Source organism: Loxodonta africana, chromosome 12, assembly GCF_030014295.1.
Source record: "Loxodonta africana isolate mLoxAfr1 chromosome 12, mLoxAfr1.hap2, whole genome shotgun sequence".
In the NCBI taxonomy this organism is placed as follows: Eukaryota; Metazoa; Chordata; class Mammalia; order Proboscidea; family Elephantidae; genus Loxodonta; species Loxodonta africana.
This window is the reverse complement of record NC_087353.1, coordinates 59,245,182-59,388,235: the sequence shown is the minus strand read 5'-3', so window position 1 is coordinate 59,388,235 and position 143,054 is coordinate 59,245,182. Positions and strand designations below refer to the sequence as shown.

Genomic DNA, 143,054 nt, shown 5'->3' with positions numbered 1-143,054 from the left:
TAGAATATTCTTATTTCTATACTGATGGAAAATTGATCATTTTCATACTGTCTCAAAAGGGAAAGAATTGTGTTTGGCAATTTACCTAGATGATGTCACCTATTTTAAACCATTCTTATGAGGTCTCAGACCACTGGGCCACAGACCAAAACTGGCTGCAGACGGGTTAGGGTTTGCCTGCACAACGTGTTCATTATTTTGTAATTATTTGCTTGCTGGGGGCCACTGAGTCAATTCTGACTCACAGTGACTCCATGCGACAGAGTAGCACTGCCCCATAGGGTTTTCTTGGTTGTAATCCTTACAAGAGCAGGTCACCAGGTCTTTCTCGTGCAGAGCCACCAGGTGGGTTCGATTAGCAGCCGAGTACTTAACCATCGAACCACCAGGACTCCTATTTTGTTGTAGTTGCTTTTAGGTACCATGGAGTCAGTTCCGACTCATAGTCACCCTATATACAAAAGAAGGAAACACTGCCTGGTCCTGTGCCATTCTCACCATTTTTATGCTTCAGCCTACTGTTGCAGCCACTGTGTCAATGAGTTGCAAATAATTTTAAAATGAAGAGATTCCACCTTTTCCTAAAATCTTATTTCCATGAAAACGTTGTTGTTAGTTGCTATCAAGTTGGCTCCGATTCCTGGTGACATCATGTATAACTAAACGAAACGTTGCCTGGTCCTGCGCCATCTTCACCATCACTGGTACGTTTGAGTCCATTGCTGCAGTTATTGTGTCAGTCCATCTCATCAATAAGTAAGAAAACCCTCTGCAAACATGCTAAGTGAAAAAGTCAGACACAAAATGACAACTATCGTACGATCTCACTTACATGAGATGTCTAGAACAGCAAATCCATAGACAGGAAGTAAAGTAGGGGCTCTAAGTCGGAATCTACTTGACAGCAACAGGGTTTTTTAGGGGCTGGAGGGAGGGGGAAATGGGAAGTTATTGCTTAAGGGGTACGGGGTTTCAATTTGGGGTGATAAGAAACTTTTGGAAATAGAGGTGATGGTTCACAACAGTGTAAATGTACTTAAAGCTACTGAATTGTACACTTAAAAATAGTTAAAACGGTCCATTTTATGTTACGGATATCTTACCACTATGAAAAAGAAAAAAAATCTCATTTCTAGCTTCTACTGAACAATCAGAAAACACGGCCAGTCGGCTGAAGCTGTCCCTCTAGAAGGGACCTCTGCTTGCCCCATCCCATCCTGCCCCGGGGGCAGTTGAGTTGGCAACATCACCGTATTTATGGCATGTCCCTTCGGGAAACTGAGGGAATGGCCGCCTCCCTCCCACGTCTCCTATACCAACCACACTTATCTCCAGCCTCTTTCTCACCCTCCTCCCTGGGCCTCCCCCCCACGCCCCACGGAAATGCCACCCCTCTCCCCCGCCTCAGGCCTTTGCAGGGGTGTGGTTTGCTCTTCCAGGGACATCTTCCCTCCCAAGCCCTGAGCCAGCCTCCGTCCTCCTTATCCTCCAGGTCTCAGCCCAGCCATCGCTGCTCCCTGCCCTAGACCCCCATTAGGGAATACTTGTCTTTTTGTGTGTGTGTGTGGTAGAATACATATAACAAAAGGTTTGCCATTTCCACCATTTTTAAGTGTACGATTTTTAAGTGTACGGAAGTCACAGCAACCATCACCACTACCAATTGCCAAAAAGTTTTTCATCACACCAAGCAGAAACTCAGTGCCCCTTTACTCCCCACTGTCCCTTCCGCCTGCCTCTGATAACCACGAATCTACTTTTGTCTCTATATATTCGCCTGTTCAAGGTATTTCACATAAAGGGGATCATACAGTGTTTGTCCTTTTGTGACTCATGTATTTATAGCATATACCTTGGAACTACCTTGGAAACCCTGGTGATGTAGTGGTTAAGTGCTACGGCTGATAACCAAAGGATCGGCAGTTCGAATCCGCCAGGCGCTCCTTGGAAACTCTATGGGGCAGTTCTACTCTGTCCTATAGGGTCGCTATGAGTCAAAATCGACTCGACGGCACTGGGTTTGGTTTTAATTTGGTTCCCCCCACTGCATGTAAACTCCGAGAGGGAAAGATCCTGCCTATTTTCCCACCACTTTATGTACTTGTTGATGTTGTTTTTGTTAGATGCCATCATTTTATATAGCAGGCACTCAAGTATTTGTTGAATGAATGAATGCCCAAAAGAATGAATGGAAAGGAATGAGGAAGGAAGAAGGAACAGGGGCAGAAAGTAAAGGAAGATGGGAGGGAGAAAACAGTATCCCTCACACCCTAGATTTATAGGGACATATGCTGTTTTTTATGCTGTGGCAAAGGAGCGCTGGTGGTGCAACTGTTAAGCACTCAACTGCTAACCAAAACATTGGTGGTTCAAACCCACCCTCAGCAGCTCTGAGGTTGAAAGACCAATCTGCTCCGATAAAGATTACAGCCTAGAAAACTCTAGGGCCAGTTCTACTCTGTCACATGGGGTCGCTATGAGTCAGAATCTACTCGACAGGACCTAACAAAAACAGCAACACGCTGTGGTGAGAGATACTTTAAACAAAACGCAGTCGTTGCCTGAGATTGTCAAGAAGTGCTCAAAGTGTTTTTTCCCCTCTCTTGATCAATACTGCATCTCAGCGCCAGCTCCTGTCTCATTAGCATTTATCGCCAACACTGCCTGACTCTGGATTCTGGTCCATCTTGCAAGAAGCCTGTTTAACATCCGGGCAAGGATGATGGGATCCTTCTCATCTGTATCTCACTGAGCAGCACCAGGTTGATCAGCTTGCCTGGAGCTCCCCTCACCCTTTGGAATTATATAAATTCTAAGACTCCATCATAATCCAGGCTGACATTCCGTCTTCCTCTACTGTGCCACCTTTCCTGCTGACAGAGAAGGGTGCCTTCACGGCCCTGCCTGACAGTGATATATAAACAGGCGATGCTGTCCATTCTCAAGGGCGGGAGTTGACAGACATCGAGAGCAGTTTCTATGTGCGGGGCAGAGCTTCCTTTGCAGAGGGTGTGAAGGGGGCTGTGGGTCAATTCAGGGCCTCCCAGGAGATTTCCTCCACTGCAGTCCCATTAGGGGAGCTGTGGGCATCTGTCACGGGCCCTGTGGAAGGGGCCCTCGGAGTGATCCCCTCATGCTCACAGCTTTGCGGAGAAGAACCCAGAGACTTCCGGGTTAGTAGCTTTCTGTTTCCAGCTGACCTTGATTTCTCCCTCCCTTGTTATGAAGTATACTCCTTGCCCCATGAGCAACAGGAAGCAATTTGCCTGCACCGCTGCTTGGTCACTTGGTTCTCGGCACATCACCACCAGCTTCTCTGGGCCTCCTTCTGCAGAGCAGGGAACGTGTCCATTTGTTTCCAAGAGCCCCTGCAGATGCCACAAAAAGCATCAGCACTTAAAGACTGTTTTCTCTCTGGGTGTTGTCTGATTGCAGGCTTGTTTTTCTTTGGTCTGCACAGCCATTGGGAAGGAACATCTTGGGTGTTTCTCAGTTCCAGTGACCCCACCACCGCTTCTGGCTCACCTGCAGCTCTGACTGGGCAGCTGGTGATTCCAACCCGCAGCTAGCTGGAGGGGCTCTGGTTGGAAGGAGGAGGGCTGGGGGGGGGGGGTGGTCACTGGCACCATCTCAGGAGGAAGCAGGGACGAGAAGCAAAGAATCTAAATGATCTGGTCTAGTTGGGAAGGCACAGCCCAACAGAAACAAAATGGACAAAGCTTTTCACACTTCTCTCTCAGCCTCCTCCATCCTAGCCCCTTGCCAGGCAAACAGAACCTCTGAGCTGCACTCGTGTTATAATCCCCCGAGACCTGCTCTGCCTCCAGGAAGGAAGTTGTGGGAGGCAGAATTCTAAGAGGCCCCAAGATCCCAGCCACATGGTGTTTGTCATCTGTATAATCCCCACTCCTTGGGAGTGGAAGGATCTGTAATTAGGTTACAGGGCAAAGGCTAAGAGATTTTGCAGGTGTAATTTAGGTCACTAATCAGTTGTCAGGAGCCCTAGTGGCATAGTGGTTAAGAGCACAGCTGCTAACCAAAAGGTCAGCAGTTCAAACCCTCCAGGTGTACCTTAGAAGCCCTATGGGGCAGTTCTATTCTGTCGTATAGGGTTGCTACGAGTTGGAATCATCTAAACGGAAACAGGTTTGGTTTTGGTTAATCAGTTGTCAAAAGAGACTCTGAAACTTGACCTTTAACGTAGAGTACCTAAAGTGAATGGAAAAAATGAAGTAAAAGAGCTGAAAAGAAGATTTCAAAGGGCAGCTCAAGAAGACAAACTAAAGTATTATCACGAAATGTGCAAAGACCTGGAGTTAGAAAACTGAAAAGGAAAAACACGCTCAGCATTTCTCAAACTTAAAGAACCGAAGAAAAAATTCAAGCCTCGAGTTGCAATATTGAAGGATTCTACGGGGAAAATATTAAATGATGCAGGAAGCGTCAAAAGACCACGGAAGGAATACACAGTCACTGTACCAAAAAGAATTGGGCTACATTCAGCCATATCAGGAGGTAGCATATGATCAAGAACCAATGATACTGAAGGAATAAGTCCAAGGTGCACTGAGGGTACTGATGAAAAACAAGGTTCCAGGAATTGACGGAATACCAGTTGAGATATTTAAACAAAGAGATGCAAAGTTGGATGCACTCACTCTTCTATGCCAAGAAATTTGGGAGACAGCCACCTGGCTAACCGACTGAAAGAGATCCCTATTTGTGCCCATTCCAAATAAAGGTGATTAAACAGAATGCAGAAATTATCAAACAATATTATTAATATCACACACAAGTAAAATTTTGCTGAAGATAATTCAAAAGCAAGTGCAGCAGTACATCGACAGGGAACTGCCAGAAATTCAAGCCAGATTCAGAAGACATGGAACAAGTAACATCACTGTTGGTGTCAAATGGATTGTGGCTGAAAGCAGAGAACACCAGAAAGACGTTTACCTGTGTTTTATTGACTACGCAAAGGCATTCGACTTGTGTGGATCATAAGAAATTATGGATAACACTATGAAGAATGGGAATTCCAGAACACTTCATTGTGTTCATGAGGAATCTGCACATAGATTAAAGGGGCAGTCATTGGAACAGAACAAGAGGATACTGCATGGTTTAAAGTCAGGAAAGGTGTGGATCAGGGTTGTATCCTTTCACCATGCTTATGTAATCTGTACACTGAGCAAATAATCCCAGCAGCTGGACTATGAAGAAGAATAGGGCATCAGCATTGGAGGAAGACTCATTAACAACTTGCGTTATGCACATGACACAAGCTTGCTTGCTGAAAGGGAAGAGGACTTGAAGCACTTACTGATGAAGATCAAAAACCACAGCCTTCAGTATGGATTACACCTCAACATAAAGAGAACAAAAATCATCACAACTGGACCAATAAACAACATCATGATAAACGGAGAAAAGATTGAAGTTGTCCAGGATTTCATTTTACTTGATCTACAATCAAAGGTCAGGGAAACAGTAGTCAAGTAATCAAAAGATGCATTGCATTGGGCAAATTAGCTGCAAAAGACCTCTTTAAAGTGTTGAAAAGCAAAGATGTCACCTTGAAGACTAAGGGGCGTCTGACCCAAGCCGTGGTGTATTCAATCACTTCCTATGCATGTGAAAGCTGGACAGTGAATAAGAAAGACCAAAGAAGAATTGAAGCTTTTGAATTGTGGTATTGGCAAATAATATCAAATATAGCATGGACTGCCAGAAGAACGAACACATCTGTCTTGGAAGAAGTACAATCAGAATGCTCCTTAGAAGTGATAATGGTGAGACTTCGTCTCATGTACTTTGGACATGTTATCAGAAGGGACCAGTACCTGGAGAAGGACATCATGCTTGGTAAAGTAGAGGGTTAGCAAAAACGAAGACCTTCAACAAGATGGATTGACACAGTGGCTGCAAGAATAGGCTCAAACATAGCAACAATTGTGAGGATGGCGCGGGACTGGGCAGTGTTTCATTCTGTTATACACAGGGTCTCTATGAGTTGAAACTGACTCACCAGCACCTAACAACAGCAACAACAACAATCAGTTGACTTTGAGTTAATAAAAAGGGAGATTGCCCTGGATGGGCCTGACCTAACCAGGTGAGTCCCTTAAAATAAGGTGAAATTTTACTGGCGTCCAAGGAGAAGCAAACAGCCATGTTGTGAACTGTTCATGGGAAGCAACAGCCTCTGCAAGCTGAGAGCTTCGTCTAACAACCACAAGAAACAAACTTCTGTCAACAAACTGAAGAGCCTGAAAGAAGATCCTGAGCCTCAGATGAGATCCCTGCCCCAGCCAACACCTTGGTTGCAGCCTTGTGAGTCCCAGAGCAGAGGACCCAGCTAAGCTGTGCTCAGACTCCTGACCCACAGAAACTGTGGAATAATAAATGCATGTCATTTTAAGCTGCTAAATTTTTGGCAATTTGTGACGTAGCAATAGAAAACTAACACAAAAATAAGCCAATGCTGTTGGCCATTATATGGCATTACTTCCATTCCCTTTTACTTACTTAATCTTTACCTCAGCCCTGAAATATGGATGCTATTAACCCCATTTGTTACAGATTAGGCTGAGGCCAAGGGACATGATGGAACTTAGCAAAGGCCACCTCTCTATCTGGTGGCCAAGCTAGAACTCAGCCCCAAATCTACCCAACTAAAGTCCACACCAAGTTGTGTCCTTCTCCCCATCTCCCCTCTTCAGAATGCTTGTTCCTGCAGTGATTGATCCCAACCAAGTGCTAAAAGTTATTGAGCTCTGGTTTTGACGAAATTTAGTAACCATTCCCCCAAATCGATAATAATAATAAAACCAGTTGCCATGGAGTCAATTATAACTCATGGAGAACTCCTGTGTGTCAAAGTACAACTGTACTACATAGGGTTTTCAATGGCTGATTTTTTTTTTTTAGGTAAATTGCCAGGCCTTTCTTCTGAGGCACCTCTGGGTAGATTCGAACTGCCAACCTTTCAGTTAGTAGCTGAGCACTTAACTATTTGCAGCTTTCAAGGACTCCAAATAATAATAATATAATAAGATCTACCCCAGTGATTATAGGGTATCCCAGTGATTAACACACAAGGTCTCAGAAATACTTTCTGTTATTAAGGAGTTCTCTGCTGCTAAACGAAAAATCGGTGGTTAGAACCCCCAAAGCGGTGCCACAGGAGAAAGACCTGGCAGTCTGCTCCCACAAAGATCACAGCCTAGAAAACCCTATGAGGCAGTTCTACTCTGTCATATGAGGTCGCTATGAGTGGAAAATCAACTCAATGACACCTAACAACAACATTATTATTATTATTGTCATCTCCATTTTATAGGTGAGTAGATGAGGAAACCGAAGCATGAGAAGGTAAAGAACCTGGCTCAAGGTTGCACAGCTGAAAAGTGGTAACAACAGCAACTGAACCCAAACAGACTAACTCTAGCACCCGTACATCTAACCATCACACCATAAAACCCTTTGCACTGGAGCCAATTCTGACTCATAGCAACCCTATAGGACAGAGTAGAACTGCCCCCTAGGGTTTCCAAGGGTGTAATCTGTACGGAAGCAGACTTTCTTTTGCAGAGCAGCTGGTGGGTTCAAACCTGCAGCGTTTTAGTTAGCAGCTGAGCGTCTAACCACTGCGCCATCAGGGCTCCTTCATCACATCCTACTCTTCTCTGATAAAAGGCTTAAGTTTGACATTTGGAGACATAATGTACATATCTTCTATGAGGGTCTATGGATTACAATTTGCTTCAGAACCTGGGGGGAGGGATCACAAATTAGTAACTACATTTAAAGGAGGTCTACTGTAGAACTCAAGTCCACCCAAAGACACCTCAAAAGAAAGGCCTGGCAATCTACTCTCAAAAAATCAGCCATTGAAAGTTCTATAGAGCACAGTTCTACTCAGACACACATGGGTTCACCATGAGTTGGAGTCTACTGGGCAGCAACTGGCTTGATTTCTTTTTTTTTTTTTTTTCTGTTTCACAGCTGGGGGTAGTCAATGAGGCTGTTCACGGACATGTGGGTTCTCTTTCCAGGCACGTGGAAGTTGGGCATGGCCATGTGATCTGTTTGTCGAATGAAGCATGAGCAGAAGTAACATGTATTACTTTCAGGTGGAAGTGTTAAGAGACTCTGTGTGAATCACCACACGCCTTTACCTTGTGATGTTGATCAAAGAAACATGTAGAGACAGAGTCGCCAACAGCCTGGATCCCTGGGCTACGACCTTGACCAGACCACCCCCCACCACTCTCCTGACACACATGGACATGTAACATCATGAAGAATAAACCCTGTTGTGTGAGAAAAAAAAAACCCGTTGCCAATCCAGTCGATTCCAACTCATAGCAACCTTGTAAGCCACCGAGATTTGGGGATTGTCGTCACTGCAGCATAACGCAAACTATCCTGACTAATACACTGCTCTAACTAGGGCTTCTCACTGAAAACAAAGGCATTTTTAAAGTTAATGGCACTGTAAATAAAAGAGCTAATACTAATGGAATCTGCCACTTTGTCAAGCTAACGAACCCAAACAAAGCCAACAGCCACAAGCTAAAAGAAACAAATCATTAGATTGAAAAGAGAACTGTCAAAACAGGCACAACTGAGTAATGCAGTGATGGGTGATGAACATCAGGCAAGACACAGATGTTGTCATCATCATCACTGATTGTATGCCTAACTGTACATAATATCTGACTAAGAAAAACACAAAATGTTTATGCAATAAGCAGTCCTGCAGTTCAGAGAAGGCACTTGTCATTTATTTACCTATTCATTCTAGATTTATTTACTGAGCAATTATTATGTGACAGGCACTGTGATGGGTGCTGGTGATATGATGATGAACAAGACAGGCATGGCTCTGCCCTCGAGGAGCTTATGGACTACTGGGGGGAGACAAGCAAAAAATAAGGAAAATCTGTGAGGGGGACAGCAATAGGCTGAGGCGGTGAGTAATAGGAAGAGCTCACTTTAGAAAAGGTGCTGGGAAAAGACTTCTTTGTGCAGGTGACATTTAAGCTGAGACCTAAAGGATGATAAAAGGCTGGTTTGGGCAGGAGTAGAGGAAAATCCCACCACTCATCTGACAATTTGTCTTACTGTGGTGGTTTGCTTGTTGCTGCAATGCTGGAAGCTATATTACCAGTATTTTGAATACCAGCAGGGTCACCCATGGTAGATAGGCTTCGGCAGAGCTTCCAGACTAAGGCAGACTAAGAAGAAAGGCCTGGTGATCTATTTCTGAATATTAGCCCAAGAAAACCTTATGGATCACAACAGAACACTGTCCAACTCGCTTGCTTTGGACACATCATCAGGAGAGATCAGTCACTGGAGGACGTCATGTTTGGTGAAGTAGAGGGCCAGCAAGGGCGAGGGAGACCCTCAGTGAGATAAACTGGCACGATAGCCACACGGTGGACTCGAACAAGCGGGCGATCGTGAGGACAGTGCAGGACCAGGCAGTGCTTTGTTCTGTTGTACAGAAGATCTCCATGAGCCAGAGTCAACTCAACGGCAGCTATCTATCTAGGGGAAAATCGCTCCAGGTTAGGGAAGCAGCAAGCACACAGGCCCTGGGGTAGGAAAAGCTTAGAGGTTTCAAGGATCCAAAAGGAAGCAAGGGTGACTGAAGCAGAGAAGGCAAAGGGGAGGGAGACAGGAGGAGGTTGGAGAGATGGGTAGAAGCTAAGAGGTGACTCAGGGTCTAAACTTTATTCTACATGCAAAGGGAAGCCCAAGCAGGGATGACCCCAATTTACACCCTACGACCAATGTATCAGCCAGGTGAGAGATAGGTTGCTGAGGGCTGAAAGCAGGAGCAGGAAGACCAGTTAGGAGCTAATATGTGGTGCTGCCCGGATGAAGGTAAAGGCAGTAAAGATGGAGAGAATGGATGCCTCAAGAAAAAGTTTAGAATCACAGGACTTTCTGATGGAGGGAAGAATAAGAGGCAAAGGCTCAGTTGCTCTTGAACAACTGGCTCGATGGAGGTGCCATCTAGGGGATAGACTGAGCACAGGTAGAGAGGGAGATGAAAAGCAAGAGTTTGGCTTTGGATATGTCACGTTTGAGATGTCCAGGAGTTGACAAGTGGAAAAACCAAGAAGAAAGGTGAATTAGAAGTCCAGTGTTCAAAGAAGAAGTCTGAGCTGAAGCCAGACATTTGGGAGTCATCAGCCAGGGAATGGCATTGGAAGTTGTGGGAATGGATGTGTCACCTAGCAAGCAAGTCTAGAGAGAGAAGGAATAGGCTGAGTCAAAAGTCAACATTTAAAAGGTGATTGTGCTGAAAGAAGTTTCCTGAGTAAACTGAATGCTTCGACGGCCAGCATAGCAGGGGCGGGGGCTTGGGGACCATGGTTTCAGGGGAAATCTAGGTCAATTGGCATAATAAAATCTATTAAGAAAACATTTTGCATCCCACTTTGGAGAGTGGCATCTGGGATCTAAGATGCATCAATTGGTCTCAACTCACCTGGAGCAAAGGAGAATGAAGAACACCAAAGACACAAGGTAATTACTAGCCCAAGAGACGGAAAGGGCCACATAAACCAGAGACTACATCAGCCTGAGACCAGAAGAACTAGATGGTGTCCGGCTACAACCGATGGCTGCCCTGACAGGGAACACAACAGAGAGCCCCTGAGGGAGCAGGAGAGCAGTGGGATGCAGACACCAAATTCTCATAACAAGACGAGACTTAATGGTCTGAGACTAGAAGGACCCCGGAGGTCATGATCCCCAGACCTTCTGTTAGCCCAAGACAGGAAACATTCCCAAAGCCAACTCTTCAGACAGGGATTGGACTGGACTATAGGATAGAAAATGATACTGGTAAGGAGTGAGCTTCTTGGATCAAGTAGACACATGAGACTATGTGGGCAGCTCCTGTCTGGAGGGGAGATGAGAAGGGAGAGGGGGACAGAAGCTGGCTGAATGGACATGAAAATAGAGGGTAGAGAGAAGGAGTCTGCTGTCTCATGAAGGAGAGAGCAATTAGGAGTATATAGCAAAGTACATATAAATTTTTGTATGAGAGACTGACTTGATTTGTAAACTTTCACTGAAAGCACAACAAAAATTAAAAAATGTATATTAATAAAAGATATTTTAAAAATGAAAAAAAAAAAGGTAATTGTGCTGAACAGGTGAAGACCTTGTCTAATGCCATTCCTCTACCTCCCAATTCCCGTGTTATCCATTGAATTTTGTCCCCCAAAAGGTATGTTCAAGTCCTGACGCCCCCCCTCCCAATTAACCTATAAATGTGACCTTGTTTGGAAACAGGGTCTTTGAAGATGTCAACATGAGTTCACATGAGGTTATACCAGAGTAGTCCAGGCCGTGATCCCATCTGAGGAGAAACTCAGAAGCAGGCAGGGGAAGGGCAGCCTGTGCAGAAGCATCTACAAGCCAAAGGACACCTGGGACTACCGGAAGCCAGGAGAGGCAAGAAAGATCTTCCCCTAGAGCAATGGGAGGAACAGAGTGCCATCCAAACCCTGAATTCAGACTACCAGCCTCCAGAACTGCAAAATGATTACGTGTCTGGTCTTGTGAGCTGCACAGTTTGTGGTACTTTGTCACAGCAGCTCCGGGAAACGAAGACACCCCACATTGTGCCTAGAGGGGATCAGACTGAGGAGTCTTTCAATGGACCCCGACATGTCTCTTTTTCTGAGATGTCCTCTGAAATTCCCCTCCCATACTTCGTGAAATGGGATTCTCGACATGCTTGCCTTTTTTTCCCCATCCAGTCTAAGCAAAAAAAAAAAAAAAAACACACTTTTGACTAGGAGGGAATAAGGAAGCATGTAGTATCTGTTCTGCACCGCTAATTCCATCAAAGATTTCTCATTATTCACGGATGGCAGTTTAATTTTCTTCTTCACCTTTCCCAGAACAGCCCAAGCCTTAATTACTGACCTCTTCACTCCCCTAACCCCCTTGGTTCCCCCGCCTCGGATCTCAGAATTTCTGCTCAGAGAATGAACTGCAGGAGCCTCACCTGGGAATAGAGGTTGTTTCTGGCAACGTGTCTTCCCCTCCAATCCCCATCAGAAAAGTCAGAGACTGCTTGGCATCAAATATGAAACTCAAGCTTGACAAATACGCTTCTGGAGTCTTTCTTTCCCTCTAGCCTGTGGCTTAACAGGTGAACAATGGCCGCAGAGAAGCCTCCCCAAATTCTCAAGAGGCCAGTCTCTCTAAGGCACTGATGAATCATACTTGCTTTCTCCTGCCTAAAGAGGGGCATGTGAGAGTGTTGCTGGACTGCATTTGCAGAATGACACATCTGTTCCTTTCCCATTGCTGTCCAGTCAATTCCAACTCACAGCACCCCCATGTGTTACACAGTAGAACTGCCCCGTAGGATTATCTTGGCTATAATATTGAAGTTATCAAGGATTTCATTTCACTTGGATCCATAATCAACGCCCATGGAAGCAGCAGCCAAGAAATCAAATGACATATTCCACTGGGCAAATCTGCCACAAAAGACCTCCTTAAAGTGTTCAAAAGCAAAGATATCATTTTGAGGACTAAGGTGCACCTGACCCAAGCTATGGTGTTTTCAATCGCCTCATATGCATGAGAAAGCTGGACAATGAATTAAAAGACTGAAGAAGAATTGATGCCTTTGAATTGTGGTGCTGGTGAAGAATATTGAAGGTGCTATGGAAAAAAATTTTTTTTTTCTATGGACTGCCAGAAGAACGAACACGTCTGTCTTGGAAGAAGTACAGCCAGAATGCTCCTCAGACGCCAGGATGGTGAGACTTCCTCTCATGTACTTTGGACATGTTATCAGAAGGATCAGTCCCTGGAGAAGGACATCATGCTTGGTAAAGCAGAGGGTCAGTGAAAAAGAGGAAGACCCTCAACTAGATGGATTGACACAGTGGCTCCAACAATGGGCTCGAACACAGCGATGACTTAGAACGGTGCAGGGCTGGGCAGTGTTTCATTTTGTTGTACACAGGGTCACTGTGTGTTAGAACTAACACCTAACAACAATAACAACCATCTTTATGGAGGCAGATCACCAGGCCTCTCTTCCACCGTGGCTGGGTATATTCAAACAGTCAACCTATGGGTTAGTAGTCGAGCATAAACCGTTTGCATCACCCTGGGGCTTGGCATCTCTTCCTAGGGGCCATGCTTTGAGAAGGAATGGACAAACTCTGAGCATTCAGAAAACAGTTATCACAATGGGGAAGAAGCTCAAAACCACACTAAATGAGCAACGACGTTAGAGATGTCCAGGTTGGAGGATAGTCTGGAGCATGGGTCAGCAAACTAGGGTCCCCAGGACAAACACAAGCTGCTGCCTGTTTGTAAATAAAGCTTACTGGAACATGGCCACGCCCATTCATTTATGTATTGTCTATGACTCCTGTCTTGGTACGAGGGCAGGGCTGAGTAGTTGCAACAGAGATAGTATGGCCCTACAAGGTCTAAAATATTTCTTATCTGGCCTTTTAAAGAAAAACCTTGTCGACCCTTGTTCTTGAGAAGGGAAGGAAAGAGAGAGAATGAGAGAGGAAGGGAGGGAGGAGAGAAAGGAGGGAGGGAGGGAAGGAGAAGGGGACAAAGGAGGAAATGTCTTTATTCAAATACCTGTTGTAAGAAAGACGAACTAGACTTGTCCAGCAGGGCCTGAGCAATCAGACTAGGAGCAAAGGATTGAAGTTACAGGACAAGAGTTGGGCTGAATAGAAGGATGAACTACCCAGCAGGTGCTGAATCCACACTGGAGTGGCTGTCTTGAAGCAATGAGGATGATGCCATGGAAATATTCACATGGGATACGTGAACTGAGGGCCCCAGAGGCGTGCAGGGTTAGCTAAAGATTTTGCTAAAGGAAGCATCCAATGAAAGGGGTTTTGAAGGCAGGGTAAGGCTGGAGAAAGGGCTATGGCTACAGAGACCTGAGAGGAGAAAATCTGGGGTGGGAGACAGAGTGATAGGGCCATAGGGGGAGGAACTTCAGGGAAGACGGACGTTTTGCCGTGTGGTGTTCGAAGTCATCTCTCCTTCGGTGTCCTCCTGACATCTCAGTGCTTCTGGGGTTGTATTTGTGGGGATTTGGAGGAAGGAATGAGCCTTGGGTGGCACAAATGGTTTGCTCTCGGCTACTAACCTAAAGGTCGCCAGTTCAAAGCCACCCAGTGGTACTGCTGAGGAAAGCCCTGGTGATCTGCTTCTGTAAAGACTACAGCCGAGAAAACCCTATGGAGCACTTCTACTCTGTAACACATGGGGTCGCCATGAGCTGGAATCAGCCTGATGGCTATGGGTTTGGTTTTAGAAGAGGGGATATGATGCAGTGAGATCTGTCTCAGAAAATAGCAGATTAGCCCAGGAGACCTGGGTATGTTCAGATCAAACGAACACTTCTGGTCATGTCCCTGATGCTGGGAGACTCTTCATACGGCTGACTCCCTTCCTCATCCCCGTGTTGGTGCTCCCTGTACTCCTGTTCTTGTTTCAGGGTTTGCTTGTGGGGAAAACCAGGCTAAATCATGGTCCCTTTTCTTACCTAGACCAATAATATTTGGGTTTCTGTCACGGGTAACCAAGAGTCCTCACTATTACCTTCTGAAATGATTCCTAAAATGTGTTTGGAATTTCCCCACCCCTGCCCCTAGTAACTATGTTATAAATATGTAGATTGCTTAACAAAGTTTGTCCCTGGGTAAGGCAAATGGTTATGCTCAGCTGCTAATTGAAAGGCTGGCATTTAAAACACACCCAGCAGTGCTGTGGAAGAAAGGCCTGGCAATCCTTCCATAAATATTACAGACAAGAAAAACTTATGGAGCTTAGTTCTACTCTGTCACACATGGGGTTGCCATGAGTCTGAAATGACCCAATGAGATGGAAAGCCCACCATCTCAACACACGGCCTCCACAGTTATTGGAGCAGGAAAAGAGAGTGGGAGTGTTATGCAGCAGCCCTGGAAAGCTTCAGCCTGGAAATGAGGTACGTTGACTTCTACTTGCAATCCATTGGGTATAACTAGACATGGGCTCATCTAACTACAAAGGGGGCTGAGAAATGTAGTGAAGGTCCCTGACAACATGCATGATCTCACCTGAGCCTCACAATCCCAAGAAGTATATAGTTATTCCTATTTTTACAGTGAAGGAGCCCTAGTGGTGCAATGGTTAAGTGCTCAGCTGCTAACCAAAAGGTCAGCACTTGGAATGCACCAGTGGAATCCAGTTCGTAGCAACCCTGTAGGACAGAGTAGAACTGCCCCATAGGGTTTCCAAGGAGCAGCTGGTAGATTCAAACTGCCAACCTTTTCGTTAGCAGCCAAGCTCTTAACCACTGTGCCACTAGGGCTCCAGCTTTGGAAGTTCTGTGGGGCAGTTCTGCTCTCTCCTATAGGATCAATATGAGTCAAAACCAACTCGACGGCAATGGGTTTGGTTTTGTTTGTTTTTGCTATTTTATAGTAAAGGAGTCCCTAGGTGGCACCAACGGTTAAGTGCTGAGCTACTAACCAAAAGGCTGGTGGTTCAAACCCACCGAGAGGCACCTCGAGAGACAGGCCTGACAATCTGCTTCTAGAGGGCCACAGCCTTGAAAACCCTGTGGAGCAGTTCTACTCTGCACACATGGGGTCACCATGAGTCAGAGTCGACTCACGGGCAGCTGACAATAACATTTTACAGGGAAGGAACAGAGGCTTAAAGAGGTTATCAGACTTGCCCCAAGGTGTCCCGAGATGTGAACCAGGCCTGGAGGCTTCACAGTACTCTCACCCATTCCTGCCCACCATGCTGCGTGCTCATCACAAAGTCAGATGAAGTCGCCTCACCAGGCTAATTAAGAGGACACGCCACGTTATGCAAATGCAAAATGGCCCTCCCCTGATGCTCCACCTCCTCACCCGGAACATTCAACCTAAGCAAATACCTGGAACAGAATTCTCAGACAATTTCTGCAAGGGTGAAATGGGGTTGCCTCTCACTGGGCTCTGACACCCAGCCTTCGGTCCACCCACATCAATAGGACAACTTCCAAAAACTTCACCTGAAAACCCAGGAAGACTCTGTTCTCTTGTCACTGGGAACCCCATTGGTGATGCCGTTCTGTGATTCACAGATTTTTCTAAAAGTGCAAAGGTAAATGTCATCCGTCTACCTTCATACAGATTGGGGTTGGCGACTTTATGCCAGGCTTTGGGACTTTACTCAGGGGCCACGGGAGCCAACGAAGATTCAAGGGGAAGGAGTGTGTCCAGGTCATTCCAGCAGTGGGAGGAATAGGCAGAGAGCTGTTTGGAGACTTTTGTCAAATCCAAATGAGTGAAGGGGCTTGCTTCCAGCAGGCTCATTCTTTCCAACTGCCAGACTCAAGTCAAGCATAACCCTGGCCAGGGAGTTCTGCCTGGCTTCTCTTTCTCCTCTACCTCCAGCCACTTACCATGCAGGGTCCCTCCACTGCAGGGAGCCCTGTCTGTCCCTCCCCTGGACTCTGAGCCACTCACAGGCAACCTTGAATTGGACTCTATTTCTCCTGCCCCTAGCACAGCATCTGCGCTCAGGAACATGGGGCGGAGGGGCCGATACTTAAATGTGTTCAAAGCAATTTGATCCCTTGGGGAATTTAACCCCCCGTGACCAACAAGGAGTCTCTGGTTAAGCACTTAACTACTATCCAAAAGGTTGGTGGTTCAAATCCAACCAGAGGTGCCTCAGAGGAAAGGCCTGGCAATTTGCTTCTGAAAGGTCGCACCTATACAAACCCTATGCAGCAGTTCTACCCTGACACACATGAGGGTGCCACAAATTGGAATCAACTCAATGGCAACTGGGTTTGTTTTGTTTTTTGTTTTTTTGGTGGCCAGCAAATATATAGGCAAGTATTGAAACTACAGTTCCAAGTTTACTTCTACTGTGTGACCTTCATCAGTCCTGTGGCCTCTCTGAGTCTCTGTTTACTCAGCTACAAAGTAAAAGCACCCTTGTAGATGTGTTGTAAAAATTAGATGGGTTATACATGGACAGTGCCTAGCTGTCATGGGCACATGATATGTGGGGTTATTTTTGTTTGTTTTTGTTTTTTAATCTTAATAGACTTTGTTTTCTCGAGCATTTTCAGATTTACAGAAAAAATGCTCAGAATGTACATTTCCCGTATACCGCCGTCTTAGTTATCTAGCTCAGCTATAACAAAAACTACCACAAGTGGTTGTCTTTAAAGAACAGGAATTTGTTTCCTCACAGTTCTAGAGGCCAAAAGTCCAGATTAGGGTCTTGGCCACGTTGATCCTTCTCTCCTAGTTTCTGGCATCTGCTGGTGATCTTTTACTTGTAGACGGGTCCTCACGTGGTGCCTGTCTTCCCCCTGTGTGCCTCTGTGTCTGTTCCACATTTTTTATAAGACGCCACTCAGAAGCGATTAGGTTTACGACCCACCCTACTCTGGGATATCCTCATTAACATAATAAAAGAAAAGCCTATTTCCAAACAGGGTCATAATTACAGGTACAGGGGATAGGATTTCAACACGTATTTTGGGGGACACAGTTCTATCTATGACACCCCCCTCTACCCCCTGAACAAAGTTTCTCCTGTTACTAACATCTTGCCTTCCCGTGGCACATTTGTTACAATTGATGAGCTGATACAGATACGTGATTATTAACTAAAGTCCACAGTTAGCATTAGGTTGTACAGTCCTGTGGGTTTGACGAACGGATAAAGCCAGGTGTCATGGTGGCTATTTAAATCACCGTACCCATACCCATTGCTGTCGAGCTGATTCCAACTCATAGCATTACCGCAATTTTGAGGGTCAGAGCCACCTGCCGCAGACAGCCAATTCCTGAGACGGGGTGAGGTGAGGCAAGAGCTTTAATGTATATCAATAAACAGGGGGCAGGGGCGAATGATCTCCTCCAAAGTCTGTCTCCCCAAACTGGAGACAGACTGAAACATTTATAGGGCAAAATCACGGGTTTCAGGAACTTGTGGAATGTCATTCTCTCCTGGGGTGGTTCCGGTGATCGTGGTCCCAAGGTATTATCTCATCTGCGCAGGGGGTGACTGGTCTCCTGGGATGGTTTTGGTGGTCATAAGACTTTCTTATATCATGTCATTTGTTTTCAGAGTCTGAAAAGGACATTAGTCATTAGTAAAAATTCAGCAAGGAAAAAGGAGATGAGCAGTTAAAAATAAGCTTAGAAGAGAGAAAAATGTGTAGGTCCTGTTCATGTCATGGCTGAGCAGCCCGTTCCAATAGCAACCTTACAGGGCAGAGTAGAACTGCCCCATAGAGTTTCCAGGGAGAGCCTGGTGGATTCAAACTGCTAACCTTTTGGTTAGCAGCCATAGCACTCAACCACTACACCACCAGGGTTTCCACTGTAATGAACAATAATTTGCTTTCATACCAAACCAGGAGATACTATGGAAAGTAAAGCGCTAACCACGTAAGTAAAGCCCCAACCGCATGTGTCCCCCAAGCCTTTATCACACAGGAATGACCATGAGTCGGAAATATTTCATGTAGTCTGACTTTTAGAAATGTGCACACTCCACTCCAGTGGTTTTGTTCCACAGCAAAGCTGGTGCTGAATTATCAACATGGATTTTGTCCCACCGCAGATACAAAGGGGAGAAACCTGGAGTGGGCGCCCAAGTTCCAGTGATGTGCGTGCAAGATGACCGCAGGATGACGGGGCCTGGCTCCTCATGCTCCTGTGCCCGTCCTGCTGGGCTTCACCGGCAGCTGCTCCATGCCCGGGAGGAAAGATTTCCACAAGCCGTTGCTGGTCTCATTCAACGGCTTCCACTGGGAGTATGACTAGGACCCTCCATCTGCCTCTAATTCAGTCACACAGTGGCCGGCAAGTGTTTTCAGGAACTAAATCATTAAAAACATTGGAAAATAACTGTTGCAGAGTAGAACTGCACTCCATAGGGTTTTCATGGTGGTGACCTTTCAGCAGCAGATAGCCAGGCCTTTCTTCCAAGGTGCCTCTGGGTGGGTTGAACTGCCAGCCTTTCAGTTAGCAGCCAAGTGTTTAACCATTTGCACTACACAGGGACTCTGTTATGGATTGAAATGTATCCCCCTCAAAATGTGTACCAATTTGGCTAGCCCATAATTCTCAGTATTGTATTATGGTTGTCTACCATTTTGTAATCTGATATGATTATCCTGTGGGTTGTACTCCTAACCTCTATAATGTTAACAAGGCAGAGCTAATGGCAATTATGTTAATGAGGCAGGACAGGATTAGGCTATATCTTGAGTCAATCTATTTTGAGATATAAAAGACAGAATCCAGCAGAGAGGAAAGGGACCTTATTACCACCAAGCAAGAAGAGCCAGGAGAGATGCACATCCTTTGGACCCCAGGTCCCTGAGCTGAGAAACTCCTAGACCAGGGGAAGATTGATGACAAGGACCTTCCCCCCAGAACCAACAGAGAAAGAAAGCCTTCCCCTGGAGCTGGCACCCCGAATTTGGACTTCTAGCTTCCTAAACTGTGAGAGGATAATTTTTCTTCGTTAAACCCATCCACTTGTGGTATTTCTGTAATAGCAGCGCTAGATAACTAAGACTTCTTTTATAAAAATAATAAAGCATTAAAGTTTAAAACACTCAGTTATATTAGGTTGCCCTCCCTGCTTAAAACCCTCCAGTGAAGGTGTCCTCATGCTCTTGGAAGAGAATTCAAACCTTCTCTTTCTGGAGCCCAGAAAAGGAGCCCTCGTGGTGCAATTGTTAAGTGCTTGGCTACTGAACAAAAGGTTGGCAGTTCAGACCCACCAGCCATTCCCTGGGAGAAAGATGTGACAGAATACTTCGGTAAAGATTACAGCCTTGGAAACCCTATGGGTCAGTTCTACTTTGTCCCACGGGGTGGCTAAGAGTCAGAATCGACTTGAGGGCATACAGCAACAAAAATAACATTCTAAAACAACAATACTGCAAAGCAGGTATTGTCCCCATTCTACAGAGGAGAAAATTAAGGCTCAGAAAGGCTGGAAAACTGACCAGCCACTCAGTCAGGAAGCGGACACGCAGAACCAGTTCCGCCCAGGTTCAAAGCCTGGAGTCCACAGCTCTCTCCCGTAGCCCCATCCTGCAGCCTCGTCCCATAACACCCTTCTGCAGCACCCTCCACAGCACCCTCCTGCAGCCCCCTTCCACAGAGAAAGGCAGGGCAGGGAGGGGTGCCTGGCCCCGTGAGCTTTGCTCCTGCCCAGAACCACTCCCTCCAGGGTCCAAGGATGGCTTCAGGAGGACTGTGACCCCTCTGGCATCACATTCAAATTGCAGGGACCTTTTTCTGGGAAAAGAAAGTGTCCCTGGGTGGTGCAAACAGTTAAGCACTGGGCAACTAACCAAAAGGGTGGTGGTTCAAATCTACTCTGAGGCACCTGGGAAGAAAGGCCTGGTGGTCTATTTCTTTCTTTCTTTCTTTTTTAATAATTTCTATTGTGCTTTAAGTGAAAGTTCATAAATCCAGTCAGTCTCCCACACAAAAACCCATATACAACCCGCTATGCACTTCCAATTGCTCTCCCTCCAATGAGACAGCCCGCTCTCTCCCTCCACTCTCTCTTTTGGTATCCTTTTCGCCAGCTTCTAACCCCCTCCACCCTCTCATCTCCCCTCCAGGCAGGAGATACCAACATAGTCTCCAGTGTCCACCTGATCCAAGAAGCTCACTCCTCACCAGCATCCCTCTCCAACCCATTGTCCAGTCCAATCCATGTCTGAAGAGTTGGCTTAGGGAATGGTTCCTGTCCTGGGGCAACAGAAGGTCTGGGGGCCATGACTACCAGGGTCCTTCTAGTCACAGTCCAACCATTAAGTCTGGTCTTTTTATGAGAATTTGGGGTCTGCATCCCACTGTTCCCCCGCTCCCTCAGGGGTTCTCTGCTGTGTTCCCTGTCAGGGCAGTCATCGGTTGTAGCTGGGCACCATCTAGTTCTTCTGGTCTCAGGATGATGCAGTCGCTGGTTCATGTGGCCCTTTCTGTCTCTTAGGCTCGTAATCACCTTGTGTCCTTGGTGTTCTTCATTCTCCTTTGATCCAGGTGGGTTGAGACCAATTGAGGCATCTTAGATGGCTGCTTGCTAGTGTTTAAGACCCCAGACGTCACTCTTCAAGTGGGATGCAGAATGTTTTATTAATAGATTTCATTATGCCAATTGACTTAGATGTCCCCTCAAACCATGGTCCCCAGACTCCTGCCCCTGCTATGCTGGCCTTTGAAGCATTCAGTTTATTCAGGAAACTTCTTTGTTTTTGGTTTAGTCCAATTGTGCTGATCTCCCCTGTACTGTGTGCTGTCTTCCCTTCACCTAAAGTAGTTCTTATCTACCACCTAATTAGTGAATGCCCCTCTCCCACCCTCACTCCCTCCTTCCTCTCGTAACCACAAAAGAATGTTTTCTTCTCAGTTTAAACTATTTCTCAAGCTCTTATAATAGTGGTCTTATACAATATTTGTCCTTTTGCAACTGACTAATTTCACTCAGCATAATGCCTTCCAGGTTCCTCCATGTTATGAAATGTTTCACAGATTCCTCACTGTTCTTTATCAATGCACAGTATTCCATTGTGTGAATATACCATAATTTATCCATTCATCCATCAATGGACACCTTGGTTGCTTCCATCTTTTTGCTATTGTAAACAGTGCTGCAATCAACATGGGTGTGCCTATATCTGTTCATGTAAAGGCTCTTATTTCTCTAGGATATATTTCAAGGAGTGGGACTGCTGGATCGTATGGTAGTTCTATCTCTAGCTTTTTAAGGAAGCGCCAAATCGATTTCCAAAGTGGCTGTACCATTTGACATTCCCACCAGCAGTGTAGAAGTGTTCCAATCTCTCCACAGCCTCTCCAACATTTATTATTTTGTGTTTTTTGGATTAATGCCAGCCTTGTTGGAGTGAGATGAAATCTCATTGTAGTTTTGATCTGCATTTCTCTAATGGCTAATGATTGTGAACATTTCCTTATATATCTGTTAGCTACCTGAATATCTTCTTTAGTGAAGTGTCTATTCGTATCTTTTGCCCATTTTTTAATTGGGTTATTTGTTTTTTGCAGTTGAGTTTTTGCAGTATCATGTAGATTTTAGAGATCAGGCACTGATTGGAAATGTCATAGCTAAAAACTTTTTCCCAGTCTGTAAGTAGTCTTTTTACTTTTTTGGTGAAGTCTTTGGATGAGCATAGGTGTTTGATTTTTAGGAGCTCCCAGTTATCTAGTTTTTCTTCTACGTTCTTTATAATGTTTTGTATACTGTTTATGCCATGTATTAGGGCTCCTAACGTTGTCCCTATTTTTTCTTCCATGATCTTTATCGTTTTAGATTTTATATTCAGCTCTTTGATCCATTTTGAGTTAGTTTTTGTGCATGGAGTGAGGTATGGGTCTTGTTTCATTTTTTTGCAGATGGATATCCAGCTATGCCAGCACCATTTGTTAAAAAGACTGTCTTTTCCCCATTTAACTATTTTGGGGCCTTTGTCAAATATCATCTGCTCACGTGTGGATGGATTTATGTCTGGATTCTCAATTCTGTTCCATTGGTCCATGTATCTGTTGTTGTATCAGTAGCCTGGTTGTCTATTTCTGAAAGATCACAACCATTGAAAACCCTATGGAGCACAGTTCTATTCTGACACATATGTTGTTACCATAAGTTTGAATAGACTCAACGGCAACTTTATTTTATATTTCTGGGAAGAGGGGTTTTATGGCTCCCATCAGACTCTAAGGTGTCCTCAAATCAAAAACTTAACAAATAAAACCACTCAGAGAGAGATTTGCTGAGGGAGATTTTCCTACACGTAAACTTGTAGAGAAGCAAGCCATTTGGGAACTATTAGCACCAGAAAGCAGAAGCTAAATGGCCCCTTTCTGGAGAGCGAGAATGGCACTTCCCAACAGCCTTAACTTCAGCCACTTAAGAGATCTCCCGTGGGCCGATCATGGGTCCCTGAGCGCTGAGAATATGACAGGCACAAAATATTACTCGGTATGCCCACCTCGTATATATTCTCAGAAGGTTTTTGATGAGAAGACATACCTACACAAGGCAAATTTTTAAAGTTACAAAAGCGCCCCAACTACTCCCCTACATTTATTGCCAGCCAGGACAGAAGTGGGCACAACTTCAATGGAGGGTAATTGTGCAACATTTAATAAAATTGTGAACACACGAACTTTCTTACTTGGCAATTACACTTGAAGAACATTGAATATGCCATGTACTCCCAGAAGAACGGATAGATCTGTCTTGGAAGAAGTACAGCCAGAACACTGCTTAGAAGCGAGGATGGTGAGACTTCGTCTCATGTACTTTGGACACGTCATCAGGAGGGACCAGTCCCTGGAGAAGGACATCATGCTTGGTAAAGTAGAGGGTCATCGAAAAAGAGGAAGACCCTCAATGAAATGGGTTGACACAGTGGCTGCAACAACGGGCTCAAACATAGCAACGATTGTGAGGATGGCAAAGAACTGGGCATTTCGTTCTGTTATACATAGGGTCAGTATGAGTCAGAACTGACTAGATAGCACCTAACAACAATTCCATTTGCAGGACTTAGACCTGCAGATGGATTTGCTTGGTAGAAGATGATATGGGTAGCAAGTTCTTCATTGCATCAGTGTTCGTAACAGTCAAAAAAATGGGAACAACCTAGATACCCATGGAGAGGGGAATGGTTAAATAAAATACAAGATATTCACCTTAAAAAGAAAGAACGGGAAACTCTGTGTTCTGGTAAGTGACAATCTGTCTCCAAAATGGACTAAGTAACAAAAGCAAGATGCAAAGAATGTGTATAAAAAAAAAACTCGCTGCCATTGAATCAATTCTAACTCATGGAAACCCCATGTGTTACAGAGTAGAACTGCTCCATAGGGTTTTCTTGGCTGAAATCTTTATGGAAGCAGATCGCCAGGCCTTTCTTTTGTGTGCCTCTGGGTGGGTTCAAACCACCAAACTTTCAGTTAGTAGCCGATCACAAACCATTTGCACCACCCAAAAACCTAAAGAATGTGTATGGGTATATAATATATATGTGTATTTATGGGCCCATAATTGCTTATAGATGCATAGAGGACCTGTGGATAAATAAGAAATTCATAACACTAGTTCCTTCAGGAATCCCTGGGTGGTGCAAGCAGTTAACCTGCTCAGTTGCTAACCAAGTGGTTCGAATCCACCCATCAGCACCACAGAAGAAAGGCCTGGTGATCTATTTCTGTAACATCACAGCCATTGAAAACCCTATGGAGCACAGTCCTACTCCGACACACATGGGGTCTCTGTGAGTCAGAATCGACTCAACAGGTTTGGTTTTCTGGGCGGCTTTTTTGTCCCACCTATTTGTAACCTATTTATCACCATTTATTGAGCTGGTGAACTTTAGCCTGCTTCAACTTTAAAACAGCATTTCTCAGGATGGGCACTGCCAACAATTTGGGGGCAGATAATTCCTTGTTGTGGGAGCCGTCCGGTACATTGTAGGATGTTGAGTAGCATCCCTGGCCTCTAACCACTAGACACCAGTAGCATCCCCTCACCATGCTGAGATACCAAAGATGTCTCCGGACGTTGCCAGATGTCCCCTGGGAGGCAAAACAACCCTCAGTTGAGAACTGCCTTGAGATAACCCAGTATGGTGTCAAACCCAATACCTGGCTCTAAAAAATTAAAAAAAAAAAAAAAAAACTACCATGATTAGTATATGATTAGTGACTTACAGGGTCGATATGAGTTGGAATTGAGTCAACAGCAACGGGTACCATGATTATCAAGGAGTCCTGGTGGCACAACTATTAATCGCTTGGCTTCTAACCAAAGGGTTGGCAGTTCTAACCCACTCAGTGGCTCTGTGGGAGAAAGACTTGATGATCTGCTCCCATAAACATTACAGCCTAGAAAACCCTATGGGGCAGTTATACTCTGTCACATGAGTTTGCTATGAGTTTGCTATGAGTCGAAATCGACTCGATGGCACCTCCACCAAAAAAAAAGAAAACCTGATTATCATACACTTCAATTCCCTTAACGGTGATATGAAGCCCGAAAGCCACTCCTTTCTAGAGGTGAGAAATCCGAGGCTCTCAGAGACTATTATATATCTTTCCTGAGGTCACACAGCTGCTGAGAGGCAGAAGCAGGATTCAAACTTAACCCTGGATGGTTCCAGGAACTGGGTTCTTAATCCCTACCCCCTGGCAAGCCAACAGCCCTTTGCTGTCTTTGGTTCTAATTAAGTAAGTGTTCCACACCCCTTTGAAGGTTGCCCATCCCAGAAGCTTCCAGGCAAGAGGTATATCTCCCAGATACGTCCCATTAATGAAAACAGAAGCCACCCCAGACAGGAAAGCCACTTGCATTTGCCTTCATGAGCTGAACTCCAGCCGACCTCTGTCTGACTTCAATGTGGAAAAGAACCACCCCTAACAGAAAAAATAATGGATAAAAATTTGTACTGCCAGTTCCCAAAGACCTCATCAGATTCCAGAGAGTAGGCCCAACACAGACCATGACGTACAAGGGGCTCTCTTGGCTCCACAATTAATTAACAGGTTCTGTTAGGAATACCTCTTGGTAATTTAGAACGGGAGGGAGAGGTAAGATGCTAAGTCACTGTTTTACATCTCAACCTGGGACCATCCCTCCAAGCTTCCAAGACAGAGACTAGGGGTCTGCAATCCAAGTGGCCCCAAGAGCCAGATGGTCCAGCATAGGAAGCGAGGCTGGGAGAGGCCATCCCCTGGCACAAGGCCTCTCTGGAGGATCCTTAAGATGGAACGATGTATTAGTTTTTTATGCTGTATAACAAATTACTACAAACTGAGCAGCTTAAAACAACGCTCGTTCATTATCTCACAGTTCCCTCGAGTCTGAAGTCTGAGAACAGCTTACCTGGGTTCTCTGCTCTGGGTCTCACAAGGCTACAATCAAGATGTCAGCCACAGTGGGGTCTCATCTGAGGCTCGGTGTCCTCTCCTAAGCTCATGTGGTTGTGGGCAGAATTTATTTCCTTGCAGCTCTAGCATTCTTAGCGGCTGGCTTAACTGAGGCCAGAAGGAGAGCATCTCTTACTTCTTGATCTTCTTTTAGCAGCTCATCTGATTAGGTCACGCCAGCCCAGGACAATCTCCCTTTTGATTAACTCAAAGTGAACTGATTAGGTACCTTAATTACATCTGCAGAGTTCCTTCACCTTTGTCATATTCTGTGGGTTAGAAAGAGGAGCCTGGTGGCACAGTGATTAAGCAATTGGCTGCTAACGGAGGAGTCAGTGGTTCAAATCCACCAACCACTCCACAGGAGAAAGATGTAGCATTCTGCTTCCGTAAAGATTTACAGCCTTGAAAACCCTATGGGGCGGTTCTATTCTGTTCTATACTCTATGACAACAGGTTCTACGGATCAGAAGTAAGCCATGGGTTCCCCTACAGGCAAAGGGGGAGATTATGCAGGGCTGAATACCAGGGATCTCAGCTGCCGTCTTAGAGTCCTGCCTACCACAAAGAGGTTCTTGATGGGGCTCACATCACCGGGGGAGGAACATCAGCCTTTGTTTAGAGGGAACAGGGGATGGTACTCCAGCTTGATCACCAGAAAACCCCCAGAACATATGGTCTAATCCCTGAGCCCCAGGGGTGAACACAAGAGGGCAGTGGTTGCCAATGGAGGCTGGGCTCTTCACACCAGTCTGTCACCACGTTTGGCTTTAGACTCTTCCCATTGCTTAGGCAAAATTGATGATAATGATCATGATGATGATTTTAATAAAGCAGGAAGACAAAGAAAAGAGGAAGAGGAGGTGGTGGAAGAAGAGAAGGAAAAGGAGGAAGAAGAGGAGGAGGAGGAAGAAGGAGAAGAATAAGAAAAAGGAGGAGGAGGAGGAGGGAAATGAATTTAAAAAGTACTGTATCATATAATTGATAAGGAGCTCTGGCAGGGCAGTGGCTAAGTGCTCGGCTGCTAACAGAACGTTGGTGGTTCAAACCCACCTGCCACTCCATGAGAGAAAGATGTGGCAGTCTGCTCCCGTAAAGACTACAGCCTTAGAACTCCTATGGGGCAGTTCTACTCTGTCCTATAGGGTTGCTATGAGTTAGAAGCAACTTGATGGCAACAGGCTGGTTATAACATATAACTGATAGCTACAGGCATGGCTATGCCCAGAGCATCAAATTACGTTGTGAGGACTCTTCTCTCAATCTCTCCATCTCTTCATTAAGAAGGGGAAAAAAAGTTAACATCAAGTCAACTCCAATTAATGGTGACCCCATGTGTGTCAAAGCAGAACTCCACAGGATTTTCAATGGCTGTGATCTTTCGGAAATAGATCACCAGTCCTTTCTTCCGAGGCACCTGTGGATGAATTCAAACCACCAACTTTTCAGGTAGTAGCCGACCGCTTAACCGTTCGTGCCACCCAGGATCTCCCTTCTTTCCTAAGAGTGACCCCAAAATCCCCAAGACCGACTCTCATTGGGCTAATTTGCTTCTTCCGGAAGCAATCCCTCTGCTAGGGTGATGGAATGATGCTGACCAGCCGAGCTGGAACCCCATGCCCAGCCCAGGTCAAGGTAGAAAGTGGAAAGGCCCACATACACCATGGGGCTGAGAGTGGGGGACTCGTGTCCCCCCATGGAAAATCAGGGGACTGTTCTCAGGTGGAAGAGGAGTATAAGAACGATGATGTGGGAATGGTGGTTTCTGTCCAGTGACCCAGCACTCGGTCCCAAGAAATCAGGCCTGCATCCACAGGGCTGCCCGCAGTCCTTGGCCTCCCACCGGCTTCTAAGACCACACATGAAAACAGCCACCTTACAGCTGTGTCCCTTTACTCTTGCTGGGTGTCATCAAATCAATTCCGACTCATAGCAAGCAACCCCATGTGACAGAGGAGAGCTGCCCCAGAGGGTTTCCTAGGTTGTAATCTTTACTGGAGCCGATCACCGGGTCTTTCTCCCACAGAGATACTGGGTGGATTCAAACCGCCAACCTCAGTTAGCAGCTGAGCCCTTAACTATTGAGCCACGAGGGCTCCTTACTATCCCTTTAGTCTCCCCGAACTCTGTCAAAATTTCCCTCAGATCTCACTAAAATGAAAAGCAATTCTCTGAGGGTAAGCAGTTCATTTCCCTTGTTTAAATCACCCAGTTCCCTCTCTCCCCAGAAGCCTGTAGTTACTGCTCCATCACTGGTAATGACAATGAACATTTCTGCAAACTCAGTCTTTATTGCAAAGTGATTGAGGGCCAGTAAGAACAAGCTATGCTACCGAAACTAAGAAAACTCCGTCAAGCAAATGCTGTGTGCGTAGTCTTACGGCAGCAGCATATACGTTCTACCCCGATGAATCAACTCAAAGTAAGAAGCTATTACTGCCATGGTTCGGACAAAGGCTATCAAAGGGGTAAGCCATGATATTATAATCTGACAATTTTAGATCTAGTTAAATGCATAAGGCCCAGGGTAGAAAAGGAGAAACCCCATAACTAGCCAATGGTCAAGAATAAAGAGAGTAACAGCCTCTGTGGTCAACACTTTCTCCTTTCTTGAAAGAACATATCGATGGCGAGGTCAGGGGCTCTGGTGGCCAGAAGAAAGGACTCTCCAAGTTCCTGAACCCCACAGGACAACTCCAAAGCCAGAGTGATCACTTATAGCCATGAAGACTGTGCGCTGCACAATTTCAGGTAGGCGGGGAGCATCGCTTTCATAAATTCCATGTGGATGGTGTCCCCTGGAGGTGAGCAGTGTAAAATCCACACAAATTATCAGTTTCTTAAATGACACTCCAAAATCAACCTATAAAAAACAACAAAAACCAAACCCATTGCCGTCGAGTTGATTCTGACTCATAGCAACCCTATAGGACAGGGTACAACTGCCCCATAGGTTTCCAAGGAGGGCCTGGTGGATTCAAATTGCCAACATTTTGGTTAGCAGCCATAGCTCTTAACCACTATGCCACCAGGGTTTCCAAATCAACTTACAAGAGGTTAAAATTTTCCATAAACATGTAGTCAGTCGTGAATCCACCTTCTGTCTACACAAGACAGCAACAAAGAATGTGTGGCCAAGTGTGTTATCTTTAAGACTAGATAAGAGTTCCTCAACCTCAGCACTGTTGACATTTCAGGCCAGATAATCCTTGTTGTAGGGGCTGTTTATGCATTGTAGGATGTTTAGCAGCATCCCTGGTCTCTATTCCCTAGATGATAGTAGCACAGTTGCCCCCCCTTTCTGTTGTGACGGTCAAAAATACTTCCTGGCATTGCCAAGGGAAACCCTGGTGGTATAGTGGTTAAGTGCAATGGCTGCTAACCAAAAAGTTGACAGTTTGAATCTGCCAGGCACTCCTTGGAAACTCTGGGGCAGTGCTACTCTGCCCTATAGGGTTGCTATGAGTTGGAATCAACTCAACAGCAACAGGTTTGGGTTTTTTTTTTTTTTTGGCATTGCTAAGAGTTCCCTGGAGAGCAAAATCACCCCCTTATAGCTATATAATATGCAAATCACATGTAAATCAGAAAGCCTGAAGGTCACACCCACTGCCCATCTGTCAGTTTGTTGTACTGTGGTGCTTGCATGATGCTATGATGCTAGAAGCTATGCCACCAGTATTTCAAATACCAGCAGAGTCACCCATAGAGCAGATTTCAGCAGAGCTTCCAGACTAAGACAGACTAGGAAGAAAGGCCTGGTAGTCTACTTCCAAAAATTAGCTAATGAAAACCCTATGGATCACAGTGGAATATTGTCCAATATAGTGCTGAAAGGTTGGAAGTCACTCAAAATAAATAGTGGCCGTGACAATGGACTCAAGCATACCAATGATTGTGAAGATGGTGCAGAACCCGGCAATGTTTCGGTCTGTTGGGCATGGGGTCACCATGAGTCAGAGCGGATTTGATGACAACTAACAACAACAACAAAAGGTCACACACATGACATGTTATCCAGTGACAAAGATTCTGAAAGAGGAAAGAGATTAAATTCCAGCTGCCGGTAACAATGCAAGCCCAGCAGGTGTTGGAAAATTAGTTAGAAGATGCTGTAACACTTAACCAGCTCCCATCCTGCTTCTCAGAAACAACTCTCAGCTGAAAAAGCCCTGGAAGTCAACAAGCAGACGGAGTGAGGAAAACCACAGCCTGAGACAAAGAAGACGTCCTTTAGCCACCAATCATTTTCACGAGGAGTAAAAAAAAAAAAAAATGGAGCCATGAAAACAAGGCCTGGGAAGGCAGGGTTTTTCTTAACTTTTCATTATGGAAATTTTTATAATACACAAAAGTAACGAGATTTATATAATGAACCCCCATGAACCTATCACCCAGCTGAATGAACTGGCAACATTTTGCTGATCTTGTTCCATCGTTCCTGCCCAATGCCCTTTTTTTTTTTCTTCTTTTTCTTCTTATTTTTCTTTTAAGCCTTTTGAAGCAAATTCCAGGCGTCCTACTGCCAGTAACAATATGAGCCCAGCAGACGTTCTCAAACTTGACTAGTGCTTCTCAAACTTGCCTGTGTATATTAATCATCCGGAGATCTTGTTAAAAAATGCAGACTCTGATTTAGCAACTCTGGGTGGAGGCCCGAGACTCTGTATTTCTAACAAGCTGATGCTGGTGCTGCTGGTCCCCAGACCTCGCAAGAGAAAGAGTCCATGTGAAACACCACAGCAGCCCCAGGGCCAGCAGGAATTGATGTCAACATGGACTGAATGGATTAAAACAGCATCACCAGCAAAAAACCAAGACTACTCCTGATCCCACGGCCTCCTGTGAAAGGAGAAGATGGGAAGCCCTTGACAAAGGAGGGCACTTTTTGCACCAGCCCCAGGCCTTGTAGTGCTGCAGAGAAGTAACAGACATAAGGTCAGCAATAGCTACCTGACAGCACAGGCAACTGAGTGTCCTGTGGCTGCCATAACAAATGATCACCTACCTGGTGGCCTGAAACAGCAGAAATTTATTCTTACAGCTCTAGAGGCCAGAAGTCTGAAATCAAGGTGTCAGCAGGGCCACGCTCGCCACAAAGACTTTAGGGGAGGATCTTTCCTTGTGTCTTCCAGCTTCTGATGGCTGCCAACATTCCTTGGCTCGTAGCTGCATCACTCCAATTTCTGCCTCAATCTTCACATGGCCTCATCCTCTTCTGCCTCTTATAAGCACACTTATGTTTGGATTTAGGGCCCAACCAGATAATCCTGGATAGCTCCTCATCTCAGAATCCTTAATGTGATCACAGCAGCAAAGACCCTTTTTCCAATAAGCTCATGTTCACAGGTTCCAAGCATAAGGACATGGATATATCTTTTGGGGGTCACTATCCAGCCCACTGGGGCCCTGGTGGCATAGTAGTTAAGACCTACAGCTGCTAACCAAAAGGTCGGCAGTTCAAATCCACCAGCCACTCCTTGGACACCCTTTGGGGCAGTTCTGCTCTGTCCTATCGGGTCACTATGAGTTGGAACCAACTCAATGGCACTTAACAACAATATTCAGCCCACTATAATGCATGAGAGGGGAAAATGATGAGAGAAAAGATGCAGAAGAGAAGACAGACCCAGTTTCTGTGGTCATAAAGTCAGGCGAGGGTGAAACTGTGGGTTAACAGAGCTCCCAGATGCAGCTCAAGTGCGGCCGTCTGCTTCCAGCTGCTTGAAGAGAGAACATTTCTATTCCTGACAGCAGATCAAGGGGAGAAAAGGGGAGAGGGAAAGACCATTCTCCCTTGGCCTAGTTCCTAAGGAATCACGTCTCTGCCTTCGGGCCATTCTCCAGTCTTGTTCAAGGAGACAATGATTTATTGATGGCCATAATTAAAAAGCAATGTCAAAAAGATGCAGTGTCAGCGTTTTTCACTTGTGCTCACATGAGCAAGAGTGGTTTAGTAACGTGGGAGCTTTAGGGTTTTATTTTCTCCATCCAGAAAAGGGTTGCCTTCACAGGGTGCTAGTGTTGGGGCACACCTCATTTCTATAGCAGGAGTAAACAAAATTTTAAGAAGCCCTGGTAGTGCAACGGAAACCCTGGTGGCGTAAAGTGCTACAGCTGCTAACCAAAGGGTCGACAGTTCGAATCCACCAGGTGCTCCTTTTAAACTCTATGGGGCAGTTCTACTCTGTCCTATAGGGTCGCTATGAGTCGGAATCGCCTCGATGGCACTGGGTTTGGATTGGCTTTTCTGGGTAGTGCAACAGTTAAGTGCTTGGCTGCTAACTGAAAGGTTGGTGGTTCAAATCCACCTAGCAGCTCTGAGGGAGAAAGGACTGGCAATCTGTTTCCATAAAGATTGCATCCTAGAAAACCCTATGGAGTAGTTCTACTCTGCCACCTGGGGTCACTATGAGTCAGAATCGACTCAAAGACACCTAACAACAACAATAAAAGTTTAGGTTTTCCAACTGCTGCAAAGTATACTTTTTTTTTCTAGTGCACATGGAACATTCTCTAGAATAGATCACATATTAGGTGATAAAACAAACCTTTGCAGAATCCAAAACATCGAAATATTACAAAGCATCTTCTCAGACCACAAGGCCATAAAAGTGGAAATCAATAACAGAAAAATTAGGGAAAAGAAATCAAATACTTGGAAAATGAACAATACCCTGCTCAAAAAAGACTGGGTTATAGAGGACATTAAGGAGGGAATAAAGAAATTCATAGAATGCAATGAGAATGAAAACACTTCCTATCAAAACCTCTGGGACACAGCAAAAGCAGTGCTCAGAGGTCAATTTATATCGATAAAAGCACACATACAAAAAGAAGAAAGAGCCAAAATCAGAGAACTGTCCCTACAACTTGAACAAATAGAAAGTCAGCAACAAAAGAATCCATCAGGCACCAGAAGAAAACAAATATTAAAAATTAGAGCTGAACTAAATGAATTAAAAAAAAAAAAAAATTTTTTTTTTTTTAGAGAACAGAAAAACAATTGAAAGAATTAACAAAGACAAAAGCTGGTTCTTTGAAAAAATTAACAAAATTGATAAACCATTGGCCAGACAAACTAAAGAAATACAGGAAAGGAAACAAATAACCTGAATAAGAAACGAGATGGGTCACATCACAACTGACCCAACTGAAATTAAAAGAATCATATCAGATTATTACAAAAAATTGTACTCCAACAAATTTGCAAAACTAGAAGAAATGGATGAATTCCTAGAAAAACACTACCTACCTAAACTAACACAATCAGAAGTAGAACAACTAAATAGACCCATAACAAAAAAAGAGATTGAGGGGAGCACAACAGAGAACCCCTGAGGGAGCAGGAGATCAGTGGGATGCAGACCCCAAATTCTCATAAAAAGACCATACTTAATGGTCTGACTGAGACTAGAGAAATCCTGGCGGCCAGGGTCCCCAGACCTTCTGTTGGCACAGGACGGGAACCATCCCCGAAGACAAGTCATCAGACATGAAAGGAACTGGACAGTGGGTGGGAGAGAGATGCTGATGAAGAGTGAGCTAATTATATCAGGTGGACACTTGAGATTGTGTTGGCATCTCATGTCTGGAGGGGGGATGGGAGGATAGAGAGAGTGGGAAGCTAGCAAAATTGTCACGAAAGGAGAGACTGGAACGGCTGACTCATTAGGGGGAGAGCAAGTGCGAGTACGGAGTAAGATGTATGTAAACTTATATGTGACAGAGTGATTTGATTTGTAAACGTTCACTTCAAGCTCAATAAAAGTTAATAATAAAAAAAAAAAAAGAGATTGAAAAGGTAATCAAGAAACTCCCAACAAAAAAAGCCCTGGCCCAGACGGCTTCACTGCAGAGTTCTACCAAACTTTCAGAGAAGAGTTAACACCACTACTACTAAACGTATTTCAAAGCATAGAAAATGATGGAATACTACCTAACTCATTCTATGAAGCCACCATATCCCTGATACCAAAACTAGGTAAAGACATCACGAAAAAAGAAAATTACAGACCTATATCCCTCATGAACATAGATGCAAAAATCCTCAACAAAATTCTAGCCAATAGAATTCAACAACATATCAAAAAAATGACCCACCATGACCAAGTGGGATTTATACCAAGTATGCAAGGCTGGTTTAATATTAGAAAAACCATTACTGTAATCCACCATATAAATAAGACAAAAACCACATGATCTTATCGACTGATGCAGAAAATGCATTTGACAAAGTCCAACACCAATTTATGATAAAAACTCTCACCAAAATAGGAATTGAAGGAAAATTCCTCAACATAATAAAGGGCATCTATACAAAGCCAACAGCCAACATCACTCTAAATGGAGAGAGCCTGAAAGCATTTCCCTTGAGAACAGGAACCAGACAAGCATGCCCTTTATCACCGCTCTTATTCAACATTGTGCTAGAAGTCCTAGCCAGAGCAATTAGGCTAGACAAAGAAATAAAGGGCATCCGGATTGGCAAGGAGGAAGTAAAATTATCTCTATTTGCAGATGACATGATCTTATACACAGAAAACCCTAAGGAATCCTCCAGAAAACTACTGAAACTAATAGAAGGTTCGGCAGAGTCTCAGGTTATAAGATAAAAAAAAAACATACAAAAATCACTTGGATTCCTCTACATCAACAAAAAGAACATCGAAGAGGAAATCACCAGATCAATACCATTCACAGTAGCCCCCAAGAAGATAAAATACTTAGGAATAAATCTTACCAAAGATGGAAAAGACCTATACAAAGAAAACTACAAAGTACTAGTGCAAGAAACTAAAAAGGACCTACATAAGTGGAAAAACATACCTTGCTCAGGGATAGGAAGACTTACTAACATAGTAAAAATGTCTATTCTACCAAAAGCCATCTATACATACAATGCACTTCTGATCCAAATTCCAATGACATTTTTTAATGTAATGGAGAAACAAATCACCAACTTCATATGGAAGGGAAAGAAGCCCTGGATAAGTAAAGCATTACTGAAAAAGAAGAAGAAAGTGGGAGGCCTCACTCTACCTGACTTTAGAACATATTATACAGCCACAGTAGTCAAAACAGCCTGGTACTGGTACAACAACAGGCACATAGACCAATGGAACAGAACTGAGAACCCAGATATAAATCCATCCACATATGAGCAGCTGATATTTGACAAAGGCCCAGTGTCAGTTAATTGGGAAAAAGATAGTCTTTTTAACAAATGGTGCTGGCATAACTGGATATCCATTTGCGAAAAAATGAAACAAGACCCATACCTCACACTATGCACAAAAACGAACTCCAAGTGGATCAAAGACCTAAACATAAAGACTAAAACGATAAAGATCATGGAAGAAAAAATAGGGACAACGTTAGGAGCCCTAATACAAGGTATAAACAGAATACAAAACATTACCAAAAATGACGAAGAGAAACCAGATAACTGGGAGCTCCTAAAAATCAAACACCTATGCTCATCTAAAGACTTCACCAAAAGAGTAAAAAGACCACCTACAGATTGGGAAAGAATTTTCAGCTATGACATCTCCAACCAGCGCCTGATCTCTAAAATCTATATCATTCTGTTAAAACTCAACCACAAAAAGACAAACGACCCAATCAAAAAGGGGGAAAAGGATATGAACACGCTTTTCACTAAAGAAGATATTCAGGAAGCTAACAGATACGTGAGAAAATGCTCTCGATCATTAGCCACTAGAGAAATGCAAATTAAAACTACGATGAGATTCCATCTCACTCCAACAAGGCTGGCATTAATCCAAAAAACACAAAATAATAAATGTTGGAGAGGCTGCGGAGAGTTTGGAACTCTTATACATTGCTAGTGGGAATGTCAAATGGTACATCCACTTTGGAAATCTATCTGGCGTTTTCTTAAAAAGTTAGAAATAGAACTACCATACAACCCAGAAATCCCACTCCTCGGAATGTACCCTAGAGAAATAACAGCCTTTATACAGACAGATATATGCACACCCATGTTTATTGCAGCTCTGTTTACAATAGCAAAAAGCTGGAAGCAACCAAGGTGTCCATCAATAGATGAATGGTTAAATAAACTGTGGTATATTCGCGCAATGGAATACTACGCGTCAATAAAGAACGGTGACGAATCTGTGAAACATTTCATAACATGGAGGAACCTGGAAGGCATTATGCTGAGTGAAATTAGTCACATGCAAAAGGACAAATATTGTATAAGACCACTATTATAAGATCTTGAGAAATAGTATAAACTGAGAAGAACACATGCTTTTGTGGTTACGGGGCGGGGGGAGAGGGGTATTTACTGATTAGTTAGTAGATAAGAACTACTTTAGGTGAAGGGACGGACAATACTCAATACACGGAAGGTCAGTTCAACTGGACTGGACCAAAAGCAAAGAAGTTTCCAGGATAAACTGAATGCTTCAAAGGTCAGCGGAGCAAAGGCGGGGGTTTGGGGACCATGGTTTAAGGGGACTTCTAAGTCAATTGGCAAAAAAATTCTATTATGAAAACATTCTGCATCCCACTTTGAAATGTGGCGTCTGGGGTCTTAAATGCTAACAAGCAGCCATCTAAGATGCATCCATTGGTCTCAACCCACCTGGATCAAAGGAGAATGAAGAACACCAAGGTCACACGATAACTATGAGCCCAAGAGACAGAAAGGGCCACGTGAACCAGAGACTTACATCATCCTGAGACCAGAAGAACTAGATGGTGCCCACCCACAACTGATGACTGCCCTGACAGGGAGCACAACAGAGAACCCCTGAGGGAGCAGGAGATCAGTGCGATGCAGACCCCAAAAAAGACAAGTTCTCATAAAAAGACCAGACTTAATGGTCTGACTGAGACTAGAGGAATCCCAGCAGTCATGGTCCCCAAACCTTCTGTTGGCCCAGGACAGGAACCATTCCCGAAGACAACTCATCAGACATGGAAGGGACTGGACAATGGGTTGGAAAGAGATGCTGACAAAGAGTGAGCTACTTGTATCAGATGGACACTTGAGACTGTGTTGGCATCTCCTGTCCGGAGGGGAGTTAGGAGAGTACAGAGGGTTAGAAACTGGCAAAATTGTCACGAAAGGAGAGACTGGAAGAAGGGAGCGGGTTGACTTATTAGGGGGAGAGTAAGTGGGAGTATGGAGTAAGCTGTATATAAGCTTATATGTGACAGACTGACTTGATTTGTAAACTTTCACTTAAAGCACAATAAAAATTATTTAAAAACACACACACACACACAGACAAAAAATGTTCAGGTTTTGATTGGTACTCTGAGATGCCAGGGCTCCTTTCAAGCACTTTTGTTTTGTGACAGGTCCCGTGCATCCTGGGTGACACTCTGGGGTGTAGATTTGGGGTGAATGGTTTTTACCCCATGGGGGCTGTTTCCCATCAATGTCTCAGCTACAGTCCTGAATGAGCTTGTCTGCTCAAGGTTGGACTATCACATTGATTTAAGGTGGTTTGTTGACTTAATTTGGCGGCTGTTCTTACTCTCTGCTTTCATAAAAATCAAACCAAACCTGTTGCCATCGAGTCGATTCCAACTCATTGCAACACTACAGGACAGAGTAGAACTGCCCCATAGTGTTTTCAAGGAGTGACTGGTGGATACGAACTGTCGACATTTTGGTTAGCAGCCAAGCTCTTAACCACCGTACCACCAGGGTTCTGCTGCTTTCGTACCAGCTGCTTCATAAGATATTTTCTTCTTTAGTTTTGGAAATGAACTAGTTTGGGAATGAACTTAATGAAGCCCTGGACCTCACAAATTGCAAGGAAAATGAAGATCTGCTTATCGTGTACATGGTAGGTTAGCTCGAAGGAATTAGTGGATGTGTCACAGTAGATCCTCAAATTATTGTTAAGTACATGAAAGTACAGTAAAACCTGTGAAAGCCGGAACCTGTGTAAGGCTGAAACCTGTCACAGAAGGAAAACTGAAATATTTTCCACCGAAAAGAGAGAGAGAAAGTGGGAAGACTGCACCCTGTCAAAGGTGGAAAACTTTCGAGACCTGGAAAAACCAGCCAGTCCCATCGAGCTCCAGCTCTCACAGGTTTCACTTTATCTATTTGCCAATGGACTACAGTGTTCCATCTGAAAATTGTTGTTGTTGGGTGCCATCAAGTTAACTTAGAGTTATAGCGACCCCAAACGACAGAGTAGAACTTTCCCATAGAGTTTTCTAGGCTACAATCTTTACCGGGGCAGATCGCCAGGTCTGTCTCCCACAGAGCTGCTGAATGGGTTTGAACTGCAGCTGGGCGCTGAACTGTTGTGTCCACAGGACTCCTTACCTGAAAATTAGTACAGAGGAACTTAGCACATGTATGGAGTGGGGATGCTCCCCAAAAGCATTCTGATGGAGTTATCATAATCTGCATTATGATAGCGCATTTTTTATTTGAATCCCACTAAAGCTTTTTTCTTTACCCCAAATTGAGTTTGTTGTGTTTCAAATCCTAAATGAAGTTCTGCTTCCTGCTTGCTCAGGCTGCACCTGGTCATTTGCAAACGGAGGTAGGGGTGGGGGGCTTGTTCAACTAAATTCAACTAACATTTGTTCAGCACTTACTGTATTCGTTCCCTGGGGCTACTGTACAAAGTACCGCACACTGGGTGGCTTTAAAAAAACTACAGAAATTCATTCTATCAAACTTATGGAGGCTAGTTGTTTAAATTCAGGGTGTCAGCAGGGCCACGCCTCCTCTGAAGGCTCTAGGGGACGATCCTTCTTTGTCTCTTCCAGCTTCTGGTGGCCCCAGGCATTCCTTGGCTTGTGGCAGCAGCATTCCAATCTCTGCCTCCAGCATCACATGACTGGCTTCCCTCTGTGTCTGTCTGTGTCTCTTCTCTTTTTATAAGGACACATGTCATACTGGATTTGGGGCCACCCTAAGACCTCATCTTAGCTAATTACATGTGCAAAGACCCTATTTCCAAATAAGGTTGCATTCACAAGTACTGGGAATTAGGACTTCAACATATATTTTGGAGGACACAATTCAACCCATAACATCTACCAGGACTTCTCCCATACCTGTAACGATGGCAGGCATCTGTATCATGTTCTCCATTTTTAACTCTCTCTCTGGCCCCTGTGTTGTAGTTACTCTAGGTAGAATAGTACCCGGCTTATAAGATTGAAGAAAGAGAGGGAGAAAGGAAGGAAGGGGTTGGATCAAATTCTAACCTTCATCATTGTCTAAGTTCACTCTGCAAGCATTTGAGAAAGAAATGAATGCTGGTGCCTGAGAGCCAACAGAAAGGAGTCTGCTCCAGCTGGGTCCCCAGCCCTCAAAGCTCGCTGTGACGGAGAAGGCGTGTCCCACATTGTGCGCTGACTAAAGCATGATTAGCAAGCAGGAGGAAGCGCACACACTCAGAGGGCTCATCCTACTTCCTGTTTAACTTGCATAATCACAAACGTCACTAGGTAGTTAAGTGACATGGACGACAGACTCCCTGAAAGGTAAGAGTCAGAAGGGCCCTTGGAAATCATTAATCCCTCTCAGTTTATGGAGGGGAAAATTGAGGCCTGGTGAGAGAACAAGGGCTTACAAGAGCCCAGACCAACCCCAGGTGTCCTGGCTCCAAGTCCGCAGCACCCACTGCAGCGAGGAAAGCATCACTGGAAGATGTGCAGCAACTCCTCTGCAGTTCCTGGAACTCCAGGCACAGCCAACGGTGCTTTCCTCACACAGCTTCCCAAGCCGAGTCCCTGGCCATCCCCAGAGTAGACAATGCCATCTGCTCTTAGCAGGGGTGGACTAATCAGTAAGCAAGACACTCAAGGGCTTACTTCTATTTACTTACTAATCTGCAACGCACAATTTCACATGGGTTTCACCACATCTTTGATCATGAGGATGACACAGGACCGGGCAGTGTTTCCTTCTGTTGTACATAGGGTCACTATGAGCTAGAATCGACTTGACAGCACCTTATAACAACAATCTTTATGGAAGCAGACTGCCACATCTTTCTCCCTCAAAGCTGCTGGTGGGTACAAATCACTGACCTTTCGGTTAGCAGCTAAGTGCTTAACCACTGTGCCACCAGGGCTCCTTCAAGTATTGAGCAGCAATGGAAAAAAAAAAAGTAAGCAATCTCCTTGGACCTGGAAATGGAGAGACAGAGGGGCAGTGGAAGCCCAGGCCGGCTCATGGATGGTCCCCAGGTGCTGCTGGGATTTAGAGCATCCCTTTAGGTGTCAGGGTAGAAATAACCCAAACACTGGGAGATGGTCCCATCTGTACAATTACTGTGCCTGGCAGTGCCCATAGTTTGGAGCGGTCATGATCCCAAGCTCATTTTTGGGTTACTTGTTTGAAACTCAGCTGTCATCGCTTTGGGTGGTGGGGGGAGGAATGGACTCTATGATTGGTTCCAAAACCAGCCCACTTAATTAATATCATCACTGAACACTGCCTGGTCCTGCACCATCCTCACAATCATCATTATGCTTGAGGCCACTGTTGCAGCCACTGTGTCAATCCATCTCATTGAGGAGGTTCTTCTTTTTCACTGGCCCTCTACTTCCCCAAGCAGGATGTCCTTCTCCAGGCACTGGTCCCTCCTGATAACACGTCCAAAGTATGTGAGATGCAGTCTCACCATCCTTGCTTCTAAGGAGCATTCTGCTGTATCTCTTTCAGGACAGACTTGTTTATTCTTCTGGCAGCCCACAGTACATTCAACATTCTTTCCCAATGCCAGAATTCAAAGGCATCAATTCTTCTTTGGTCTTCCTTTTTCATTGTCCAGCTCTCACATGCACATGATGCAATTGAAGTTATCATGGCTTGGGTCAGGCACACCTCAGTCCTCAAAATGACATCGTTGCTTTTTAACACTTGAAAGAGGTCTTTTGCAGCAGATTTGTTCAATGCAACACGTTGTTTGACTTCTAGACTGCTGTTTCCATAGCCGTTGATTCTGGATCCAAGTAAAATGAAATCCTTGACAACTTCAATATTTTCTCCATTTATCAGGATGTTGCAGCCTTGGAAACCCTATGGGGCAGATCTACTCTGAACTATAGTTTCGCTATGAGTCAGAATCAACTCAAGAGCAATGGGTTCGGTTTTAGTTTTGGTGTTGTTAGGTTTAAAGAGGACTTCAGGGGATATTTTTGGTTTGAGGTTTAAAAATTATCTCAGGGCAATAGTTTGGGGGTTCATCCAGCATCCATGGCTCCAGAAAGTCTGTATTTCATGAAAATTTGAGATTTTGTTCTGGATTTTTCAGAGGTATCCAGTTTTGATGGCTGCCTCCCCTCCACTGGTCCAGCTCAACAGGGATTTTGGAGTAATGGGTGATCTGGTAGAATGGATCTACATGCAGGCATGAAGGACAAAAGCCCCTAAACCAGTGGCTTTGACATTTCAGCGTCCCATAGAGCCTGGAGAGCCTGTAAAACGCAGACTCCCAGGCCTTACCCCAGCAGCCCATATTCAGCAAGGGCTAGAGTAGGGCCCAGACCTGCAAATCTATGTGTTCAACAAGCAACTCAACTGGTTCTAATGTAGGTAGTAAAAATACCATCAAGAAACCCTACTGTTGGTGAAATGGCAAACGTTTGTAATGCTAGGGCGATCTGTTCTTTATCGGGCAGGAAGATTCACATAGAACACAGCCCGGGATATCGCAAACAAAAAATAAAAGCAAAGCCACAGTGAGTTAATGTTAATGGGAGAGGAAGAATTCAGAAAAAGGGGATGAAAATGGTTGCACAACTCAAAGAATGTAATCAGTGTCCCTGAATTGTACATGTAGAAAACAGTTGAATTGGTGTATATTTTGCCGTGTATATTCTCAACGATAACAAAACGAAAAGCAAAGCTGAGCTGCTCCCTGGGTGAAGTCTCTCTGTGTCTCCATTTCCTCTGTGTGATATGGGGAGAGTGGCAAGGTTTGGCCATCAGAAAGCCCAGGCATCACAACAATCAGAGGGCTCCTTGTGGATTTCAGAAGGTTTCCATTGTTCATTCGTGAGGCTCAGAAGGTTCTTGCTCATTTTGGCCTCTGCTGCTGTTATCAGCTGCCATTGAGTCAACCCCTGACTCATGGTGACCCCGTGCACAACAGGATTGAACTGTTGTGATCCATAAGGGTTTTCAATGGCTGATTTTTCAGAAGATGGCCAAGCCTTTCTTCCTAGTCCATCTGAGTCTGGAAGCTTTGCCGAAGCCTGCCAAGCACCACAGCAACATGTAACCATCCACTGACAGACGGGTGGTGACTACACATCAGGTTCACTGGTCAGGAATTGAACCCAGGTCTCTTGCATGGAAGGTGAGACTTCCACCACTGAACCACCACCACCACCCCTTCTGGGGCTCTACCTATCCCCAACAGTTACTCTCACTCGTGGTATCCAACACCTCACCTTCATGGCGTCAAAGTCCAACTCTGCCACTGGTCAGTCACATGACCATGAGCAGTTCACTTCCTCTCCCTGTACCTCAGTTTTCTCATCTGTAGAGGGGATGTGTTAGTTCCTTAGGGCTGCTGTAACAAAGTACCACACACTTGGTGGCTTAAATCATTAGAGATTCATTGTTTCACAGTTTCACAGTTTTGGAGGCTAGAAATCCAAAATCAAAGTGTCAGCAGGGTTGGCTCCTTTTGAGGGCTCTGAGGGAGGATCTGTTTCATGCCTCTCTCCCAGCTTCTGCTGGCTCCCAGCAATCGTTGGTGTTCGTTGGCTTAGAGACCCATCACTCCAATCTCTGCCTCCATCATCACAGGGCAGTCTTCCCTCTGTGAGTCTGTCTCTCTCCCCTTTTATAAGGACACCACTCAGATGGGATTAGGGCCCACTTGACTCCAGTATGACCCCATGTTAACTTAACTGATAGCATCTTAAGGACCCTAGTTTCATTTTGACCAAAGATTCTATTGAAGAATCCTGATCAAAAGGGTGGAAATGCAGAAGAGAACTTCAAATTCTCATGAGATCCAGACTTTCTGAAGCCATGGAATCTGCATGAACCCCTGAAACTATTGCCCTGAGATAAATCTTTAAACCTTAAACCAAAAATATCCCCCTGAAGTCTTCTTTAAACCAAATAATAGTTTAGCTTAATTCGTAAAGAACATCTGTCTTGAGCACCTTGCTCTTTTAAAGAACTATCTATATGGGATCAGACTGACAAAACAGCAACTCAAAAGATTAGATACGAAATTAGGGGGCAGTGAGTTTATGTTGATGTGGGAGAAACAATTCGGAAAAGGAGGGTGAGAAGGGCTGCACAACTCAAAGAATGTAATAAATGTCACTAAATTGTACACGTAGAAACTGTTGAATTGGTGTATGTTCTGCTGTGTATATTCTCAACAACAACAAAAATAAATTAAATTAATTATTAAAAAGAAGAAGAAGAAGACCCTAGTTCCAAACAAGGTCGTGTTCACTGGTAGCCGAGGTTAGGACTTCAACATATCTATTTGGGGGACACAATTCCATTGATAAACAAACTAGTTTGTGCCCTCATGTATGTCAGGGTAGAACTGTGCTCCATGGAATTGTTGATGGCTAATCTTTCAGAAGGATTGCCAGGCCTTTCTTCCAAGGCACCTCTGAGTGGACTCAAACCTCCAACCATTCCATTAGCAACCGAGCATGTTCCTTCCTCCTTAAGTAGAGATAAATAAATGTACACCCATCTATGTCTAGAGACCTTTCCTGGATTCATTGGTTTCTTCAAATGACACTGTCCGTGGGAGTGCTGGGAGAAACCTGGAGATGTTTGCTGAGAAATGGGCTCACTGGACGTTCTATTTTGAATCAGATCATCACAAGAAGGTGAGGAGAGAAATAATCCCACAGAGAGTGCCTGGGTCCCAGACTCTTAGCCTCTGGACATGGAATAACTCAAGGGATTTGGCCACCTGCACCCTGCTTTCCCTTCTCCCCATCAGCGTCCACAGCCAACAACCCACTTCCCCGGGACGGGGTGGGTGGGGCGATCTGGCAGGTATGAGATGTGATTAGCCCTGCCCTTGTGGCTGCTGGCACTTACATCTCCAGAGAAACAAGTCTAAAGCCCCAGGGTGGTTGCCCAGAGTGACAGTTCTCACAAAGAAAGTGGGCCAACCACAAGGATTTGGGGAAGGGGGTCTTAAGAGTCAGAATTTGTTCTGTGAAACTTCCAAACCCCATTGAAGCTGAGTCCCACTCCTTCACCTAAATGTGCTCCCAGGCCTTACAAGGGAGGGTTAACCACTGCTACTCCCATTGCCGTTGAGTCAGTTCCGACTCTTGGCAACCCCATGTGTTACAGGGTAGAACTGCTACATAGAGTTTTCTTGGCTGCCATCTTTATGGAAGCAGTTTGCCAGGACTTTCTTCAGCAGAACCACCGAGTGGGTACAAACCACTTCCCCTCAGGTTAGCAGCTAATTGCAAGCCACTTGTGCCATCCAGGTTCATTTAATACTGCTAAGAAGTCTCCAAATATTGATCATGTGATGTGTTTATTATTTTCTATCACGCCACCCCCTCCCACACTCCATGCTTGCTTTATTGCAAGGTATTTGTGGACCTGCCCCAAGCCCCCAAACAGTGAGGTCCTCAAGAGTGGGACCAGGACATCCTTTCTTTATAAATGTAGCATAAAATGCCATGTGGCCATGTGGCCTGATCTAGGTTCAATGTTGCACTCAAAGAAACATTAGTCCAGCATCCAAACATCCTTAAAGGCAAATGAAACTTTTCCTGCAGTCCCCCAAGACAAATGCCAACAAAAAATTATTTTCAAAATGCACAGTAATGCTTCTTAAAAATCTTCTTTTCCCATCTCTCTTTCTCCTACATGCATGGAGGTTGCCCTCCAAACATATCTTTCAGTCTCTGGGCCAGCACAACCCCTTGTGGTTGCTATCATCGTGTGCCATCAAGTGGATTCCAACTCATAGCAAACCCATACGACAGAGCAGAACTGCCCCACAGGGTTTTCCAGGCTTCAGGCATTACAGGAGTGGCCGGTGGGTTTGAACCACAGACCTTTCAGTTAGCAGATAAGCAGATGAGCGCTTAACACCTGCACCACCAGGGCTCCCTGTACAGCCCCATGTTCTTCCCTAATCCAGACCAAGGGAGCCGGGGCATTTCTCCTTGGCCGCATTACCCCAGTACAATAAAGACCCAGGAGTAAATGATTAAGGACATCACTATACCTGGTTCTGATTTGTTTAGAAAGGGACCTGGGCATCAGTATTTTTAAAAGTCCCTCCAGATGCAGTCAGAGGTGAGAACCTCGTGACCAAATGAGGCATTACTGCTCATTTTTAAGGTGTGTTAACAGTATCAAGCTTATGTTTAAAAAGAGAGAGAGAGCTCTTGCCTGAGGAATACATGTTGAAATATTTATAAATGAAATAATACACGCACACACATTTATATAATCTTAAGGAGCCCTCGTGGTACAGTGGTTAAAGCACTCAGCTGCTAACTGAAAGGTTGACAGTTCGAACCCATCAGCCACTCCTCGAGTGAAGGATGTGGCAGTCTGCTTCTGTAAAGATTACAGCCTTGGAAACCCTATGGGGGTAGATCTACCCTGTCCTATAGGGCTGCTATAAATAAGGATCGACTTAATGACAACAAGTTTGGTTTTTTGTCATATATCATCTTAAGCTCTTTAGAATCCTTAATTTTCTTCTGACTTTGCCCATCGCCCGGATTCTGCAACAAGAAAGGAAGTGCAGACGCTGAGTTGGCAGGCAAGACTCTCCTCCTTACAGTGCAAAGTGGTTCTGGTGGTACAAATGCTGCAGAATGTTTATAATTTAACATCTTTTCTTCCACCCCCTTCAGTCTCACGTGCAATGAGAAGAGACACTGGGCTCTTTGCTGTCAGGTGGCCTATGCCCACAGAGCACGTGGGCACCTGGCAACTTTCCTTCATAGAACTTACCAACACCTTCCTTCCACTACCCCCAAGGTCACTGGATTGAAGACCACAGTGTCATTCACAACATGATGCTTAACACAGAGACACTGTGGAAGTACTCTTGCGAGACCACACTGAACAAGGCAGAGTGGTGGGACAACAGAGCGCTCCCCCTCTGGATCACCGCCCAGAGGCAGGTACTGCAGGATACCCTGGGTTGGCTTTGACAGGTGTCACTTCTCATTCCTAGGGGGCGGGACTAAGGTTAGAAGCTGTGCAACCTTGGGCAAGTTACTTAACCTCTCTGTTTTCCTAAATGTGAAATTGACTAGTGATTGTGTGCTTTTTCTACAGACAATGTAAGAATTAAATGGCATATGCATGAAAGGCAGTTGGCACAGGGTAAATGCTCCATAAATGTTAGGTGTTGATACTGACGGATAAGTCTCCATGAGCGCAGAGACTGGCTTCATCAGGACTGTACCTCCAGCATCTGCCACAGAGTCTGGCACACAGCAAGTTTTTCCCAAGTATTTATTTATATGCTTGCCTCAGATCTGATGGCATAAAAGCCCTTAGGAACGAAAGAAGATGGCTGTTTCCTAAATCTTCAGCCCATGGAAAGCTATGACAAGAACATTAGCCTGACCCATGGGACAACTCAGTCAACTGGCACAATATTGTTTACAAAGTTCATGCTCTGCATCCTAGTAAAGTGAGTAGTGTCTGGGGTCTTAAAAGCTTCCTAGCAGCCATCTAAGATACAATTATTGGTCTGTACTTGTCAGGAGAAAACAGTAAGAAGGTAACCAAAAGCTCAGAGAAGAAATAAGTCTTTATGAGTCATACCTCATCTACCCTGAGACCAGAAAAACTAGACGGTGCCCGGCTACCACCACTGACCGTTTTGCCCAGGGTCACAATAGTTGGTCCCAGAAGGATGGGAGAAAAATGTAGAACAAAACCGAAATTTTTAAAAGAAAGCCCAGACTAATTGGTCTAGTTGAGACCAGACAACTCCCTGAGACTATTGCTCTGAGACACTCTTTAAACCTTGAACTGTAACTACCCCCTGAGATCACCTTTTAGGGAAATAGCAGAGTTGCACAGAAAATAAAGAATATTACCCATAAGAATGGTGCTCAACTAAAAAGCCATCTGTATGAAACCAAAAGTTCAACATAAAGCAAAGATGAGAAGGGGTCAGGGAAACTCGAGTACTGGAAATGGAACTACCAGAACACGAAAGGAATGATGAGACACTGTGAAAATGTAACTAATGTCACCAAAAAATTTGTGGAAATTGTCAAATGGGAACCTAACTTTGTGTGTAAATTTTCACCAAAAACACAATAAAATATTATTAAAAAAAAAAAAAAAGAACATTAGCTTGAGAGGGTTCCGGGGGCCATTCATTACTGCCATGAAATGACAGAAGTCAGAGCTATGCTGAGTCACCAGCCAATGGCTTCACTCCCGGCCCCAAAACCTGATGCCAGCTTGGAGTTTTCTCACTGAGCTTCCAAAGCCATCATTTGAAATATGCCTTCATGCTTCTTCCCAAGATGCCAGCCAAGGAAATACCTTTGCTGCAAACCTGCCCTTGGTACCTGGCCCACCACGTCTGCACTCCCAGCATTAAAGAATAATTCATCTTTATGTTTTATTTATGTTTCTAAAAAAGGATGTAGGCAATTTAAGCAAAGAGTTAATATAAAAATAATACTGCTACAATCAAATAAGATTATGAAAATCAAGTCCAAGGTTGGGAGATGGAAACAAACACAGGGACCATAAAGGTTCATGTGGCTGCTTTGATAGAACGTCAGATTTGACCCCGAGCTTCCTGGTAACCAGGTCATAAGTTTTATAATTAGATTTCCTACTCTCATTATCAGACTACAAGGCAGTGTGATGCTGCAGTTCAGAACGCAGCTGTGGGGCTGGACTCCTGCAACAGGGTCCAGGCTGCTTCACCTGTCCCCCACTAGGTGACTTTGGGCAATGTCTTACTCTCTGTGCCTGTCTTTCCCCATCTGTAAAAACGAACATTATCACAGCCCCTGCTTCATAGAAGGGGCCCTGGAGGCACAATGGTTAAGTGCTTGGCTACTAACCAAAAGGTTGGTGATTCGAATCCACCCGTTGGCTCCGCAGGAGAAAGACCTGGCTATCTGCTTCCATAAAGATCATTGTTGTTGTTAGGTCCCGTCAAGTCTGCTCTAACTTATAGTAACTGTATGTATAATAGAATAAAACACCAGCCCAGTCCTGCACCATCCTCACAATTGTTGCCATGTTTGAGCCCATTGATGCAGCCACTATGTCAATCCATCTCATTGAAGGTCTTCCTCTTTTTCACTGACCCTCTACTTTACCAAGCATGTTCTTCTCCAAGGACTAGTTCCTCCTGATAACATGTCCAAAGTAAGTGAGACAAAGTCTCTCCATCCTCGCTTCGAAGAAGCGTTCTGGCTGTACTTCTTCCGAGACACATTTATTCATTTTTCTCGAAGTTAAAAACCCTATAGGGCAGCTCTGTTCTGTCACATGGGGTCACTACGAGTGAAAATCAATTTGAAGGCACCTAACAACAAAAACAAGGCTCCAGGAACTGACAGAGTATCAATTGAAACATTTCAACAAATGGATGCAGCACTGGAGGTGCTCACTCACCTATGCCAAGAAATCTGGAAGACAGCTACCTGGTCAAATGACTGAAAAGAGATCCATATTTGTGCCCATTTCAAAGAAAGGTGATCCAAGAGAAACGCAGAAATTATGAAATGATATCACGCACAAGTAAAATTTTGCTGAAGATAATTCAAAAATGGTTGCAGCAGTACAATGACAGGGAACTGCCAGAAATTCAAGCTGGATTCAGAAGAGGACGTGCTGATGTCAGAGGAATCTTGGCTGAAAGCAGAGAGTACCAGAAAGATATTTGCTTGTGTTTTATTGACTACGCAAAGGCATTCAACTGTGTGGATCATAACAAATTATGAATAACGTTGCAAAGAATGGGAATTTCAGAATACATAATTGTGCTCATGAGGAACCTGTATTTGGACCAACCGGTAGTCACTGGAACAGAACAAGGGGATACTGCATGGCTTAAAGGCAAGAAAGGTGTGAGCCAGGGTTGTATCTCCTCACCACACTTATTCAGTATGTATGTTGAGCAAATAATCCGAGAAGCTGGACTATATGAAGAAGAACGCAGCATCAGGACCGGAGGAAGACTAATTAACAACCTGCAATATGCAGATGACACAACTTTGACTGCTGAAAGTGAAGAGGTCTTGAAGTACTTACGGATGAAGATCAAAGACCGCAGCCTTTGGTATGGATTACACCTCAACATAAAGAGAACAAAAATCCTCACAACTGGACCAATAAGCAACATCAGGATAAATGGAAAAAATATTGAAGTTGTCAAGGACTTCATTTTACTACGATCGACAGTCAACACCCATGGAAGCAGCAGTAAAGAAATCAAACAACATATTGCATGGAGCAAATTTGCTGCAAAAGACCTCATTAAACTGTTAAAAAGCAAAGGTGTCACTTTGCAGATTAAGTTGTAGCTGACCCAAGCCACGGTATTTTAATCACATTATACACATGCAAAAGCTGGACAATGAATAAGGAAGACTAAAGAAAAATTGACACCTTTGAATTATGGTGTTGGTGAAGAAATACGGACTATACCATGGACTACCAGAAGAATGAACAAATCTGTCTTGGAAGAAGTAGAGCCAGAATGCTCCTTAGAAGGGAAGATAGCGAGACTTCATCTCACATACTTTGGACGTATCATCAGGAGGGACTAATACCTGGAGAAGGACATCATGCTTGGTAAAGGAGAGGGTCAGTGAAAAAAAGTAAGACACTCAACAAGATGGACTGACACAGTGGCTGCAACAATGGTCTCAAACATAGCGACAACTGTGAGGATGGTCCAGAACCAGCCAGTGTTTCATTCTGTTGTACATAGGGTTGCTATAAGTTGGAACCAACTCAACGGCACCTAACTACAACTGCTTCACTGAGTTGCTGGCAGGATTAACTGAGGGAATGCATGTAAGGTGCTTAGAACTAACTGCTCAAAAAATACCAATCTTTCTTAGGAGTGGAGGCGGAATCATTGTAGCCCTTCTCCAGCTGGCCACTGCAGATCTAGACCAGCACCATTCAACAGGAAGTTCTGCCATGATGGACATGTTCTATTCTGTACAGTTTAATATAGCAGCCACTGGCCACATGTAGCTGTTGAGTCCTCGAAATGTGTCTAGTGTGACTGAGGAATTAAATTTTTCATTTTAATTAGTTTTAAGTACCACATGTGGCTAGTGGTTACTATATTGGACAGTGCAGGGGGTTGTCAATGGCCTTCTCCTACCTCATGTAATTTTTTTTCCTCACTGTTGAGGTCTAGATTTCTCCCTCCTCTGCCACATTTTTTAAACTTTCAAGCATCCACTACACAAATAAACTCTGCCCTCCCAAGAAAATAATATTTGTGGCACTTGCTATGTACCAGGCACTGATTAAAGTGCTTGACATATATTAATTCCTAACAACTCTGAGGTAGGTGCTAGGCTTATACCCACTTAGTAGACAGGCAAACTGAGACACATATCGGTGCTATGACTACTGAAAGTCACACAGCTAGAGAGAGGCAGAACTGAGATTTGAACACACTCTGGTTCCAGGGCATAATATTATTTCTGTAGCTAAAACATTTAGTCCTGGATTTCACTGATGAATCTAGTATTGCTGATAAGTGCTGTTGAGTTGATTCCATCTCTTAGCAGCCTCATATGACAGAGTAGAACTTCCCCATAGAGTTTTCTAGTCTATAATATTTACGGGAGCAGATCACCATGTCTTTCTCCTGTGGAGCCGCTGGTGGGTTTGAACCAACAACCGTATGGTTAGCAGCCGAGCACTTAACCATTGTGCTACCAGGACTTCTTGAATCTAGCACACCAGAAAAAACCAAACCCATTGCCATCTAGTCAATTCCAATTCATAGTGACCCTACAGGACAGAGTAGAATTACCCTACAGGACAGAGTAGAACTGCCCCACAGGGTTTCTAAGGCTGTAATCTTTATGGAAGCAGACTGCCACATCTCTCTCCCACAGAGTAGCTGGTAGGTTCGAACCTTGAACCTTTTGGTCAGCAGCTGAGTGTTTACCCACTGTGCCACCAGGGCTCCTTTAAACCTAGCATAGCCTTCCCTAACCCACTACTACAAATCCAGGGCCTCTCTAGTCTCTGGCAATGGTATTTGTTCGCTGGCAGGAGGCTTCCTGGGAGCGTCCTTGTGATGGTTAAGATTGTGTGTCAACTTGGCCGGGCCATGGCTCCCAGTGTTTTGGCAGTTGTATAATGTTGTGATCACATCCCTGTCGAAATTTGACATGTGCTCACCCCCATGATGGAATCTGCTGAGTGGTACCTGCAGGGGTGGGGCCTGTGGTGGCTCACCGCCCCCTCAGCCTTCACCTCTCTGCCTTCCACTGCCTACTTCCTTCCTGCATGCCTTGCCAAGGTTGTTGGCTTGTTCTGGATCCAGCAGCTGTCTCTCGTCTGACCTCTGGTTCTTGGGACTTGAGCTAGCAGCTTACCTGTCCATCTTAGGGTTCGGATCTTCACGGCCTGCAAGCAAGAATTTTGCTCCCTGACCTGCCTATCTTGGGTTCGCCAGCCCCAGCAGCTAAGTAACTCAGGAGAAACCTTGAGGTTTTGCCTGTCGACCTTGGGGATTCCTCAACTGTCACAACCTGTGAGCGGGATCCCTGCTCCCCAACCTGCTCATCTTGGGCTCACCAGCTTCTGCGGCTCTGTGAATTGGGAAAGGACTCTATCCTGATCCAAGGACTCGGGATGTTCCAACCCCTACAATCGCGTAAGCTGTTTCCTTAATATAAATCTCTCTTTATACATTTATATGCATTACTGGTTTTGTTTCTCTAGAGAACCCAGCCTAAGACAATCCTCCTTTCCTGTCGTTTTTCTTTTTCACAGCTTTTGTCTCGTCATCTGTTCGCAGGACTTTATTTCTTTCTGCTCAATTCATTAGCTCAGTGTTTTTCCTCTTTCCTGAATTCAGAAGCGGTTGCACAAAAAGGTGCTGGGGCAGGGGCCAGGTGATAGACGACCTGTATGGAAGGCGAATGTCAGGTTGCTGTGTCTCCCTCTGCCACCGGCAGATCCTGCCATGGTACAGGGCCAGGGGCCAGCTCCCTGAGGAGCAGCTGACACAGCCACTGCAATGAAAGCAAACCTGTGGTCCCAGGTCAACACCCCACAAGCAAGGCGCCAGCTAGCTCCAACTGCCAACCTTTCAGTTAGCACCTTTCAGGGGCTCGTCTGCGCTGTCAGGAGAGGCTATAGGAGGGTAGCCTGCCTCTTCTCCATCACTGGGGAACACCCACCCTTTTCCAAGTCTCTTCCAGACAAGCTTTGCAGAGATTGGTGCATTCATGTTTAATATGGTGAAACTGTTTTCCTTCAATGACACCAATGCTGCCAGAGCCCATCATGACACATGGTAAGGGACATGCCTGGGCAGGGGAGGCTTAAAAGACAGAACCCTGCTGCCTTTGTGTCCATGCTCCAGCAGGATCAGGAATGGGCAGGATATAAAGCAAGAGGGTCCATCTGGGGCAGGCTCAGATTTTAAATGAGCCCCTTGAAGAAGTTAACATGACTAATGGCTAATGTATTTCACCAAGTTCCCAAGTACTGCTTCTCAGCTGAAGGCAGGCAGCCAGAGCTATAAAAAACCAAAACCAAACCCAGTGCTGTCGAGTCGATTCCGACTCATAGCGACCCTATAGGACAGAGTAGAACTGCCCCATAGAGTTTCCAAGGAGCACCTGGCGGATTCAAACTGCTGACCCTTTGGCTAGTAGCTGTAGCACTTAACCACTACACCACCGGGGTTCCCACCAGAGCTATAAGACCCAGGAAAAACACGAAGATCTCAGGCCTTGTTTTATGTCTCTCAGGAAGGGAATTAAAGAGTGAAAGGGCCGAGGGAGGGACTGAGTAAGATCCTCATGGCCAACAAGGGTCTGTAACAGGACTGTGTTGGCTACAGCCAAGACGGAATTCGGAGAGAGGCTGGGGAAGGCAGCTATGGTTCTCCATGTAAACCAAGTCTCCTAGCAAACAGCTTCCAAACTTGGGAGAGTTGTGAGCAAGATGGTGCCAGTACTTCTGCCTCATCAGTTGCTGTTGAGTTGACTCCAACTCATGGTGACCCTATGTATATCAGAGTAGAACTATGTTCCACAGGGTTTTGAATGTTTTTTGGAAGTAGATTGCCAAGGCTTTCTTCCGACGCACCTCTGGGTGGACTCAAACTGCCAACCTTTCAGTTAGCAGCTGAGCACATTAACCTCTTGTATCACCCAGGGACTCCAAAGACGTTAATACCAAGGTAATGCATCCCAATCTGGGCCCATAATATGTCTTAATTATGCATTATAAAGGCCCTGAGAATCACATGCTATTATCACTCTAGGCTGAAGCAAGAAATCTTAGCTTCCTTCTCTTCAGTGGCTCCTCTGGAGCACAGAAATGCAAAGAGTCTAAACCAAACTTCGCTTCTGAATTTCAAATACCAGGAGTCCATCTCTTTTCACTCAGTTGTCCCTAGACTGAGGAACTAACTCCTTACCCTAAACCACACATCCTTCCCATCAAAGCAGAACAGTGACGGGCTGTCCACACATCTCCCTAAAGCATTCATGCCTCGTAACGTGTGCTTTGTCGCCCAAAGGAAGAGATGAGACAAAATGCAAACCCAAGGGGCAACTTCTCTGATTCTTGGTTCTCAAGAGTTGGGTGGACTCTGTACAAAACCTAAGAGTCAGAATTTGCCTACAAGAAGTCCCAACCCTTGCTGTAAGGAAGCAACTTAAGAGTAATGGCCACAGTGATGCAAGACTACACTAAGGGAGAATAATGAAGCTAATAAAGCTAGTGATTTTCCAATGGCTATCGCAGCTGAAAACACTGGTTATGCTAATTAAAGGGTAGAATAGTAAATACCCACTCTTTTGCATCAAATGAAGTACTCAAATTATTTCGCAGAAGTATTTGTTGAATATAGCACTTTTGATTATCCAGGGTCCCAAATAAACAGAGTTAAGTGTGTATGAGTGTGTGTATGCGTGTGTGTATGTGTGTGTGTGTGCATGCACACACATACACATTCCTCTCTGGAGCTCAGCTCTGCAGAGCAGCATAGCTTCTCAAATTCCTATGAGACCAAGTGAGAAAAATCATAGCTTCCCAGGACCACAGCTTGGGATAGCTTTAAAGAAGCTTGTGTGTTGAAGACACATTATTAAAAATAATAATAATTTCAGGTTGGGAGCATCTGACATGTAATGTGCAAACATCAGGAGCTCAAATGAATATTCAGGGCTGCTTAAGTCCCTCATAATGTTGGTGTTGGCTTATTCTAGATAATAACATAGCCAATCAAACTATGTTCTGCCAAGTGTTAGTGGTTTACATCCTTCAAATCTATTCCATACTTCAGGGCACAGTCAATTTATATGTAAGTTAAACAAAGTGCTGTTGCTAAAAAACTGAGAATTATGTTTAATGTCAATCAGGAAGGCAATAAACAAATATTAGAACGTTTGCAAGTTAAAGCAACCAAAGCAATTCCATTACCAGGAAGGAAAATGTGCTACCTGTAGGGGGTACAAATAAGATGCTGGAGCCCAAAGGTGAAAGAAATTCTGTACTTATTTCCATGAGTTCATCAGAAGTGACAGAAAGATTAATTTCTCACCCACAAAAGGAGGTGAGACTCATGCATTCATTCAATATGCATTCAACCAACATCGAGTGTCTGCTCTGAGCCAGACCTGTTCTAGGTCAACTTTTGGGCATTAATTCTACAGGTAAAAACACTGAGGCACTAAGATGAAAGAGCTCCCTCACCATTACCAACATAGGAACTACAGTTTTTTCCTCCATTCTAAGGCACTTTTTTCATGTTGCCATCCCTGAAATTAAAATGCATCAACAATCAATCTTTAAACCTGAAACTTTAAACCAGAACATCCCCTGAGGTCTTCTTAAAACGAAACAATAATTTAGCTTAACTAGTAAAGAATGTCTGCCTTGAGCATTATGCTCTTTTCAAGAACTGTCTATATGGCGTCAGACTGACACCAGCAACTTGAAAGATTAGATAGGAAACTTAGGGGGCAGTGAGTATATGTTAATGGGGAGGAACAATTTGGAAAGGGAGGGTGATAGTGGTTGCACAACTTGAAGAATGTCATCAATGTCAGTGAATTTTACATGTAGAAACAGTTGAATTGGTATATGTTCTGCTGTGTATATTCTCAACAAAAAAACAAAAATAAATTCTTTTAAAAAATGCATCTGACAGTCATGGAGTGTCATAGTTCAATTGGCAGTACTGTTCTTCTGTTGTTGTTGTTGTTAGTTGCCGTCAAGTCAGCTCTGACTCATGGCAACCCACCCCATGTATCACAGAACAAAACATCCCCTGGTCCTGCTCCATCTTCCTGATGGTTAGCATGTTTGAGTCCATTGTTGCATCTATTGTGTAGTGCCTTCCAACCTAGGGGGCTCATCTTCCAGCACTAGATTGGATGTTATTCTGTTGAGATCCGAGAAAAAAAAAAAAAAAAAACATTGTTGTCAAGTCCATTTCGACTCATAGTGACCCTACAGGACAGAGTAGAACTGCCCCATAGAGTTTCTAAGGAGTGCCTGGTAGATTCGAACTGCTGACCTTTTGGTTAGCAGCCATTGCACTTAACCACTACACCTCCAGGGTTTCCTGTTGTGATCCAGAGGATGTTATTGGCTGATTTTCAGAGGTAGGTTCCCAGGCCTTTCTTCTGGACTAGGAAGGCCTTTCTTCTGTCTTAGTCTGGAAGCTCTGCTGAAACCTGTCCACCATGAATAACACTGCTGGTATTTGAAATACTGGTGGCATAGCTTCCAGCATTATAGCAACACACAAGCCACCACAGTAGGACAATCTGATAGATGAGTGGTGGATTGTTCTTCTGAGCGACACACAAAATAACAGTACATCTTACAATTAACAGTGTTTTAGATCTCATAAAATCCTGGTGAAGCCAGGAGTGAAATCCAACCTCTGACTCTAAAACCTGTGTGTTTTCTATTCCTCTGGGCTGGGGCAGAGATGTCAACAAGTTGGGCTTTGCCCATTGTGAAAATGACATGAGAAATGGCCCTGACAGAATTTTCTTCTTCACTCACAGGAGAGAAAAGCAGCGTCATTCCACTATCTCTGGGGAGGTTCAAAGTGCGACGGTCAGGCAGTCCAGAGGTCCCTTGTGGAATCTTACATCCACCTGAACAGCAACGAGACAGAGTGGAGGGAAAACAATGACATTGCCATTAACTGGTTCACCAAGGAAGACTTTGACTTTGTGACCCTCTACTATGGAGAGCCAGATGGTGTGGGGCACTGAGTTGGACCTGAGACGTTGGACAGGAGGGTGATGATTTGGCAAATCGACAGAACCATCAGGTACTGGTGGAAGCCACTGAGAGGCAAAGCTTGATGGAGCACCTTAATGTCATCATCACATCAGACCATGGTAAAGAAGAAGCCCAATGTCACCAAGATCCTCTCGATGAACTACATCAAGTTGAAGGACAGGGTCAAGTTTGACATCATGGGCTACGGAGGCTTTGGGATGCTTCTTCCCAAACTGGGACAGGAGGAAGCCATTTACCAAGTGTTAAAGGATGCACACCTCAATGTCTAGGAAAAGGAGGACTTTCCAGAATGCTTTCATTTTGCTGAACATGAGCTGATCCTGGCAATTGTGATATATGCCAACTCTAGTTACAACATTAATGAGGTAAGTTGATGCTAAAACAGTCACCTTGGATTTGGGAGACAGCAATCGGAGGGAACAATTCTGAAAAAATTAAGACCTAGTATATACACTAGGAGCTGTAACCCACTGTTTCCTAAGAGTTCCCCAACCCACTTTGCATTCCACCCAACTAACCCTGCTCTGCATTACCATTAGGCAATAATAATGACAAACATCCCTGACCAGTGCTACATGTCCAGCCCTGTGCTAAAAATTTAACATGATTTATTTCATTTTTGTCTTATCAACAGCCATACCAAAAAAAAAAAAATTGCTGTGAAGTCAACTCCAAGTCATAGCAATCCATGTGTGTCAAAACAGAACAGTGCTCCATAGGGTCTTCAATGGCAGATTTTTCAGAAATAGACTGTCATGGATTGAATTGTGTCCCACAAAAATATCTGTCAACTTAGCTGGGCCATGATTCTCACTACTATGTGATTGCCCACAATTTTATGTGATTTTCCTGTGTGTTGTAAATCCTATCACTATGATGTAATAAAATGGATTAGCGGCAATTATACTGATGAGGTCTACAAGATTAGGTAGTGTCGTAAGCCAACCTCTTTTGAGATATAAAAGAGAGAAGTGAGCAGAGAGACATTTAGACCTCATACCCCCAAGAAAGCAGTGCCAAGAGCAGGGCACATCCTCTGGACCTGAGGTTCCTGCGCTGAGATGCTCCTAGACCAAGGGAAGACTGATGACAAGGACCTTCCTCTGGAGCCGACAGAGAGAAAGCCTTCCCCTGGAGCCGGTGCCCTGAATTCAGACTTCTAGCCTACTGGACTGTGACAGAATAAACTTCTCTTTGTTAAAGCCAACCACTTGTGGTATTTCTGTTACAGCAGCACTAGATGACTAAGACATAGACGTTCAAGCCTTTCTTCTGAGCTGACTCTGGATGGACTTGAACCTCCAACCTTTCAGTTAGCAACTGAGTGTGTTAACCTTTTGCACCACCTAGGGACTCCTGCTCTTAATTCCCCCATTTTAATGATGAAGAAACCAAGGCCTAGGCAGAAGTAACGGGATGAGAAGTGAAAAGCTGAGGTTTGATCATTATGCATAGATCAATACACAATACACTCTGCAATAGATTCACCAAAAAACCACCCTGCTAGCTCCCATTGCCCATATTAAAAAATAAACAAGCCTGTCTACATAAAAACTCATGCATGAGTTCTCATAGCAGCATTATTCACAATTGCCAAAAAGTAAAAACAACCCAAATGTCCATTAATGAATGAATGGATAAGCAAAACATTGTATATCCACACAATGGGATATTATTTGGCAATAAAAAGGAACGAAGTACTGATTCATGCAACAACATGGCTGAACCTTGAAAATACTATGCTAAGTGAAAGAAGGCAGACACAAAAGGTCCCATACTGTATGATTTCGTTTATGTAAAATGTCCACAAAGGACAAATCCATTGAGACAGAAAGTAGATTACTGGTTGCTTAGGGAAGGGACCCTGGTGGTGTAATGGTTCAGCATTGGGCCGCTAATTGCAAGGTTGGCGGTTCAAACCCAGCCAGCAGCTCCCTGGGAGAAAGACCTGGCAATCTGCTCCCATAAAGGGTACAGCCTAGAAAACCCTACTGTGTCACATGGTGTCATTATGAGTTGGAATCGACTTGACGGCACCCAACAACAAGAACAACACAGCTAAGGGAGTTGGGTGTAAATGGGGAGTAACTGCTAATGGGCACAGGGTTTCTCTTTATGGTGAAGAAAATGGTCTCAAATTGGCTGTGAGTAATGGTTGCACAACTCTGTGAATGCACTAACACTGAACTGTACACTTGAATCGAGTGAATTGAGTTGTTGCTGTCAATCCATCTCCTTGAGGGTCCTCTTCTTTTTCACTGACCCTCTACTTTACCAAGCATGATGTCCTCCTCCAGGGACTGGTCCCTCCAGATAACATGTCCAAAGTATATGAGACAAAGTCTCAACATTCTCACTTCCAAGGAGCGCTCTGGCTTTATTTCTTCCAAGACAGATTTGTTTGTTTGTCTGGCAGCTCATGGTCTATTAAATATTCTTCACCAACACCATTATTCAAAGGCATCAATTCTTCTTCAGTCTTCCTTATTCATTATCCAGCTTTCAGGTTTCGCACGCATGCAAGGCGATTGAAAACACCATGGCTTGGGTCAGGCGCGCCTTAGTCCTTGAAGTGACGTCTTTGCTTTAAAGCGGTCTTTTGCAGGAGATTTGCCCAGTGCAATACGTCATTTGATTTCCCAACTGCTGCTTCCCTGGGTGTTGATTGTAGATCTGGGTAAAATGAAAGACAATGTCAACCTTTTCTCCGTTTGTCATGATTTTAATTGTATGGTATATGAACTACAACTCAGTAGAGGAGCTGTGGTGGTGCAGTAGTTAAAGCGCTCAGTTCCTAATGGAAAGGTTGGTGGTTCAAACCCAGCAGCTGCTTCAAAGGAGAAAGATGTGGCAGTCTGTTTCCATAGAGCCTTGGAAACCCTATGAGGCAGTTTTACTCTGTCTTATACGCTCACTATGAGTTGGAATCAACTCAATGGCAATGGGTTGGTTTGAACATGTTACTAAAAATAAACAGGCCTTAAAAAAGAAAAAAATATATAGAATCAATGTCCACCATGAGTCACAAATGAGGTGGTCTAGCTTTTGTTAACCACCATCCAATAATTCATGACACAAACAAAGTTTGGGTGATATTAAAACCATCTTTGTCTCACATACTTTGGACATGTTATCAGGAGGGACCAGTCCCTATAGAAGGACATTTCCTGGTACTTGGTATGCAGTTATTGATCTGGCTAATGCCCTTTTCTCCATACCTGTTTCTAAGGACCATCAGAAGCAGTTTGCACTCAGTTGGCAAGGCCAACGATACACCTTCAGTTGCCTACCTCAGAGCTTCATCAACTCTCTAGCCCTGTGTAATAATTTAGTCCGCAGGGACCTTGATCACCTTTCCCTTCCACAAGATGTCACACTGGTCCATTACACTGATGACATTATGAAGACTGGACCTAGTAAGGAAGAAGCGTCAATGATTCTGGACTTATTGGTAAAACATTTGTGTGCTAGAGGGTGGGAAATTAACCCCACAAAAATCCAGGTGCCCTCTACCTCAGTGAAATTTCTAGGGGTCCAGTGGTGTGGGGCACGTTGAGATATTCTTTCTAAAGTAAAGGATAAGTTATTGCATCTGGCTTTTCCCACAACTAAAAAGGAGGCACAATGCCTAGTGGGCCTCTTTAGATTTTGGAGGCAACATATTCCTCATCTGGGTGTGCTACTCTGGCCTATTTATCAAGTGACTTGAACAGCTGCTAGTTTTGAGTGGGGACCCAAACAAGAGAAGGCTCTGCAACAGGTTCAGGCTGTTGTGCAAGCTGCTCTGCCACTTGGGCCATAAGATCCAGTTGACCCAATGGTGCTTAATGTGTCAGTGGCAGATAGAGATGCTGTTTGGAGTCTTTGGCAGGCCCCTGTTGGTGAATCACGGTGTAGACCCTTAGGATTTTGGAGCAAAGCCCTACCATCCTCTGCAGATAACTACTTTCCTTTTGAGAAACAACTTTTGACTTGTTACTGGGCCTTAGTAGAGACTGAACGCTTAACCATGGGACGCCAAGTCACCATGCAGCCTGAGCTCCCCATCATGAACTGGGTGTTGTCTGACTCACAGAATCATAATGTTGGACATGCATAGCAGCACTCTGTCATTAAATGGAAGTGGTATATACAAGATCAGGCCTGAGCAGGACTTGAAGGCACAAGTAAGCTTCATAACAAAGTGGCCCAAATGTCCGTGGTCTCCACTTCTGTCACATTACCCTCCATCTCCCAGTCTGCACCTATGGCTTCATGGGGAGTTCCTTACGATCAGTTGACTGAAGAAGAGAAAATTTGTGCCTGGTTTACAGATGGTCCTGTGCAATATGCAGGCACCACTCAAAAGTGGACAGCAGCAGCCCTACAACCCCTTTCTGGGACCCCCCCCCCCGAAGGACGGTGGTGAAGGAAAATTCTTCCAATGGGCAGAACTTCAACCAGCGCACCTGGTCGTTCATTTTGCTTGAAAAGAGAAACAGCCAGATGTGCGACTATACACTGATTCATGAGCTGTGGCCAATGGTTTGGCTGGATGGTCAGGGACTCGGAAGAAACATGATTGGAAAATTGGAGACAACGATTTACAGGGAAGAGGTATGTGGATAGACCTCTCTGAATGGGCCAAAGAAGTGAAGGTATTTATTTGTGCCTCATGTGAATGCTCACCAAAGGGTGACCTCAGCAGAGGATGATTTTAACAATCAAGTGGATAGGATGATGCATTCTGTGGAATTCACTCATCCTCTTTCCCCAGCTACTCCCATCATTGCTCAATGCGCTCATGAATGAAGTGGCCGTGGTGATAGGGATGGAGGTTATGCATGGGCCCAGCAACATGGACTTCCACTCACCAAGGCTGACTTGGCTACAGCCACTGCTGAGTGCCCAATCTGCCAGCAGCAGAGACCAACACTGAGTCCTCGATATGGCACCATCCCTTGAGGTGATCAGCCAGCAACCTCATGGGGTTGATTACATTGGACCACTTCCATCATGAAAAGGGCAGCGTTTTTTTCTTACTGGAATAGACACTTACCGTGGATATGGATTTGCCTTCCTTGCACAAAATATTTCTCCCAAAACTACCAACCGTGGACTTACAGAATGCCTTATCCATTCTCATGGTATCCCACACAGCATTGCCTTGAATCACAGGACTCACTTCACAGCAAATGAAACGTGGCAATGGGCGCATGCTCACGTAATTCACTGGTCTTACTATGTTCCCCATCACCCTGATGCAGCTGGCTTGACAGAACAATGGGATGGCATTCTAAAGACACAATTACTGTGCCAGCTAGGTGGTGATACCTTGCAGGGTTGAGACAATGTTCTCCAGGAGGCTGTATATGCTCTACACCAGCATTCAATATATGGTGCTGTTTCTCCCATAGCCAGGATTCATGGGTCCAGAAATCAAGGGGAGGAAATGGGAGTGGCACCACTCATTATTACCTAGTGACCCACTCATAAAATTTTTGCTTCCTGTCCTTGTGACCTTATGCTCTGCTGGTCTGGAGGTCTTAGTTCCAAACGGAAGACTGTTCCCACCTGGAGACGCATCACTGATTCCGTTGAACTGGAAGCTAAGAATGCCACCTGGTCACTTTGACCTCCTTATGCCTCTGGATCAACAGGCAAAGAAGGGAGTTACCGTACTGGCTGGTGCGATTGATGCTGATTACCAAGAGGAAATCGGACTGACATTATATAATGGAGGTGAAGAAGAGTACGTCTGGAATGCAGGATATCCCTTAGGGCCTCTCTTAGTACTACCATGCCCTGTGATTAAACTCAACGGGAAATTACAGCAACCCAATTCTGACACGACTACTAATGATCCAGACCCTGCAGGAATGAAGGTTTGTGTCACCCCACCAGGCAAAGAACCATGACCAGTTGAGGTGCTTGCTGAGGGCAAAGGGAATACAGAATGGGTGGTGGAAGAAAGTATCTCTAAAAACCAGTTGTGGCCATGTAACAAGTTACAGAAAAAAGGACTGTAATTATTATATTTCTGCTTTGTATGTATGTTCGTTGTATCATGTTAGGGAAAGTATGAGTTTACAGTTAGCTTTATTCAGAGATTATGTATGGTTTGAGGAGTTGTATACAGGTGGCAAGTTGACAAGTGGTGGACTGTAATGGTTAAGGTTGTGTGTCAACTTCGCTGGGCCATGATTCTCAGTGATTTGATAGTCATATGATGATGAAATCACTTCCATGATGAACTCTGATATTACGTGATCACCCCCACGACGGGATCTGCTCTGAGCAGCCAGTCAGTTGAAAGGGAGTTTCCTTGGGCATGCGGCCTGCACTGTATATAAGTGGACATTCTGGCAAGGCTTGTAGACTTTTGCTCATTCAGGATCCTACAGCTGCCTCCGGTTAATCTGACCTCCAGTTCTTGGGACCTGAGCTAGCAGCTTACCTGCACTTTTGCCTGCCAATCTTTGAGATTCATTGATCTTCACAGACTGTGAACAAGAGCCCTGCTCTCCAACATACCAATCTTGGGTTCAACAACCCTTATAGCTACACGCATCAGGAGAAGCTTCTGTCCTACCCATGGACTTGGGATGTTCCAGCCTCTACAATCACATGAGCCATTTTCTTGATATAAACCTCTCTAAACACATGGAAACCCTGGTAGTGTACTGGTTAAGAGCTGTGGCTGCTAACAAAAGGTCGGCAGTTCGAATACAACAGGTGCTCCTTGGAAACTCTACGGGGCAGCTCTACTCTGTCCTATAGGGTTGCTATGAGTCGGAATCCGCTCAATGGCAGTGAGTTTGGTTTTTGAAGCTTTATACACATATATTTATTCACTTTACTGGTTTTGCTTCTCTAGAGAACCCAGCCTAAGACACTTGGTAAAGTAGAGCGTCAGCAAAAAAGAAGAAGATCCTCAATGAGATAGACCGACTCAGTGGCTGCAACAATAGGTTCAAAAATAGCAACAATTGTGAGGACAGCACAGGACTGGGCAGTATTTTGTTCTGTTATACACGGGGTCGTTATGAGTTGGAACCGACTCAATGGCACATAAGGACAACAACATAGCCATCCCATTACTGAAGACTGTCCCAGGTATAGCTTAAAAAACCCCTGCCTAAGACTGTGGACTGGATCCAAATATTGTAATTACGTTTGCAACCTGTATAGTCTTAGCTTGTTACAACTCCAGAGCATGACAGGTAGGAGAAAATTAACAAGGGTTGTTGTTTCGTGTTGGTGAAAATATTCACAGCGAGAAACAATTTATCATCTAAGGTATTTTTTAAGCCCTCGAGTGGCCCAGAAAATTGAGACCACATGCCTGAAGCTCAGGCCTCACCAAGGGGATATTCCGTCCATGTGCATTTGCCCTGTTTGTAAACCTGGTTCGTGTTTGTAACTAAACAGATTGAAAGTGGTATTCACAATGGAGAGAAGACATAAGGGTGTTTACTGGGACAAAAGCATTCCCAACCTTACCAACTGAACGGTTAGAGGGAATAGGATGCTGTAGTCAGTTTAATCTTCTGGTTAAGTGACCACCAGGCAGAAAATCCTTTGGGTCTCAATGCCTCTCCCTGAATACATTTCTCAGATTCACATGTACCTTCCTGCCTTCATCACCGCCTGTCTGTCAATGTGTCGTACTGTGGTGGCTTATATGTTGCTCTAATACTGGAAGCTATGCCACCAGAATTTCAAATACCAGAAGGGTCATCCATGGTGGATGGGTTTCAGCAGAGCTTCCACACTAAGACAGGCTAGGATAAAAGGTCTGATGATCCACTTCCGGAAATCAGCCAGTGAAAACCTTGTGGATCACAACAGTCTGATCCACAGTCAGTCATGGGGATGGTGCAGGACCAGGCAGCATTTCATTCCGTTGTGCATGGGATCACTGTGAGACAGAATTGACTTGACAGCAACTAACTATTTTTAGTAATAGCTTTACTGAAATATACAGTGGGTTTTTTTTGGGGGGGGGTTACTGAAATATAATTCATATGCCATAAATGTACCCACTCAAAGTGTACAATTCAATGACTTTTCATATAGTCACAGAGTTGGTTTGACAGCAGCTAACAACAACATAGATATAGACACAGACACAGATGTTTTGCACCATAAGAAACGCACTTGACTCTAGAATCAGACTGCCCAGGTTCAGATACCTGTTCCATCACTTGCTGCTACATGTCTCAGGGCAGGCTCCTTAATCTCTGTGCCTCAGTTTCCTCATCTGCAAAATGGTGACAGTGGTAACAGCACTCTCACAGGGCTGCAATGAGAAGCAGTGGGGAAAAAAAAAAAAAAGTTGCCATTGAGTTGATACCAACTCACAGCGACCCTACAGGACAGAGCAGAGCTGCTCCATAGGGTTTCCAATGATCAGCTGGTGGATTCAAACTGCCAACTTTTCGGTTAGCAGCCACTCTCTTAGCCACTGCACCACCAGGGCTCCAGTGAGGAGCAGTGGAGTTAATATTTATTTATAAAACATTCATAACAATTCCAGGTACAGAGTAAAAAAAAAGTAAGCACCATATATTTTAGCTTATCATTATCGTCATCATCATTGTCACTATTATTTTCTTGCTGTTTTTAATGGTTATGCTTTCTTTATTTGCTTTCTTAAAGGTCTTTAATTCCTTCCTATTCTTTCTGCTCAAGCCCTGGTGGAGCAGCGGTTAAGAGCTAAGGCTGTTAACCAAAAGGTTGGCAATTCAAATCCACCAGCCCCTCCTTAGAAACCCTATGGGGCAGTTCTACTCTGTCCTATAGGGTCGCTATGAGTCGGAATGGACTCAACAGCAAGGAGGTTTTTTTTTCTTTCTGCCACTGCAAAGGGCAGTGTCCTCATAGTTTATATTTTCAAGGATTCTAGGCTCCGACAGCCTGACATTAACTGAGAGACAGTTTTCTTTCAGGGGACTGGCATCTAAAATGGCTTATTCTTCTTCTTTTTCAGTGACTTATATTTCAACAAAGGGGATCATGGCTTTGATAATGCCCTCATGGACATAAAGACCGTCTTCAGGGCTTCTGGGCCCGATTTCAGGAAGAACCACGTGGTTGAGCCTTTCCACAGCACCCACATCTACCCCTTGGTGTGCAGGTTCCTGGGAGTCATCCCCATGCCTCTCAACGGCTCTCTGGCACTCACCCAGGAAATGCTGCTGGACCCTCACAAACAGCAGCCAGGTGAGACACAAAAGCAACTGCCAGGAAATTGTCAGTGTGGGCTATTCTTTCCTGAGATAGCAAAGATTCAAAAAGCCATCTCCAGAGGAGGGTTAAAATCCAGGCAGAACAACGCTGTGTTCCAGCAGCTTAGGAGGCCTCAGGGCAAGATAACGACAGCTATGAACACAGGCAGAGGAAGTGGGGATTCCATGCGCTGGTGGTATTTCACACGGCACCTTCTGGGCAAAAGGAAGGGCTCTGCAGAGGAAGTCGGGTGCTGATGGTTCTGATCCTCGGCAAATGGAGAGTAGGGTCTGCCCCAACACGCCTCTTCTGGATACAGAAAATAAGCCTTCCCTTGGCAACGGGTGCTTACTGACACCTGGAAAAAGTCACTCTGAGATGAGAAGCAAAGCCTTACAATTAATTCCACTTGTTGCTGAAAAAAGAAGTGAAAGGGGGGGTCTGTAAATAAAGTTGTTAATTCTTAAGATTTCCAGACCCTAAATCTGGGCAGGTTTCTATGAACCATATAAAGTAAGTATAGGTTTACCTCCAGGAATTCAGTCTCAACCTTCTTCAGTAGATTATCTGTCAGTTTGTCGTATGTGGTGGCTTGCATGTTGCTGTAGTACTAGAAGCTATGCTACCAGTACTTCAAATAACAGGAGGGTCACCCATGGTGGACAGGTATCAGCGGAGACTCTAGACTAAGACTGAGAAGAAAGGCCTGGAGATATACTTCCAAAAACTGGCCAATAAAACCCCCTACGGATCACAACAGAACACTGTGCAATTTGCTTGCTGTGGACACATCAGGAGGGATCAACTGCTGGAGGAGGACATCATGTTTGGTGAAGTGAGCCAGCGAGGGAGTGGGAGACCATCGGTGAGATGGATTGCCACAATAGCCACAACGGTGGATTCGACCATGCTGGTGATCATGAGGATGCTGCACGACTGGGTAACGTTTTGTTCTCTTGTACATAAATAAGGTCATCATGAGTTAGAGTCATCTATCTACCTATCTATCTACTGTCTATCATCTATCTTTCTACCTACCTGTCTTACAAACACTGGTCATCTTTTCTTCTGCCAAAAGAGACAATATAAAGATACTACCCAGTGATTGATGGAGTGCTTAAAAAGCAATTACACTGAACAAGGAGTAGAAAGGACAGTGTCCTGCACCCTTTCCCTTCTTCTAAGTCACTGCCAAGGGCAGTGGTTGTTCAGTGGTAGAATTCTTGCCTTCCATGATGGAGACCCAGGTTCGATTCCCAGCCAGTGCACCTCAAGTTCAGGCACCATCTGTCTGTCCATGGAGGTTTACGTGTTGCTGTAATGCTGAACAGGCTTCAGTGGAGCTTCCAGACTAAGACAGACCAGGATGAAAGGCTTGGCAATCTATTCCCAAAAATGAGCTGATGAAAACCCTTTGATCACAACTGTCCAATCCCACTGGGTATGGGGTCATCACGAGTTGGAGTGCCAACTAAACAGCAACTAACAACTGCCCATGATCTTCTTGGGAACTTAGAGGAAGCAGGCTATTTTGCAGAAAACAATGAACTAAATGAACCGATTCACCAAATTATTGACTTTTTTTTTTAAGTTTCAGAGTTTTGCTACAACTCTTTTGGCCCTGCCCCCACCCCTTGTCTCACTGGGAGCCTGGTGTGAGATGTCTGACTGTCAGTTACTGAGAAGCAGAACATTCCACAAACCGATTTCAGCCAATTGGCTTTCTGCAAATTGGTCATTTGGCAAACTGGCCATTAGGCAAATAGGTCATTTGGTGAATAGGTCATTTAGTAAATCGGCTTTCAACGACTTGCCCTACAACACTTCTCTACAGTGAGCACTTCCTTGGGTTAAATGTACACTTCATTTCCATAATTAATATTCACTGGCACCTGGACACGGAGCTTTCCAGGGACCTATGAGCCTCGAGAACAGCCTCTTAATAATCTGGCAATTAAAAACCATTTGTTTTTTTTTTTTTTTTAACAGGAGAGGAGATACAGGCGGCATCCATTCTCTGAAACACAGGGATTGGTCCCTCAGAATTGTCACAGGTGTTCCCGCGGTTCTGTTTGTCTCTAGTGTGACACACACAGCCGTCTGCCAGAAAAAGAAGCGAGTGGTCTCTGGGCTTCCTGTAGTTGATCAAATGTTGCTGAGTGGTGCAAACAGTTTGCACTCAACTACTAGCCTAAAGGTTGGCAGTTCGGACCTACCCAGCAGCTCCATAAAAGAAAGTACTGTCGATCTGCTTCTGTAAAGATTGCGCCAGAAAACCCTATGGACCAGTTCTTCTCTGTAACACACAGGGTCACCGTGAGTTGGAACTGACTCGATAGCAATAGGTTTGGTTTTGGTGGTTGGTTAGCACAGTTTGAAATAATCCATTTCAACCACTTCCTGCCCTAAGGGGTGGAGGCTAACCCTTGGAGAACCCAGCAGCCAGGGCAGGCCCATTTGGTCACACAGGGTCCCACACTGAGATGGACCCCCCCCCACTCGGTTTAATAATCTGCTGTCACTGTCTCAAAATTCTCAACAATTTTTGAACAAGGGGTCTCATATTGTCATTTTGCACTGGGCCCTGAAAATTATGTAGCTGGTCCTACCACCAACCTAAGCATTATTTGCCATTGGGGCACCTTTTTGTACATCTGAATAGTTATATTGTCAGACTGAGCCTCATATTCCTTACTTCACCCAACCCTGAACATTTCTCCTACCTTAACATAGCTGCTGTCAGGATTGCACGGGGCCTCTTGAATGCCATAAACAGCCTAAAGAAACGTGGAACTTTACTCAACCTTAAACTCCATTGCAAAATCCACAACTAACGTAATTTATATTTGAACTATAAAAATTTTCTATAAATTGAAACATGACCTATATTACATTCTCTACACCCTGAAGCAACATTTTAGAAAAGAAATCAATTGGTCCTTTTTCACAGAAGCCATTAGCCATAGGAGAGATAAAGGAGCAATTTCAATTTACTGATTCAGCTACCATGCCTACAGCATAATTTCTAAAAGGTAACCATTCCATACAGCTCAAATGTATTAGATTTTCACTATTATTATTAAAGGAAGCCTCAATTCCAGAAGTGAAGTCTTTAATACAGCACACACACACACCCCTCTGGCCCTGCAGGACCACTTGGGCAATGTCCTAATGCTGCTCTATCAAAGCCACCTGGAATTGTTCCTTTTTGTTGCAAGCAGTGGGTCCAGTTTTCATGTCTGCCTGAAAACATCGAACCTGTGAGGTCCATGGTCCATTAAAACATCTTCAGTGCCTTAACCCTTCCCAGATCCAGGTCTGAGATATGTATCACTTTGTCCCTCCGAAGAGCCCACACAACAGGGTCAAGGTTTTCTCCTGTGTATGCAGGGTAGCTCTGTGGCCCACACCAGGGAAGGCCAGATCAGCCTTAATTTATTAATATCTTAGTGTAACAACATATATATTAGTTAACTCTGCTGTTGATTGTACAAGTCCTTTTGCTCCTCAGAAACATGATTAATAGCTATTATGTGTACTACTAGGAGCCCTGGTGGCGCAGTGGTTAGAGCTCAGCTGCTGTCCAAAAGGTCAGCAGTTCTAATCCACCAGCTACTCCTTGGAAACCCTATGGGGCAGTTCCACACTGTCCTATAGAGTCGCTATGAGTCGGAATCCACTCAACAGCAAAGTGTTTGGTTTTTGGTTTTTTTGTGTATTACTAAGGGCCTCTGGTGACACAATGGTTAAGCACTGAGCTCTTAACCAAAAGGTCGGCAGTTCAAACCCACCAGCAGCATCTCTGGAGAAAGATGTTGCAATCTGCTTCCATAAAGATTACAGCCTTGGAAGCTCTATGGGCAGTTCTACTCTGCCCTATAGGGTCACTGTGAGTTGGAATTGACTTGACAACAACTGCTTTTTCTGGTTATGTGTATTATTCCAACACCCATCCGTCAGTCTGCCATACTGTGGTGGCTTGTGTGTTACTATGATGCTGGAAGTTATGCCACCAGTATTTCAAATATCAGCAGGGTCACCTATGGTAGACAGGTTTCAGGAGAGCTTCCAGACTAAGACAGACTAGGAAGAAAGGCCTGGCAATCTGCTTCCATAAAGTAGCCAATGAAAACTCTGTGGATCACAACTAAACACTGTCCATCTCATCAGGACGGACCATTCACTGGAGAAGGACATCATGTTTAGTGAAGTAGAGGGCCAGCAAGGGCAAGAGAGACCCTAAGTGAGATGGACTGACACAGTAGCCATAACAGTGAACTCAAGCATGTTGGTGATCATGAGGATGATGCAGAATCGGGCAGCGTTTCATTCTGTTGTTCATAAAGTCACCATGAGTCCAACACTACTGCAGCTATAATCATCACCATCATTATATGTATTAATAGAATAAGCTCTGTATTCATGAATTTAACTAACCCGTTCCCATTGTCTACAGCAGGCAGAGAGCTGATCAAAACAGCAAAAGCAAATCAGTGGTCTTGACCCAGCTCTGAAGCCAGCACTCTTTAACAACCACAACCCAGCGTGGGTTAGGACTCCTCCTCTTACGTCAGTGACTCTCTCAGGATACTGTGATTAAGAGAATTTATGCAATGTCTCACAGGAGCCCTATGGGTACAGTGGTTAAAGCGCTCGCTGCTAACCAAAACGTCAACAGTTCGAACCCACTAACCACTCCACTAGAGAAAGATGTGGCAATCGGCTTCCATGAAGATTAGTCTTGGAAACCCTATGCAGAAGTTCTACTCTGTCCTATAGACTTGCATTGAGTCACAACTGACTCGATGGCAGTGGGTTTGATTTTGGTCTCTGCAATATCTCAAACCCAGAAACCATTGATTCCATGCAAAAACACAGCAATGACCAATGTTATTTAAATTTATTGACCAGCAATTTAAATAACATTATTTCTTAATATTTTAATTTATTTAAAATGTTTGATTTAACAGTTTGTTTAATGATAATTTAAATCCAAATCAACAGCGTTCAGGAAATAAAAGACACATTTTTTGGAGGGGGGAAGGTCAAGTTGTGGGCTCACTTGCTACTGGTGGAGGAATAATAAATATGAGAGAATAACTGCATTCCATCGGAATTAATTCCCCTCTCTTGTTGTCATAGCTGAGTAGGGCTTAAGTGTTTCTCATCTGAAAGTAGTAATAAGATTTAATCTGTCCCCTCATCTACTTTCTGCATGTATATTTAACAAATTAACTCTCGGGGCTCTTCCAAACGGAGTTTTACGAAAGGTTTGTTAAGGTAAACGTTTCAGACTTTGAACACAGTTCATATTTCAGAGGCAGAACCAGTGGGTTGCTAACTGCACTGCCTTCCACTTCAAGACACAATAACGTGGAATTGAAAAGAATTACTTTTTTCTTCCCCACTCTCCCCATCTCAACCTCTGTACACACACAGATCCCAGGAACCAACGCCTACTCTATTTTCAGATTTCTTTCTGCAAGGTCAAAACTCCTCCTGTAAGACCAGCCCTCATGGTTCCACTTGCTTGCCTTCACAGCAGACACCGCCTTTGTTCTTATATTTATTTGGGGGATAATTAGTCCAATGGATCCCCTGGGTGGCACAAACGGTTAAGCGCTGGGCTACTAGCCGAATGGATGCCGGTGGTTCAAACCCACCCAGAGGCACCTCCCAAGACAGGCCTTGAAAATCCTATGCAGCAGTTCTGCTCTCCACACATGGGGTGACTCTGAGTCCGAGTCCACTCAGTGGCAACTACCACGACCAATTAGTTCAATGTCTGCTTGCCGCACAAGACCCTGGACCCCTGGAGGGCAAGAACCACGCCTGGTTGTTCTCACTCCTGCATGCCCAGGGCCTGACAGTGCTTAACAAGTGCTTGATGAACGCAGGGGCAGACACAAAGGCTGGGGAGGGGGACCCTCCTACCTTGATGCCCTTCTCCAAGGACAGAAAGAGCGGGGATGGCCTGAGCCTGCATCGCGCCCTCGGACTAGCGCTGGGCAGGTAGGGCAGTAAGGCTCCCTCCCACCGGTTCTCACAAAGGCAGCGTTGAGGAGGGAGTAGGGTTGAGTTAGGCCTCCCGACCCACGTGCTGACCGTGTGGCCCCTGCCAAGACCTTCTCAGGTGCAGGAGCCCTGGTCGCACTGCCCACCCACCCCTAGTCCCGCTTTCCGCTCACAAGCCCCGCCTCCATAGCCCGCCCCCTGGGCTCTGAGTTCCGCTCCCAAGCACCACCTCCCAGGACTCGAGCACAGAGTCGGGCCCCGCCCCAAGCCCCGCCTATCGCCTCCCCGCCCCCCGGCCTGAGCCCCGCCTCTCGGGCCGGGCTCGCTTCCGCCCCGTCTCCCGGGCTACGCCGGCCGGCCTCGCCGGGCCATGGTGCCAGAGGAGAGAGCCGAGGCCCCGGGCCTGCTGCAGAGCTTCGAGCGCCGCTTCCTGGCTGCGCGCGCACTGCGCTCCTTCCCCTGGCAGGTGGGCAGCGGGGCGCGGGGACTGGGGAGCGGGGCGGGGGGAGATGTCTCAGCAGCTGGGCCCAAGTACCCCGCGCTCTCCTGCCACGTGAGCTCGCACCGGCCTCGCCTCCCTCCAGGGTCAGAAACGTGCGTCCGGGTCCTTTGTCCCCGGGCGTAGCCGAGAGGACGCGCGGCGTCCGGTGTCCCTGCAAGGCTGGGCGCCGCGAGCTGGTAGCGTTCGCAACAAGCCAGCACTCGGCCGCTGCTTTCACTCTGGGCTCCTTCCAGGAGTTGCTCGGTTCCCCTGGAACCGGCCCCTTGGTAACCCCCACTTTGACTCGTCAACGGAGCCCCAGGGATTGACGGATTCCTCCCAGGGCCCTTTTTCCGGCGACGCACTGTTTTCTGGTCTGGTTTCCAGGGGCTACAGACAGTTCACGGTTATTTTCATGAATTTTAGTTTAAGCCATTTATCCTCCGGATCATTGGGAAGGGAAGCCGCTGCTTTGTGGCCTTGGCCGGGTCCCAGACCCCAGCCTCAGTGCTCTCATCTGAATGATCAGGTATTGGACTAAGTCATCCAAGAGGCAACGTGAGGCTCTTAGCTTTGCCTGTGGTGGAAGGGATGCAGTACCCGTTGCTGACAAATCGATTCCGACTCAACGACCCTACAGGACAGAGTAGAACTGCCCCATAGGGTTTCCAAGGCTGTAAATCTATACAGAAGCAGGCCGCCACGTCTTTCTCCAGCGGAGCTGCTGGTGGGTTAGAACCACCAACCTTTCAGTTAGCGGTCCAGCCCTTAACCATTGTGCCACCAGGGTACAAAAGGGGCCAGGGTCGGGTGGGGGGGGGACAAGAGGGTGGCCTGGGGTCCTGCCGCCTGGACACAGGCAGGTGGCTGCAGACAGGCCTCTAATGGACAGCACTTCCTTCATAATTCCTGTGCCAAGCAAGCTCCTTGGAATGATTCTGTTTGAGTACACATTCTTCCCCTGTGGACCCCATCCTGCAGAATATTGGTTAGTTGTTTGTGTTATTTCATCAGCGTAAACATTTAGCCTTCTGAGACATCATTTCCTGTCCGTAAGGAATGTGTGCCTTTTTTAACCCCTAATTTGAACCTTTGTAGTAGCATCCATGGGTCCCCATTCAATATCCACTATAATTGTTCCCATGAAATGAATGTTTTCTATGTGCTAGGCACCACATGCCAGATGCTAACTTCAGCTTGCCCAAAATGCCCAATCAGGTAAACTTGTAACCCATTGCCCTCAAGTCAATTCCAACTTATAGCCACCCCATAGGACAAAGTAGAACTGCCCCATGGGGTTTCCAAGGGGTGACCGATGGGTTGGAACTGCCGACCTTTTGCTTAGCAGCCTGAACTCTTAACCAGCACACCACCAGGGCTCCTCAATAAGGTAGGTACCCTTATTATATCCTTCATGTTTGATTAGGAAAGAAGTAGAGTGCAGTGGTCAGAGCCACACCGGGAGGCAGCTACCTGCGTTGGATCCTGGGCCCTATCACATGTAGCTGTTTGACCCTGGGCAAGTGGCTGCATCTCACTGTGCCTTAGTTATTTGCTTGGTATAGTGGAGACGTAAATAATATGTACCTCATAGGGCTGTTGTCAAGGTGTTCTGAGTATGGAAGCACCCACTCAGTGCCTTCTGTGAGCCAGGGATCAGCCATACAAAAAGGGCCTGCTTGCCCAGGAGAGGCAGAGAACAATCACGTAAACAGATAAACAAGAAAATATCAGGTGATGAGAATGCCTGTAAAGTCAATAAAACAGGGAGGTGTCAAATTGGGTAATTTGCGGGGAAGAGAGAGAAAGATTCATCAAAGTAGAAGAGTCAAGGAAGGCTTCCTCAAAGAGGCAACATTTGAGTGGCCAGCCATGGGAAAGTCTTGGGGAGCAGTACATGCAAAGGCCCTGTGGTGGAAACAAGCCTGTCATGTTTGAGGAATAGCGGGGAGGCCGGTATAGCTGGAGGGGAATGGGCAGGGGTGGCAGGAAATGAGGTTAGCCAAAGGGGGCTTTTTAGGGCATGGAGCCCTGGTGCCACAGCAGTTAAGTGCTCAGCTGCTAACCAAAAGGTTGGCAGTGCAAACCCACTCACTTAAAGATTGCAATGAAGAAAACCCTATGGGGCAGTTCCACTCTGTCACATGGGGTTGCTATGAGTTGGAATCGACTTGACGACATACAACAGCAACAACAAGGAGCTCTGGGGAAATGAAGTGGCTTACCTCATGTCACGTGCCAGCTGAGAAAGTTGGCCTGACTCGAGCCAGAATGAGCTACTGGGCTCGAGTCACCTGTAAGACAACAGCATAACCAGGCCTGGCATGTTGTATATTTCTGTGTGAGCTCTGAGATCAAGTCTGCAGTAAGCTTCCTGGCCAACCAGTTCAGCTGTGTACCTGGTATGTGACCCAGGGCTAACATGAGCCACGAGTCTGCCTTCTGGCAAGCCTCCTTTGACACACCCAGGTTCGTCCATGATGTCACAAGGTCAGGCTCTGAGCTGCTGGAGCTTCCAGTTCTGATTGGCTTCAAGTCCCTAGGGAGGGACCACTTAAGCACCTTGCCAACATGTGTCATTGCATGTTTAACGTCCCTATGAAATGCCCTTGACACCCCTGTCTCTCTTTTAAACTCTCCTCCAAATAGAGCCTAGAAGAGAAGTTAAGGGATTCGTCAGATTCTCAGCTGCTACTGGATATTTTGCAGAAGGTAAGAGTTACAGGGAATCCTGGAGTGGTACACACGGTTAAGGCACTCGGCTGCTAACCAAAAGGTTGGCAGTTCAAGTCCACCCAGAGACACCTTGGAAGAAAGGCCTCGTCATCTGCTTCTGAAAAATCAGCATTGAAAACCCTGTGGGGAGCATTTGCCATGCGACCAGAAAAATTAAATGGTGCCCAGCTACCATTACTGAACATTTTGGTTAAATATTCTATAAAAGAAACCTGATCAAAAGGGGGGAAATGCAGAACAGAATTTCAAATTCTCATGGAATCCAGACACTCTGGAGCCACTGAGGCTGGATGAACCCCCAAAACTGTTGCCCTGAGATTATCTTTAGACCTTAAACCAAAAATAACGCCTGAAGTCTTCTTAAAATCCAACACTAGTTTAGCTTAACTAGTAAAGAATGTCTTGAGCATTGTTCTTTTAAAATCTAAGGTATCAAATTGACAACAACAACTTGAGAGATTACTGGGAAACTTAGGGGGCAGTGAGTTTATGTTACTGGGTGTTATGGACTGAATTATGTCCCCCCAAAATGTGTGTCAGTTTGGCTAGGCCATGATTCTCAGTATTGTGTGATCACCATTTTGTTATGTGATTTTCCTATGTGCGGTAAATCCTACCTCTATGATTTTAACGAGGCAGGATTAGAGGCAGTTAATGAGGCAGGACTCAGTCCACAAGATTAGGTTGTGTTTTAAGCCAATCTCTTTTGAGATATGAAAGAGAGAAGTGAGCAGATAGACATGGGGGACCTCAAGAAACAAGAGCCAGGAGAACAGCATGTCCTTTGGACCCAGGGTCCCTTTGCTGAAAAGCTCCTAGACAAGGGAAAGATTGATGACAGGGACCTTCCCCCTGAGCCAACAGAGAGAAAAAGCCTTCCCCTAGAGCTGGTGCCCTGAATTCAGACTTCTAGCCTCCTAAACTCTGAGAGAATAAACTTCTGTTTGTTAAAGCACCCACTTGTGGTATTTCTGTTATACCAACACTCGATAACTAAGAAGTGCAGGAAGAACAACTCAGAAAAGGAGGATGAGAATGGTTGCAGAACTCAAAGAATGTAATCAGCATCACTGAGTTATACATATAAAAGCCATTGAACTGGTGTACGTTCTGCTGTGTATATTCTCAACAACAACAAAAAATGAATTATAGAAGAATTCTATAATTCTATGGCTCAGTTCAACTCTGATGCTCATGGGGCCAGAGTTGACTGGACGGAAACAGTTCAAGAGTCACAGGCTCACAGGGACACGTCTTCAGCCTCCTCACTTATTGTGAAGACATGCCAGGTGCAGTGAGTGCATTTGTTGAAGGAAACCACTTGTCTGTCAGCACCACGTTCTGGTGCCACCTCCTCAGATAGCTCTGCCTCTTTTGTTTCTTAGGTGAAGACCTCAGAGTATACAAAAACCTGCATGTGGGGAGGAAAGCCAAGGAATGTCTTTTAAACCATCCTCAGTGAGAACTGAGGTGATGGGTGCAGACATTTGGTAGCTGATCTAAAATTTCCTTCTTCACATTTATGGAGAAAATAGGAGGCGACTCTGCCCATTCATCTCCCTTCTGGTGTTGATGGTGGGATTTGGGAGAGGTGGGATTTGGATTCTAAGGTGCATCTGGGCATGGCTTAGAGGTGGGACCACCACTCTGGCTGACGTGACCCCACCCTGACCTTGGCCGTGTGGTTCAAGGACAGAACACACTGCATCCTGGTACTGAGGGTCAACGTCTTAGTCTCCCGGGGCTGCAGTAGCAAACTACCATAGGCGTGCAGCTTAACACAACAGAAATTTATTCTCTCACAGCCTTGGAGGCTAAACATCCAAAATCAAGGCGTCAGCAGAGCCATGTTCTCCCTGAAGCTTCCAGGGGAGGATCCTTCCTTGCCTTTCCCTAGTTTATGGTGGTTCCTGGCAACCACTGGCATTCCTTGACCTGTAGATGCATCACTCCAATCTCTGCCTCCATTTTCAGGCCGCTTTCCCTCCATGTCTCTGTCTCTGTGTCTCTTCTGTTTTTATTATAAGGGCACCAGTCATTGGATCAGGCTCAGCCTTCTGCAGTATGGCCTCAGGTTACCTGATTACATCTGCAAAGACCCTGTTTCCAAGGTTACATTCACTGGGACCAGGGGTTAGGACTTCATGTCTTTTGGGGGGATATAATTCAACTCAAAAGAATCATAAACCTTTCTGAAAATCAAAAGCTATGGATTCTGGTGGAGGCGGGGGGAGATGCACCAGAAGGACAAATTTGGACATATTTTGCATACAATTCAGAGGAGTCATAGTCCCACCCCCTCCAACCACCAAGTCCATCCAAGGAGCCCAGGTTCAGAATTCGTGTCCTAGAGGGTGAACGGAGAATATCTACAAAGCTACAACACAGAAAAGACACACCATAGAAAGGGTAGACTGTTGGAGCAGTCACATAGCTCAGAACTGTGAACACAGAAGTATCTGAGGTCACTATCCTGTGGCCCACTCTGGTTTCCCCCCCAAACATCACACCGTACGTGGTAGAGCATAAAATGCAGGGTGGTTTTTGTTACCGCCGTCGAGTCTGCTCTGACTCATGACGTCCTTACGTATAACTGAAATGCTGCCTGGTCCTGTGCCATCGTCACAATCATTGGTATGCTCCGGTCCACTGTTGTAGCTATTGTACTGCCTTCCAACCTAGGGGACTCATCTTCCAGCACCGTATCAGACAATATTCTATTGTGATCCATAGGGTTTTCTTTTTTTCAGGGTGAAAGGTGTATTTTTTTTTTTTTTGCAAAACATCAATTCAACAGTTTTCACATGCAAAATTCAGTGACATTGATGGTTACTTTCTTCAAGTTGTGCCACCTTTCTCAATATCCTTTTCCGAACTGTTTAATCATCAACACCACCTCATTACCCCCTAAGCTTCTCATCTAACCTTTCAAGTTGCTGTTGTCAGTTTCATCTCATGTAGGTAATTCTTTAAAAGAGCATAATGCTCAAGACAGAGTCTTTTCTAATTAAACTATGTTTGGTTTAACAGTGACTTCAGGGGATAGTATCCATAGGGTTTTCAATGGCTAATTTTTGGAAGGCCTTCCTTCCTAGTCTGTCTTAGTCTGGAGGCTCCACTGAAACTTGTCCACCGTGGATGACCCTACTGGTACTTGAAATAGCAGTGGCATAGCTTGTTTGTTGTACCACAGTACAACAAACTGACAGACGGGGTAGAACTGCTACTTTAAAACCTAATCCACCCAACCAGAGAGCCCTGGATGGTGCCCTGGGGTAGGATCTGTAGCCCCCCCAGGCCACAGGCCCTGACTACAGCGTTCTTATGCCTTTGGTCCATGCCTACCCCATGCCTGCCTGGTTTCCACTGGCTGGGCTCTCACCTTTCCACAAAGCCAGATACAGCTGACAGATGTCCTTGCCACAAACTCCAGTTCACACTGGCCCCCCCTGCAAAGGGGCCTGAGCTTGAGTCCACAGCCCCCATGTTCCTCCCCAAAAGAGGCCTTAGAAATACCTTCAAGTTTGTGCAGTTGTAGAGGGAAAAAAAACGTGCTTTAAGAAAGTTTAAAATGCTGTCATGGATTGAATTGTGTCCCCCCAAAAATGTGCTGGAGACCTAACTCCTGTACCTGTGGGTGTGGTCCTGTTTGGAAACAGATTTTCTTTGTTATGTTAATTAAATCATATCCGAGTATGGTGGGTTTTAAACCCAATCACTTCTGACTTATAAGAGCAGATTTGACCAGGGCTTCAAACTGGTTGCATTTCCATCCCAGATATACTGAATCAGAATCTGCATTTTAACAAGATCCCAAGGTGATTTTTATATGTAACTTCCTGGGAACTTGTTAGAAACGCAAATTCTCAGCAGGCAACTTGTTAGAAATGCAGATTTTCAGCAGGGGTTCAAACAAGAATAAACTGGTTTGAAGCCCCCAATTAGACACAGAGACACACACTGGGGTAAGACAGATGTCATGTGAGGATTATCTACAAGCCGAGCAACCAAGGAACACCCAGAACTATCAACAAGGAAGGAGCTGGCACAGCCCGGACTCTGATGTAGACTTTTAGCCTCCAGAACTGTAAGAAAATTAATTTCTGTTCTTTAAAACCACCCACTTGAGTGGTTGTGTTATGCAGCACTAGGTGACTAAGACAAATGAGTTAGAGATACCAGTGGACAAAAGTCTTTGTGGCCTGACCCTATCTTTGTCATCGGTGGGGAGGGATCAGGGAACTTTGGGGTTTGTCAGTATATTCGCTTGAAGATTGAAGGTCATGGGAGCCTTCAGGAGGGGTCTTCCTGGCAGTCAGCATCTCATCCTCTGCTATAGACTGTGAAGCACCCCCTGTGTGTGAAGCACCCCCCGTCAGCCAAGTTTGTGCGCTACTTTCTCTCGGAGCTCATCAAGAAGGTCAGTAATGGCAGCTCCTCTGGCAGCTGACGGCACTGGGGACTCGGCTGGCCTCCAGATATGGCCGTCTGCTGTCCTTTGCCTGTCTTCAAGTCCCTGTCATACACATAAAACTGGCTCCCTTGAAACTGGCTTCCATCTGGTTTGACCAATGGGAGGCAACGGAGGGCTGGAGGGAGGGAGAGGCTGGCGTACTTCTTCCTCTCTGCTGGGTTCCCAGCAGCTGTGTCTCCTGTGGGGTTCCAGCTCCCAACCTGCGGGCTCATTCTCACCAGCAGCCCCTGCCCCTGCACACTTCTGTTCCTCCAGCCCAGGGGGCTCAGTAGTTCCTGCCTTCAGGAATCTCCAGACTGCCTCACTGACCCGTTTGGAATTTTTTAGCTCTTCTGATCCCCTTGTAACTAGTTCCCCTATATGTTCTCCCCACTGAGCTACCTGCTGTGGGCTCTTTTCCTGGCTGATACAGGATGGCTTTTTAAGGAGGAGCCTAATCTTGTTGGGGTTCCATTAGACTGGACTTCACAGAGGCAACCCCTCCATGGTCAGTAGCAGATCTGGTGCAGTTGGCCACTGAATGCCTTGCCCAGGCTTAGCAAACAGAGCAGTCCTAGCTTCCTTCACCCCATCTATTTAGTCCCCAAGGGGATCTCCCCATCACCACCCAGGAGAAGCAGGACCTTCATCAGATGAATTCCCCTGTTGTTCCCCAGGAAGCCAATGGGAATTGGCTCAGTGAAAACCACACCCTGAATTAGGGGTGCCCGTCCTTGGGGCACTTGCCTGGTACTCATTTGGCTGTCATGGATCCCCAGTTTCTGCTGCCCTGGGGGGTGACTATACCTCTCTTTGAGGTGTCCCCAGGCCCCCCACCACATGAATGTTTTATATACCAGGTGGCCTATGTTAAGTCAAACCCGTTGTCATCTAGTCCATTCCGACTCATGGCGACCCCATGTGCTACAGAATACAGAAATTTTCCATAGGGTTTTCTTGGCTGTAATCTTTACAGAAGCAGATCACCAGGGCTTTCTTTCATGGTACTGCTGGGTAAGTTCAAATCACCAACCTTTTTAGGTTAGTACTCGAGTGCAAAGGAGCCCTGGTGGCACAGTGTTTAGGTGCTCGGCTGCTAACCAAAAGGTCACAGGACGAAGATGTGGCAGTCTGCTTCTGTAAAGATTACCCGTTGCCATCGAGTCAATTCTGACTCCTAGCGACCCTACAGGACAGAGTTGAACTGCCCCATAGAGTTTCCAAGAAGCACCTGGTGGATTTGACCTGCTGAGCTTTTGGGTAGCAGCCATAGCACTTATCCACTTTGCCACCAGGGTTTCCCTGTAAAGATTACTGCCTTGAAATCCCTAGTCAGCAGTTCTGCCCTGCCGTACAGGGTCACTAGAAGTCAGAACCGACTCAGTGGCAGAGGGTAAGTCAAGTGCAAACCATTTGTGCCACCTAGGGGCCTTTATGTTAAGTCAGCCCATCTCAAATCTACCTCCAAACCGGGTAAAAATCACCCAGGTCTTTCTACAGATCAGAGTAAAGGCAGGCAGGCAGGCAGAGCATTTGTTTTATTCATGAAGGGTAAACCTCTTGGCTGAAGCTCTTGTCCTGTCTGTCCCCAGCACGAGGCTGTTCACTCGGAGCCCTTGGACGAGCTGTACGAGGCTTTGGCAGAGGTCTTGACTGCTGAGGAGTCCACCCAGTGCCACCGGAGCTATTTGCTGGTACAAGCCATGCACCCTACCCTACACACACCAGACATGGGTCCTTCCCTGACAGTTAAAAACTCAGGCTCCAGTCAGTCCCACATGAGGCCAAATCTTGACTCATCAGCTCTATGGTCAGTTAGCCTCAGTTTTTTCATCTGCAAACTAAGTATTTCAATAAGTAATAGTACCTACCTTATGGGGGAAGGAGCCCTGATGGCTCAGTGGTTAAGCACTTGGCTGCAAACAGAAAGGTCAGCCACTTGAACCTACGAGCTGCTCCATGGGAGAAAGATGCAGCAGTCTACTTCGGTAAAGATTTACAGCCTTCAGAACCCTGTGGTGCAGATCTACTTTGTCCTCTAGGGTAACTGTGAGTTGGAACAGACTCAACAGCAGTGGGTTTGGGTTTTTTTGTTTTTTTTTTTTGGTATCACCTCTGTTAGGAGCCTTGGTGGTAAAGTGGTTAAGCACTTGGCTTGCTAACCCAAAGATAGGTGGTTCGAACCCTCCAGCTGCTCTGTGGGAGAATGACGTGGTGAGCTGCTTCTGTAAAGATTACTGTCCTATAGGGTCACTATGCATCAGAATCAACTCAATGGCAACGGGTTTGGTTTGTTTTAACCTTAAAAAAACCTTTGCCATTCTGTTGATTCCGACATATATATTGACACTATAGAACAGAGTAAAACTGCCCCATAGAGTTTCCAAGGAGTGCCTGGCGGACTCAAACTGTCGACCCTTTGGTTAGCAGCTGTAGCACTTAACCACTATGACACTAGGGTTTCCTTAGAGGGGTTAAATTGGATAATGAACGTTAATTGCTTAGGAAAGGACCTGGCACCCCGTCCTTAGCAAATCCCTGGTAGACGAATGTGCTGGACAGCTGTCTCTCCTCGATGTCCTCTGCCACCATCACTGTGCGGTCACACACAGCCTGCTCACTCACTTCAGCAAGAACACAACATGGGGTTCTAGGAGGCACATGTTGTTAGCTGCTGTTGAGTCGGACCCCAACTGATGGTGCACCATGCACTGTGGAACAAAATATGGCCCAGTCCTGCACCATTCCCATGATCAGTTGCGGGTTGGACCATTGTAATCCATAGGGTTTTCATTGGCTGATTTTCAAAAGTAGATCACCAGGCCTTTCTTCCTAGTCCATCTTAATCTGAAAGCTCTGCTGAAAACTTCAGCATCATGTTGTTGTTTTGGGTGCCAGCACGTCTATTCCGATTTATGACGACCCCATGTGTTACAAAGTAGAACTGTCCCATAGGGCTTTCTAGGCTGTGATCTTTACAGGAGGAGATCGACAGGTCTTTCTTCCACAGAGCTGCTCGGCAGGTTCAAACTGCGAACCTTTAGGTTAGCAGCCAGGTGCTCAATGCAAACCTCCACTGATAGAAGGTGGTAACTGCACACGAGGTACATTGGCTCAGAATCGAACCCAGGTCTTTCACATGGAAGGCGAGAGTTCTACCACTGTACCACTGCACTGTCAGCTTTTTGCTCTTGTTTGATGTTAGCAGTCAGGGATCCTCAGTGCTCAGACCATTCATCCACTGGGGGATGCAGAAATGTGTTCTGATTCTGTTGCTTTGTCTTCATTTATTAGCCAGAATACTTTTATAAGGAGGTGCTTCCCCTCCCCCACTCTTTGCTCACCCAGTGGTACTGATCATACAGGAAAAGCTTGAGTCTTCCCTTTTCTCTGCCCAGCTTTCAGGGTCCCACACCCGTGAAGCAGCTCAATCCACTGCAAATCTTAGCCCTACTCAGGTCAAAACAGCCTATTTAGGGCCACTTCAGGCAGGCTTCCGAGTTCTTTTGATGTTACCCTATTTGTTTTTTGGCTTTCTCTTATGTCAGACTCCTCTTGTACATTTCCTGCCCCAGCCGTTTCATTAAGTAGCTCTGGTTTCTTTTAGTGGGAAATGGTGTTTAGAAGCCACAATCTGGGCAGTAGAGGTGTTCATTGCTGCTGTGTAGTCCTTCCCAGTGGATACAGCAGGGATATGGATGGAGATAGGTGTTCGTACTTTTTAAGATAAAATATCTCATAAGTTCATACTAATGTTTCTAGTTCAGAAGCACCTCAACTTCTCTATTCTGTATCTCCTTTTACACTGAAAATCCTGGTTCTCAACAGCATAGGGAAGATGTTGCTTTTGTTGGTTGCCATCGATTCCGACTCATGGTAACCCCATGTGACAAGAGTAGAACTACTCCATACAATTTTCTTGGCTGTAACCTTAATGGTCTTTCTTCTGCAGAACTGTTGGGTGGGTTTGAACCACCAACCTTTAAGTTAGCAGTCAAGAGCAAACTGTTTGCACCAACTAGGGACCTACAGAGTTAAGATAGTCCATAATTAATTATAATTACTTCATCTTGTATAAGTCATACAGCCATCTCAGAAGAACAGTGCTAACACTACCCATCAATATAGTTACTGAAAACCATTTTAGAAAGTTTACTGCTGAGTGGTATCTACAGTATGGGTGGACCACAGCTGGTTTAGCTCCTTACTGATTGTGGCTTAACACCATGTGAAGCAGCTACTTTTATTCTGGTTACTGGGTAAGCCCTCTCTCCCTGTCTCTCTGTCCAGCCTTCCGGAGATGCGGTCACCCTCTCCGAGAGCACAGCCATTGTGTCACACGGCACCACAGGCCTGATTACCTGGGATGCCGCCCTCTACCTTGCAGAGTGGGCCATGGAGAACCCGGCAGCCTTCATTGACAGGTGACAGCTAGGCACACCAGGCAGTGGGGCACCCGTGCAGGTCTGCCCTATGCCATGGCCAATGCTGAGTCTCCCCCTCTCCACCAGGACTGTCCTGGAGCTCGGCAGCGGAGCCGGCCTCACAGGCCTGGCCATTTGCAAGACATGCCGTCCCAAAGGATATGTCTTCAGCGACTATCACGGCCGGGTCCTGGAGCAGCTCCGAGAGAACATCTTTCTAAATGGCCTGTCTGTAGAGCCAGGTGTCACACCCCTTTTGCAGCACCCAGGGTGTGGCATCCCAGACTTGGAGAAGCCTGCTGTGACTGTGGCCCACCTGGACTGGGACCTTGTGACAGTCCCACAGCTCTCTGCCTTCCAGCCAGACATTGTCATTGCAGCAGGTACTGCCAGCCTGGGCTTCCTAGCAGCTCACCCAGCTCACAGCTCAGGGAAAGGGAGCCGTGGACACACCAGGACAGGGGGACATGGGACACTGGAGAGCCACTGAAGGGTCTGTCTCCAGGGCGAGGTCAGAGGCAGAGTGGGCTTGTCTGTGACAGTGGCCACACTAGGCTCTAGTAGACATGTGCCCCAGTTCTTCCCAGCAAGGCTTGAGCCTAACAGACCAGGCCACAGGGGCCACCCCAGGCTGGCTGACCAGGCAGGCCCCCACTGCGTGGACAGACATGATTTCCCTCTACAGCATCTGAGGAAGCATCTCCATCGCCCTCCAGAGCTGCATGAGATGGCCAGAGCAGCCACATCTCGGGGGAAGCCATGGGCCCCCCACCCCTCCTCCTCTCCCGTTTGAGACGCTGGCATCTCACCATCTCCAGGTGTAGGGCGGGAATGGCCACGGCAGCCTATTCGCTCAGTTTCCCAGGGCACAGCACACTTCTCCCAGGACCGTGTCCAATTCCTCCGCGCATCCCCACACCAGTCCTGAGCTAGGCACTAGGTGGACTGGACAGGGGAGGCTGCTGTGTGGCCTCACCTCCCATCTGCTCTGGGGTCCCCATTGTCACCACGTCTGTATCCCTGTGGTGTCCCCATCTGTGTCTTGGTCCATGTCCATAACCCTCTCAGGAGGCAACCACCTACTTGTGGCGTGAGAACTGTGTCTCTAAGATGGTATTTGGTGTGGCCACTCGCAGACCCCACCCCCTGCTGAGCTCACTCAGCTGTCCAAGGCCACCAACCTGAAACCCATAGCCCAATGGGTCTGGGGGACAGTCCCTCCCCCGCATGTGTCTGGCAGGCAGGCATGAGCACACCCTGGTTGCAGCAGACAGAGATTAGAGATAGTCTACAGCATTTTCTAAACAGGCCAGTCAGCAAAGAATTGACTCCCTTTAAAGGAACACCACCCAGTCCTAGGGTTTTTCATTTGCTGCAGTATCTTCTTTCTCTCCTCTGGTTTTCCTTCTTTGCCCAAGTGATTTTCAGTTTAATAAACACAAATCTGATGCAGCCGCCGCCCCCAGGCACAAGGGCAGCAAAGCCACACTCTCCATCTTGAAGCCTTCAAGGGCATCCAGGCGGTAAGCTCTGGCTTTGCCTTGTAGATGTGCTGTACTGCCCACAGACCATCCTCTCCCTGGTCAGGGTGCTGCAGATGCTCTCGGCGTGCCGGAAGGACCGGCCAGCTCTGGATGCCTACGTTGCCTTCACCATACGGAACCCGGAGACGTGCAGACTATTCACAGCCGAGCTAGGTAAGCTCCTGCCAGACAGGAGAGAACCATCGGGCCTGCCCTGTTCCCACAGAGGACTCCAGTTAGGTGGAAATTAGGAAAATGTACCGAAGCCCACACCACCAGCTCCGTAGCAACACCCAGTATGACCGGGGCTGGTGGCACCCCCATCCTGTGGCGGAGGCAGGAGGGAGGGCTGGTAAGCAGGTGGGCTGAGGCTGGCCTGCCTGAGTGCTTAGGGTAGGAGGCAGGAATGGTGAGCAGGTGGGCTCGGGCCAGCGTGCCTGAACACTTAGGGCAGGAGGCAGGGCTGGTGAGCAGGTGGGCTCAGGCCAGCCTGCCTAAACACTTAGGTCAAGGGAGGCAGCATGGCATGGTGATGGCAGGCCTGTGGCGAGCTATTCTGCTGTGTGACAGCAGCATCTGTAAGCCTTCTGCCTCTGTTCCCCTGTGTGTAGGATGGGGGTGATGGCGGACCTGGTAGCAGAGAGCACAGGCCTTGAAGCCAGTCCCTCCACCCACACGGCAAAGCCTCCTTGGGCTCAGTATCCCCATCTGTGAACTAGAAACGCCCACCTCAGAGGTGAACACAGTGAACTAACATCACACCTAGAGCAGTGCCTCAGAGCAATGAGTGCTGAGGAACTGCAAGAGCCAAGGATGGTTGTAGGGCAGGGCAAAGGGCCAACCATTTACACAGCCAGACAGCCCTGGACTGGCCCACTGCAGGCCAGACACTGCCCTCAGGCCTGGCAGCCCTACACACACATCCCTACATGTACACACACTTACACACACATATAAACCTCTACACATATACATACACACACACCTATACATATACACACCTTTGCACATGCACGTACATGCAGCCCAGAGCCATCCTGGCTGCCCTGTACTGACAGGCCATGTCCTGTCATGACACCACCTGTGTGAGGCGTGTGCTTTCTGTCCCCAGGCCAGGTTGGGATCCGATGGGAAGCAGTGCCTCATCACAACCAGAAACTATTTCCTTACGAAAAGCCCTCAGAGATGGGAATGCTGAAACTAATGCTGTAGGTCTCCCAGCAGTTCTGAAGATTAAATCATGACTGGAAAAACCATCGTGGAAAAGCTGATAAACCTTTCACTGGATGCAAATTTTTGAAGAGTGTTAAATTCCAATTCAGGAACCACAAAGTGTTGTAATTAAATACAGTGTTGGCCCAAGTGTGGTGGTGCCCTTCCTGCCAGCAGCTCTGATTGTTTACAAATCACCATAAATTAGAAATGAGAACTTTGGCTCAAAGATGAGTATTTCAGTTGTGGAAATAAAAACGTCAAATAAGTTTGTCCCCAGCCTGAGCACTCACGTTTGTCAGGAAGCCAGTGTGTTCACACATGGTACATCCACCCCCAACAATGTAACAGCCTGTTCTCAAGTCAGGAACCAAATATTAGGAGAGACAGACACACCAGGAGACAGAGTCCAGGGACAAAGATGCTGAAGAGGTCACACACAAATAATAAACAAGTTATGACCTAGGGGAAGGACAGGTACACAAAATGAGAGAACCGAGGAAGGCGTTCCATAGCCTCCGTGGAACAAACCAGGAGAATTACAGCTCCTGGGTTGTAAAGAAATAACTTCAAAAAGTGGCACTGTTCGGATGCATTTGCCAGGACCTGGGACTCTGGACTTGACCAGCAAAGCCAGAGGAGGCTGCAAGGAGGGGAGTGGGCCTGCTCTGGGGAGAGGAAGGGGGCTCAGGAGGAGAGAGGGCGGGGAGGCGGCATCAGCGTGAAGGTCTTCAGGGTGGATGGGCATGTGGAGGGGCTTCATCTCTGGCCCGAGTGGTCACATGTCCACAAGCAAAGGGAGCACTGTCCGCTTCCAGCTCTCGTGCCAGCGAACCTGCCTAGACTCCCGGAGGTTCTTCCGGAACAAGTTCAGTTTACCAGCAGGATCGGGAAACTTTGAGAAAAGCATCTACAAGAAAAACAAGGACCAGGACTTAACTTGTTAGCACCCTCCACCCCCACCCACCCACAGCAGTCCTGCCGCCTTTCTCCCTGGACTCTGCCCACCCTAGATGCCAGCTCCTGTCGCCCTTTCCCTCGAGTCTCCCAGCTGGACTCCCCATTCCAGCCAGCTCCCACCCGCCACCTGGCTGACCCCTCCAGCACAGCTCAACCCTGACCCTGATATTCCCACCTGGCAAAGCCACCCTCCTGAGTACACACCCCTCCCTGGCAGTCCAGACCCTCATGCCCAGTGGCAAACACACCTTCCTGTGCTGTGTCCTACTGGATGACACTCCTAGAGATTCCCATGCATCCCATCCCAGCCACGTGCAATACTACCTCCCAGACACAGGTTAGCTCTCCCTTCCCCCAAGAGTACCCTCCCCTCAGCCCCTGCCTGGCCCAGTCCTGCGTATCTGCTGGGACCAGGGTGATGTCCATATTATTCTTTTTGGCTCTGCCATTCTGTCTAAATCAGGGGTTAGCACACATCAGCCTGCCAGCGAAATCTAGCCTGCCCTGTCTTTGAAAATAAAGTGTTATTGGCACGTAGCCACACCCCTTTGGGTGGGTATGGCTGATTTCCTGCTTTCACATTATAAGGGTAAAGGTGAATACTTGCCATAAAGACTGTATGGCAAAACCCAACATATTTTCTCTCTGGCCCTTCACAGAAACAGCACGCCGACCCCCAGTCTAAATAAAAAATGATGATGTATTGCTTTTTAATAATAATAAGTAAGTATCCGCTACATGGATGAACCTTGAAAACATCATGCTGAGCGACATGTCAGTTGTAAAAGGACAAATACTATATGATCTCACTTACATGAAATAAGCAAATATATAGAAACCAAAGATTAATAGTAGTTACCAGGGATGGGAAGGACAGGGAAGTGGGGAGTGTTTGCTTAGGGAACGCTGGGTTTATGTTGATGATGGTGGACTGATTTGGAAAAGGAGGGCGAGAAGAGTTGCACAACTTGAAGAATGTAACCAGCGTCACAGAACTGTACATTGGAAATTGTTGAACTGGTGTGTTTTGTGTATATTTTCACCTCGATTTAAAATTAAAAATGAGCAGTTTTAAGAATCCTCCCACCTTTCATGACTGGTCCAGAAGTTCCCTCCAGCCCTCCCTCTCCCTCCTGACCCTGACCACTCCCTGGAGATACCTCTCTCAACGGCACTCATGTCTGTAAGCTATACAAGTCCAGAGAAAGCAAGTCCCAATTCTCCAAGCCCACTGAGCCCATGAAATGTGGACAGCAAACAAGGCCTGGCCGGCCTGCTTGCCCTCCATGCTTCATCTGTTCTCCCCCCAGGGCTGTTAGTCAGCAAACACAGCTACCTTCAGCTGTGCTGCCAGTTCCTCCGAGTCCTCGAAGACCAGGCCATTTTCCTCATGTTTCACAAGCTCATGCAAACTGTACAGAGAATCAAGGGAGGCCTGAGAGCCACCACCTGCAGAACAATCCGGAACCCTGGGGTGCTACCCCGACCCACCCCACCCTCTGCCAGGGGCTCCCACAATGGGGGGCACATAGCACCTTCCTGAGGGTGCCTCCCAGGTGGTCTGATGGCACCCCATCTCCCCCTCAGCCCTGGGGAAGATGGGGTTTTGGGTCCTACCATCTGAAGTTCACAGCACACACCGGCAGGCAGCACCCAAACATATCCACAACCTTCATGGGCAGGTCCAGGCCACTGGAAGACTTGTGCAGACAGACACCCAGGTCCGCAGACCCTATGAGCAAGGGTGACGGGGACATCTAAATGACGACTACAAATACTACAAGGACTGAGTCAGTGCTACCCGGAAATCAGACAGCACCCACTGCAACCACCAGGGCAAGCACTCCACTCCCCCCACCCCAGACCCAAATCCAATGAACCAGTTGCCATCAAGTGACTCCAACTCATGGTGAACCCATGTGTGTCAGAGTAGAACTGTGCTCCATAGGGTTTTCAATGGCAGACTTTTCAGAAGTACATCACCAGACCTTTCTTCCAAGGCACCTCTGGATGGACTTTCAACCTCCAACCTTTCAGTTAGGAGATAAGCATGTTAACTGTTTACACCACCCAGGGACTCCCTAGACCCAAATACAGATGGCTCAAACCAAGCAGCCTGGTGAGGGGCAGAGACCCCAGCAGCGTCCCCAGCTGCCACGCCTGACCATGCTGCTCCCTCCGTCTGAGATTTCCTGTCTCTTAGTTACTGTTTTTATTTAAACTGACTCACTTTTTCTACTAAAGCACAATTTATTTTAAAAGAACCCAGAAGTAGACCCAACAGAAAACGAACTATCACTGTGAAGAGAAAGCCAACTAACAGGAGCCCTAGTGGCGCAACAGTTAAGCACTCAGCCACTAACCAAAAGGTTGGCAGTTTGAACCCACCCAGCTGCTCCTCGGGAGGAAGACCTGGCACTCTGCTCCCATAAAGATTACAGCATATACTACCACCGACCGCTGTGATTAGAATCACAGCAGAGGGTCCTGACCAGAGTGGGAGAAAAACTGCAGAAGAAAAAAATCAAATTCATGTTTCAAGGGACATCTAAGTCAATTGGCATAATAAAATCTATTAACAAAACATTCTGCATCCCACTTTGGAGAGTGGTGTCTGGGGTCTTAAGCGCTAGCAAGCAGCCATCTAAGATGCCTCAATTGGTCTCAACTCACCTGGAGCAAAGGAGAATGAAAAGACACAAGGTAATTATGAGCCCGAGAGACAGAAAGGGCCACATAAACCAGAGACTACATCAGCCTGAGACCAGAAGAGCTAGACGGTGCCGGCTACAACTGATGACTGCCCTGACAGGGAACACAACAGAGAACCCCTGAGGGAGGAGGAGAGCAGTGGGATGCAGACCCCAAATTCTCGTAAAAAGACCAGACTTAATGGTCTGACTGAGACTGGAAGGACCCTGGTGGTCATGGCCCCCAGACCTTTTGTTAGCCCAAGACAGGAACCATTCCCAAAGCCAACTCTTCAGACAGCAATTGGACTGGACAATGGGATAGAAAATGATGCTAGTGAAGAATGAGCTTCTTAGATCAAGTTGACACATGAGACTATGTGGGCAGCTCCTGTCTGAAGGGGAGATGAGAGGGCAGAGGGGGTCAGAAGCTGGCGGAATGGACACAAAAAGAGAGTGGCAGGAAGGAGCAGACTGTCTCACTGGGGGAGAGCAATTAGGAGTATATATAGCAAGGTGTATATAAATTTTTATATGGGAGACTGACTTGATTTGTAAACTTTCACTAAAAGCACGATGAAGATTTAAAAAAAAAGAAACTAATTTGCTCTGTAAACCTTCATCTAAAGCATGCACAGTAAAAAGACCAGACTTACTGTCCAACGGAAACTAGAGAAACCCCGAGAGTACAGCCCCCAGACACCCTTTAACTCAGTACTGGAGCCACTCCTGAGATTCACCCTTTAGCCAAATATTAGGCCCATAAAACAAACAATAACACACACAGTTCAACCATATAGAGGAGACTAAATGGGCATACCAGCCCACAGGCAAGGACGAGAAGGCAGGAGGGGAGAAGAAAGCTAGACAAATGGAAATGGGGAACCAGAGGTCGAGAAGGTGAGAGTGTTGACATGCTGACGGAATGGCAACCAATGTCACATAACAGTGTATTGTTTAATGAGAAACTAATCTGCTCTGTAAATTTTTACCTAATGCACAATTAAAAAAAAAGATTACAGCCTAGGAAACCCTATGGGGCAGTTCTGTCACACTGGGTTGCTATGAGTTGGCACACAACAACAACAAAGCAACTTAACACCTCTGAACACTAGCTGGGGATGTCTGCCCACCAGGCTCTCTAAGACCTGAGGCTAGAAGAAGGCATGTCAGCAGCACACCAGCACCAAGCCCGGACGACCTTCCTCCTCGGAGTAATGAGATGGAAAGAGACTGAAGGGGAGTGAGGAGTGATGTCCTCGCAGACAGTCAGCAATGTTTAATGCTTCGCCTCCACACCTCCCAAAGCCATAGCCCGCCCATGCCTGGGGGAAGGTGGGCCCTGACCCTACCCCAGGCCCACCCCTTATCCTGGGACAAAAGAGCAGAACTGACTGGAGGGTATGGGAGGAAGGGGCTCCTGAAGGCAGAGGCAAAGAGGACATGGCCCTCTGTCACCCCCTGGCATGGCCCTCTGTCACCCCCTGGCAAACAGCTCCAGGCTACCAGGCAGGAAGGGGCTGTATACCAGGAAACGGCCTCCTCTCCTGGCATCCAGCCAGCACTTGCCAACAGCTGCCTGGCAGGCCACATTGCCCTCCTCTGAAGGGGCCCCCAAGCAGGGCCCTAGGCAGAGCCAAATCAGACCTGAGAATGTTGTTAGATGGCATCTAGGCCATTCCGATTCCTAGTGACCCTATGTACAACAAAACTAAATGCTGCCCTGTCCTGCACCACTCTCACAATTGTAGTTGTGCTTGAGCCCATCACTGTAGCCACGTTGTTAATCCATCTCATTGAGAATCTTCCTCTTTTTCACTGAGCCTCTACTTTACCAAACATGATGCCCTGCAGGAACTGGTCCCTCCCGATAACATGTCCAAAGTACGTGAGAGGAAGTCACCATCCTCGCTTCTAAGGAGCATTTGGGCTGTACTTCTTCCAAGATAGATTTGTTCTTCTGGCAGTCCATTGTTGTTGTTATTGTCAGGTGCCACCGAGTCAGTTTTGACTCATAGCGACCCCATCAACCACAGAACAAAACACTGCCCGGTCCTGCACCATCCTCACAATTGCTGCTCTGCTTGAGCCCATTGTTGCAGCCACTGTGTTGATCCATCTCATTGACGGTCTTCCTCTTTTCCACTGACCCTGTACTTTACCAAGCATGATGTCCTTCTCCAGGAACTGGTCCGTCCTGACAACGTGTCCAAAGTATGTGAGACGCAGTCTTGCCATCCTTGCTTCTAAGGAGTATTGTGGTTGTACTTCTTCCAAGACAGATTTGTTCGTTCTTTTGGCAGTCCATGGTATATTCAATATTCTTCACCAACACCACAATTCAAAGGCATCGATTCTTCATTCTTCCTTATTCACTGTCCAGCTTTCACATTCATATGAGGCAATTGAAAACACCATGGCTTGGGTCAGGCACAACTTAGTCCTTAAAGTGACATCTTTGCTTTTCAACACCTTAAAGAAAACTTCTGCAGCAGATTTGCCCAATGCAATGCATCGATTTTTGAATGCTGCTTCCATGGGTGTTGATTATGTATCCAAGTAAAATGAAATCCATGACAACTTCAATCTTTTCTCCATTTATCATGATGTTGCTTATTGGTCCTGTTGTTAGGATTTTTGTTTTCTTTACGTTGAGATGTAATCCATACTGAAGGCTGTGGTCTTTGATCTTCATCAGTAAGTACTTCAAGTTTTCTTCGCTTTTAGCAAGCAAGATTGTGTCATTGGCATATCACAAGTTTATGAGTCTTTCTCCAATCCTGATGCCCCATTCTTCTTCATATAGCCCAAATTCTCAGATTATCTGCCCAGCATACAGATTGAATAAGTACAGTGGAAGGATACAACCCTGACGCACACATTTTTTTACTTTTAACCACACAGTTCCCCTCGTACTGTTCAAATGACTGCCTCTTGATCTAAGTACAGGTTCCCCATGAGCACAATTAAGTGTTCTGGAATTCTCATCTCCACAATGTTATCCATAATTTCTTATGATCCACACAGTCGAATGCCTTAGCATAGTCAATAAAGGTAAACATCTTTCTGGTATTCTCTGCTTTCAGTCAGGATCCCTCTGACATCAGCAATGATACTTCTTGTTCCATGTCTTCTTCTGAATCCGGCTTGAATTTCTGGCAATGCCCTGTTGATGTACTACTGCAACCACTTTTGAATTATCTTCAGCAAAATTTTACTTGTGTGTGATATTAAGGATATTGTTTGATAATTTCCACATTCTGCTGGATCACCTTTCTTTAGAATGGGTACAAATATGGATCTCCTACAGTTGGTTGGCCAGGTAGTTGTCTTCCAAGTTTCTTGGCATAGATGAGTACTTCCAGCACTACATCCATTTGTTGAAACATCTCAATTGATATCCCGTTAATTCCTGAAGACTTGTTTATCATCAATGCCTTCAACGCAGCTTGGGCCTCCTCCTTCAGTACACAGTTCTTGATCATATGCTACCTCTTGAAATGTCAACCAACTCTTTTTGGTACAGTGTGATCTGTGTATTCCTTCCAACTTCTTTTGATACTTCCTGCATCGTTTAATATTTCCCCATAAAACCAAAAGCCAAACCCATTGCTGTTGAGGCGATTCCAATTCATAGTGACCCTACAGGACAAAGTAGAATTGCCCTCAGGGTTTCCAAGGAGCAGCTGAAGGATTCTAACTGCCAACATTTTGGTTAGCAATGAAGCTCTTAACCACTATGCCACCAGGGCTCCTATTTTTCTCATAGAATCCTTCATATTGCAACTTGAAGCTTTAAATTTTTCTTCAGTTTTTTTGGCTTGAGAAATGCTAAGCATGTTCTCCCCTTTTGTTTTCTATCTCCAGGTCTTTGCACATTTCATTATAATACTTTGTCTTCTCCAGCCACCCTCTGAAATCTGTTCAGCTCTTTTATTTCATTTCTTTCTTTCACTTTAGTTACCTGATGTTCAAGAGCAAGTTTTAGAGTCTCTCTTGACATCCATTTGGTCTTTTCTTTCTTTCCTGTCTTTTTAATGACCTCTTGTTTTCTTCATGTATGATGTCCTTAATGTCGTTCCACAACTCGTCTGGTCTTCAGTCATTAGTGTTATAAATGCATCAAATCTATTCTGGAGATGGTCTTTAAATTCAGGTGGGATACACTCAAGGTCATACCTTGGCTCTCATGGACTTGTTCTAATCTTCTTCAACTTCAACTTGCATATGAGCAACTGATAGTCTGTTCCACAGTGGACTCCTGGCCTTGTTCGGACTGATGATATTTGAGCTTTTCCATTGTCTCTTTCCACAGATGTAGTCGATTTGATTCCTGTGTATTCCATCTGGCGAGGTCCAAGTGTAGAATCGCCGTTTATGTTGTTGAAAAAAAGGTATTTGCAATGAAGAAGTCGTCGGTCTTCCAAAATTCTATCATGCGATCTCTGACATTGTTTTTATCATCAAGGCCATATTTTCCAGCTACCGATCCTTCTTTGTTTTCGACTTTCGCATTCCAATCGCCAATAATTATCAATGCATCTTAATTGCATTTTGATCAATTTCAGACTGCAGAAGTTGGTAAAAATCTTAAATTTCCTCATCTTTGACCTTAGTGGTTGGTGCATAAATTAGGATAATAGCGGGATTAACTGGTCTTCCTTGTAGGCATATAGATATTATCTTATCACTGACACAAGCCACCACAATACAACGAATTGACAGGCACATAGTGGGAGCTGAGAACAGTTTTTAAAAATTTTAAAGGGATGTAAAAACAAACAAGAATATATGACAAAAGCTAGTAAATACTTCCTACGTGACCCTTTACAGAAAATTACAGTATCCTGTCCTAGCATATCCCCTTTTGTTATGGATCGAATTGTGCCCCCCAAAAATATGCATTAGAATCCTAACCCCTATACCTGTGGATATAATCCCATTTGGGAATAGGGTTTTGTTAAGTTAATGAGGCCATTCACTGTACAGTGTGCCTTAAACTTACTCATTTTTGAGATATAAAAGGAAAAGATTAGACACAAACAAGCAAGTATAAATGAGGCAAAGACAGATGCCACATGGAGATCACCAAGGAATGCCAAAAAGAACGCTAGAGAAGCTGAGACAAGAATTTTCCCCCGCAGCGGACAGCAAGAGCCTTCCCCTACAGCTGGCGCCCTGAAGTCAGACTTCAAGTCTCCTAAATTGTGAGAAAATAAATTCACTTATTAAAGCCACCTACTTGTGGTATTTCCGTTACAGCAGTACTACATAACTAAGACACCTTTTAAACCTCAGCCTTCTCCCTCCAGGCTCCTGCTGGGATGCACTTACCCAGGAGCAGGGGGTAATCCTCGGCCTCCAGCCACGGGGTGCAGATGTGGACATGCTGGAAGCGCTTCTGGCCAATGAGGTTGCTGTAGTGCTCCTTCAGTGGCCCTTTGCCTGGACACAGAGCAGAGTTCACTGTGCTGACTCATCCCCAGCCCTGGCCACAGACTTGGGCTTGGGGAACTCTCCTGGGTGGAAGCATCCATTTTCCCAGAAGCCCCCTGCACTGCAAGACCTAACATTCCAAAAGCTGCCATGCCATCTCTGAATCTCACAGGGCCCCAAAGGCCTAAGCAAGAGTTAGGTGTGTATCCAGGTCAGAGTCCTACCCTCTGGGAAGCGGGTGGAGAAAGCCTCTAAGAGCCTCAGTGGGGTGGAGACCATGGACATGCAGCACCCGGCATGCAGAAGACACACTTATAATAAAGGCTGCCTGCATTCTGCCCTTCCTCCTGCCCCCCACCTAAACAGAGGCACATCGAGGGTCCTGGGCAGTACCTGTTATCACACAGACGAGAGATGGAAGATTTTCTCCATCAACAGTCAGTCGTTCGAACTCTGTGTTTAAAATAAAACAATAGACACATAAAGGATAATCAGGGTTACCTAACCAGGGGAATGGAGGTGGGGGAGGAGCCTTGCAACCTGCCAGGTAGCCAGAGGTCCTGTGGAGACCATTCTCCCGGGGGTAGCACTCACACATGGACTCGGTCAATCACTCAATAACCCAGATGGGGACTCGGAGCTGTTTACTCCATTACCCATGCTAGCCTCAGGCTGACACACCCAGGGCCCCAAGGGCAGGAACACTCCACCCAGGGCACCGAGCAAAGCCAGGCAAGCAGCTCGACAGCCCCCAGCACACCCAGGGCTGCTGACAGCAGCCAAACACCTACTTTCTAGTGCTTCTAGCAGGATGGAGAAGTCTTCATCTTCTACAAGGAGAGAGGACTGAGGGTTATGGGCCCATTTCTAGATGCCCACCCCCCCAGCCCAATGCATCCTCCCCTTCCTCATAAGGGACCCAGCATCCACAACAACCCCAATAAGCCCCAACGGGAGGTCCTGGAGACCTGTCCAGCTCGTGCTGCTGACCAACAGGGCTGGCCGCCCCCACCGGTGTGTCACCAGCCCACTCCCAGCATCCCACTCCGTGAAGGCTGACAATTCCATGGCTGGGTCCAAAGGCTCTGAGCTGAGGAAGAGACAAAGCCCATGAGATGGTAACAAGAAGACTGGCAGGCTCCAGGATGGCATCGCCTACCATGAAGCAAGCCTGGCCACCCCGAGGCTTGGGCATGGACGGGTCCTTTCACAACATTTGTTGCTAGGGGCTGAGGCTACAATAGGAAACAAGACCATTTCCGTCTTTGCCTTCACCAGGCTTCTGTTCTTATCACTCCCTCCACTATAGGATAAGGACAGCAATACCTACTCCAACAACCATGCTGGGTTCCTGATAGGAGCAAATGGGAGGGTGTGCATGTGAAGAGCTACACAAAGGCCCTCTCCTTAGCCTTGTGGGATGCCCTGGAGGACATGCAGGTCACAGACCCCACCTGAGGGTAAGGAACCTGTTGTAGGCAGGTAAGGATGACAGCCTAGTACGAGGGTTGGCAAACATTATCTTAAAGGCCAGAGAATAAATACTTTCAGCTTGGTGGGCCATTTGGTCTCTGTTTAACTTTGAACTCCTCTGCCGTAGCACAAAAGCAGCCATAGGCATTATGTAGATAGGCTGGGCCATGTTCCAATAAAAGTTTATTTACAAAAATAGGTGGCTGAATCAAAGGGGGAAAAATGCAGCACAGAATTCCTAATTCTCATGGAATCTAGACTTTCTGGATCCATGGAGGCTGGATGAACCCCTGAAACTACTGCCCTGTACTACTCTTTAAACATTAAACCAAAAATATCCCCTGAGGTCTTCTTAAAACTGAACAATAGTTTAGCTTAAGTAGTAAAACATGTCTGCCTTAAGCATTATGCTCTTTTAAGAACTATCTATATGTGATCAAATTGACAACATCAACTCAAAAGATTAGAGGACACTGAGTTTATGTATATGAGGGAAGAAGAACCCAGAAAAGGAAGGTGAGAATGGCTGCACAACTTAAAGAATGTAATCCATGTCACTAAATTTTGTATGTAGAAACTGTTGAATTGGTGTATGTTTTGCTGTGTATATTCTCAACAACAACAAAATAAACAAAATTTAGGAAAAAAAAGAAGAAACACACAAACTCCATGGAAAAAAAAAAAGGTGCCTGGCTCAAAAAATAATGACTATCAACCCATAAGTACCGTGCTTCTTTTTTAAAAAATCACCTATATGAGACCAGTCAACAATGACTTTAAAACAAAGATGAGAATATAAGGGGCAGGGAAACTAGATTGATGGGAATGGAAAAACCAGAAGTAATGAGAATGTTCACCCATTGTGAATAATGTAACCAATGTCACTGAACAACTTGTGAAGAAATTGCCAAACAGGAACCTAAATTGCTGTGTAAACCACACAATAAAATATTATTAAATAAATAAAATATCTATCTATATGGAATCAAACTGACAACAGCAACTTGAAGGATTAGATAGGAGCCTTAGGGGGCAGTGAGTTAATGTTAATGGGAGGAACAACTCAGAAAAGGAGGACGAGAATGGTGCACAACTTAAAGAATGTAATCTGTCACTAAATTATACATGCAGAAATTGCAGAATTGGTGTATGTTCCGCTGTATATATTCTCAACAACAAAATAAATGATTAAAAATTTAAAAAACCTAGGCAGCTGACCCATGGCCATATCTTGCCGACCGCTAGCCTAGAGGACCCCAGGTCTGCAGTGAGGCGATGGGGAGAAACCAGCACAGCAGCAAGCTCAGAGAAGGCAGCTGCTATTATGGGCACAGAGACAGGAGACATACCAGGCCCTGAATGCAGGGTAGATGCAGCCCAGCTTCACAAAAAGCTGGTGCTGCAGGTTCAGGGGGGTCTCTCTGAAGAAGGATGCTGGCTTGTCATAGACGGTCACAGCCCTGCAACAGGATCATAGGGACCCTTGAGAGGGTAGAGAAAACCATAAGGAGAGAGGACTCAGAGGATCCAGAAAAGGAGGCAGGCTAGGGGAATCTGAGTCTCAGACAATAACTGCAAGATGCTTTAGAATCACCTGGAAAAGCAGAAAGGTGTTCTAAGACCAAAGCAGCCTAGACCACCTGACCGCCTGGGAAAGAAGCACCTGCCACCTCCTCCCGCTTCCCAAACCAGGAACCATCTCCCAGTCCCCAGGTATTTCAAAGTCCCTGGGCTGCACAATGTAGCACCTCCCTACGCCCACGGTCCCCGGCCCCCTCGCCTCCCCAGGCCTGATGGCCACCCCGCCCCCCTCCTACTTGATGCTCCAGTTCTGGGCCAAGTCTTCACTCATTGCGTAGGTCACACACAGGTTCAGGTGAGACAGGCGCCCACAGAGCTTTTCGCACCTGAAAAGAGGGATCACCAGTTAGCCCGGGGCCCTAGGTGGGTCCACCATGCAGTCACAATATGACTCAATACCCCAAGACAGAAGAGGCTGCAGCACTGGGGCTTCTCAAACCTAGTTCCTGGCAGGGCCCCCTCGAGTGCTTATGCCACCTGAGCACCACCTGCACTGACTGCTTTCACGTCTTCCTGTAAATCACATTGGTTTTTAGCTTGCACGCAGGCTTTAAGATGAAACTCTCTATCACTACCAAGATGAACACCCAGGCTCCCCTGCCATAAAAAAAAGAAAAAAAAGACAATGAAAGCCTCATTCTTAAACCTTAGCTATGCTGGGCTGTTGCCTGCAGAGGCTGTAGGACGAGGCCTGCCCTCAGTGTGTGATGAAGGGGTTATAGTAAATGTGGGAGAGCATACGCTGACAGGGTGTTGAGTAACCTGGGATCACCCAGCCCAATGCTCCAAGCTGAGACAAGAGACCAGAAGATGAGGCGGGGGCACCCTGTCAGCCTATGCACCCTGGTCCTTACTCAGTGTTACGGACTGAATTGTGTTCCCCCAAAATATGTGTTGGAATCCTAACCCCTATCCCTGTGAATGTGACCCTGTCTGGAAATAAGGTTTTCTTTGTTATGTTAATGAGGTCATACTGAGTAGAGTGCGTTCCAAATCTAATCACTTCTGAGTTACACGAAGAGCAGATGAGACACAGGGACAGAAGCACACGGGAAGACAGACACCATGTGTGGACTATCTACAAGCCCAGGAACAACAGAATGCCCAGGCCAATGACAATGAAGGAATCTACAGAGCTGAGACCACACTTCAGACGTTCAGCCTCCAGAACTGTGAAACGATAAATTTCTGTTCTTGAAAGCCACCCACTTTTGGCACCACTAGGTAACTAAGACAAGGGCTGTTTCCGTCACCTGTAACCAGTGTCCAGCCCAATTCACCAGCCTTGCCCCTCCCCCTGAGAAGCCCACAGGCACCAGCTCCCCTGAGTCTCCACGCTGCCGCCGTTCTTCCTACCCGACCACGCTCCCCTCCCAAGGTGGCTTGGCCCTTCTCCCAGACCCTCACCACTTGGCCAGCAGAACGAGGGGGTGTCTAGGGCCATGCACCAGCCCCATGATGGAGTACCCATAGTTGTGCCAGTCGACGACGAGCTTGCCCCCAAAGAGGCAACACACGAGCCAGCAGACGGCAATGCCAGGCAGGCCCGGGGGGTTCTAGAAGGAGGCAGATGCAAATCAAGAGAAGGAAACCCAGACTACAGCTGACCACAAACAGGGTGAGAACAATTACAATATACATGGCAAAGAGTCAGTTATCTTTACGGAGTTTCTAATAATAAGGAGGAAAAAGATCTCCCCACCCAAAATAAAAAAAAAGATATAAAATGTCATAAAAGAAACAGAATTGGCCAATCTGAGAAGTACAAAAAAAGATCACTGAAAATCATGAAGGTATGGAACATGGAGGTGTCATTTTTCACCTGCGAATGCAAAGACTAAAAGAAGTCTAGTGGTGGTAAGGGTGCGGGGGCAGAGGCACCCCCATTTGGTGGGGGATAGATTAGCCCAACGTTACGCTAGGGCTAGACAGTAACATACTACAGCCTCTTAAAAGTGCACAAGCTTTGACTAAGCAATTCCACTGCCAGGAATTCCATTCACATGAAAACGACCCCTAGGTGACACACGCAATTTGCGATTGACTGCTAACCTAAAGGCTGGCGGTTCAAACCCACCCAGCAGTACCTCGGCAAGATAGGCCTGGCGATCTACTTCCATTAAGATTACAGCCAAGAAAACTCTATGGAGCAGTTCTACTCTGCATACATGGGGTCGCCATGAATGGGAATTGACTCAACAGCAGCAACAACATTCACAGGAAATATCCAGAACAGGCAAATCTATGGAGACAGAAAGTAGTGGTTGCCACAGGCTGGGCTGAAGGAGGGTGGAGAGTGGCTACTTGATGGGTACCGGGCTTTATTCTGGGCAAGGAAAATATTTTGGAACTAGACAGAGGTGGTGCCTGCACGACACTGTGAAGGTACTAAAAGACACTGAATTGTTCACTTTAAAATGCTTAACTTTGTATCATGTTAGTTTCACTGCAATTTTTTTTTTTTAATGTAGTAAAGGGAAGGAAACATTCACAGAAGACCTACTATGTGGAAAGAAAAAGAAGCCATGAAGGGAAAAGGTTAAGTGCATTAACTCTAGAACCAGGCTGACTGGCTGGATTCAAATCCTTGCTCCAGCAATTCCAAGCTGTGTGATGATGGGCTACTTATAGAGCCTCTCTGGATCTAGCTTCCCTCATCTCTAAATTGTAGATATATATGCACCCACTCCTTAAAAAAAAAAAAAAAAAAATTTTTTTTTTTTTTTTTTTTTTTTACTCCTTAGGGTTGCTGTGAGGAGTTAATACATGTTCTCAGAACAGAGACTGGTATGTAAAAAGCGCAATGTAAGTACAGGCTCTATCCATAACGGTACCAAAAAATCATGTTGTTGCTGTTACCTGCCATCAAGTCTGCTCCCAACTCATAGCAACCCCATGCACAATGGAACAAAACACTGCCTGGTTCTGTGCCATCCCTATAATCTGTGGCAGATGGGACCATTGTGATCCATAGGGTTTTCACTGGCTGATGTTCACAAGTAAATCGCCAAGCCTTTCTTCCTGGTCCGTCTTGGGAAACTCCGCTGAAAGCTGTTCGGCATCATAGCAACACCCAGCCTCTACCGACAGACAGGCAGTGGCTGCGCATGATGCACATTGGCTGGGAATCGAACCCAGTTTTCCTGCACGGAAGGCAAGGATTCTACCACTGCCCCGCAAAAATAGTAGGATTACCATAAATAGAATGAACACACGTCATAGGTTCCTACTCATGTGTTTTAAAAGTTTATATACATACATGCATATGCAATTTATTTATCAATTTGTACATTTTTAGAAGGCTGGAAAGAAAGAAAATCGTTTACAATGGTTAGGGAGGCAGGAGCTGACACATACCTGGAGGAAGACGTAGACTGCAGGCTCCATCTTCACAAAAGCCCAGAGCAGCTGCAACGCCTGAACGACAACTTTAATTCCATACTGGAGAACAGGGGGCCCAACTGCAAGTCAAAATGGCTGTCGCTACGCAACAAGCACTAAGCAATCTGAAGGCTTCCTTGGCAGATTCAGGGGAGGAATTTGGAGTTGACACACATCCTACCTGCAAGCATCTCAAGTTCTGTCAACCCCACAATCCCAATTCTGTCATTCTGCAAGAGCTCATCATGGGGTTTGGAGTCTGAAATGAGAATGCCCCCTTTAATGTCCCACCAGAATGTCTCTATCAGTCCTGAGATGGGGTGATGTAACTTAAAGCCAGGTATTCTACCAGCCCAGGCTGAAGAGTGGAAAAAGCAATGTTCTGGAAAATAAGACTTTTCAAAACATCTGTCTGTTGCTCAGTAGCCAGAACAAATAATGAGGCCAGTTTTTGTCCAGATTCCACCAGACTGCCCACAGAGAGAGAGCTCAAATTGTATCCACTTTTACTTAACACAATGTCTGGTTAGCCAACATAGTTGTTCTTCAATTAAATTGATCTGAATTTCCAGATGGCAAAATTATCCCACATTGAAACGGAAAGTCCCAGTCCACCCCCTAACCAGGGATAAAAAAACAAAAATAGAAGACTTTAAACAAGGACCACAGGGTCCTAGTTGCTCAGCAGTGAAGCGCTGGACTGCTAACCAAAAGGCTGGCCGTTGGAACTCACACAGAGGCACTGGAGGAGAAAGATGTGGCGATCTGCTCCCCTGAAGATTACAACCTATGGGGCAATTCTACTTTGTCACATGGGGTCGCTATGAGTTGAAATCGACTCATGGGCACCTAACAACAACAGGAACCAAAGGCAACCAGTACTATTTTTGCTTTTCCCCCGAGATGGAGTTAGGCTACCCTCCAAAGATGTCAATACAGAGAAAAATGGAGGAGCAGACACACCTGCTGCTCGCAGCTGAGAGGTGAGGAATCAAGATAAGAGACGTGCTGCCCCTGCGCGGAGGCACAGCCTGGCACAGGAGTACCATATGAAAGCTGGGTTAGCGGCACCTGCCCCAGAGTTACGCGCACTGGATTCCACTCCCAGTCTTTCCGCTTACTAGGATAATTAAATACGATCATGCAATGTACCACAGTCCTGGCACATAACAAGCTGTTTCTAGAGACCCACTCAGCAGAGTATGAGCAGAAACCGGGAACCAGCCATCCAGGCCAGACCGGGCTCGTCCAATCTCGAAGGGCTGGCTGAGAGAGGAGAGAGAAAAGGAGCGCCCCGGTCTCGGACCCCTTTGGTGGTCAAAGCCAGTAGTCCAAAGGCGAAGGGAGCAGCATGCCTCCCGGACCCGCGCCCCAGGGCACTCACTGTAGAACCCCAGGAAGGTCACAGAGAAGCCACACTTGGCCAGCGACAGCGCGTGGTACTGCATACGAGGGCTGCGGCCCAAGTCGCCCAGCACCACGACAGCCACGTGCCGGGCTGCGGCCCGCCACCGCCGCCAGCGTTTCCACAAGCCCAACAGCAGCAGCAGCGCCAGCAGCACGGACGTCAGCAGCAGAGCCGCGCACGATGCCGCCATTTCCGCAGCCGGCAAGAGTCACGTGACCCCGCCCGCCGGGCACGCAGTGCGCAGCCGCAGAGGCATGGACCTCAAAATGGGTGTCCGCGGAACCTCTGTCGGGGCAGCTAGGGGCTCACTCTCTTTCTCTCCCCCTCCTCTCTTCTGTGTTTCTCTTTTCTCTCACTCTCTCTCCTCCTCTCTCTCACTCCTCTCTCACATACACACACTCTTTCTCAAACTCCTGTGTATTTCCACTGTGAAAAACTAAAGCTGTTATCATGGGGAAACCCTGGTGGTGTAGTGGTTTAGTGGTACAGCTGCTAACCATAAGGGTTGGAAATTCGAATCCACCAGGCGCTCCTTGGAAACTCTATGGGGTAGTTCTACTCTGTCCTGTAGGGTCGCTATGAGTCGGAATCGACTCGACGGCACTGGGTTTGGTTTTTGTTTGCTATCGCGGGGATCTAGAAACTTTTTTTTTCAAAGTTCTGAGACAATTTAAAAATAGTCAGACAGCATTTTGGACGAATCTCATAATCACAACGCTGAGTAGAAGAGCCAGACGCTTCATGATCCCATCCATGTCAAATCCAGAGCCAGTCTCTGCTGCTAGAAGTCGGGAGAGTCGCTTTGCAAGGAACCAGTGAAGAGTTCAGCGTGTCCCTGTGACAATGTTTTTGACTTTGAAAGGGGTCCCTTTGCTGAGAAACCAAGCACGTTGGTGAAGCTACCCCACTGCCTCACCCTGGGGGCTGCCCAGAACCCGCAGTGCACCCCCCACAGTCCCCACCCACCTCGGGCAAACAGCAAACGGCTCTGAACCTCCCCCTTGACAAGAGCCTGGCAGGGCAGCACCGAGTTGGTGGGGTCCTCCAGCGTCCCCAGAGCTGGCTCAGGGCTTGGTACATTTCTGATTTAATTCTCACAACAGCCCTGTGGCTCGCCTTTTTATACAGACACACCGTCAGTGAGTACGTGCCGGAGCTTAGGCTCGAACCCTGTGGTGAGAATTAGAAGGATAAGTCAGTAGGTATAGATGGGAGGGGTGGACAGGCAGCCACTGGGCAATCTGCCTTTAGGTCACCTGCGCTGGGGTAGGGGCAGGGACACATACTCGGCCACACCCACTCTATGACAGGGTGGGGCTGGGATGTGGAGACAGCAGCCCCAGGAGGTCCTGGCTCCTGGCTTGGGCTTGGGCAGGTCACCCGGATCAGTTGGCTTTCCTCACCTGTAAATTAAGGGAGAGGTCTCAGAGAGCCCCTCTAGCTCTGACAATTCAGAGGATACGGACAAGACCCCAAAGTTATGACAAACCAAGAGTAAACCTTTTGCTTTCTGGGATGTGACACACCTATTAGGAAGGAGTGGGGTTGTTTCCCTGGGGCCAGGGCCAGAACACATTACTCAAGAGGTCCAACCCTCCCAACAGTCAAGAGGGTCATATAAGGTCCCTGGGTGGCACCATTTGCACTCAGCTGGTAACCAAAAGGTTGGCAGTTCAAACCCACCTAGCAGCACTGCAGAAGAAAAAAGCTCTGGTAGTTTACTTCTATAAAGATTAACAACAACAAAAAAAAAAACTCATTGCCATTGAATCAACTCTGGCTCATTGCAACCCTATAGGACAGAATAGGACTGCCCCACAGGCTTTCCAAGGCTGTAATCTTTACAGAAGCACTGCCACATCCTTATCCCATGGAACTGCTGGTGGATTCTGACCACTTCCTCTTTGGTTAGCAGCCGAGCTCTTAACCACGGTGCCACTAGGACTCCTTTCTGTAAAGATTACAGCCTAGAAAACCCTATGGAGCAGTTCCACTTTGTAAGACATGGGGTCTCCATGAGTCAGAATCAACTGGATGGCACAAGACAACAGCCTGCAGGCAGCTGCCTTGCCCATCTGCAGCTGTCCTTCCGTGAACCTTCTCCTGAGGCTTGGTCTGGCCCAGCTACCCAGGCTGCTGGGTCAACCCTGCCCGGCCACTTTGCTGTCTCCAGGAGAAGCAGGAAGAAAAGGAGGAGGTGGGTGGAGGCGAGAGAGGCAGCTGGGCCAGAGCTGCTGGTACAGAAGCACTCGACTAGCTGGGAGCAGAAGTGAACCATGTCCAGCCTGGGGTTGCTGTTCCTGCTCCTGCTCCTGGCCCCATGGCCACCGCGGGCCTCCTCTCTGCCACAGCCAGACACCCCAGAGGTCAAGGCCACCATCACGGGCCTGATCCTCTCCTCACTGGAGCGGGCCACTGTCTTCCTGGAAGAGAGGCTGCCTGAGCTCAACCTGGATGGTGTGGTGGATTTCCGAGTACTGCAAGGTGGATGAGCTTCCTGGCCCCAGACTGGCCCCAGGATCATTGGCTCCAGCCCTGCCCTGCCCCACTCCGAACCCTTGGCGGGATGGGGGTGGGGGGTCCAGTGGCTGCCTGGCATCCGAGTAGCCTGCTTTGGCTCTAAGGAAATGGACAGAGGGGTGACTTTTTCCTCCTGGGTGTCTGGGGCCTGCCTGTCAGCAAAGTCGTAGAAGTAGGAAGGATTTCAAGGCAACATGAGAAAAGATTTGGAAATTGTTATTCCAACGCCCCTTCTGGCATGCCACTAACAAGGCAGGCAGTGGGAGTGCATCCTTCCAATGGACGTTTATGGGACAGCCGCTCCTCTCACAGGAGGGTGGTCCAGGGACCAAACTAGAGACCCTCGAGATGGGTCCCAACCCCAACTTCCTCCACTCCCAGCCAAAGCCACCTGGAGGTTCTGAGAAAACAGTCAAGTGTTTGGTCAGCTTTGAGATCCCTGAGGAGTAGGCTGGAGATGGGCCAAAGCAAACAGGGAGCCGGCACCCCCACCTTGATTGAGCTCCTCCCTGCAGCTGCCTGGGGTTGGTGTTAGCATGTTCGCCAGGCTCTGGGCAGTGGGCGTTCCAAATCACCTATTCTGCATTGGCAGTGGGGTTTCCGCCCACCTGGGAACTCCAGATTCAGCAGGAGGTGGGGCTCCAGGGCAGGTCTACTTCTGTCTCTGGGGCCACATCATGGCTTCACAGCCACATGGCCTTCCCCAAGGTTCCCTCTGGACCCCTGATCTCCCAGGCTGCATCCTGGAAAACCCCAAGACCTACTTATGCCCCTGCCTCCCACCGGCAGGGACCAAGGTGAGGCAAGACAGATGCCCAAACCCATTGCCATTGAGTCAATTCTAACTCATAGCAACCCCATGTGACAGAGTAGAACTGCCCCATAGGGTTTCCTAGGCTGTAAATCTTTATGGAAGCAGACTGCCACATCTTTCTGCCATGGAGCAGCTGGTGGGCTTGAACCACCAACCTTTCAGCTAGCAGTTGAGCACTTAAACACTACACCACCAGGGCTCCTTAATCCAATATGACCTCAACTTAACTTAGATCTCAATTACATCTGCCAAGACCTTATTTCCAAACAAGGTGTCTTAGTTTCTTAGTGCTGCTATATCAGAAATGCCACAAGTGAGTGATTTTAAGAAACAGAAATTTATTTTCTCACAGTTTAGGAGGCTAGAAGTCTGAATTCAGGGTGTCGGCTCTAGGGGAAGGCTTTCTCTGTTGGCTCTGGGGGAAGGTCCTTGTTCCTTGGTTCCCTGGTGATCTTCCTCTGGCTTGCACTTCTCTTCTCCCATATCTGCTTGCTCACTTGCTTGTTTAATCTCTTTTATATCTCAAAAGAGATTGACTTAAGGTATATCATACACTAATCCTGTCTCATTAACATGACAAAGAAAACCCATTCCCAAATGAGATTATAACCACTACCAGGGTTAGTGCTTACAACACATTTTGGGGGACACGGTTCAATCCATAACAGTCACATTCACAGGTACAGCAGTTAGGACTTGGATCTATCTTTCTTGGGAGACACAATTCAACCCATTACAGTAAGTATCATAACTTAGTATGTTTTTTTCCTGAACACATAGCTGAATGAATTAACTGTGTTCCCTCTCAGTGCAGCTCAAAGCCATTCAGGAGGAGTGGGTCAGGGATCCCCTGCTGCGGCCACTGAGCCTGCAAATGGGAAGGCTGGCTGAGAAGCTGGTGGCCCTTCTCCAAAGATCCATTTCCCACCTGAAGCTGAATGACCCCAACTACCTACGAGGTAACCGCACAGGTGGATCCACACTGCTTCAGGAATGTAGGGTCTGGGGGTGTTTACCGAAATAACCTAGTATAGGCTTGTCATGTGCAGGGGAGGGTCAGGATAACCTATAACCACAGGTGGACCCCAGGGAAGGTCCAGTCACCCTTGACTCCAGGTGAAACGGCCCCTCCCACCCCCTCGGAGGGGCTGGAGTGCAGGGAATATGTCTGCCTCATCTATTCAGCTCACCTCCAGGGTTGGAGGCCCTCATCCTAGACTAGTGGTCTGTCCCTTGGGGTGGAATATCTAGAAGGTAGCTGAATTATTTGCACTGCAAAGACTAACGTCTTGCTAGCATATCTCCTGGGCCCTACAATGCTCAGCGTTTCTCTGTCCTCGCCAACCTGGAGTTACACCACAAGAGGCCCCATCCTATAACCCTGCCCTATGTTGTTCCCAGGTAGGAAATGGAATCATTTGCCACCGAGTGGACCCCAACCCTATATGTGTCAGAGTAGAACTGTACTCCATAGGATTTTCAGTGGTTGATTTTCTGGAAAGTAGATCACCAGGCCTTTCTTCTGAGGCACCTCTGGGTGGACCTGAACCTCCAAACTTTCAGTTAGCAGTCGAGTGCTTTAACCATTTATACCACCCAGAGACTCCCAAACCAAAGGAGTCTCCTAATCCTTTTAAATGTCTCAAGCTTCATGGGATACCATGAATCTAGGTAAAGCCAGAAGCCCTGGTGGTACAATGGTTAAGCGTTTGGCTGCTAATCAAAAGGTTGGCAGTTTAAACGCACCAGCCACTCCGTGGGAGAAAGACCTAGCAATCTGCTTCCATAAAGATTACAGCCTTGGAAACCCTATGGGGCAGTTCTGCTCTGTCACACAGGGTTCCTATGAGTCGGAATCCATTCGACACCACAAAACACAACAAGTCAAAGCCTGGCTAGGTGCTGTTCCTGATGATTTAAAAAAAAAAAAAAAATGTAAAGATACTTCCTGAGTGTTTCAAAGGCAAAGGGCTCCCCTTCACGGGGTCAGGAAGCAACTCGGGGCAAGAAATCCAGTTCCTTGGCTCTGAGCCCCAGAGCCTGAAGTGAGGGCGGCTATTAGCCAGTCCACACTTGGATCTGAAACAATAGGGCTGCAACTGGCCCCACCACAGTCCTTCCTGCTGTGGCCCCCTTCCACCCAGGCCTGGTCCCTAATACCAAGGAAACCCCTTGCCCAGGTGTGTATTTTTCATCTTGGCCACTGGGTAGCTGCCCTGCCTCTCCCCACCTTGCCTCTGCTCTCTGCCAGAGTTCCAGCGGACCATCCTGCCCGGGTTCTGGAAGCTTCCCCATGCCTGGACCCGCACCAATGCCTCCATGGTCTACCCCACGTTCGAGACCCAAGACTCCTTCTCGGAGGACCGAGGTGTCATGTGCCTGGTGCAGCTGCTGGGAACCAGGTGTGTTCGGCTGACTCACCCGCTTCCTGCAAGCCCCAAAGTACTCTCCCCATGTCCCAGTGTCTCTGCAAGTCCCCACAGTTAAACCCAAGGTCTGTGCAAAACCAGGCCCAGGTCCCCCAGGAGTCACCGACACCTCCTCTCCTACCCTCTGTCCCGGCCTTCCCCAGTCGGTCCACCACCCAGCAGCCTGCCCGTCTCTACCACCCTTCAGCCCCACCATTGAATCCAGCCTGGCCCTGCCACACCTCCCTCTGAACTCCATCCAGGTTTCCTGACCAGTCTCCATGTCCATCCCTGCCTGGGACTTCACACTTCAACTAGAGAGCTCTTTCCAAAACCACATGCTTATTCTTGGGACAAAGTCCAAACTCCTGCTGCCCTTCTGGGCCCTGCCCAGCCCCCAGCCCCTCTCCTGGGACCCCCTTCAAGTTCTTAAAGCCTCCCTCCCACTTCAAGCCCTTGTCCGAGCTGTCACCTCTACACACAAACACAAACACACACGCACACCACACCTATATTTCATCTGGCATCCCCACTCATGCCCAGCTGGGTGCCTGGAAGGTATTAGGGGCCTGATGACTAGAGACTAGATCATGCTCAGGGAAGGTGTGGGTGGGAATGGGGCAGCTCCTGCCCTCAGATTCCTTGAGGATCTCCTCCTGTAATGGCCTGGAACCTCTTTCCCCAGGAGGGACAGCAGCCAGCCCTGCAGGTTCTCAGACTTCTGCAGAACCCTCATGACCAGGGCCAGCTCCTCAGGCTACTGCCTGTCCCACCAGCTGCTCTACTTCCTCTCTGCCAGAATGGTAAGTGCAGGGTGGCCACGGCCTGTGGAGGGAAGGGAAAGGTGAAAGGGGGCTAATGGTATAAGGAGCTCTGGTGGCACAGTTAAGCGCTCAGCTACTAACTGAAAGGTCAGCAGTTCCAATCCACCAGCTGCCCCACAGAAGACAGACCTGGCCACCTGCTTCCATAAAGATTACAGCCTAGGAAACCCTATGGGGCAGTTTTATGTCTGCCACCTGGTGGGGAGGGAGGGTCACTATCAGTTGGAACCAACTCAACAGCAACAGGTCAATGGCAGTATGGAGTCCCTGGCTGGTACAAGTGGTTACCATGTTTGGCTGCTAACTGAAAGGTTGGAGGTTGAAGCTTTGAGTCCAACCAGAGGCACCTCAGAAGAAAGGCCTGGCAATCTATATCTGAAAAATCACCACTGAAAACCCTACGGAGCACAGTTCTACTCTGACACACATGGGGTCGCCACGAGTTAGAAGTGACTTGACAGCAGCTGGTTAAATGGTGGTGCAGTTTTGTGTGCTACACCCCAGAGAAACAAGCACCTTTTTGGATTTGTGCTTGAGACATCAGGAAGGAGAAGGGAGAATAACCAGTCACAGATCTGCTCCAGTGATGGGGAAAGATTTGTGATTCCATTGGCCTGCAAACCAAATAGATAACTTTGCATCCTGAACTGGATCACAGAGTGTCAGAAAAAAAGGCAAAAAAAGAAAAACCCAAAAACTGTTGCCATCAAGTCAGTTCTGACTCACAGCAACCCTACAGGACAGAGTAGAAGTGCCCCATAGGGTTTCCAAGACTGTAATCTTTACAGAAGTCGACTGCCACATCTTTCTCCAAGAAGCAACTGGTGGGTTTGAACCACCAACCTTTCAGTTAGCAGCCAAGCCCCCAACGACTGTGCCACCAGGACTCCTTACAAAAGGCAATAGAGGGAGTTAAAGAAAATCAACTGGAGAAACTCAGTAAACAAAAACAAATCGAGGACTTAGGACGGCATCTCTGGTAGCCGCTTCCAGTGGATTAACCAAGTCAGGAGTGAGGGGCAGTGGGCTGTCCTCAGCAGTAGCGGCTTGGGAGAGAGTGGCTTGGGAGCAGAGGGAAAGAAGGGAGAGTCCGAAGCATCAACCTTTCCTTGCTTTTTGGGTGATACTTCTCCCCCTTAGGATTTATTGGCAATTTTGACAGTGAAACAGCAAAGGTAACAGTTATGTTAAAACACCAAAGAGGAAACTGGGCTTTTTGTGTGCTTGTTTGTTTTAGCATGACTTTTAAAAAATAAGGTGGAAATTGTTGAGAGGGGGAAAAAAAAAGGAGAGGCCTCAAGTAAGAGGCTGCTCCCAGCCAGCCCAAACCAGGTATCCCTATGGTCTCAGGTGACCTGAGTGCACAGCTCCCCCGTGTGGCCCGCGGGGCCCGGAACGAGGCAGAGAGGAATTGCGGATCGCATCTGGGGCAAAGGGTCTGTCCATGGGGTCCTGTCAACAGAAGCCAGGGTGGTGGTGTCAAGAGCACAACTATGCTAAATAATAATAAGTTTAAAAATATGTATTTCTGCATTTATATATGAAGGAGGCAGAGCTCTATCTTTAAAATTATTAACTGGTGTCTAGAAATTCTTAGCAGAAAAGCAACTTGCTGTTTTTGACAGTTTTTTTTTAATTATATATCCTCAAGCTGCCACAGACCAATTTTTTAATAAAATACAATAAAACTTACTTATAAAGAAATTGAATTATTAGATTCAACAGATAGAAAATGACCGTGACAGCTGGCTATAGATGTTGCTAAAGCCTTCTCTCAATTCCTGTCCTTTTCAAGTCACAGGCCAGGGACCAGCCCCAGCCCTTGGACCACACTTGGAGTAGCATTGAAGGATTTGTCCCAAATCGGAATGTATTGTAGCAGCTAATAGTTTCAGAAGGTGTCCCAGTGTCAGGTATTATGCTGGCCATTTCCTGGGATTCATTTCATCCACCCACATGAGACATCCTCTAGTTCAGCTCCTAGTGGCATCGCCCTTCCCCAGGAGCTCAGAATGCTTAACTCAGCTGGCCAAGGTCATACATCTAGTGAGTGGTGGAGGCGGGACTTGAATTCAGCTCCCTCTGACCCAGAGCTGTTCTCCAGTGATGGAGCCCAAACAAGCTGGGTGTGGTGGTGAGGAAGAAATCCTGAGAAAAAGGGGAAGGCCTGCCCCAAATGCAGCCACCTGCAAGACCACCACACAACTGCACATCTTTCCTTGTAGCAGCTGCAGTGAGTGTCTGTCACTGGTACTGACTTCGTTGTCTCCGGGTGTCTGTCCCCTAGACAGGATGCACAAAAGGGCTGTTCTGTCACAGCCAGCACTACATGGACCTCTTCTGTGCCAACATGATGGATTTGAACTGGAGAGCTGAGGCTGTCAGATACACCTATCCCACCTGGGACATCTTCATGGAAAACAGCGTGCCCCACATTCCTCCCTCAGACAAAGCAGCAGGGCCTCCCTGATCTGGGGCATGCACACGCACACACAAACGCACACATACAGACATGTGCACACAAATGTACACACGTGCACACACACATGCATGTGAACATGGTAGGGCTTCCAAATACAGCAAATAAAAATACCAGATTCCCAGTTGAATTTGAGTTCCAGATAAATATATCCCGAATACTGCATAGGATATACTTACACAGTGAAACCTGTGAGAGCTGGAACTCAATGGGACTGCCTTGTTTTTCCGGGTCTTGCAAGTTTTCCACCTTTGACAGGGTAGTCTTACCACTTTTCTATCACTCATTTTAGTGGAGAATATTTGAGTTGTCCTTCTCTGACAGGTTTCCACCTTACACAGGTTCCAGCTTTCACAGGTTTTACTGTAGTAAAAAATGATCCATTGTTTATCTGAAACTCAAATTTAAAAGGGTGTCCTGTATTTCATCTGGCAGCTCTAACACAGAGGCTGCCTTCACCACCACCATGTGACTGCTGCCTGCCTCCAAAAGGCTGACCCAGTGATGCAGCACTGGACAGACTGACCGGCCAGCTGACTGACAAACAGACCCTGAAAACCTTAGAAATGAGGCCAAAAGGGAGGCCCTGGGTTTAACGCCCAATTAAACTGGAGTTTCGGATTTAACAATGAATTAGTTTTTAGTGTAAGTATGTCCCATGCAATATTTGGGATATACTTATATACTTGCTTGAGTGTCCAAATCCATTTATTGATCCCAACTCTTGAGTAGCTCCAAGCGAGGCCCTAAGCAGGAAGTAGAGCACAAATCCAGGAGTCCCTTGTTGCTAAGGCAGAGCCTTGGGCTGCCTCTTCCAGCCAGTGCGCTGGGTGCCACATGCTCGGCTGCTTGGCCCATGGAGGAGGCGGCAGGTGTTCCATGGTGGCCTTGGGGAGAGGGAGGAAGTGTACCTGGGGAGCAGGCTTGCAGGGGGTCCCCTTGTCTTTACTTCCAGTCATGTTCTGTGGAATTGGCGGATTCATTGACTTCTACAAGCTCCAGTGGCTGGAGGCCATCCTCAGCTGGCAGAAGCCAAGAGAAGGATGCTTTGGGAAGCCTAGTGAGTTCTGCCTCCACCCTGGCTGGGGACAGAAAGGAGCGGAGGGACTGGGCTGCATGTTCCACACCAGGTGGGGAAGGAATGCAGTGTGTTAGGGTCATGGAGAGAGCTTTGTAACAGGCACACACACACAGACAGAAAAGGGCTGGGAGGTTTGGAAGCCAAAATTATGCAGGATAGGACGCCATCTCATTGGAAGACATCTAATTCCCTGGATGTACAATAGCAAATCCATTCATTTACCAAGCATTTACTGCACCTACTATGTGCCAGGCACTATTCTAGGCTCTGGGGATTTGGTGGGGAACGAAATGGACAGAGGGAAAACAGGACCCTGAGGAAAAGAGGCAGAGACCACCTCAACAGGCCCTCAAATAAAAGAGCTGCAGGTTCTGATAACGGCTGTGAAGGAGACAATAGGCAGAGGAAGAGAAGAAGGTTGGGAAGGTTCCTTAGGCAGAGTGTTCAGGGTGGACACCTGGGGGAGGTGATTTACCTGCAGAGAGGCAGAGGGACTAAAGGCATGGCCCCTTTCTAGCTGTGTGACGGGGCAGCTGGGTGTCTGTGGGGTGAGTCGCTTCACCTCTATGAGCCCTAATTTTTCTTGTTTGTAAATAAATAAGCATCATAATATCCACCATCCTAAGCTGGGAGGAAGAGCAGACACAATGTACGTGAAGCTACCAGGCCAATAACCAGCTGCCCTGACTCACAGCACCCCAACGTGTGTCAGAGTAGAACTGTGCTCCATAGAATTTTCAGTGGCTGATTTTGCAGTAGATCACCTGGCCTTTCTTCTGAGGCACCTCTGGGTGGACACAAACCTGCCACCTTTCAGTTACCGGCCAAGCACCTTAACCGTGTGCACCACTCAGGGCCTACAGTGCAGAGGAAGCTCCCAGTAAATCCAATGAGAAGCTCGGGATGCTCAAAGCAGCAGAGCTTTTGAAATAAGATCCCCACCAAACCCACAGCTGTCAAGTCAATTCCAACTCGTAGCAATCATATAGGACAGAGCAGAACTACCCTATAGGGTTTCCAAGGAGAGGCTAGTGGATTTGAACTGCCAACCTTTTTGGTTAACAGCTGAGCTCTTCTTAACCACTGTGCCACCAGGGCTCCTGAAATAAAATAGTCTGTTTTAAATCAGTGGGGTTTATAAAATGCAGATTCTGAGGTCCCCAGCCCTATAGATTCAGCAGGTCAGGGGTGGAGCTGTGGAACCTTCATCTTTAGAAAGCTCCTCCGGTGGTTCTGATGTGGGTAGTGGAGGAATCACAATTTGAAGAACCATCAGGAGACGATACAGTTAGACCAGGTAGAAGGATCTACAGACAGATGTGGGAAGAAGCTTCTGGAAAAACCTCCAGTTACAGAGGAAGACCTGAGTTGCTTCAAGTATTTCTAGAGGGGTGGGAGGTTTAGTGAGTTTGAAAGTCCTTCTCAAGAAGTTGATCTTAGATTCCTCTCCCTGTTCCCCGACATCAGCTCCTGAAGATGACAGATTATCTGAAGCTGCTCAATACCACCAGCATTTTTTAAGAAGAGTAAAGAGGCGAGAAAAACAATTTACAGGTAATGAAAATACCCAAGGGACTTTCATGGCATGAAATGGAGATGCCTAGCAAGGTGGAGGCCTGTGTTCATTTTCTTCCACACACAGTATGGAGTAGAAGGCAGCCCTCAATGGAAGATAGGCCCCAGTATCACTGAAGGGGCATGGATCATGTCTGGGAGGTGGAGGGAAGGGATGTAGTTAGCTGCTGTTGAGTCAGCGCCCGACTCATGGCAACCCCACGTACAAGGAACTAAATGCTGCCTGGTCCTGTGCCAGCCCCATGATTGGTTACAAAGTAGACCATTGTGCTCCATAGGGGTTTTCATTGGCTGATTTTTGAAGGTAGATCACCAGGCCTTTCTTCCTAGTCTCTCTTAGTCTGGACGTTCCATTGAAATCTGTCTACTAGGGTTAACCCTGCTCATATTTGAAATACTGGTGGCATTGCTTCCAGCATCATAGCAACACGCAAGCCACCACAGTATGACAAACTGACAGATGGGTGATGGGAGGCATTTGGGGAGGGGGCATAACCTCCCAAGTGAGGAGGCTGCAGCGGGCTGACGATTATTCTCGAGAAGAGAGCTATTAGCAGGCAACACTCCTAGTAGCTGGAGGATGGCTTCCAGACTCAAGAAAGGGGGTCTGTGAGGGGCATCAACAACATTTATAAGGTCCCAGCAAGCTTGCTGTAGTAATATTCGAGATGCACTTATGAGAGAACGATGTCGAATAAGGGACTGAGGTTGCTGCCCGCAGCCCTCACTGGGGGACTCTCTCTCCCCAGATGGGTGCTCTGCCCACAACACTGGCATGGCAGTTGAAGCCCTGGATGGCTTCCTCTATGTCCTGGCAGAGCACCCCCCAGCTCATGGAAAGCTGCTCCAATTCACACCATCACCACCACACAGCTCCTGAGACGGATGGATCCACACTTGCTGCTCAAAAGATGAAACAGACCTGTTTAGTCCTTTCTTCCTTGGGTCCTAGGGTCCTGTCCTAAGAAAGAAGTAACCCACATATATCATCTCAGGTTGCTGGGGAGCCCGGGTGAGCAGGGAGGGTGGGAGCCTGTCTGGTCCAGGCCCATGGGCTGAGCACCAGCCCCTCCCTCTGTTCCCTGCTGCAGCCTCTTCTCCAACGGGGCTTCCTACTCACCCAAGTCTGGGAATTCTGGGCCTGCTGCTCCATCTGTGGGATTTGCGGGGAGCTCAGGGCCCAGCCCAGACCAGGCCATCCTGGGAATCTGTCTTTTGGGGAATGAATGACCGAAATACCTAGAGACCAGGACAGCCCTCCAAATCATCCATCCCCTATTCCCTTCAGCCAATAGCTGGTGTCATGAGATGAATCATTTCTAATTATAACTAATCACTCACAGTGCTCATCAATGGGTCTGTGGTGTCTTCTTCGGTATGTAAACTCTCGATGTTCAAAGTGTTCTTGCCATGCTGAACTGCGATCTTTTGGTGAAAGCCAGTGCATTTCGACAGTCATGTCCAGCTCCGTCCCTGTCTCCCTAGGGTCATCGGTCTTGGAGAAGTTCTTGTCAAGATCAGGGCTTCAAACTGGTTCATTCTGGTTCAAACCCCTGCTAAGAATTTCTATGTCCACCTACATATACTAAATCAGACTCTGCAGTTTAACAAGATCCTCAGGTGATTCTCACGTATAACAAATTTTGAGAACCACTGCTGTACTAGTGGTTCTCAGAATGGGTCCCTAACCAGCAGCATTAGCATCGCCTGGAAACTTGTTAGAAATGCAAATTCTCAGCAGCCAGAACAAACTAGTTCAGAGCCCCGGTCTAGAAGAATATATTTAGAGTGGGGCTGAGTTCTGAGTTGGGCCTTGTTTCTCAGTCTTTAAGACAACCTTGGACAATCTCTAGATCTCTGATTTGAATCTTCGATCTCATTTAACACAAATTCCACCAGTTAACCAGTTGCCATGAAGTCAGTTCTGACTCATGGTGATTCCATGTGTGTGTCAGAGTAGAACTGTGCTACATGGGGTTTTTGGTGGCTGATTTTTCACATATAGATCAGCAGGCCTTCCTTCTGAAGCACTTCTGTGTAGACTCAAACCTTCAACCTTTTGTTTAGCAGCCAAACATGTTAACCATTTGCACTACCCAGGGGCTCCAAAAGACTCATAAACTGTAGTCATAAAGCCTATTTGTTTGAATGTCAACTATTGGACCTTGCTGAGTGAAAGGATCAGAGGTCTCTGAAAATAACAGTTTAAGTCATGAGCTAGAACTACAGATGTTATCACAGAAGGTGGCCCATACTAAATTTTAGACCCTGTACGGAGAACTCTTCAGAATCATTACATCATATCACATCACAATCATCATTTTACAAGTGGCAGTGTAGCCTAGTGGTTAACAGGGTGGGTTCTGTGCCCAGGCTGCATGAATTTAAATCCCAGCTCCCCCACTTATTAGCTCCATGTCCTTGGGCAAAGTCATTTACTTCTTTGTGCCTCAATTTTCTCATCAGTGAAATGGGGATAATAATAGCACCTACTTCAATATTAGGAGTCCCTGGGTGGCACAAACAGTTAAATGCTTGATTACTAGCAGAAAGGTTGGTGGTTCAAACCCACCTACAGGCACCTTGAAAGACAGGTCTGGTGATCTGCTTCTGAAAAGGTCAGAGCCTTGGAAACCTTACAGAGCAGTTCTACTCTGACACATATGGGGGTGCCATGAGTTGAAATCAAACCTACAGCAACTAACAAAAAACAAAATAAACCCTGTTGCCACTGAGTCAAATTCGACTCATAGCAGCCTTACAGGACCGGGTAGAACTGCCCCAAAGGGTTTCCAAGGCTGTAAATCTTTATAGAAGCAAACCGTCACACCTTTCTCCTTTGGAGCAGCTGGTGGGTTTGAACCACTGACCTTCTGGTTAGCAGCCAAGCACTTAAACCATTGTGCCACCAAGGCTCCAACTAACAACAACGTCAACATTACTTCTACTGCTGAGAGTTATCTTTGTGACGTACTGAGAACAGTACCTGTAACCTAGTAAGTGCTAGTTAAGTGCTGCCTCTTGCCATAATGGTGATGGTGTCATACACAGTGGAGCTTATCCAGGTCTTCCCTTGTGTTCTGACTCAGGAGGAGGTATCTAAATGTGTTACTTGGACCTCTGACACTAGTTTAGTATTTGAGAAAGTACCTTCTGGAGCCATATTCCAGATTTAGGTGCTGATTGTGATGCTATCATGGTCTATGCACAGAAAGGCATCAAAATTAGACTCCGAGGTAGAAAAACCAGCTAATAGTCCAGCTCTTGGGCTAGAGGTATCCTTAAGTTCACCATTCTGTTGCTTCCTGAAAGGTCCACATGAGATCTAGTCCCAGTATGAAAGAATGCGTTTTCTTTTTAACTTCATTTTTTTTCTCCTGTAGTTTGGAGGGTGGTGGTGGTGGTTGTTGGGTGCCGTCAAGTAGGTTCCAACTCATAGTGACCCTATGTTACAGAGCAGAATTGGCACAGGTTTTCTAGGCTGTAATCTTCATGTAAAGAAAGATTACAGCCTAGAAAACCCTATCTATGGGGGACCCTGTAGGTGCAGTGGTTAAGAGCTGGGCTGCTAACCAAAAGGTCAGCAATTCAAATCCACCAGCCAGTCCTTGGAAACCCTATGGGGCAGTTCTACTGTGTCCTATAGGGTCACTATGAGTCGGAATTGACTCAACAATAGATTTTTTTTTTTTTAATCTTTATGGGAACAGATCTCCAGGTCTTTCTCCCACAGAGCCCCCGGATGGGTTTGAACCGCCAACCTTTTGGTTAGTCGTCAAGCGCTTAACTGTTGCACCACCAGAGCTCCTAGAATGCGTGTGTGTGGGTTTTTTTTAATCATAATTGTCATTTTTATTATAATTATTATTAGTACTCAACTCAGGGAGAGTCCAAGATTGTCAAGTCCCTGAAATTTCTCTAGCTGATTTGATTTCCTCCACCCTGGTCCAGTTTCAGCCCTGGGTTTTAACCTTTTTTCATCACTACAATCCCACCCTGGGAACGGTGTTTTCTTTGTACTGCCCCACCAACGTAATTCCACCAAGGCCTTAGGTAATAGTTCCAGCCTTAAGGAACTTCAGTGATAGATTTCCTCTGCCTTGCCTCAAGGTGCAAAACCGCTGTTGCTGATTCTCTGGTAACAATATAGTCATTTTTGAGCACCAGAATGAAAATGCCCCTCATTCCTCCCACGCCTAGCTGAATAACTCAGAGAAGGTATTCTTCTAAACCTTTCTTCTGTCCTTTTATCTAATCCTCTTTGTTGCTGTCCCCCGAATGTTTTCCCACAGTCGCTTTTGAACTGTCAGCTCCTGGATTTCCCTGACAGGTTTGATTTGTTTTTGTTTCTCCGAGGGGGCCAAGGGCCAGGGGCCAGAATTTAATACCCACGTGGCACTCCATGTGCTTCAAAGGTTTCTTTCACATTGCCTTGCAAACAAAAATTTACTGAGAGGCCGCACATGAAAGGATTAAGACGAAGTTATGCCCCACCTCCGTCCTTCCTGAATTTAGGATGGATTAGTCCCTGGAGCCTGACACGGACTCATTTTAAAAGGCTTAAATTGTCAAACCAGGGCGGGGGAGGACTATAGGAGAAACGAGCTCGTAAGTACTTTCTAGAAAAGAGAATCCTGATGCGAAACGTTGCTATTGTTAAAAAAAAAAAAAAAAAAATTGCCGTCTGACTTAGAGTAGAACTGACCCATAGGGCTTCCAAGGAGCGCCTGAGGGATTCGAACCCAAAAAATTATGCTCTCCTATCCTCTTCCCTCCCCTCCCCTGCCCCGGCAAAACCCACAGTACAGTTGAGGGCATTTTACAGAAGCCGGAAGGCAAACAAAGCAATTTAGTCTGAGCGGAGAGCTGCCGCCAGAAGGTCTCGTGTCATGTGTGGTGAGCCCACGTGACGGGAGGCCCGAGCCCAACATGGCTGCCTCCATGGGTCGCTGGCATCTCTTCTTCCTCGCGCTGCTCGGCTCCCTCCGCGAGGCGACCGGTAGCCTCGGCTCGGGGTGAGTGCCGCTCCCGGGGGCGGGAAGCCTGGCTCGGGGGCCGTCCCTGCCCGGGGCGCGGCCCTCTGAGCTCACAGCCTCCCCGTCACCTGGTCACTGCAGGGTCTCCCGCGACGACGACTTGCTGCTGCCCTACACCCGTACCCGAGTGCGCGCCGCCCGGGACTGCACGCTGGTGCACACCGGCCGCCGCGAGCATGAGAGCTGGCCGCCCGCCCCCGCGCCCCCCGGAGCCGTCAGCCCAACCGTGCGCTACTTCTTCTCGCACTTCTCTGGGCGCGCTGTGGGCGGCCACGTGACCCGGGCCGCCGCGCCCCTGCGTACCTTCTCCGTGCTAGAGCCCGGCGGTCCCGGTGGCTGCGCGTCTAGACGCCGCGCCACCGTGGAGGAGACGGCGCGGACCGTGGGCTGCCGCGTTGCCCAGAACGGTGGCTTCTTCCGCATGGACACGGGCGAGTGCCTGGGAAATGTGGTGAGCGACGGCCGACGGGTGAGCAGCTCCAGGGGGCTGCAGAACGCGCAGTTCGGAATCCGCCGCGACGGAACTCTGGTCACAGGGTAAGGAGGCAGGGAGCCTCGGGGCTTTCGGGGACAGAGGACCAGAGATTTGGGTTGTAGCCACAACACTATGTTCAAGTCACCTACCCAAACCTCTGTTCCCTTATCTGCAAATGGATGTAGTAATACCTTCTTTGCAGGGGTTATTCATCAACCAGTATCCCTGCGCACCGCTTTGTGCCAGGTGTGCTGGAAACTGGGGGTGTGGTAGTGACCAACACCCAGATCTTTACCTTAACTAAACTCTCCCATTACTAAGAAAAATAAACAAGAGCCAGGTAAATAAACTGAGGTAAATTCGGATTGTTTAAGTGCCGCCAAGCAGAGTGTTGATTTGAGGGATAGTGAACAGGAAAGGTCTCTCTGAAAAGGTGATCTTTGAATGGAGACCTGAAGATTACTCACCTGTCAGCCAGGGTCAGAACTGGAGGGAGGGAGGAAGGGAGCTCCACTGCTATGCTCATACCAGTATGAGGGAACAGCAAGTGCAAAGGCCCAGGGATTCAGGGGGCCTTGGTGTGCTTGAGGAACCCAAAGAAGGACAGAGTGTCAGGTGACTGGCTTTGATTATTTAAAAGCTTTCTCTAACCCTGGGTGGAAATGCATTGGAGGAGGCTGGAATAGAAGCAAGGAGACCAATTAACAATCTATTATAGGGATCAGGTGGTACTTTGGCCAGGGTGACAGCCAGGAAGATTGAGGGCAGTGGATGGATTTGATATGTGTTGGGTGATTCTTTGGATTAGACGAATTGTTGACTGGGAAATGCTTGAATGTTTACAAAGGTGTGTGTGTATTGGGGGGGGGAGGTAATCGCGAGGCCCTTGTGCCTGACTTCAGTTCTGTCGCTTAGCTCTGACCAGGTAGGTCCCTGGGGCACCAGGAAGAATCAAGGAGCCAAGCTGGGGGGCAGGGGAAGGGAGCCCCATGAGCCACAGCTTGCCCTGTTGGTGAGTAAGCCTCAGGCCTTTCCCATGTCCAGGTACCTGTCTGAGGAGGAGGTACTGGACACTGAGAATCCATTTGTGCAGCTGCTGAGCGGGGTCGTGTGGCTGATTCGCAATGGAAGCATCTATATCAATGAGAGCCTGGCCACCGAATGTGATGAGACACAGGAGACAGGTGTGTTTGGGGGGCATGGGGTGCAGGGGACAATTGGCAGCAGCCCTTTGGAGAACCAGGAACAGTGGGCTGATGGGGGAAGCGACTCTTGGGAAGTCTTCCAACAAGTACTTCTAGTGCAGCTTCTTTGTGCCTAGCACTGTTCTAGGAACTGGAGGTTAAGACAGATGAGGTTCCTGCTCTCAGGGAATGTATAAGAAGGGATGAATGGATGTATAATTTATACATGAAGAGCTCAGGCTGCTAACCAAAAGGTCGGCAGTTCGAATCCACCAGCCACTCCTTGGAAACCCTAAGGGGCAGTTCTACTCTGTCCTGTAAGGTTGCTATGAGTGAGAATCGACTCGATGGCAATGGGTTTGGGGTTCCCCCCCTGCCCTTTGGTAGTTTGTTTTATAATATACTAAAAGGAAATGGTAATTGCTAAGACAGAAAAGTAAGGTATCCCTTTGTGCAGCTGCTAAGTGGGTTAAGAGGAGAGAGGGTAGCAGGGAGCCAGGGGTATGGGAATAAAGAAATGCTCAGACCAGCATCATCCAGGAGCTTGTTAGGAGTGCAGAGCCTCAGGCCACACCTCAGACCTCCTGAATCGGAACCCTTGGGGGCAAGACCTAAGAGTCTGCGTTTTAATAAACTCCCTGGGTGATTCTGATGGACGCTTGAGTTTGAGAATCACTGGGATGGGGAATACTAGGATAGAGAACAGGCTAGATTAGACTAGGCAGTCAGAGGAGGCCTCACGAAGGAGGTGACTGTGGCAAGAATGAAGCACAGAAAGCCTGGAGAGTGGCGTTCCATCAGCCCAAATATGCAGAAGCCCTAAGGCAGAAAGCGGTGCAGGTGGTGAGCGGGGATGTGGGTAGGGGAAATAGGCTGTGCCGGCCTTGGAAGCCTGGGGAAGGACGTTGGCCTCTTCTCTAAGAGCAGTGAAACATCAGAGGATTTTCACCAGGAGAGTCTGGCTACACTGCCCAGCCTGGACGGGGATGGGGCAGAGGGAGCAGGAGGCCACTGAGGAGGCTGTTGCAGCATCCAGCGAGAGGTGGTGGTGGCGTGGACCAGGAGGTGGAGAGTGGTAGATGAATTGACAGAGTGGGCAGCATGGGATCACCCAAAGGGCCAGGTGTCAGCCAGGGTGCTTCTCCTTCAGGTTCCTTCAGCAAATTTGTAAATGTGTTATCGGCCAGGACAGCGGTGGGCCATGACCAGAAGGGGCAGGTGGTGCTCTTCCATGCAGATGGGCAGACGGAGCAGCGGGGGTGAGTGCTGGTGCTGCCAGGCCTCGGCTGAGGTGGGTTTTGTGCATCCTCAGCTCCACCAACAGCTTCCTGTGATACCTCTCCACTCACCCGCCCCCCCTGGCTCTCTGGTTCCCCACCTTCCCAGGGAAGAAGGTCCCTAGGTCTGTCACACTTCCAAGGATTCATCATCTTCCACACACTTCCCCTCACAATCTCCCCAACTCAAGGCCTCATCCCACCTGCCCCTCAGTTGGGGTAATGGGAGGGAGGAGACCTTGGTTACAGCCCCAGCTTGGCCACTTGATAGCTCTGTGGCCGTTGACAAAACTCAACTCAACCTCTCTGAGCTACAGTTTTTTCCTCCATAAAGTGAGCTTATCCTTTTGCTATTGCTACGTAACAAATGGGTATTAAAGCAGCATCCGTTTTTTAAATCCCAGTTCTCTGGGTCAGACATCCAGGTGGGATAATCAGCTTCTGTCTCCAACCCGTAGACAAAAATCCAAGAGTTGGCCAGGCAGGCCGTGTCTGAAAGTTCTGGAAAAGAATCCACTTCTAAGCTCATTCAGGTAGTTGGCAGAATTCAGTTTCTTGTGGTTTTGGACTGAAGTCTTTGTTCCTATTGCCGCTGGCCATGGAAAAGTCTCACTTTTTAGGGGCTGATTCTAGATAATATAGGTTCTGTTGGGTCCATTCAGATGCTCCAAGACAGTCTCTCTCCACTCAGGTCAGCTGTGCCATCACATTCACAGCCTCCAGGGGCCGGAGTGGGACATCTTTGGGGCCACTTTAGAAATCTCCTTCCCATAGTGGGTGTGATGCTGTCCAGTGTTGAAAGTCAGACCTATGAAAACCAGATGCAGTGGTGACCACAGCGGTCAGCAGTGCTGTGTTTGCCGCAGAATCAACCTGTGGGAGGCGGCAGAATTCCTGCTGCAGCAGGGGATCGTCAACGCCATCAACCTGGACGGAGGCGGCTCTGCCACGTTTGTGCTCAATGGGACTTTGGCCAGTTACCCGTCTGATCACTGGTAAGCCCACCAGGGCCCCCTTTCATGAGGGTCCAGCCTAGGCCTGCCCAAACCCCAGGCTTCACAGCCCCTAATGGTGATTCCCTGCCCCGACTGTCTCATCCAGCAAATACTGAGTACCTACTGTATCAAGGCTCTGGGGATTCTGGAGTGAGCAGAACAAGCCACGATCACTGTCCCACTGCTTACAGCAAGTGTGAGGGATTCCGTGGAGTGTGTTAATATCCGGGTACCACAAAGAGGGTGTTGGTGGTTCAGTGGAGGAATTTTTGCCTTCCATGCAGAAGACTTGGGTTTGATTGCCAGCCAGTGTACCTCATGTGCAGCCACCAACTGTCAGTGGAGGCTTGCATGTTGCTATAGTGCCAGACAGGTTTCAGCAGTCTTCTGGAATAAGATGTACTAGGAAGAAAGGCCTGGTGATCTGCTCTGTGAAAACCAGCCAGTGAAAAGCCTATGTATCACAGCAGGCTGATCCACAGCCAGTCATGGGGATGGCACAGGACTAGGCAGTGTTTCATTCCATTGTGCGTAGGGTTGCTATGAGTTGGAGCCAACTGGACAGCAGCTAACAACAAAGCTAACAACCCAAGCCTACAAAGTAAGGTTGATTGGTCAGGAAAGACCTCTGTGAGGATGATGAAGGATGAGGAGGTGGCTAGGCAGGGATGAGGATGGCCTTCTAGGCAGCAGGGACAGCATGTGTAAAGGCCCTGTGGTAGGAGGAATTGTGGCAAATGTACACAAAAAAAAACAGTTGCTGTCAAATCAGCTCCAACTCATGGTGATCCCATATGTGTCAGAGTATATCTTAGTCACCTAGTGCTGCTGTAACAGAAATACCACACGTGGATGCTTTAACAAGCAGAAGTTTATTCACTCACAGTTCTTTCTCTGTCCCCTTCAGTCCAAGATGATGGGTGTTCTGCTGTGGTAGCTGGTTAAATCTATCACAAGCTTAATCTCTTTAACAAAAGGTTGTATAGCCACGTCCTTGGTGAACATTCTAGGACACGTGTCCTTAGTTTGTACAACAGAATTTTTTTAATCTTTAAGTTCTGTTTTCATTCTGCACTGTTCATTTTTTTTTTAATAATTTTTATTGTGCTTCAAGTGAAAGTCCACAAATCAAGTCAGTCTCTCACACAAAAACCCATATACACCTTGCTACACACTCCCAATTACTCTCCCCCTAATGAGACAGCCTGCTCTCTCCCTCCACTCTCTCTTTTCATGTCCTTTTCACTGGCTTCTAACCCCCTCCACCCTCTCATCTCACCTCCCGGCAGGAGATGCCAACCTAGTCTCAAGTCTCCATCTGATGCAGGAAGCTCACTCCTCACCAGCATCCCTCTCCAACCCATTGTCCAGTCCATGTCTGAAGAGTTGGCTTCAGGAATGGTTCCTGTCCTGGGGCAACAGAAGGTCTGGGAGCCATGACCACCGGGGTCCTTCCAGTCTCAGTCAGACCATTAAGTCTGGTCTTAGGAGAATTTGGGGTCTGCATCCCACTGCTCTCCTGCTCCCTCAGGGGTTCTCTGTTGTGTTCCCTGTCAGGGCAGTCATCGGTTGTAGCCGGGCACCATCTAGTTCTTCTGGTCTCAGGATGATGTAGTCGCTGGTTCATGTGGCCCTTTCTGTCTCTTGGGCTCGTAATCACCTTGTGTCCTTGGTGTTCTTCATTCTCCTTTGATCCAGGTGGGTTGAGACCAATTGATGCATCTTAGATGACTCTTGCTAGCATTTAAGACCCCAGATGCCACTCTTCAAAGTGGGATGCAGAATGTTTTCTTAATAGGTTTTATTATGCCAGTTGACTTAGATGTCCCCTCAAACCATGGTCCCCAGACTCCTGCCCCTGCTACGCTGGCCTTCAAAGCATTCAGTTTATTCAGGAAACTTCTTTGCTTTTGGTTTAGTCCAATTGTGCTGATCTCCCCTGTATTGTGTGCTGTCTTTCCCTTCACCTAAAATAGTTCTTATCTACTATCTAATTAGTGAATACCCCTCGCCCACCCTCCCTCCCTCCCCCCTCTCGTAACCACAAAAGAATGTTTTCTTTTCAGTTTAAACTATTTCTCAAGTTCTTATAATAGTGGTCTTATACAGTATTTGTCCTTTTGCAACTGACTAATTTCACTCAGCATAATGCCTTCCGGGTTCCTCCATGTTATGAAATGTTTCACAGATTCCTTACTGTTCTTTATCGATGCATAGTATTCCATTGTGTGAATATACCATAATTTATTTGTCCATTCATCCATTGATGGGCACCTTGGTTGCTTCCATGTTTTTGCTATTGTAAACAGTGCTGCATTAAACATGGGTGTGCCTATATCTGTTCGTGTAAAGGCTCTTATTTCTCTAGGATATATTGCAAGGAGTGGGATTGCTGGATCGTATGGTAGCTCTATTTCTAACTTTTTAAGGAAGCACCAAATCGATTTCCAAAGTGGTTGTACCATTTGACATTCACACCAGCAGTGTGTAAGTGTTCCAGCCTCTCCAACATTTATTATTTTGTGTTTTTTGGATTAATGCCAGCCTTGTTGGAGTGAGATGAAATCTCATTGTAGTTTTGATCTGCATTTTTCTAATGGCTAATGATCGTGAACATTTCCTCATATAACTGTTAGCTACCTGAATGTCTTCTTTAGTGAAGTGTCTATTCATCTCTTTTTCCCATTTTTTAATTGGGTTATTTGTCTTTTTGCAGTTGAGTTTTTGCAGTTATCATGTAGATTTTAGAGATCAGGTGCTGATCAGAAATGTCATAGCTAAAAACTTTTTCCCAGTCTGTAGGTAGTCTTTTTACTCTTTTGGTGAAGTCTTTGGATGAGCATAAGTGTTTTGATTTTTAGGAGCTCCCAGTTATCTAATTTTTCTTCTACGTTCTTTATAATGTTTTGTATACTGTTCATGCCATGTATTAGGGCTCCTAATGTTGTCCCTATTTTTTCTTCCATGATCTTTATCGTTTTAGATTTTATATCTAGGTCTTTGATCCATTTTGAGTTAGTTTTTGTGCATGGAGTGAGGTATGGGTCTTGTTTCATTTTTTTGCAGATGGATATCCAGTTATGCCAGCACCATTTGTTAAAAAGACTGTCTTTTCCCCATTTAACTATTTTGGGGCCTTTGTCAAATATCAGCCGCTCATATGTGGATGGATTTACGTCTGGATTCTCAATTCTGTTCCATTGGTCCATGTATCTGTTGTACCAGTACCAGGCTGTTTTGATTACTGTGGCGGTATAATAGGTTCTAAAATCAGGTAAAGTAAGGCCTCCTACTTTGTTCTTCTTTTTCAGTAATGCCTTAAGTATCCGGGGCCTCTTTCCCTTTCATATGAAATTGGTGATTTGTTTCTCCATCACATTGAAGAATGTCATTGGGATTTGGATCGGAATTGCATTAAATGTGTAGATCAGTTTTGGTAGAATAAACATTGTTATAATGTTAAGTCTTCCTATCCATGAGCAAGGTATGTTCTTCTACTTACGTAAGCCTCCTTTGGTTTCTTGCAGAAGTGTACTGTAGTTTTCTTTGTGTAAGTCTTTTCCATTTCTGGTAAGATTTATTCCTAAGTATTTTATCTTCTTGGGGGCTACTGTAAATGGCATTGATTTGGTGATTTCCTCTTCGATGTTCTTTTTGTTGGTGTAGAGGAATCCAACAGATTTTTGTATGTTTATCTTGTATCCTGATACTCTGCTGAACTCTTCTATTAGTTTCAGCAGTTTTCTGGAGGATTCCTTAGGGTTTTCTGTGCACACTTCATGTTTAAGTCCATCTCTTTCCTCTTGCATTTTACTGTAAGCAGCAAGGAGAAACCATGTGGCTCCTGTAAGATCTGGCTTAGAAATCTCAATAGCCAGATATCCAGGTTCATCACTTAGAAGTTCTACCTTCACCAAATATCTGAACATAACTCAGACAAGTTCTTTGCCACTGCATAGAGAGCATCAGCCTTCCTCCACTGTCCAATCACACGTTTACCGTTTTCTTTCAAGGCCTCACCACAAGAGCATTGAACGTCCACCTTTCTAGCCATCATATGCATTTTCTAAGATGATAGAGACTTTCTCTGCAGCTCTCTTCACTTCCTTCTGAGCCCTCACCAGACTTGCCTTTGGCATCTGTAATTCCACCATCAGTCTCTTCAAGGCAATCTAGTCTTTTACTGTTAGGTACCTTAAAACTCTTCCAGCTTCTACCCATTACCCCCTTCCACAATTTAGGTATTGGTTTAGAGTACCACCGCACTCCCAATACCCAATTCTCTCTTAGTTATCTAGTGCTGCTATAACAGAAATACCACAAGTGGATGGTTTTAACAAACAGAAATTTATTCTCTCACAATTTAGGAGGCTAGAGTGTCCAAATTCAGGGTGCCAGCTCCAGGGGAAGGTTTTCTCGCTCTTTCAGTTCTGGGGGGAGGTCCTTGTCTCCTTTCAACATCTGTGGGTCCAACATTCCTTGGAGATCTCCATGTGTCTTCGCATCAGTCTTCCCCTGGGTCTAGTAGGTTCTCAGTGCCGGGACCCCAGGTCCAAAGGACGCAGTCCACTCCCGACTCTTCTCTCTTGGTGGTCGTGAAGTCCCACTTCTCTCTGCTAGCTGCTGCTTTTATGCCTTTGTTTGTTTGTTTAGATGAAGGTTTACAGAACAGACTAGCTTCCCATTAAACAGTTAGTATACATATTGTTTTATGATATTGTTTTACAACCCCACGTCTTGTCAACACTCTCCCTTCTTGACCTTGGGTTCCCTATTACCAGCTTTCTGTTCCCTCCTGCCTTCTAGTCCTTGCCCCTGGGCTGGTGTGCCCCTCTAGTCTGTTTTGTCTTATGGGCCTGTCCAGTCTTTGCCCAAAGGGTGGACCTTGAGAGTGACTTCATTACTGAGCTAAAAGGGTGTCTCAGGGTTGCTTCAGTCTCTGTCAAGCCAGTAAGTCTGATCGTTTGTTTTGTGAATTAGAATTTTGTTTTACATTTTTCTGCAGCTCTGTCCAGATCCCTGTGTTGTGATCCCTGTCAGAGCAGTCAGTGGTGGTAGCCAGGCACCATCTCGTTGTACTGGACTCAGTCAGGTGAAGGCTGTGGTAGTTGTGGTCCATTAGTCCTTGGTACTAAGCTTTCCCTTATATCTTTAGTTTTCTTCATTCTCTCTTGCTCCCAAAGGGGTGAAACCAGTGGAGTATCTTAGATGGCTGCTCACAGGCTTTTAAGACCCCAGACAGTATTCATCAAAGTAAAATGTAGAACATTTTCTTTATAAACTATGTTATGCCAGTTGAGCTGGATGTTCTCCATAGACGATGGTCCCCGCTCTTCTTTTATCTCTCATAAGATAAAAGGTGTGACTCAAGCAAGGGTGCGGCTTGAATAAGGATGTAGGTTGAGTCACAATCTCTTATAAGACTGTGACTCAGGATACACCCCACACTGATTCTGCCGGCTTATTAACATACAGAGGTAAGGATTTACAACACATTGCAAGATGGAGGATAATTACATCATATCAGAAAATGGAGGACAACCACACAATGCTGGGAATTATGGCCTAGCCAAGTAGACACATATTTTGGGAGGACACAGTTTAGTCCATGACAGGGTAGAACTGTTTCCATAAGGTTTTCTCTTTTGTTGCTGTTGAAAATATACACAGCATAACATACACCAATTCAACAATTTCTACACGTACAATTCAGTGACACTGGACATTGATTTCATTCTTCAGGTTGCTCCATAGGGTTTTCAATGGCAGATTTCTTGGAAGTCGATCACCAGGCCTTTCTTCTGAGGTGCCTCTGGGTGGATTTGCACCTCCAACTTTTCAGTTAGCAGCCAAATACATTAGTAATGTGCCCCACCGGGGACTCAGGAACCCATGAAAGGCCAGAGAAGTGAGAATGAGAGGGAGGCAGGAAGGGACCATACCCCATGGGCTGTAGGAGGAGTGGCCAGCACTGCAGCCTCTCCTCACATAGAACCGTTCCCTTGCAGCCAGGAGAGTATGTGGCGCTGTCCCCGGCACGTGTCCACCGTGGTGTGTGTGCATGAGCCGCGCTGCCAGCCTCCCAACTGCAGCGGCCATGGGATCTGCGTGCAAGGGAGCTGCCAGTGCTTGGGGCGCTTCTGGCGGGGTACGGCCTGCAACGAGCTGGACTGCGGCCCCTCCAACTGCAGTGGGCATGGGCTTTGCACTGAGAGTGAGTAGGGGCTCAAGGGAGACGGCTCCTGGCCCTTGCTGCCCCAGCCCCGCGCCGGCCCTCACCTCCTCTTGATCTTGCCTTGGCAGCCGGCTGCTGCTGCAAAGCCGGATGGACCGGGCCTGACTGCAGTGAAGGTAAGAGGCTGGTCCCAGATACGGGGGCGGGGGGCCAGGTGTTGGGGCTGCTTCAAGCTTCTCAGCTGCCTTTACTCCCCTCGGGAGTGGGGGAGGCGGGGGCAGCACCCATGCCTTTGGCTGGAAGTATGTGTTCCCCTGTTTCTCACTCCCACCTCACATGTCAATCACTGTGTTAGTGTCCTGGGGTTGCCTGAGCAGATTACCACCAACCAGGTGATCCCACTGAATGAGGAAATTATCAAACAATATCATTAATATCACACAAGTAAAATTTTGGTGAAAGATCATTCAAAAGTGGCTGCAGCAGTATGTAGACAGGGAGCTGCCAGAAATTCAAGCCAGATTCAGAAGAGGACGTGGAACCAGTGATATCATTGCAGATGTCAGGTGGATCCTAGCTGAAAGCAGGGAATACCAGAAGGATGTTCGCCTGTGTTTTATTGACTATGCAAAGGCATTTGACTATGTGGATCATAAAAAATTATGGATAACATTGCAAAGGATAGGAATTCAAAACACTTAATTGTGCTCATGAGGAACCTGTACATAGATCAAGTGGCAGTTGTTTGAACAGAACAAGGGGATACTGCATGGTTTCAAGTCAGGAAAGGTGTGCGTCAAGGCTGTATCCTTTCGCCATACTTATCCAGTCTGTACACTGAGAGAATAATCTGCGAAGGTGGACTATATGAAGAAGAATAGGGCATCAGGATTGGTGGAAGACTTATCAACAACCTGTGTTGTGCAGGTGATACAACCTTGCTTGCTGAAAGTGAAGAGAATTTGAAGCACTTACTGATGAAGATCAAAGATCACAACCTTCAGTATGGTTTATACCTCAACATAAAGAGAACAGAAATCATCACAACTGGACCAATAAGTAACGTCATGATAAACGGAGAAAAGATTGAAGTTGTCAAGGATTTCATTTTACTTGGATCCACAATCAACACCTATGGAAATGGCAGTCAAGAAATCAAACAACGCATTCATTCCACTGGGCAAATCAGCTTGCAAAAGACTTCTTTAAAGTGTTGAAAAGCAAAGATGTTACCTTGAGGACTAAGCTGCGCCTGACCTAGGCCATGTCTTCAATCGCCTCATATGCGTGCAGAAGCTGGAGAATGAATAAGGAAGGCCAGATAAAAATTGATGCCTTTGAATTGTGGTGTTGGGGAAGAATATTGAATATACCATAGACTGCCAAAAGAATGAAGAAATCTGTCTTGGAAGAAGTACAACCAGAATGCTCCTTAGAAGCAAGGTTAGTGAGACTACGTCTCAACGTACTTTGGACATGTTGTCAGGAGGGATCAGTCCTTGAAAAGGACATCATACTTGGTAAAGGATCAGTGAAAAAGAGGAAGACCCTCAATTAGATGGATTGACACAGTGGCTGCAACAGTGGGCTCAAGCATAACAATAATTGTGAGAATGGCGTGGGGCTGGGCAGTGTTTTATTCTGTTATTCATGCGGTCACTGAGTCGGAACCAACTCAACAGCAGCTAACAACAACAACAACAAGGTGTCTTAAGGAGCTTTGGTGGCACAGTGGCTAAGAGCTCAGCTGCTAACCAAAGGGTCAGCAGTTCAAATCCACCAGCCACTCCTTGGAAGCCCTCTGGGGTAGTTCTACTCTCTCCTACAGGGTTGCTATTACTTGGAATCAACTCCACGGCAATGGGTTTAGTTTTGATTTTGGGTGGCTTAAAACAACAGAAATGTATTTTCTCAGAGTTTTGGAACTAGAAGTCACAATTGGCAAGGCCACACCCCTCTCAAGGCTCTAGAGAGAATCCTTCCTTACCTCTTCCAGCCTCTGGTGGCACCAGTGTTCCTTGGCTTGGGGTGGCATCACTCCAATCTCTGCCTCCGTCTTCACATGGTCTCCTGTTTGTCTCTGTATCAAATCTCCCCCATCCTTTCTCTTATCAGGACGCCAGTCACCGATTTAGGGCCCACCCTAAATCCAGGATGATCTCCTCATCTTGAGACCTGTGCTCAAAGGAGCTCTGGTGGTGCAAGAGTTAAGCACTGGGGTGCTAACTGAAAGGTCGGCAGTTCTAATCCACCCAGTGGATCTGTGGGAGAAAAGACCTGGTGATCTGCTCTCATAGAGATCATAGCCAAGAAAACCCTGTGGAGCAGTTCTGCTCTGTAACACATGGGGTCACCACAAGTCAGAATGGACTCAACTGGCACCTGACAACCTGTACCCAGGGTTAGGACTTTAACGTATCTTTTGGGGAGACAAAGTTCAACCCACTACAACCACCCACAGCTTAAAACCCTTCAGCAGCTTTCTTTTGCACTTATGGAAACCCCAGTCTCCTTGGCGTGACCTGCTAGGCCCTGTGTGCTCTGGCTCCTCCCCTACCCCCTGCTTTTCCAGCCTGTCTCTGCCCATGTGCCCCAGTTCCTGCACCCGGCAGGCCTTCCTGTTCTTGGGTCTTGAGACAGGCCAAGCGATTTCCCACCTTTCTCTTCCCACCTCTGGTTCTGGCTTCCACAGTTGCTGTTCCCCCAGTTCCCTGAGCAGCTCCGCCTCCTCCAAGACTCAGCGTAAACATCACCTCCACAGGGAAGCCTTCCCTCACCAAGCTAAGTGTCCCCAGCCCCCACCAGCTGCTGTCACGCTCTGTCCATGTTCTGTCAGTGATTGTCCCTTGCACTGTGTTGTCAGCTTACTGGCTTGTTGTGTCTCCTCTCCCATACTGTAGGCTCCGCGGGAGCAGGGCCTATGTTCTGTGACCATGGTGTCATAGGGTCTGGTGCCTAGAAGATTCCCAGTAACTCTCTGTTGGGTGAGCACAGGAGCCTGCAGGCCACTCTGGGGTGGCGGAGATCCCATTGAAACCCTGTGGGCCCTGGCCTAGGAGGGGGCAGGGCCAGATTTTGCAAAGACCCCCTTTCCCCATCCCAGCTTGTACCAATGGTTCCTTCGGGGAGAATTGTGCCCAGAAGTGCCAGTGTCAGAACGGAGCTGCCTGTGACCCAGTTCATGGGACCTGCACCTGCCCACCTGGCTTCACTGGGGACATCTGTGCACAGGGTAAGCCCGGCTGGAGCCACCGGTCAGCAAGCCTGGAGAATCCCAGGGGCAACCTACAGGGTTGGCCTGGGGAGCTGGAAGGGGCTTATCTAGCTGCCCTGGAGGGATCTCCTGCTGCCCTTACCTTCTCCACACATACTTGTCCCACAGTGCACGGGGGGACACACCCCCACAGTGCACAGAGGACACATCCCCCATGGTGCACAGGGGATACATCCCTCCCACAGTGCACAGGGGGCCACACCTGGGCTCGTCTGACCGTGCACAGGGAGGCCCTGAGCATCATCCTCCATGTCCTCTTGCAGAGTGTCCCCTCGGCTGGCATGGGCCTGGCTGCCAGAGCCCCTGCAAGTGTGAGCATCAGTGTCCCTGCAACCCCCACACCGGCAACTGCAGCCTCAGCTGGACGCCTGCTGTGACCAGCCTCCTCTCCCAAAGTAGGAACCGCCTCCAAATGCAGCCCCACCGCTGACCTGGGGCAGCAAGGGCACCCCCCTACCTGGGGAAGCAAGGGCCGCCCCCCTTTTGGCCCCTCATCTTCTCTCTCTGTTTTCCAGTGAAGCAGTGTTTTGTGTCACCCGAGGCCACCCTGAGGGCAAAAGAACTCTCATTTTTCACGGGGTAGGTTGGCTTCCTGGAGACCGGTCAGAGTGGTCCCTCCCCGACCCCCTGGCTGGCCACCTTGCCCTGGGGACTGAGCCGGGCTGGGAGGCAGCATCAGGTACCCATGGGATGGTTTTCTGACGTAGCACAGGGACAGGTACAGCTGAGGCTTGCAGCCGCGAAACAGTGCAGGCTGGGAGCTGATGGGAAGCCCAAGCTCACTATCCCCCTGGGGGCCGAGAGGAGAGGCCAAGGGCTTCACTTCCCGGCCACAGACTCTGAACGCTAAGACCTGAGGAGCTCAGGTTTCTCAGGAGGCACCTCCATGTTTGGGCATTGGGACAAGGCAGTGGCTCTCCAACCTCATGCCCTGGAGGGCTCACCCTACCTGAGTTTCTGTATCAGCAGATCTGGGGTGGAGTCCAAGAGTCTGCATTTTGAACCGTCCCAGGTGATGCTGATACTGCTGGTTGGGGACCCACTTTGAGAACCAGTATTCTTACGGTTCTTGTGGTGGCCCAGTCCCTGGAGGTGGGATCCAGGTGTAGGTGTGAATGAAAACCCCCAGGCATTGGCCTAGAGGTGTCACCTGGGAGCACCTCACAAATGCAGACCCTAGGTCCCTCCTGGAGGCTCTGCTCTGGTAAATCTGAGTGGGGAGGAGCAGGCTAGAACTGCATATTTCACTAAGTGCCCAAGACCCTGAAGGCTCAGGGCCACACTCAAGCCAAGGCTACTGAGTCCTATGCCCCAGGCTTTCAGTTTTCCAGGAGAGAGACTGAGGCCCTCTGCCCTGAGACCTGGGACCCCTCAGCAACCGCCAGAGGGAACTGGCTGCCGTGGAGTTGACTGATGCACGGCAACCCCATGTGTGTCAGAGTAGTACTGTGCTTCATAGGGTTTTCCATGATTCGTTCTTCAGAAGTAAGTCGCCAGGCCTTTCTCCCGCGGAGCTGCTGGGTGGGTTCAAACCACCAGCCTTTGGGTTAGCAGCCAGTAGTAAACCTGGCCCATCCAGGGCCTTATTTCAAGTGAGGCCATTAAGAAAAAAAAACAACATTATGCTGAGTGAAGTAAACATTAGCTGGACAAATATTAGCTGATCCTATTTTTTATGAAATATCTGGAATAAGCAGATGTAAACGGGGTCGCTGTGAGTCGTAAAGATTACAGCCAAGAAAACCTGTGGAGTAGTTCTACTGTGTAACATGTGGGGTCACCATGAGTCAGGGGCCCACTCGACAGCAGCTCAACAACAGTCTCCTGAAATAGCAGAAGGTGTGACAGTGGCAGGCCTACATCCACGTAGTAACTCCCTGGTCCCTGAATGTGTGTCGAGGGTGAGCTGCAGTCCCCCCCCACCCACTTTTGCTCATTGACATCACCTGTGTGGTCTCTGGAGGCCTCTGACTTTGTGACCCCCGTTATGGATGGGAAGAGCCCCTCGGGCCTGTCCCCAGCCCCAAGTTGGCCTAACCAGCCCCTCCCTGTCGGGTGTTTCTCTTCTGCACCCCCCCCCCGCCCCCCGCCAAAGGACCACCTGGCTGGTCCTCACACTGACCCTGCTGTTCCTGCTGCTGATGAGCATGGCGGTGAACGTGATCTTGCTCCGAGGCTCAAGGACAGAGCGGAACCGGCACCTGGATGGCGGTTATGTCTACCACCCGCTGCGGGAGGAGAACGGGGAGCTCCAGCAGCAGAGGAGGAGCAGCTGGGAGATGCCCACAGCCCCTTCAAGGACTGAAGCCTCAGGCTGCCCGTGACGGTTTGTCGTGAAGACTCATGTCCACGTGCTCTGGTACCTACAGGGGACATTCCAAAGCCACTGGCACGGACACATCCCAGTGGCCCCTGTGCCTCAGCCCCACACCTGTGCTGCTCCAGGACACGCACTCCCAGCAATACCATGCTCCACAGAGAGACTGCGCCTCCTTCCCACCTGTGTCTGCTGCCCACGAGGCCCATCCTTCCGGGCCTGCCCCTGTGCCAAAGAGTCTCCAGCCTGCTGGAGAAGGGGCCGCAGGCGACCAACCTCCCCATAACCAAATCATGCCCAAGTGGCAAATACCAGCTAGCCCCCGTGACGAATCTCAGCTTTTCTGACCTCATCACTGAATCTGCCAACTTAGAATTCTACTTCCTGTTGTAGCAAGCTCCTTAGAAGAAGGGAAGGGGGGAGAGGAGATGGAAGAATCACCATGTTTACAGTCTTCCTATTTTGTCTTGCACTGAGAGAGTTTTCTATCACTTGAATACATTGTTATAATAAAAGGAGCCATCAGGTGGTATCAGGATTTTGAGTCACGAACATTGGGGCCCTCTGAGGTCTTAACAGGTTCTGTGGGTGGTGCAAGCAGTTTGTGCTCAGCTGGTAACAGGTTGTGGTTCAAACCCACCCAGGAGCCCTGCAGAAGAAAGGCCTGGCAATCTGCTTCCATAAAGATGACAGCCAAGAAAACCCTATGGAGCAGTTCTATTCTAAAACACGGGGTTGCCATGCATCAGAATCTACTCAGTGGCAATGGGTTTGGTTTTAGTTTTGGAGGTCTTAAACAGGTGAGATTTCTTAACCTGAATCTTGACAAGTCCTGGCTCCATGGTGTATTTTGTTTAATCCAGTGCTTCTCTAGCTTTTATGACTGACTTCACTCAACATGATGTTTTCAGGGGTCATGCATGCCATGAGAGGCATCAGAATAAGGCACACGGATCACTCGGAGCTTATGTTCAAATTCAGAATCTGCGATAAGGACTGAAATGCTGCATTTCTGGGAGGCTTCCAGGTGATGGCGATGCTGCCGGTCCATGGATAACACTGTGAGCAGCAAAGATTTAGTCCAAAACCAAAAACCAAACCCTTTGCCGTCGAGTCAATTTCTACTCACAGCGACCCTATAGGACAGAGTGGAACTGTCTCGTAGGGTTTCCATGGAGCAGCTGGTAGATTCAAACTGCTGACCTTTTGGTTAGCAGCCGAGCTGTTAACCACTGCACCACCAGGGCTCCATGGATTTAGTCCACGTGGTATTTTTGTTGTTGCGGTTGAGAAAATACACAGCAAAACATACACCAATTCAACCATTTCTACAAGTACAATTCAGTGACACTGATTACATTCTTCAAGTTGTGCAGCCATTCTCACCCTTCTGAGTTGTTCCTCCCCATTAACATAAATTCACTCCCCCTTAAGGTTCCTATCTGATATTTCAAGTTGCTCTTGTCAGTTTGATCTTATATAGATTTTAAAAGAGCATAACTCTCAAGGCAGACATTTTTTACTAATTAAACTTTTTTTTTTTTATTTGGTTTTAAGAAGACTTCAGGGGATATTTTTGGTTTATGGTTTAACCACACAGTATTTATATAAAATGTAAATTGGTTACCAATGTTTAAAAATCCAGACATTGACAAAGAACTCCAGGGTTCTCGTTTCTCTTCTAAGGAGAGAGATCTGGCAGCCCTGAGCTGGTACACTGGGACACATTTCATATCAATGGGGCCATACCATATGCGTGTTTTTGTGTCTGACATTGCACTCAGCATGATGTTTTCAAAGGTCATCCATGTCATAGCATGAATCGGAACTTCATTTCTCTTTATGGCTGAGTAGTATTCCATTGTATGGACAGACAATATTTTGTTTATTCATTCATCTGTTGTGAATGCTTCAAGTTTTAATTCATCCTTCCAGAAATGTAAACAACCATGTCCATGTGTTCCTCCAGGAACTTTGTGTTGAAACGCCACAGGAAAATTTCATTGTGTATTTTGCTTTCTTTTAATGGATAAAGCTGCCTCTGATGTTTTGCTTCCAAGTTCAGGGGCAGGAAATAGCCAAGACCTTTGGACCAGTTCCCATCCCTTTGATGAATTTCTAAGACAGTCAGCTGTCCCAAGCCTGGGAGAGCATGTAGAGCACGCCGCAGAGTTGTACCACTAGAAAGCAAGGCAGCTGGCACTTGCTCACTGTTGGTCGAGGGCAGAGAATGTGAATCAGAAGTCTCGTTGGCCAGACTCAGAACAGACTTGATTCCCCTGGGGAATGTTCTACAACGGCGAGTTTCTGGGCCTCAACCCAGACCCGCTGAATCTGCTTCTCAGAGATGGGGGGCCCAGGAGTCTACAGGTAGCACTCCTGGGGTTCTGAGGCAGCAGCCCCAACAACAGGCTGTGGAAACCATCACCCTGAAGATTCTCACCTGTGCAGGGGACATGTTTGTCCTCTGCTGTGCTGGCAGCTGAGTTGGAGAATTTACAGTATTGTGCATCAGCTTCACAGACTCCAGGCCCAGATGGAGCATCGCAGTGCCTGAGAGGGTCCATCGTGGCATACCAGAGGGCATGAGTCCTGCCCACACTCAGGCAGATTATCCAATAGGCAAGGTAAACACAGTGCTTACCTTCCTTACCAGATCACCTGTAGTGAACAATTTCACATTTTTCTACCACATCAAAGATTCTGCTTCTAGGGATGGCTGGCATCTGTCTCCCAACCCCACAGCACCTTCCTACAGAATCAAAACCTCTTTTCAAATGTACAGTCCCTGACAGGGACAGATGACCCAGGATGCAAGGTAAGCATGGGCTTACTAGTGCTTACTTACTAATCTGTAGTGATCAATTTCACATGAGTTTCACTACTTACTGGGTAGTCTGCCTCTGCCCACACTCATCCACCCTGTGGCCCCATGGATTTTGTTTTTTATTTGTCATAGGGCTATGTATCAAGGAGTCTCTCAGGAGTGCAAATGGTTAGTGAACATGGCTACTAACTAGAAGGTTGGCAGTTCAAATCCATCCACAGGTGCCTCAGAAGAAAGGCCTGGCAATCTACTTCCGAAAGGTCAGTCATTGAAAAACCTATGGCATGCAGTTCTACTCTTACACACTTGGGGTTGCCAGGAGTCAGAATTGACTCCACAGCAAGGGATATTATCGTTGCCTGCCCAACATCCAATCCTTCTTTTAGTAGCAGCCCTGTCTCAGGCTGGGTTCCGTGCCTGGAAGCAGGACCTGAGACAAGGATGTGAGTGCAACAAGCTCATTTGAGATGCACTCCAGGACACACAGGTAGGGCAGTGGCTGAGTGAGACCGCAAAAGGGAAGGCAGCCACACAGATGCAGTGGTGAGTGGGTCATTGCTGTGGGCAGCTGGGGCTCAGTGCCAGCGGGGACCTCTGGAGGAGTGTGTGGAGCATGCCCCAGAGTTGTACCACTTGAGAGCAAGGAAGCTAGTGCATTGATCTTCCAGCACCTGGTCATCGTTGGCTGAGGACACAGACTGGATCAGAAGTCTCTTCAGATTCGGAGCCCAGTTGCCAAGAGTTCTGTGTGCTGGGCAGTTCCCACGTCAACACACATCTCGGCTGCTGGGATGCTCTTTATAAACGTTAGCTTGGGACCCGAACCCAATCCCACTGCCATTGAATCGATCCCAACTCACAGTGACCACTTAGGACAGAGTAGAACTGCCCCATAGGGTTTCCAAGGCTGTAATCCTTACGGGAGCAGGCTGCCACATCTTTCTCCCTTGGAGCAGCTGGTGGGTTCAAACCGCTGATCTTTCGGTTAGCAGCCGAGAGCTTAACCACTGCACCACCAGGGCTCCTTTAGCGTTGGGAAAGACCCCCAGAAAAAGTTTCAATCCTGAGGTCAGTGGGTGGGCTTTCAGGGGCTCTTTAAAGACATGAAATGGAAATGGAACACAAGTGTGTGCACGTATGTGCACGGCATGCGTGTGTGCATGCATGCGTGCATTGTATGTATGTGCACATGCATGTGTGTGTGCATGTGTGTTTGTCCACAACTTTCATCAGATCCTCAGTCTCAGAAAAATCTTCAGAAAACTTAAATCAGAAGTTTCAGAATCAGAAGTCTCAATTTGTACTTGTTGGAGACCCACATTCCTCAGAAACGCCCTAGGGCGGGGTGTAGGGTACTGGAGGGAGGGGAAGGGGAGATGGGCTGGGGAGAAACTTGAAGCACAGGCCTCTGGCATCCCTGAGAGCTACCCAGCCCCTCTCCTTCCAGCTCTACCCCCATTTCCCACAAGGGCTGCTATGGCCCAGACCCGCCTCTCGGCACGCCCAAGGTCTGCGTTTGCACCTGACCCAGAGGGAGAACCTGTCACAGGCAACCTCTGGGGAACGTTGTGCCCTCTGGGCCCAGACCCCAAGAGGTGCTTCTGGCCTAGACCCACGTCAGCAGTGACCCATCCTGGTGGCTCCCGCCCCAGGTGGCTCAGTCTTGCACTGATGGCTGCACCCGCAGGTCAGCTGTTTCTTTGAAATTCCTCACCCACAGTTAGAGACCCACGGACGTTCGCGTGAAACGGCTATAGGTATGGAAGCAGGTGAGGGTTGGCTCATCTTGCCGGATTGGATGTGTTGGGCAGGGCTGGGTAAGGGAAACCACTGCAGACAGGTGTCAACACAGGCAGCCCTGTGCCACCACACAAAGGAACCACACCTCCTCTCCTGACCCAAATGACTGTGTTTGGCCCACAGTTCCAATGGTCATGTGATCTGTGTCCCAGCCAGCACTACCACCCCCTCCAACCCCACCCGCCTCACCAAGGGCTCACAGGAAGTGCAGAAGGTACCCTGGACAGGGTTTAAGCATGGTGCTGTCCTTGGACTCCAAGCGAGACTCCCTTAAAACCCCAGGGAACAGCGAAGTCCACTGGCAGGGCAGCTGGGGAAGGATGGAGACTGGAAAGAAGATTCCAGAAACTCACCCCTAATATTCCCATTCAGCAGGGCTGAGTGGGCCCAAGGGATCTGCATTTTACATAAGGGGCTGAGAGATCCTGTTGCAGGCAATCTGGCACCACTCTGGGAAGGGGGCTGCTCCTGGTGACATCTGTGTGGCCCCAGAAAGTCACGGTGCTTATAGCAGCAGATGACTGGGCGATTTTTTGAGAAGCTGATTCAATGGGTAACTTATTCTAGAGCAATGTTTCTCAACCATTTTTTTTAATCATCCCCCTCCCCACATCCTACATTGGTGGGTTGAGTCTACCCAGAGGTGCTTTGGAAGAAAGGCCTGGCAATCTACTTCTGAAAAATCAGCCATTGAAAATCCTATGGAGCACAATTCACATGGGGTTCGCCATGAGTTGGAGTCAACTCAGCTGCAACTGGTTTGTATTTTTGTTTTCAGGGGCCCTTTTTGACTTTTTCTTTCTACTCACCTCCCACCATTTTTTTTTCTTTAAATTGTACTTTAGATGAAGATTTACAGAACTAGCTTCTCATTAAACAATTAGTACACATATTGTTTTGTGTCATTGGTTACCAACCCCATGACATGTCAACACTCTCCCCTTCTCGACCTTGGGTTCCCTATTACCTGCTTTCCTGTCTCCCCCGCCTTCTCACCCTTGCCCGTGGGCTGGTGTGCCCCTTTTGTCTTTTATGGGTCTGTCTAACCTTTGGCTGAAGGCTGAGCCTCAGGAGTGACTTCAGTACTGAGCTAAAAGGGTGTCCAGGGGCCATACTCTCGGGGTTTCTCCAGTCTCTGTCAGACCAGTAAGTCTGGTCATTTTTATGGGTTAGCATTTTGTTCTACATTTTTCTCCAGCTCTGTCTGGAACCCTGTACTGTAATCCCTGTCAAAGCAGTCGGTGGTGGTAGCCAGGCATCATCTAGTTGTACTGGACTCAGTCTGGTGGAGGCTATGGTAGTTGTGGTCCATTAGTCCTTTGGACTAATCTTTTCCCTTGTGTCTTTGGTTTTCTTCATTCTCCCTTGCTCCAGATGGGATGAGGCCAGTTGAGTATCTTAGATGGCTGCCAGAAGCTTTTAAGACCCCAGATGCTACTCACCAAAGTAGAATGTAGAACATTTTCTTTATAAACTACGTTACACCAATTGAGCTAGATGTTCCTGGAGACCATGGTCCCCACAGCCCTCAGCCCAGTAATTCGGTCCCTCAGGGAGTTTGAATGTGTCTGTGGAGCTTCCATGACCTTGCCTTGTACAAGTTGTGCTGGATTCCCCTGTGTTGTGTACTGTCCTGCCCTTCCCCAAGTTACCACTTACCTATTGTCTATTTAGCGTTTTTCCATCCCCATCCCTCACCTCCCTTGTAACCATCTAGATTGTTTCTCTGTGTAAACTCTCTCATGAGTTTTTATAGTAGTGGCCTCATACAATATTTGTCCTTTTGTTAATTGACTTATTTCACTCAGCATAGTGCCCTCCAGATTCATCCATGTTGTGAGATGTTTTACAAATGCATCATTGTTCTTTATCATTGTGTAATACTCCATTGTGTGTATGTACACAGTTTTGTTTATCCATTCATCTGTTGATGGACATCTAGGTTGTTTCCATGTTTTTCCTATTGGGAACAATGCTGCAATGAACATGGGTGTACATATGTCTATTCGTGTGATGGCTCTTATTTCTCTAGGACATATTCCTAGAAGTGGAATTGCTGGATCATCTTTTGCATGCCCATCAGCAGTGCCTAAGAGTTCCAATCTCCCCACAGTCTTTTCAACATTTGTTATTTTTGTTTTTTGATTTGTGCCAGTAATGCTGGGGTGAGATGGTATCTCATTGTCCCACTGTTAAATTTGAACATCATTGATATTCTGTCTGTAAATCTGTTTATGTCCGTATATATGTGATTTATATGTAACAAGATCCCCACCACCACCACCATCACTGTCTTAGTGATGTAGTGCTGCCATAACAGAAATACCACAAGTGGATGGCTTAACAAAGAGAAATTTCCTCACAGTGAAGTAGGCTAAAAGTCCAAATTCAAGGCGTCAGCTCCAGGGGAAGGCTTTCTCTCACTGTCGGCTCTGGAAGAAGGTCCTTGTCCTCAATCTTCTGTGGCTGAGGAGCTTCTCAGGCACAGGGACCCCAACAAGAACCAGTTTTTCACTCCTGTTGACAATG

At 46.9% G+C, this 143,054-nt stretch overlaps 4 protein-coding genes across 8 annotated transcripts; 3 read left to right on the top strand and 1 right to left on the bottom strand.

Annotated features, from left to right (window-relative positions):
* The first annotated feature begins 72,050 nt into the window (after positions 1 to 72,050).
* EEF2KMT (eukaryotic elongation factor 2 lysine methyltransferase) lies at positions 72,051 to 86,814 on the top strand. Of its 3 annotated transcripts, none has more exons than XM_064295554.1 (8): positions 72,051 to 72,172; positions 74,837 to 74,899; positions 79,263 to 79,343; positions 80,969 to 81,070; positions 83,667 to 83,800; positions 83,888 to 84,183; positions 85,348 to 85,497; positions 86,435 to 86,814. In XM_064295554.1, exons 1-8 carry the CDS (start codon positions 72,077 to 72,079, stop codon positions 86,533 to 86,535), a joined length of 1,023 nt encoding a protein of 340 aa, XP_064151624.1. In that variant the 5' UTR covers positions 72,051 to 72,076; the 3' UTR covers positions 86,536 to 86,814. The 3 variants fall into 3 exon arrangements, with proteins under 3 accessions (XP_064151624.1, XP_064151626.1, XP_064151625.1); XM_064295556.1 differs by having other exon boundaries at positions 85,388 to 85,497; positions 86,435 to 86,545; XM_064295555.1 differs by lacking the exon at positions 79,263 to 79,343.
* A 146-nt stretch (positions 86,815 to 86,960) lies between these two features.
* ALG1 (ALG1 chitobiosyldiphosphodolichol beta-mannosyltransferase) lies at positions 86,961 to 103,671 on the bottom strand. 3 transcript variants are annotated; one of them, XM_003417635.3, is made up of 13 exons: positions 103,441 to 103,669; positions 102,238 to 102,315; positions 102,033 to 102,136; positions 100,083 to 100,231; positions 98,912 to 99,001; positions 98,444 to 98,554; positions 96,590 to 96,711; positions 96,413 to 96,451; positions 96,015 to 96,074; positions 95,520 to 95,630; positions 89,113 to 89,227; positions 88,832 to 88,907; positions 86,961 to 87,445 (listed from the first exon to the last, which is right to left on the bottom strand). In XM_003417635.3, exons 1-13 carry the CDS (start codon positions 103,652 to 103,654, stop codon positions 87,314 to 87,316), a joined length of 1,401 nt encoding a protein of 466 aa, XP_003417683.1. In that variant the 5' UTR covers positions 103,655 to 103,669; the 3' UTR covers positions 86,961 to 87,313. The 3 variants fall into 3 exon arrangements, with proteins under 3 accessions (XP_003417683.1, XP_010595624.1, XP_010595623.1); XM_010597322.3 differs by lacking the exon at positions 88,832 to 88,907 and having other exon boundaries at positions 87,333 to 87,445; positions 103,441 to 103,670; XM_010597321.3 differs by lacking the exon at positions 86,961 to 87,445 and having other exon boundaries at positions 88,832 to 88,944; positions 103,441 to 103,671.
* Positions 103,672 to 105,722: 2,051 nt separating this feature from the next.
* On the top strand, positions 105,723 to 116,201 carry C12H16orf89 (chromosome 12 C16orf89 homolog). Its single transcript, XM_003417636.3, has 8 exons — positions 105,723 to 105,948; positions 107,608 to 107,757; positions 109,050 to 109,200; positions 109,892 to 110,009; positions 112,318 to 112,453; positions 113,465 to 113,569; positions 115,058 to 115,144; positions 115,915 to 116,201. Exons 1-8 carry the CDS (start codon positions 105,741 to 105,743, stop codon positions 116,043 to 116,045), a joined length of 1,086 nt encoding a protein of 361 aa, XP_003417684.1. The 5' UTR covers positions 105,723 to 105,740; the 3' UTR covers positions 116,046 to 116,201.
* Positions 116,202 to 120,047: 3,846 nt separating this feature from the next.
* Positions 120,048 to 136,430, top strand: NAGPA (N-acetylglucosamine-1-phosphodiester alpha-N-acetylglucosaminidase). Its single transcript, XM_010597323.3, is given in 12 exon segments — positions 120,048 to 120,180; positions 120,283 to 120,738; positions 121,721 to 121,860; positions 123,011 to 123,119; positions 124,004 to 124,132; positions 130,141 to 130,346; positions 130,436 to 130,483; positions 133,411 to 133,539; positions 133,845 to 133,976; positions 134,097 to 134,160; positions 135,677 to 135,828; positions 135,831 to 136,430. Coding segments are annotated over 12 exon segments (1,707 nt in total). The 5' UTR covers positions 120,048 to 120,094; the 3' UTR covers positions 135,887 to 136,430.
* The last annotated feature ends 6,624 nt before the right edge of the window (positions 136,431 to 143,054 follow it).

Coding starts and splice junctions, on each gene's coding strand:
- C12H16orf89 (XM_003417636.3), top strand. CDS start 105,741: ATGTCCAGCCTGGGGTTGCTGTTCCTGCTCCTGCTCCTGGCCCCATGG. Junction 105,949..107,607: donor GGATTTCCGAGTACTGCAAG/GTGGATGAGCTT, acceptor GTTCCCTCTCAG/TGCAGCTCAAAGCCATTCAG. Junction 110,010..112,317: donor ACTTCCTCTCTGCCAGAATG/GTAAGTGCAGGG, acceptor TCTGTCCCCTAG/ACAGGATGCACAAAAGGGCT.
- EEF2KMT (XM_064295554.1), top strand. CDS start 72,077: ATGGTGCCAGAGGAGAGAGCCGAGGCCCCGGGCCTGCTGCAGAGCTTC. Junction 79,344..80,968: donor TCTCGGAGCTCATCAAGAAG/GTCAGTAATGGC, acceptor GTCTGTCCCCAG/CACGAGGCTGTTCACTCGGA. Junction 81,071..83,666: donor GCCACCGGAGCTATTTGCTG/GTACAAGCCATG, acceptor CTCTCTGTCCAG/CCTTCCGGAGATGCGGTCAC.
- ALG1 (XM_003417635.3), bottom strand. CDS start 103,654: ATGGCGGCATCGTGCGCGGCTCTGCTGCTGACGTCCGTGCTGCTGGCG. Junction 96,075..96,412: donor CCTGCTAGAAGCACTAGAAA/GTAGGTGTTTGG, acceptor TTTTAAACACAG/AGTTCGAACGACTGACTGTT. Junction 95,631..96,014: donor TCTCGTCTGTGTGATAACAG/GTACTGCCCAGG, acceptor CTCTGTGTCCAG/GCAAAGGGCCACTGAAGGAG.